This window comes from Coffea eugenioides, chromosome 1 (genome assembly GCF_003713205.1).
Source record: "Coffea eugenioides isolate CCC68of chromosome 1, Ceug_1.0, whole genome shotgun sequence".
NCBI classification, from domain to species: Eukaryota; Viridiplantae; Streptophyta; class Magnoliopsida; order Gentianales; family Rubiaceae; genus Coffea; species Coffea eugenioides.
The window spans coordinates 1,376,136-1,505,650 of NC_040035.1; the positions used below are offsets into that span (position 1 = coordinate 1,376,136).

General features: G+C 35.6%; 12 protein-coding genes, 2 long non-coding RNA genes and 2 other non-coding genes across 28 annotated transcripts; 5 read left to right on the top strand and 11 right to left on the bottom strand.

Moving 5' to 3' along the window:
- Positions 1-13,815: 13,815 nt before the first annotated feature.
- LOC113776828 (probable acyl-activating enzyme 1, peroxisomal) lies at positions 13,816-17,422 on the top strand. Its single transcript, XM_027321886.1, has 2 exons — positions 13,816-14,143; positions 15,665-17,422. Exons 1-2 carry the CDS (start codon positions 13,946-13,948, stop codon positions 17,129-17,131), a joined length of 1,665 nt encoding a protein of 554 aa, XP_027177687.1. The 5' UTR covers positions 13,816-13,945; the 3' UTR covers positions 17,132-17,422.
- Positions 17,423-20,985: 3,563 nt separating this feature from the next.
- Positions 20,986-28,665, bottom strand: LOC113749459. 2 transcript variants are annotated; one of them, XR_003464528.1, is made up of 4 exons: positions 28,586-28,665; positions 27,088-27,366; positions 26,610-26,654; positions 20,986-23,323 (listed from the first exon to the last, which is right to left on the bottom strand). It is a non-coding gene; the product is annotated as an uncharacterized LOC113749459 (long non-coding RNA). The 2 variants fall into 2 exon arrangements; XR_003464540.1 differs by having other exon boundaries at positions 26,871-27,366.
- Positions 28,666-44,872: 16,207 nt separating this feature from the next.
- LOC113763507 (serine/arginine-rich SC35-like splicing factor SCL30A) lies at positions 44,873-49,264 on the top strand. Its single transcript, XM_027307340.1, has 7 exons — positions 44,873-44,961; positions 45,071-45,104; positions 46,117-46,286; positions 46,433-46,510; positions 47,339-47,506; positions 48,204-48,350; positions 48,666-49,264. Exons 3-7 carry the CDS (start codon positions 46,144-46,146, stop codon positions 48,940-48,942), a joined length of 813 nt encoding a protein of 270 aa, XP_027163141.1. The 5' UTR covers positions 44,873-44,961; positions 45,071-45,104; positions 46,117-46,143; the 3' UTR covers positions 48,943-49,264.
- Positions 45,303-45,385, top strand: LOC113752950. Its single transcript, XR_003464934.1, has one exon. It is a non-coding gene; the product is annotated as a small nucleolar RNA Z102/R77 (small nucleolar RNA).
- LOC113752944 lies at positions 45,534-45,611 on the top strand. The gene has a single exon (XR_003464933.1). It is a non-coding gene; the product is annotated as a small nucleolar RNA Z102/R77 (small nucleolar RNA).
- A 3,258-nt stretch (positions 49,265-52,522) lies between the features above and the next one.
- LOC113783118 (glucan endo-1,3-beta-glucosidase 4) lies at positions 52,523-59,188 on the top strand. Of its 5 annotated transcripts, XM_027329192.1 has the most exons (6): positions 52,523-52,543; positions 52,864-52,935; positions 54,981-55,108; positions 56,681-57,928; positions 58,681-58,708; positions 58,855-59,188. In XM_027329192.1, the coding sequence occupies exons 3-6, from the start codon at positions 55,033-55,035 to the stop codon at positions 59,012-59,014; spliced, it is 1,512 nt and encodes a 503-aa protein (XP_027184993.1). In that variant the 5' UTR covers positions 52,523-52,543; positions 52,864-52,935; positions 54,981-55,032; the 3' UTR covers positions 59,015-59,188. The 5 variants fall into 5 exon arrangements, with proteins under 5 accessions (XP_027184993.1, XP_027184984.1, XP_027184974.1 ...); XM_027329183.1 differs by lacking the exon at positions 52,523-52,543 and having other exon boundaries at positions 52,560-52,936; positions 54,980-55,108; XM_027329173.1 differs by lacking the exon at positions 52,523-52,543 and having other exon boundaries at positions 52,560-52,936; positions 54,983-55,108.
- An 881-nt stretch (positions 59,189-60,069) lies between these two features.
- Positions 60,070-67,107, bottom strand: LOC113783641. 3 transcript variants are annotated; one of them, XM_027329839.1, is made up of 14 exons: positions 66,705-67,107; positions 66,489-66,586; positions 65,399-65,481; positions 65,119-65,245; positions 64,529-64,592; positions 63,697-63,794; positions 63,518-63,602; positions 62,537-62,660; positions 61,874-61,975; positions 61,687-61,751; positions 60,830-60,911; positions 60,668-60,747; positions 60,460-60,583; positions 60,070-60,361 (listed from the first exon to the last, which is right to left on the bottom strand). In XM_027329839.1, the coding sequence occupies exons 1-13, from the start codon at positions 66,956-66,958 to the stop codon at positions 60,526-60,528; spliced, it is 1,320 nt and encodes a 439-aa protein (XP_027185640.1). In that variant the 5' UTR covers positions 66,959-67,107; the 3' UTR covers positions 60,070-60,361; positions 60,460-60,525. The 3 variants fall into 3 exon arrangements, with proteins under 3 accessions (XP_027185640.1, XP_027185653.1, XP_027185645.1); XM_027329852.1 differs by lacking the exons at positions 63,518-63,602; positions 63,697-63,794; XM_027329844.1 differs by lacking the exons at positions 60,070-60,361; positions 60,460-60,583 and having other exon boundaries at positions 60,670-60,759.
- Positions 67,108-69,483: 2,376 nt separating this feature from the next.
- LOC113777713 (BUD13 homolog) lies at positions 69,484-73,047 on the bottom strand. 3 transcript variants are annotated; one of them, XR_003469212.1, is made up of 5 exons: positions 72,964-73,047; positions 72,055-72,255; positions 70,519-71,964; positions 70,126-70,366; positions 69,484-69,562 (listed from the first exon to the last, which is right to left on the bottom strand). XR_003469212.1 is itself a non-coding variant. In XM_027322932.1 (4 exons), the coding sequence occupies exons 2-4, from the start codon at positions 72,245-72,247 to the stop codon at positions 70,281-70,283; spliced, it is 1,725 nt and encodes a 574-aa protein (XP_027178733.1). In that variant the 5' UTR covers positions 72,248-72,255; positions 72,964-73,047; the 3' UTR covers positions 69,744-70,280. The 3 variants fall into 3 exon arrangements, 1 of the variants encoding a protein (XP_027178733.1); XR_003469215.1 differs by having other exon boundaries at positions 69,544-69,565; XM_027322932.1 differs by lacking the exon at positions 69,484-69,562 and having other exon boundaries at positions 69,744-70,366.
- A 1,731-nt stretch (positions 73,048-74,778) lies between these two features.
- On the bottom strand, positions 74,779-75,606 carry LOC113759884 (germin-like protein subfamily 1 member 14). The gene is made up of 2 exons (XM_027302463.1): positions 75,486-75,606; positions 74,779-75,350 (listed from the first exon to the last, which is right to left on the bottom strand). The coding sequence occupies exons 1-2, from the start codon at positions 75,604-75,606 to the stop codon at positions 74,779-74,781; spliced, it is 693 nt and encodes a 230-aa protein (XP_027158264.1).
- A 7,349-nt stretch (positions 75,607-82,955) lies between these two features.
- On the bottom strand, positions 82,956-83,757 carry LOC113759891 (germin-like protein subfamily 1 member 18). The gene is made up of 2 exons (XM_027302469.1): positions 83,637-83,757; positions 82,956-83,527 (listed from the first exon to the last, which is right to left on the bottom strand). The coding sequence occupies exons 1-2, from the start codon at positions 83,755-83,757 to the stop codon at positions 82,956-82,958; spliced, it is 693 nt and encodes a 230-aa protein (XP_027158270.1).
- Positions 83,758-87,988: 4,231 nt separating this feature from the next.
- On the bottom strand, positions 87,989-90,763 carry LOC113759898 (germin-like protein subfamily 1 member 14). Its single transcript, XM_027302479.1, has 4 exons — positions 90,643-90,763; positions 90,194-90,510; positions 88,482-88,691; positions 87,989-88,033 (listed from the first exon to the last, which is right to left on the bottom strand). Exons 1-4 carry the CDS (start codon positions 90,761-90,763, stop codon positions 87,989-87,991), a joined length of 693 nt encoding a protein of 230 aa, XP_027158280.1.
- A 9,411-nt stretch (positions 90,764-100,174) lies between these two features.
- LOC113759913 (germin-like protein subfamily 1 member 14) lies at positions 100,175-101,003 on the bottom strand. Its single transcript, XM_027302494.1, has 2 exons — positions 100,883-101,003; positions 100,175-100,746 (listed from the first exon to the last, which is right to left on the bottom strand). The coding sequence occupies exons 1-2, from the start codon at positions 101,001-101,003 to the stop codon at positions 100,175-100,177; spliced, it is 693 nt and encodes a 230-aa protein (XP_027158295.1).
- A 1,331-nt stretch (positions 101,004-102,334) lies between these two features.
- Positions 102,335-114,619, bottom strand: LOC113782578. 3 transcript variants are annotated; one of them, XR_003469812.1, is made up of 4 exons: positions 114,485-114,619; positions 112,711-112,805; positions 110,501-110,611; positions 102,335-102,364 (listed from the first exon to the last, which is right to left on the bottom strand). It is a non-coding gene; the product is annotated as an uncharacterized LOC113782578 (long non-coding RNA). The 3 variants fall into 3 exon arrangements; XR_003469813.1 differs by lacking the exon at positions 114,485-114,619 and adding an exon at positions 112,501-112,523 and having other exon boundaries at positions 112,711-113,150; XR_003469811.1 differs by lacking the exon at positions 114,485-114,619 and having other exon boundaries at positions 112,711-113,150.
- Positions 114,620-117,963: 3,344 nt separating this feature from the next.
- On the bottom strand, positions 117,964-118,755 carry LOC113759968 (germin-like protein subfamily 1 member 14). Its single transcript, XM_027302552.1, has 2 exons — positions 118,635-118,755; positions 117,964-118,532 (listed from the first exon to the last, which is right to left on the bottom strand). The coding sequence occupies exons 1-2, from the start codon at positions 118,753-118,755 to the stop codon at positions 117,964-117,966; spliced, it is 690 nt and encodes a 229-aa protein (XP_027158353.1).
- A 3,242-nt stretch (positions 118,756-121,997) lies between these two features.
- LOC113759979 (germin-like protein subfamily 1 member 14) lies at positions 121,998-122,839 on the bottom strand. Its single transcript, XM_027302561.1, has 2 exons — positions 122,719-122,839; positions 121,998-122,569 (listed from the first exon to the last, which is right to left on the bottom strand). The coding sequence occupies exons 1-2, from the start codon at positions 122,837-122,839 to the stop codon at positions 121,998-122,000; spliced, it is 693 nt and encodes a 230-aa protein (XP_027158362.1).
- Positions 122,840-126,092: 3,253 nt separating this feature from the next.
- On the bottom strand, positions 126,093-127,302 carry LOC113749205 (germin-like protein subfamily 1 member 14). Of its 2 annotated transcripts, XM_027292886.1 has the most exons (3): positions 127,272-127,302; positions 126,898-126,990; positions 126,093-126,795 (listed from the first exon to the last, which is right to left on the bottom strand). In XM_027292886.1, the coding sequence occupies exons 1-3, from the start codon at positions 127,300-127,302 to the stop codon at positions 126,227-126,229; spliced, it is 693 nt and encodes a 230-aa protein (XP_027148687.1). In that variant the 3' UTR covers positions 126,093-126,226. The 2 variants fall into 2 exon arrangements, with proteins under 2 accessions (XP_027148687.1, XP_027148694.1); XM_027292893.1 differs by lacking the exon at positions 127,272-127,302 and having other exon boundaries at positions 126,898-127,018.
- Positions 127,303-129,515: the final 2,213 nt, after the last annotated feature.

Sequence of the window (129,515 nt, forward strand, 5' to 3'; positions counted from 1 at the left end):
TAACACCTGAGGTTGGAATCCATAATTTATTCATTATAAATTTAATGCTTAAATTTATTAAATTTTTCATTTTATATGCTTACAGTGTTTAGTTTCTCCGCCAAGTTTCGCGCCTTTTTCGCTGCCCTCACTTTCGCTTACGACCCTCTCACTTTGACAATTACTTATTTTAAGCACTCTACATTTCATATTTACGCTTTGGAATCCCCTCAACTTTTGCTATCCCCTTTCCGCTTAACTTCAATGCCCAACAGGTCTTCAAGTTTCAGGTCACAAAAGACCTTTACACGTGCCCATCCAACACACTTTTCCAAACATTTGTGGCCACAATCATATCGCAGCAACTTTCCACTCCTCTTCTCTGACTACTAGACATACCGCAGCAACATCCCTAAAGATGTCACGAATGAACTTTTCTTTTACCACTTTACCGTGACTTCCTGGAAGTGGCCGACAATTCGTAGCCACACTTTCTTGCCAACAAGTTGTCACATCTGCAGCATATAGCCAACCTTCAACTTGCAGCTAAAACAGCAGGCGCTCTGATTCCTTCTTGTCATCTTGCAAGTCTAAATTTTTTTTTTCAACAGTAAATAATAAACACATACACCCAGAATTTAAGAAAACTCCACAAATTTACTCAAAAGGCAATTGTTGACTTATGAGTAAACCTGAGGACCTTAAATCCTACACACACGTACTTATCACCATCGATGTGGGAACAAGGATTTTTGGGGGAAAGGAAATTGGGAAGGCAGCTTAAGAGCTGTGACTACGAACTCACTAACCTACACACCACTCTCCTGTTTTTCCTTGTCTTTCAAGAGTAAATAATAAACACACACACCTAGAATCTTTTGGGCTCTGAGAGAGCCAAACTCGGGGAGAGTTTAACCATGAGTTAGAATGGGAACCACAACCATGGGTTTGACACCACATCCAACCCAAAACCTTAAGGCCTTGGGTCTATGGATCATTCCCACTTATATGTTCCTTATTCTACTCATCTCTTTCCGATGTGGGATATTGATTCACACTTGATATCCCAACAATCTCCCCCTCAATTGTGAATCTCTTCCACATCGGACCTCTCTCCCTAGCCCATCCACTCCATCAAGCCCACTTCAATCTGAAGTGTACGATTCTTACTCAAGAGCCCACATGCCCTTGCCTCACTGCAGGCCTGCATGATTTTTTTTCCCCGCTCTTATCCAAGCCACGTCTTACCACTCCCACTGCCTTTTTATCCTGGAGTCAATGCCCAGCCGAACCATCGGCTCTGATACCACTTGTTGGGCTCTGAGAGAGCCAAACTCGGGGAGAGTTTAACCATGAGTTAGAATGGGAACCACAACCATGGGTTTGACACCACATCCAACCCAAAACCTTAAGGCCTTGGGTCTATGGATCATTCCCACTTATATGTTCCTTATTCTACTCATCTCTTTTCGATGTGGGATATTGATTCACACTTGATATCCCAACAGAATCTAAGATAACTCCACAAATTTATGCAAAAGACAATTGCTGACTTATGAGTAAATCTGAGGACCTTAAATCCTACACACACATACTTATCACCATCGATGTGGGAACAAGGATTTTTGGGGGAAAAGGAATTGGGAAGGCAGCTTAAGATCCGTGACTACGAACTCACTAACCTACACACCACTCTTCTGTTTTTCCTTGTCTTTCAAGAGTAAATAATAAACACATACACCCATAATCTAAGGTAATTCCACAAGTTTACTCAAAAGGCAATTGCTGACTTATGAGTAAACCTGAGGACCTTAAATCCTACACACACATACTTATCACCACCGATGTGGGAACAAGGATTTTTGGGGGAAAGGGAATTGGGAAGTAGTTTCTCTTTTATTCGTTTTATTTTTTTTTACTCCTTCCCGATTTATTTTTTTATTTTAAAATGTCTCAAAATATTTATTATTTTATTAAACTCAAATTTACTTTTAATCTCTTTCTTTAAATGTTATTTTCACATTAATCAATATTTGGCACTAAATCCAAGTTTAAAATTTTGAATTTTTGAGAATAATTTTAGAAACAAATCCCCTAACATCACCGTCAAGTTACTTACTATTTTTTAAAAAAATTTAAATCCTAAAATGAGACAAATAATTTGAAGTGGAGGGAGTATTATTTTAATTTCCATCTATTTTGCATGTATACTCAAATATAATGATGATTTCTCAATGGAATTTTGGTACTTTGTATTGCATTTTGTTACCCCCCCCCCCAAAAAAAAACCCCACAAACTCAATAGTGCAAAATCGTCCTATTGAATTTATATATATATATATATAAAGATAATGAACAAAAAGGATTAATCACTAGAGGGAAGATTTTGTACAAAAGAACAATTGCTAACTGCTAATGATATAAATACACACCAATTAAACATAGCAAGTAATATGGACTTGACTCAATTAAAATACTCCCTTCGTCTTCCAGGTGGTCATGCGTTTTTGAATGATAATCACAAGATTGTGACAAAATATGTGGAACCCAAAAGGATGAAATTTCTCCTCCTAACCACTTTTGAGGGCTGTGGCTTGTCGGCATTCTCACTTGAATTGCCTTTGTTGCGGGGGCCTTCATGTTCTCTGATTGAATGTTTGCGTGGGCACCAATATATCTCACACACGTTACAAATAATTTATTGATTATATTATCAACATATATTTTTAATTTTTTTATATTATATATATTATATTTATAAGAATACTATCGTGTTGTTTTTCAAAAAATTATTCCAAATAATCTACTATCTAAACATGCTCATAATATCCACCCAAGAGCGATAAGAAATTGCTTTTGGCTCCTCGCAATTAAATTGAAATAAAGTAAAGGGTCAGTTAGCACTAATCTCCAATGTAATTAGGGATAAGTTGCGCTTTGCCCACTTGAGTTTATTTTATCATCACTAAACAGAAACACACCTCTTCTTTTAAGATTAGCTATTTCGCTTCTTGGTTCAAAATAGAGACGCACAATGATAGTCTCCTTAGCGTCTCAATAATCAAACTCGTGATCTCAAATTAATCGAACTTTTGTTTTTTGAAATAGATAATAGTCATTGAATTATTGAAACTTTTACTCCCTCTTTCCATTGTTAATGTCATGTTTTTACACTTTTGCTCTCCCAAATAAGAGTCATTACAAAAGTCAAACAACTTTTAATACTACTTTTCATTTAGACCCTTCACCAATATTTATAAGATTTCATCAATTAACTATAAGGGATAATTTCAGAAACCTCCTTTGAGGTTTTTGATAATTTCACTCAGCTCCCCTCAGGTTTAAAAAATTACACTTACCTCCCTTGATATAGTAAAATGCCTATAATGCCCTCCACTTGGTTGAAAATTTTAAATTTAAGGCGATAAATTTACAAAACCCAAAAAAAAATTTATTTTTCTATCTCTTGTCTATTTTCACTCGTTTCTTTTTCAGTTAATATAACCTCTTTTTATTATCTTCAATTTTGTGGATACTAGCAAATTGAAATTATAAAATCAACAGAAGGAGTAGATTATGTGTCAAATTAGAAAGAAATAAAGAGAGTCGTAGTGATAGAGAAATAAATAATGAAATTGATGATTGAAATAGGAAAAAGAGCTAAAGATGTTGAATTTATCATATTTTGTTTATTGTTAAAATTTTTTTAATAAAATGTCAATAATTACATAAGGATTTCTTTCATTTGATTAGAAACTTTTTATTATGATTTTATTATGGAGGTGGAATTTATTTTCTATATTTGAGATATTAATATTTTTAAGACCATTGAAGGGTTGTAATAGCAGTTCTAAGTGAGATTAATTTGTATTGAAAAGGTATTTGAGCATTGATATTTAATTTTGGGATATAAAATTGGTTGTCAATGGGGTTTGTGTGTGCTATGCATGTAAATTGGGATCCTTTGGACTGCTATTTAGTTTTAAAACTTATACTTGAATGATTGCTAAAAATTAGGTTTATTGATTTGTGCAAAGTGTTGAAAAAAATAATTGAGTATACTATATTTTTCTTAGTTTAAAGGGCAATTTAGGAATTCTGTGAGAAAATCTATATTGTTGGACCTATATTGTTACTAAAAAGTAAAAATAGGGGAGGTATATGTAATTTTGAAAACCTAGAGGGAGCTCTCTGTAATTTTTAAAAATCTTAGGAGAGGTTTGTGAAATTATCCCTTTTTTTAAATGTCAAGAGTGTATAATATATTTGAAAGTTTATCAAAGTTTTTTGTAAGTTACAAAGATAATTGGGTCTGCCTGGGTTGGTTTTATCTGAATAATTATGTAAAAAAAAAAAAAAAAACTTACCCCACACGTTTTGATCCCAATCAAATTGATTGATTTATTTTGAGAACGTTCAAAAACTCCCTGTTTGGAATGGAATACTACGAGTACAATATAAAACATACAACATGTGGGACCCGTAAAGATCAGCATAATCTTACATTCACACTTCACGCAAATAACGTTGTCTCTACTTCAAATATATATGTGTGTTTTGAGCTAATTTATAAATCATTTACACTTTTTTTATTTTTTTTTATTTTTTTAATTTTGACATCCAAATCGATGGTTTGACAACTAAAAAGATGCAACATGCTAAAATTTATATATATAATTGTTTGTATTATTTTTAAGTTAGTGCAAAAGGTATTCTCGTGGTTATGAATTATTGCAAGTTATTTTTAAGAGTAGTGTAAATGATACATAATTTTAAGTAATTTAACATTTTTTGTCTGAACAAATGACACAAAAATTATTAAAGAGTTTTTTTGATCTTGTTACCAACTCTTAGATTTTCATTAAAGAACTACATCAATCAATTTACAAAAGATAAGCAACAAATTTGGTGTGTTATGACAATTAAAAAATCGCAAGAAAGGACAAATTTGGAATGAAATTGTACTCTCTCTCTCTCTCTCAAAATGAGTTTTTTAATATTATATTTTGAAATGGATTTCAAATGTTACAAAACGCTTAAAACAAGAGAGCCAAATGAGATTTTATAAAGTTTGAGGGCACTGAGTGAAATTGTCAGGTTTCTGAAATTATCCTTTTTAATTTGCTGATTGCCTGGTTATTGAGAAACTTTTTTTTTGGTAAGTATTTCGAAACTAGTTGGAATGTTAAAAATGATTTCTACTTTCATTTGGAACGATGTCGTCTGGGCATTTTTGTCTCAACGGATCATTCCATAAAGTTGTTGAATAGCCATGGATTGACATTTCAATGAGCCCACAAGGGACCAATTCAGTAACTTCTAGTAGTTGGAGGTATAATTATGCAATTTATTGCTGCTACTCAACTCTAAATTCGTATAACTCTTTTATTTTGTGAAAACAAAAGGTCACATAGATATAGTGGGGGAAGGGGGATTTGGCACCTAATGCAACCACATTACTTGAAACCTGTAAAAGACACACTGACCTATCTATCAAGAAGCTTTTGAGTGTTTGGAGCATTATAGCATCTATAATAAGCAAAGAATCCAAGTATCTCCTTGTTACATAGCTAATAGTTGATATGCGTTGCATTAGGTGCATATCTTCCAGTCTGTATTGCTTAGTGGTCACTATGAAATTGCAGGGTTTGGAGTAGCTATGGTTAGCAATAGGTGCGGTTAGTGCGGTTGTTTTACTTTTGTTAATGATTTGTTGTACATTCACACAACTTTGATGTATTTTATAACATCAAGCACTTTTTTATCTTAGTTTTATTGTGCCCATATTATCTCTATCCTTCAATTAGAATTATTGCATTCTAATTGTAGTAGTAATTAAAAATATGAAACATTCCAAATAACTAAATCTCAATAATAATGGTAATTAAAATGAAAAACTCCCTATTAAAACTATTTAGTGACCCTTACACTTCATCTCCAATTCTTATGTGTGTCAAAGTTTCTTAGCCAAAATAATTTCTTATTCGAAATAGTGTGAATGAATGCATTAGCCACAATTTTAAGATTGTAAAAAATATTTGTATCAAAAAAAATATGCTCTTGGAGCAAAAGAGAAATATATAAGAAGAAAAGAGTCTATATTCATTTGGAGAATCTTGATATGAATATCACAAGACAGATGTATAATTATGGGCTTTTTATCAGTATGAAGAAATACTGAAAGAAAAGAACAAATAAAAGAATCCAATTATTTCTATCAATTGAATGTCCATTGGCAATTAAATAGATAGTCTAAGATAATTAAGCAGTATAAATCATTTACATTCTTTACTAACCTCAATAATACTTAGAAAAAAATGTAAACAATCCAAATTGAGTAATGCACCTCACATTATTCAATTCAAATTCACAAAAGAAAAAATTGAAAAGTTCAGCTAAAAGATATAAAGTAGAATAATTAAATGTTCATGCGAAGTTGGGCATAAGCACAGCTCATATATTTTATTCTTAATAATTAATTCATTCTAATTGTACAATTCCATTTTGTTTGTCTTACCAAGGAAAAAATAACATTCAAAATGTTATGGCAAATAGCATTCAAAATGTTGATACAAATTTTTTTCATTTTTTAAATTTGTTGATTTCATTAGAAACTTAACTATGGGTTTTATTTTTAAATGAAAAAAGGCGCATCTAGATTCTGGCTAGTAAATGAACTTTCCAAGAGGTAAAAGAAGGGATGAGTTTGGTGAAAATAATTAGAATGACAAAATCTAACAAGCCAATTTATTTACTCTGATACACTTCCGGAAATTGATTTTACGGTTTTAGTCTTTACTTTGCTAGCAATTATGAATTTTATTTACTGGGCTCACACTTGACATATATACATGCATTTCTTGTTTAACAACATCTATATCTTTTGTACAATATTAAAAAATAGTATTATGATTTAATGGTAAAAATATTATGAGTACACATCATAACCATATTAAGAACTGTTTATCAAAATTGAATCCATAAATTACCAAAAAGCTCAAAATAAATTCAATAAAAGGAAAGCTCAAAATAAATTCAAAAATCAATGGATCGAAGAGTTCGTATTTAGATAGTCTTTGTAACAATAATTGATTAAAGAAATAGAAAATAGAAAATATTCTATTATCATGTTGAGGATGCTCACATCGGCCATCCCGCATGTCCGAGGTGAACTCACCTCGTCCCTCATCAGAGCTCATCCGCGTCTCGGGGTTATCCCCTAAGCTCGGCCTAATCCCTAGTCTACCGGGTAGGTGACCTCGGCACCTCCACCTCAGCTGCACGCTGATGATGTCAGGACACCTGACATCACCCGGGATCAGTGTGCTTTATCTGAAAAGCACTGTTGCACTTAATGGGTACTGCAAAGGACTCCTCGTCACCCTGTCCGGGCGGCTACAGTGTCAGAGTCAGGCCATCTGACAGGGAGCAGAGCCGTAATGGCAGGACATGGGTCCCACCGGCATAAGACCTCCGTCCTGCCTTCCACTCTCACTCTATAAATACCCCACACACTCCCAACAAGTAAGACACACTGTTCATTCTCATATACTATTATCTTTCTCGTTCTCCTACTAACTTAATCGTTGGAGTGATACCAGGGGAGAAGCCCCGCCATCCACTTCGGACACGAGGATACCCCTCACTTCATCTCAGAGAGGTCTGATTTAGGTCGGTCCATCTATCCACCAAAAATCACCTCTTCACATATAAACAATCAAATTTCACAAAAAAAAAGATTATATATAATAGATGTTATATTTAGTTTAATATAATTACATGCAAAGTGCATGAACTATTACTAGCACAATAAAAAGTTACATAAATGTATATCAAAATTATTTAAGTGTACACTAAATCATTAAAAAGGTAAAACAACCGCACCTATTGCTAAATGTAGCTGCCCCATTCCCGAAATTGCTAACCTTATGGAATTGTGCATTTGTGACCAATTTTGGTTTCTCGGTGACCATTTACGCCAGAGTTTGTGGAAACGTACGCTACAAATAGGTCTAATCTTGATATCTGGAATTTCAGGTGCCTTGTCAAGTTTGAAAGTATCTTGGAAGCATCTCGGGTGCTAATATCTGTGTGCTTTAACCATTGGAATATTTTGGCTAAGTCTTTTTAATCCTGCCGTCTAGCTATGTCTTGCTGTTCAGTTATGGTACAATGATGAGGTTCCTTTCTTGACAAGTATACCAGAAATTCCGGATACCTTTATGATAGGAACCCGTTGACCGTGTCTATGGTAGGAAGGCCTCCAGAGGCCGACACATGTTGCAGGTGGATGGATTGCAAACGGAGACGTTAAGCCGTGGAATCGCGCGTGGAGATGCAACGTTAACATGTTGTCCGCGGCTGCAAGGTAAAAGCACATGTTCGAATATTGCCTATTATATGAATACAATAGTCAATTGTTTTGAAAGACTATTGTATTCATATAATTTCAATTGTCTGCCTAGATATTGCCAACTAATTAAAGATAACTTTTATTTAACATAGCAAATACATACTTACATATGAAGATGGTAATAAGAATACATAAAATAATTAATGATACCAAAAGTTATCCTTAGCGTTTGGGTTTTACATTCTTATTCAAATCTAATCAGGGTCAAATTTGGGTTAGATATATACAAATTAAGTAGTATTTTAGGGTCGAATGTTCTATATTTTTTTCTTAAACTATAATGTTACTTTTTTAAAAATTTTTGGTAGAATTGGTGTTGTTATTATCATATTTATCAAAAAAAAATTTCCACGTTAAAAGGCCAGTAGTACTTTTTTTTTTATTTAGTGATTTCATAATTTAGATTTCATGAATGGTACCATTCTTTATTTTTTAAATCCAAGACATTATTTCCTTTTGTTTTCTGTATAATTTTGCTATTTTACTTAGGATTACTAAGTTAAAAGATAAAATATTATTATTTACTTTTTTACTTTTACTAAGTTTGGTAATGTTTTCTCTTTATTTACCTTCCCACTAATAAATTTCAAACCAAATTCCTATATAAGTGGAGCCACTTCTTACTTATTTAAATTAGAAAGGCATGGAAGGCACTTCTTACTTAGAAAAATGTTATTTGCACTCCATTTTTTATTATTTGTAATTCCACCATTTGTTTTATCATATAGTCTAATTAATGAAAACTATATGATCAAAATGATTATTGAAGTGTGAATAACAAAAATATAGTGTAAATAATCTTACTTATTTAAATTAATAAGAAAGCATGAAAGGATGTCATATTTGTTATCTCTTGTTATGGTCTTATAGAAGTTTTAATTGGAGTTGAATCATAAATAACGCAAGCTAATCGAAAACGTGATAGGTTGAAGTACAAATAAGATAACATGCACATTAACCAACAATTTGAAATGAAATGATTTTAAAAAGTAACTAACAATTTCAAATGTGAAGAGTAGATGTGAAAGTTAACAGAAATATATTTTATAAATTAAATTAAATGTGAAATGCTAGAAAAATAGAATTGGTAGTGGGAAGACGTGTGAAGGCTTGTTGCTAAAAATTCTTTCTCAAATTTATATATATATATATATATAGATAGATATAGATGTCTTTTTTTTAGTGGTTCAATCTCATATTCATGAACTATCTGCAGAAAAAAAAATTCTGGACTATACTAATTTTGTTATACCAACTCTGTTATTCTTATTAGTGTATTAATTGTTACGCTATTTCTCTCATTTTGTTGGGTCTACATTAATATAAGTGTAATTGTTATTATGTCTCGTGTCCCAGAAAATACATAATATCCTATTCAGGTGGATACATGCAACAGATAATCAAATTGATGGTAAAAATTTAGAATGAATAAGTTGCTTTTGCATAACGGTTATAAAGGTTTCTTGAGACTTTATGAATTAGGTGTCTTGCGTTTGCAAAAAGAATTTCAGAAGATTTTTTGTATTGGAAATGGAGTTAAAACTTGCTATAGGTTACTTTCCTGTATTTCAATCTTATCGTAAAGGGTAATTTACTGTTGAACCTAATTTTTTTTCTGATTATATCCAGCTAATAAATTAACTTAAGAAAATAGATAATTTATGGAGGAAAGCTATAAGTAGCTGGTGCTTATTTTGAAAAATAGATTTATTTTTATTTTATCCAATAAATAAATTAGTTTATGAAAAATGGGTACTCTGTTCTTATAATGGAGGAAAGCCATAAAGAGCTAGTGTTTTATTCAAAAAGGATCTATTTTTATTTTATCCAATAAATAAAATTTTTGTATGCAAAAATGGGTACTCTATTCTTATAATGGAGGAAAGTCAGGAAGAGCTAGTATTTTATAAAAAAATGTGTTTATTTTTAGTTTAGCCAATAAATAAAATTTTTTATTTATAGAAAAATGGGTACGCTGTTCTTATAATGGAAAAAAGTCATAAAGAGCTAGTGTTTTATTGAAAAACGGGTTTATTTTTATTTGATCCGATAAATAAAATTTTTTATGAGAAAAACGGGCACTGTGTTCTTATAATGGAGGAAAGTCATAAAGAGGTAGTGTTTTATTGGAAAATGGGTTTATGCAGAATTTTATTTTATCCATAAATTTTTTTTATGGAAAAATGTGTACTCTATTCTTATAATGGCGGAAAGCCATAAAGAGCTAGTGTTGTATTCAAAAACAGGTTTATTTTTATTTTATCCGATAAATAAATTTTTGTATGGATGTCTAGATAAAATTGATTGATCGGATTAAAAGAAAATTTATTTTAACACTCATTTTTCCAAAAACAAATTTTCTTTTCGAAAAAAAAAGAAAATAAGCCCGTTTTCTAATAAAACAGTCGCTGTTTATGGCTTTCCTGCATTATAAGGAAAGAGTATCCATTTTCTCAAAAACAAATTTATTTATCGAAATAAAATAAACATAAAGGCGTTTTACAGTTAACCACCCACTATTTACGGCTTGCCTCCATAAATTATCCACTTCACTATTTTTCATAAGTTAATTTACTAGTTGGATAAAATTGGAATAAAATTAGGTTGAACAGCAAATTACCCTTTAGGATAAAATTGAAATATAGGAAAGTAACTTATAGCAAGTTTTAACTCCGTTTCCACTACAAAAAATCTTCTGCAATTGTTTTTGCAAACGCAAGAAGAATAATTCATAAAGTCTCAAGAAACCTTTACAACCTTTATGCAAAAGCAACTTATTCATTCTAAAATTTTAGCATCAATTTGATTACCTATTGGAAGTATCAACGTCAATAAGATAATATGTATTTTCTGATACACGAGACATAATAAGAATTAAACTTGCATTAATGTAGACCTAACAAAATGAGAAAAGTGGCGTAACAAATAATACAATAATAAGAATAACATATTTGGTATAACAAATTTTGTATAGTCTAAAATTTTATTTTTTTTCTGCAGATAGTTCACGAATATAAGGTGCAACCATTAAAAAGAATGACATGCATATGTAATGTAAAAATGAATATAAAATGAATGTAGTTACATTGTGTCATCCGGTATTCGGGTCCATAGTGGAAGCCGAACTTCAATAATGGAAAGCCAAAGTTGAAGCTTACTTCAGACGGGGAAGAAGTGGGGTCACCAAATATTTGGTACAAAGGAAAGACTTGCAATAACATAGTACGGAAGTCAGTCTGCTGTTTGCTTCCATCCGTACACGCTTCTACTTGATTCCCTATGCACGCGCTCTCCAACAATTTAACGTCTCCGTTTGGACCATTTTGTCCCCAACACGTGTCGCTTTCTGCCGGCATTTCTATCATAGGCAGGTTCCTACCATAAAGGTTTCCCAGAAATTCCATCTGCTGTTTAATAACACTTCTGCTGGTTAATGATGAGTCTGGAAGCAAGCGTTTTGATATAGAACATTCAGTGCCTAGAAGATCTTCTAGGAACTTGAGAGCTGTTTATGAACCCCTCATTCAAGCTCATTTTGGGATGCTATTATCAACAATTTGTTCAGCAAATTCGCCGCCAAAATCTCACAATATCATGGAAAGATCAAGGACTCCTCCATCAACAATTTGGTTGTTTCCCTTTCTAAAATATGAAAGAGGAAGAACATGTATACTATCTAATGTTATATTCAAACTAAGGAATGTTTCTTGTCTTATATCGTCTTATATTCACTAATTTTGCAATCTTTGCACACGGGAAATCTAATGCTTAAAGAATCATGTTCTTGAATTCGTACGAGCACTCTACTAAATTTCATTAATAATCTATGGTTCAAATAATATTTACCTATGAATTGTCCTACAAGGCCTGTGGAAGCTGAATTTTCTTCGTGTGGGGGATATCAATTAATTGGATAGTCGTGTTACACAATTTTTTTTTATGTCAATCACTTATATCTAACTCTATTCCTATTTTTATCACTAAGTTATTTTATGTTAAAAGAAGACTCAACTGAATTATAGGAGGTAGAGAAAGAAGTTAACTTCTAAATTAAAGGGACGCACTACTGTTTTGAAAGGGTTTGAATTCTTAACTTGCAGTCAAAATTACATATTTGTTTATTGACTCGTGGCCAAATCACCTAAGAATATTTGGTTTGCACACTGTTTTTTTTTTTCAATTGGCATCTAGTGTTAAAACTATCTGTTAGTATTATGTAAGTGGAGTTGTTCTTGTGTACGGATTAAAATCTTACACAAAATACAATTACATCTCAGCTTTAGCATACTAGATTTATTGGACGCATTGACCATATAGTTTTGCGCAAAGGGAATGTTTCAGGCTTTATCATCCACTTCCTTCTACATATCAAAAGACAACGTAATAGTTTTTAATGACAGAATGTCAATAGGTTTTGCACCCTGAACAAAATTGTGCCACGGTAGTGTAGGAAATACTAAAAGATGATCATCCTAGTCCAATCACTTTACAACCGCCAGACTTTGGGCTGGTGGCTATCCACAGTCATTTAAGGTTTGATAGGTGGTTTCTCAAAAAAATATAGACGGGTGCATGCACTACGCATTCATCTATTTCGATAGTGGTTCAGTTTCCATCAGTCCTTGTAGATTCAGTTGGATCTCTTTTTTAGATTAGGATAATGTAGGATTGACGATTGATTAAATAAAAAAAAAAAAGAAGTCCAATCGCTTTATCTCTTCTTCCTTGGGTCTAAATTATAGTCACAACAAACCAACCCGTTAACATAAATGCACCTACATAACCAAGTTTAATCCAACTATTCACAAGTTTTTTGGTCAAAATTTAAACTCGAATCCATGAAGTTCGAATAGCTTGAGAAGTTAAAACTCTATATATGAGATTCACAAACTCATCAAGAATAATTGAACTAAATACATGTTCAAGGATAACAATTAATGCATCTTAATTTTTATTCTAATATTTATTGTTATGTAAAACACCTATCTTATTTTTTTTATTTATAAGTGTATAAAGTATCACGTCATATTACTTAAATCCGATTGAACTCGATTTGTTAAAATTCGAGCCTCGAGTTCAAATTTTAAAAGTTTGATTGGCGAATTCAAACTTAAATATTTTAAATTAACTCGAATCGAATTTAACTAGTACACTGTTCAAGCACGACTCTTCTGGTGATTTGGTCCTTGTCAGTGCACCATCACTATCGCTACCAGCCCGCGGGAGCAAAATCGAAATGATTGATAGGCAGAGACCCGCACGCAATCTCACCAATAGGCCAAAAACGCGGATAAAACTAGAAATGATTCATGTGATGTTAAATAAAAAGCAAATAAATCTGCTAACAAAGAATAGAGCTGAGTCAACAAAGGCCTCATTCGGTAAATTCACACCCCATGCAAGGAAGGGTCCGTTTATTTATAGTAGCATACTTGAACGATCCTGCACAATCCATCGTCCAAGTTTCAACCGGAAAACAACCTCTCTTATCTTCTTTCCTGTTGGTAGTAGAAGCGCTCTTTTGGATTTTCAGATAAAAGGATAGAATCATCAATGGAGGGTACTGTCAAATGCTCAGCAAATTATGTACCTCTGACGCCCATAAGTTTCTTGGAGCGTTCGGCAATTGTATACAGAGACAGGATTTCAGTAGTGTATGGCGATTTAAAGTTCACTTGGGCAGAAACTCGTGACAGATGCGCCAGACTCGCTTCTGCTCTTCACTCCCTCGGAATCTCCCGTCATGATATTGTAAGTTCCCGTTTAATCCTTGGATTTTCTGGGCTTTCTTTGTTATTCACAATTTACCTGCATTTTCTTCTTGTCCAGTTCGTTTTGTTTTCTTTAATTTCTATGCTTCAATTTGTTCTGCAATTAAAAGTCCTTCAATTTGTTCTGTTGTTCGTTAATTATCACGATTGAATCTTTTTTTTATTGGGATTGTAATTTTCTTCCTTGATTTAGCATCTTTTATGCGTTAAATTTGTAATTTTTAATTTGCTGATTGCTTGGTTGTTGGGAACTAGTTGGAATGTTAAAAATGATTTCTGCCTTTGTTTGGAGCCAACTGCCCCTTATATATATATATATATTTTTTTTTATTTATTTATTTATTTTTTTTGGTGGGTCATTTTCATGCTTCAATTCAGTGACTTTGTAGTAGTTGGAGGTTTAATTATGCAATTTGTTGCTGTTACCCAACTCTAAATACTTTCAACCTTTTTCTTTTTTATTTTGTGAAGAAAAAAAAAGAAAGGTCGCATGGATATGGTGGGGGAAGGGGAATTTGGCACCTAATGGAACCAGATTACTTGAAACCTGTAAAAGACATGCTAACCTATCAAGAAGTTTTTGAGTGTTTGGAGCATTATGGTAAAGATATCACTATGAAATTGCTGACCTTACGGAATTGTGCATTTGGTGGTCAATTTTGGTTTCTCAGTAACCATTTACGGCAGAGTTTGTGGAACATTACTTTCCTAGTAACGTGCGCTACAAAAATGTTAACCTTTTGTATTTGAATAGGTCTAATCTTGATATCTGAATTTCAGGTGCTTTTTCAAGTTTGAATGTATCTTCAAGCATCTCTGGTGCTAATATCTGTGTGCTTTAACCATTGGAATGTTTTGGCAAAGTTCTTTAAATCCTGCAGTCTAGCTATGTCTTGCCGTTCAGTTATGGTACAATGATGAGGTTCCTTTCTTGACAAGTATACCAGAAATTCCATCTACTGGTTAATAATACTTCTGATAGAGGACTTGATGAGCTGGAAGTAATACTTCTGCTGGCTGAAAATATTTCTGCTGGTTTATGATGAGGCTAAAAGTAAACGTTTTGATATAGAACATTGAGTGCCTAGAAGATCTTCTAAATCAAGTCTTGTCACATGCTTAAATTTGAAAATAAGGTTTTCCTAAGATATAGGTACACTGAATTAGCTAGACCTGAGGGCTTGAGCTTTATGAAAAGTTTGAAACTTTGAATCCAACTTTTCCATGGCCTATTGAAAGGACTCCTCCACATTTTCTCCCTAAAATTTAGTCAAGTTATACACAGAGCACACTAGAACTCGTCAAGTATAGCTGAAAATATGAACTACCCCAGAACCTTAAAACTTTTCTTTCGTTTCATAGATTTCCCTGTATTTCATGGATTACAAGTCAAACAGTTTTTCTGCATATGCAACTGAAGACTGTGTTCTCTTGTCTAAACCACCTGATGTGATGTGTCTCTTCTGATACCTTGTGTTTAAGCTTTTGATTACATGTGTAGGTCGCTGTCCTGGCCCCAAATATTCCTGCAATCTACGAGCTGCACTTTGGAGTTCCAATGGCAGGAGCAGTTCTCTGTACTCTCAATATACGTCATGATTCAGCAATGGTGTCGACATTGCTAAAACACTCAGGTGCAAAAGTCATTTTTGTTGATTATCAGTTACTTCATATTGCAAAAGGGGCATTAGGAAATCTACTAAAGACAAGAAGCATGACGCCTAAATTAGTTGTGATTCCTGACCAAGCTAGCTCATCTTCCAGGGTTAGTGACATGTATTTCAATAATGACATTTTAGAGTACGAGTCTTTCTTGGCATCAGGAAGACCAGACTTTGAGGTTATAAGGCCACATGATGAGTGGGATCCTATTGCTTTGAATTACACTTCAGGTACAACATCAAGCCCCAAAGGTGTTGTCTACAGTCACAGAGGAGCCTACCTCAATTCTCTGGCTGCTGCTCTTTTAAACGAAATGCCATCCATGCCTGTTTATTTGTGGACTGTTCCGATGTTCCATTGCAATGGCTGGTGCCTTACTTGGGCCGTTGCAGCACAGGGCGGCACAAATGTTTGTCTAAGAAATGTAACTGCAAAAGGGATTTTTGAGTGCATAGCTAAGCACCAAGTGAGCCACATGGGTGGTGCACCTACAGTATTAAATATGATAATTAATGCACCATCTGTTGATCGGAGACTGCTTCCAGGAAAAGTGATAGTGATGACAGGCGCTGCCCCCCCTCCTCCTCATGTACTTTTTAAGATGGAGGAGCTGGGATTCAATGTTACTCATTCCTATGGCTTGACCGAAACATATGGTCCTGGAACAGTTTGCACTTGGAAACCCGAGTGGAATTCACTACCACCTGATGCACAGGCCAAGATCAAGGCTCGTCAAGGGTTGCACCACCTTGGCATGGAAGAACTCGATATCAAAGATCCGGAAACAATGCAAAGCGTACCACCGGACACAAAAACAAGGGGTGAGGTGATGTTCAGAGGCAACACCGTCATGAATGGATACTTTAAGGATAGTAAAGCAACAGCTGATGCTTTTAAAGGTGGATGGTTTCGAAGTGGGGACGTGGGGGTGAAACACCCTGATGGATACATAGAATTAAAAGATCGATCCAAAGACATTATCATCTCAGGAGGGGAGAATATTAGCTCGATTGAGGTGGAATCAGTGATTTATAGCCATCCAGCAGTTCTGGAAGCTGCAGTTGTTGGAAGACCAGATGATTATTGGGGTGAAACACCTTGTGCATTTGTCAAATTGAAGGATGATTGTAATGCAAATGCAGATGAAATTATCAAGTATTGCCGTGATCATTTGCCACATTATATGGCTCCACGAACTGTTGTTTTTGGGGAATTGCCAAAAACTTCAACAGGAAAAATACAAAAATTTGTTCTCCGCCAGAAGGCCAAAGATATGGGAAGTCTTTCAAGGACCAGCAGATTATAGCATTTCCATCGTCTGCAAACTAACAATGTAAACTTCCACCACCTGGTTCTGTTGTTAAGACTGCTATCACATCACAATTGATCCCTCACCAAGAACTTGATCCTGTTGGCTTTTTGGGGTGAAGGTGGAATATTGAGGATTTGATCCGGTACAAGGAAGTGAAAGGCATTTAATATCTTCTTAATTTGTTCCAAGGCGAGATTATAATGAGTTAAATGTCAAGACTTGAGTTGTATTTGATCAACCATATAATGTGCTTTAGTTTAATATGAGATCAGTATTCCACTTCAATCAGAGGAGAAATTTACGACTGTATTAAGGCAAACTTGTCTAACATAGTCTTGATGCAAGCTTGGGACATATTAAAGGATTAAATTCGTCAATCAGTCTGAATGAACAAATCTTGTTTATTCTTTGACAACATCTACTACGAAGACTTCAACTGAAAAGTGTTAGCGTTAAAATGAAGTTGTCTCAGGTAATTTAAGATTGGAGACTTGCTGCAGCAGCTTTACCAATGATTTGCTAGTCAGTAAATCAAGAATCAAGGAGACAATGGTCCAATCACGTCTCAACGGACTTCAGCTTGTGTGAATTCTTTCAGTTTACAAGTAGTTATTGAACAAACGTGCAGCGCTCTTCACATTTTCCAGCTAGTTTAGTCGCATATCGTGACACAGAAGACAAATATCTGTTTTCTAAATTGATTACCAGTTTTGACAGAAGTTCACAGATATAGGAACCGCTTAACTACAGAAATTGTTCAGCAACTGGAACATATCATATATCCTAGTTGAACAACTCAAAAGAAGAAGGATACAGTAGTATTAAGTTTCATCTATTAAACAACAAAACAAGGCTAACAATTTCATTAGGTTGCGAACTCTTTTAGCTTTTGATTTGAGTGGTTTATATTTCAACTGCTGGAATGCTATTCCTCTGTTGATTGTTGCTCTCTTTTTCTGCTTGCAGTTCCATATTCTAGTGTTGCATACGTTCGATGTGGGTTGGGTTGGTTCTCATTTACCTTCAATGGTTTTTTCAGATATGTACCATTTTATTCTGTAGTTCAAGTTTCTGCCTCTCTATTTCATTCTAAACCTCCCGTTTCTCCAATTCTTTCTTACGCTCAATCAGCTTTTGTTTCCATGCCTCTAGCTGCATGCTCTGAAGATACCTTTTCAACTGATTAGCATGGTATCCTGCATCTTTCGTATCTCTGATTCATGTGAATGGAAGAAAGTGAGGGAAAATCAATGCAGATATTGTCACTAGTGAAGAGAGTGAAAGCAAAAAAACACTGCATCAAATCGTTAACAACTGAAGATATCATTCTCTGGATGTGAGGAATGAGTACACATCTTCATTATGGAATCGATCCATCTCATCCTTTCGAGTCATCAAATCGAATTAGAGTATAATAGTTTCATTGTATTTACGCTCACAAACTCTGAGGGACCTGCTGTTATCTTGTATTTCCTTGGTAAAATTGTCAATAAGCCGTGAAGTTATTTGCTTCACTTCTGCTTCAATATCAGCAATAGTCTTCAAATCTGCCTTCTGTTGAAGATATGCTCCAATTAATTCTAATGAATGATAAGCATCAGCAGGGCAACCCATCCATACCACTTATCACCCACATTCATGGTTCAAAGTCTCGGCCGAGACTGAGATGATTCGGCCGAGTCGTCGCCGAAACGACCCCTCCGATATGATACCGAGACGAGATGACTCTGAGATACTTGACTCGCCGAAAACTCGGTTGAGAAATCTCCGATACGAATAGTCTCGGCCCGAGTCAACTTGCAAATTTACATTTTACATATTTTCTTTTGCTAATTTTTTAATTATTTTTGTTTAGCATATTTTTGAATATTATTCACAATTTTTAGAATATTAAATACTTTAAAATTTGTGTCTCGCCAAGACCGTGATCAATATGTCGAGACCGATGTGGAACGGTCCAGGCCGCGACCGCGACTTTGAATCATGCTTGTCACCCGTTATATGCTTCATAGTAATCCCTCCTACCAAGATGCTCTGCTTCAAAACTCTCTTCAAAAGCCATTGCCTCGGACAATCCTGCCTAGTTCTTGTTGAACTCAACTATTACATACCCTGATAATGTTGCACAGTTTCAGAATGGTTGCACGGTCATTGGATTAAACTCTTTCATAGTCAGATCATTCTTAACCTTAGAGCCGCAGCTTCGAACATCTTGTCCATTTCTATTGTCATCAGGAATATTTGCAGCAATTCCCATCCAAGGATATACAAATTCTGCATTAACATCTGTGCCTGCATGGTGATCACCAGCCATCACCATTCCTAAATGTTTTTCCCCATCTTCGATTTTTCTTTTTTTGTGAACTGTTTGGAACTCTAGAGACATGCTGGTCAGACATTTCAGAGAACCTGAATTTGGGAAAATGGCTACTGACTAGTGACTACAATACTGGCAGTGGCATCTGGACTGATTCTTTTCTGCTTCTTGCCTTCTTGCTTGGTAGGAAGTTGGAATGGAACATCATCTTCTTTTGGCTTTGTTTAACCAACAAAGTATAAAACCAAGCATCAATTCATGATCTTTAATGCATCAAAACATTGGCAAAATTTAATGCATTTGCTCTAGTTTCTGCTATCCAACACGAGAGGATAACAAAAAAAATTAGCAGCTCAGTCTCAAGAAAAAGGTACAGACCAATGAATACAACCAAAATCCAAAAAGAACAATATGTTCTACTTGCTGGGGTTTTAAAAATCCCAATATGAGAAAAAGAAAATCAAGCACATACTTGCACATCACACCAAATAATCAATCGGGAAAAATCTGTACCCAAAATGTGGTTGGGACAGATCTAGGCCGTGGTGGATCATATATAGTAGTATTATTATGGTGGTGGGCTTTATCAATTCTTAGTTAGCCTTGTATTTTTGAAAAAACAAAGTTAATCAATGCGAATAAAATTACAAAATAATCTAATACTTTAATCAAAAAAGAAAAGAGGAGGAAAAAAAAAACCAAGACCATTGAAAGTTGATATGGAACTGCGAGCATGAGCTCACTCAACTTGTTAAACTCACTTTACCAGGCAAGTTGACTGTGATCCAAAAAAGATTGCCAAACTGATTTTTGTACAAAAGTTTACGCAGGCAATGAAGGAGTAAATGATACTTTTCTAACTCGCCCTGAACAAAGTCTATGCCAAGAAGCAATTCCTTTCCAGTTTGAGTTGATTTTTTCTACAGGGGCTTTCAATTGAAAATGATAGAAATCTCGTAAAATGTGGCATCTGGTTTAGGTCAAGAGACACTGGAAATGAAAATGAAGCTGCCTTTTATGTACTTTGATCTTATTCCTTGATCAATTTTAAGTTGGAGCAACTTCCTAGACTCCATGCAAAAAACATAATATGCGGTGAAGTTGTGCATGCCAATCTGAGTTTGGATCCCTAAACTTGGGACCAAAAGCTACTTGTATTTCTTCACTTTGAAAGACTTAGATTGCTTTTATTTTGGAAAACTATACCTGATATTTTCCTTCAAGAAATCCTGCAGCTGAGTTCAATCGAAGATACCGCAGAAATCTATTCCAATTCCTGATATATTGACTGATATACAATATATACCGACAGAAAGTAAGATCGAAACCATAAATCATGTTCAGCATCTTGCTCGGACCATTTTCCTTCTAAATCATATATCTCTTTTCATGAGATAGTGCCTGTTTGCGTCTGAAGTTCCTGTCCCAAACTAGCTGACCATCCTAGTTGTAAAGATGTACCTATTGAGAGATTTAGAGAATTTACTAGAACAAACACTTGAATATATCCCAAAAAACGAGTATGGATAAATCAATGTTTGAAAAGAAAAAGATGCATGTAGAGTTCAACCGATACACATAGCACCTGTATAATCTTATCTTTGGAACCAGGAAAGGTGAATGTCAGGTTTGACATATTACATGAATTGAAAGATCCTTCACTAAATAAACTTCTGATAGCTTTACTTTTGCCGGCATCAATCAAACAGCTGTGAGGGTCATGATATGAGGGTGGCATCTGTACCACTTGAATTGTGTCATGAAACCCTGGTCAGGTTCACAAAGAGACCTTACCCTACCAAAATGTTTTGAATTATGAGAAAGTTGCACCAGTCGCGTGCCCATTGCAGTTGATATTACAAGGCAGAATCTGCGAGGTTCATCCTGAGTAGTCCCTCTTCATCTCCAAGATATATGCCAAAGCAGTGTTTGACCTCCGCATTTCAATCAGATGCAGCTGCCCCTTTGTAGACCCAAAGTACAGAATCAACCTTTTTCACTTTCCCTAGATATTGGAGTTGCCGGCATCATTTGAACGCACTCTTTATCCATATCAAAATGCAAGAAATGCCCAAACTTGCTAATCCAATGCACAGAATTATTAATACACGCAGAAGCTTTCTTTGGCAAAATCAATGTATCAAAAGACACGTACAAATGTTTCTTTTTCCAATTTCTCTATGACTGGTTAGAAAAACTACTCATCGGATGACACATTACATAATGATTTACAGCAACTGCTAAAATGTCATTCTCAAACAGAATATTCTGACATAACAACGTCTAGATTCTCAGGGTAAGAATTTAAAACCATAAAGGAGCTTCAAACAAAATGGAAAGAGTTAAAATACTTAGCTTGCTTCGGCAAAATAAGATTCACATGCTAAGTCATGTAGATTTAAAAACAGAAAAAAAAAGGAATTGGATTCTGATAAAGGTATGGCTGGCAACAACCCTGGAGATAGAAAATTCTATGGAGAGAGATTATGGAGAGAGAAGGAACAAGCTCAGAAACAGAGAATTCTGATGTTAGCTCACATGTCAACCATCTGCCCTTTTTATTTCTGCAAGCATGAAATATACACTGATACTAACTGAATAGAAAATTCTATAGAGATTATAACCTCTTTGTTTCCAATTACATGATTGGACTTGACAGGTTCATTCAAGATAATAGATGGTGAGACAATGTTTAAAAAATTTTTGCAGAAATAACATTACATTGCCCAAGTGCATCCTATTGTGTGGTTATGTTTCTGCATCTCTTCCATATTTCTGCATTTCTCTATGTTTTACCTTAATCTATTAAAAAGAAAAAAACAAAAAGAGTGAGAGCCTAGATAGCATTTCTCTATATGATAGCAACTCTGTGGCTGAACTACCCTTGATCTTTGATTTGTTGGCTGAACTGTTACTGATGCATGACCTATTACCTAATCTATCCACTAACGCATGGTATCACCACTCTGTCAGTTTCTCATCCCATCTTCATTAGGCCCAAACAATAAAAAGGTTAATAATGAGAGAACACAATAGTTCAGTTGAAGAATAGCTTCTATGATCAGGAAACCAAAGAGAGCTGAAATTTGATTTGACTTAACATGTTGAAAATTCACTAGCAGCTAACAAAAGCCCAAACTCAACCATAACCCCTGATGCCTTTTCTGATTTTCAAGCAAAAACTCTAAAACAAATTAAAATACAATTTCAAGAGGCCAAATTCAGTATGCCAAATTTATAAACCTATCTTTCAATCAAGAAAACTATGGATGGCCACCAGCAATCAACATGTTCCTATAGGAGGGAAAAGACAGAGCAAGAACAGGAGAGGCAGAAGGTGGAAAGGAAGGTGGGGAGGAAAGCATCAAAAGGAACAGATATCAGGCAATAAGAAAATGGAGTCCGGGATATGCCTTTTGTTTGGGCTGTATAAATAGAGATAACCCTAGTGGGGGAATCAAAATGTTAGTGCCCAATTTATGAATAAATCCCATAGATTGGGCCAATGAAAGCCTTAGATCTATTTCCAGAAGCCTTGCAAACACCATCAATCACTATCAGTCTATCACTCTTTTTGCCCATGCCTTAGTTCCAGACCCCCTGACAAGCAACTAGTATGCAAAGGAAACACAAAAAGAAATCAAATAAATCAAGGACTCCATCAAAAGACAGCAAATATAATCGAGAGCACCAATAGAAAACCTCGGCCAAACTGGTCTGGTTTCTAGTGAATTTCTTCGCTGGCTTTCACCAAGTTTCAAAGACTTTTAGTCTTCTCTGAGTTTGCATTCAACCAGATCGAACAGCTGAAAATTCCTGGATGAACCAATTGAACCATTCAAAGGTTGAATATTTCCTAGGCAGATTTCCTGCAAAAAATACATAACTCAATTACCCAATTAAAAAATAAAATCCACCATTAAAGGAAAACCATGGCTGTAACATGCCAAATTTGTCTTCTTTTTCTGCTGCATTAGGGAAGCTAAAGAACAAGTTTTACTTTAAAAATATGTCTGGTGACCTTAAAATCTTATTGAGGTTCAATTACTTACTGAAGGGATTATGATGAGGAGCCAGGCTCTAAATATAAATGTTCATAATAAAAAATATAGACACTGAAAGAGAAAGAGAGACTGAGATATTGTCCATGCAGGTCTGTGGTAAATTTATAGCTCTGTCTTTTAGAAAAATGGAAGGCTTTAATGATCATAACAGCTGTAGCCAACTTCCTTTACCGGCATCATTTACTGAGTGGAGCAAATATACCGACAAACACGCAATAGTTATCTGATTCTGCTCAATCAGGTGTTTGGTAACACATTTACATCAACACTAGATTTCCAATTGTACTAAGAGAAGCCCAAGGTAAAAAAGGTGCAGCTCAAAATGTATTTAACCATTTAAACTCAGTAAACAACTTGAGTTAATTTGGTTACAGGTAGTGATACCATTCCATTCACATAAAATGCATATTCCGTTAATCCAAAGAAGTTAATGAACAAATCTAACTGTGCTGTATTAAATTTATACGTTCTATTAACAAGTTTAGTGTTTCTGTGCATAAATTACTTACTTAGAGATGTTAAATTCATCATCATCAGCTTCACTATGAATTTGAATTAGGCAAGCCCAGAGTTAATTTGAAAAGGTTGAAAGTATTCAAGAAACCAGTTAATTTTCCCAGGTAACACAGCAAGACCAGAATGCAAGTGATATGAAAAAAGCTGAAAAGGAAAAAATTAAAAATTAAAAATAGAAAAGCAAAAAGGAGCCAAAGTGGAGTAGAGCTTAGAATTGTCAACTGAACAGCAGCCCCAAGTTCAAAACAATTTAAGGGGCAACTTTGTAAAGTTTTGTGAAACGGTCAAATATATGCCCTCAGGTAACACAATCAAGACCAGATTCAGTCTCACAAAAGAATAATCAAAAGACGTCAAAAAGCTGAAAATATGAAGAAAAAGAAAAAGCACCAAAAGGAAAAGATCTTAGAATTGTCAACTGAACCGCATCACCTACACAAGTACAAAATAGTTGAAGAGGCAATTTTGGCATGTTTTAGGAAACACTCAACAGTTGCTCACAAATAGGCCTACTGAATAGTGCTTCAGAGACAATTTCAAATATATGGCTTTATTGGGTAACTTTTAGATACTTCAAATGATAAATTACATTTCAAAGGATGAAAATGTACTTCTAAAGAAAGGTGGTTAGTCATCCGCATCGATCACCTCTTTGGAGACAACATTGGGAACATCTTATGTTTCACTTCTCATGGCTATATACAAGATTGACCAAGAAAGTAGCATGTTGAATTCTCTCCAGAGGTGGATTGGCATATTTACCTCATATATGAAGCTTCATATTAACATACGAATGATGTTGAAAACTCAAAATCAGTGAATAGTATGTTATGCTCTTTCTTGATAAATAGCTAGAAAAAAAAACTATTTTCCCAATTGTTTTGTCAAATAAAATCAAATTTCTCGGCACAAGGGGACATTGATTCCATATTTGGAAAAATATATGCATTAGGACCCTATCCCATGCTATGTTATCGATGTACCTATGCCTTTTACTCGTTTTCCCAATTTGCAGCTTTCAAGGTCAAAGACCTTTGACTTGTCCACAGTCATAATGCTCTGCTACATGTGAAATATGCATATATACATCCAAATCAGGAACTGCAGACTTAGGCTGAGAAATCTAGTAACAAGCATAAGCCAAACAAGTTCACATTTGAGAAAACTTTAAAAGATTAAGCATATAAATCAATTCAGTATTCCTTATATCTTGTGATAAAATTTGAGGTCAATAGGTCAGGATCCAGTGCTACAAGAGTTCAATCAGAAAATAACAATCTCCTACCAAAGAGGAAACATTTTAATCTTTCATCTCTTGGTTTCTGATTCTAGAGAACCAATACGAAGTTGCAAAAAACAATTATAAACATGGGACTCAGATATAACAAGAAAACCAAAAGGCAGGAGAAAGTAGGAAGAATAGACTATAATCCTGCCACCAGAAGACATGTCTCATCCAATTATGCATGTAAACTTACAAATAGTGAACCATATAACAGTAAATTACATCTTTAACCATGAAGCAAGCACATCAAAAGCACAATATGGCAGGTGAGAAAACTTTAACATATACAGTTCCATATTCTTTTCATTAGAAAGTAATAGGGCTTTTCACACAAATTCATTCAAAGTTATCACAAACCATAACAATATGTATAAGAAGTGCTTTTAATTAAGTTAATTCAGATTTTGAGAAGGAATTTAAAAACAATATATCTTGGAAGTAATTTCAACAACGTGCTGTACTTCAAATTACGGTTTTAAAGTTGGCAGAAGTAATGAAATTTCTTCAATGTAATGGGCAAAGAAATGAAACATCTGTGTACATAAATTTCTCCAGAGTTAATTCAATGTGTTGAAATAGGCTTATTGTCACTTGGCTTCTCAACCTAGATTAATGTTTTGGAGACCAAAAAGACGAATAATTGTAACTCCAATACCTAATTCTTCTTTCATAGTCCATATATTCATGCTATAAGCCAAACTGATTGTCATTCACTATAGCAGCCCAAAATGAACTTTCATTGCATATTTAGCTAAAGTCTTCTTAAATTAATAGCTATCAACCTTAAATGCATAAAAGATGCCCCCACAACATCTTCTTCCCTTCATAAATTAGAACAATTTGGTTAGACCCAATTCACCAGACAAAAGAATAACTTTTTCCTTCAAAAACTACTGTGGAATAATCCTCTCAAGTATTGAGCAACTCAGAACCTTATTCAAGGTTATGCTTAACAGCTGTTAAGCCATAGAATTTCCGGGAATGAGGACATTCAAAAGATTTAGCAGCTTTATTTGAGTTTTCTTCACTTCTATTGGGCACATCGATTTCCAAATTGTCTGTCTTGTTGTCTCATTACAAATTCAGCTCCTTGAATATATCTTAAATAACAGTAGTAGTCACTCAGTGTTGTTTTAACTCACCATAATGAGTACCAAAACCCTCCAATAATGCAAGTCAGAATACATGGAAAGGCAAATGAAGGAAGATGAAAGTGAATGTTAATGGCTTCATGAGAGAGTCTCATATTCAATGCAACATGGTAAAATCACGGGTTCCTTTCAAACTTACAGGGTAAAATCAAGTTTTTCTTCTGATTTCTTCCACTTGAAGTCACTGAAAAAGAATTCCAATACCCAACAATTAGGACCTCTAAGCAAATAAATGCACTGACTAAGAAGTTCATTTATGCATAAAAATACAACGTCTCAGTAATTGTACACAAGATAATGCACTGACTAAGAAGTTCTTTTTCTGGACAGCACTGACTCGTACCTTATAATCATTCATTACATTAAAATGTAAATTGCAATAGCAGAGATTGAATAATACTTAGAGCAAGTGAATCTTGTCTCTGTGTTGTAATCTTAACGTGAAACCAGTATCCTCAGCTCCCACGCCCTCAATTGTATCAAAAAAACCTCCAAAACGTAAGCCATTACGGCCACCATTTTCCTCCAACAAAAGCACATTAAAGGCCTAAGCAATACATCATATAGACCACACATGCAAATTTTCATGTATCTGCATAAGAAAGAAGAAACAAAACCTTGTGGCAACAATACTGAAGGCAAAGCAGATAGTTCATCGGTCTCAGACTCTAAATTACAACATTGTAGAGAAGACATAGTAATTTTCTCCAATAGAAAAATGGCAGACTTTTGTACGGAATTTCCCAGTGTTTTGGCTAGCCAATAGTGCAGCTCCACAATTTGACATGGAAGTGAAATACTTCAAGGTGAGAGCATGTCACAGCATACATGCTATGGCCCTGAGTCAAATAAGGTTCTTTGCTCTGTGGACTTGTAGACGCAACATCTTTCTATTCCTGCACAATATCATCAGATTGATCAAAACTATTCTGCCTTTATGCAAAAATTGTTTCTTTGTCACATACACATAAATATGTGCCTAAGAAAGTGTGCATATGATAGACACCATGTTGTTAACTTTCCTATTACTCCAATACCCTTACCATGCATCCAGCCTTTTAAGTTAGCTTCCTCTGCAACTTTCAGCATGCTTTTGAAATAGTCATTCAACAAAAGCTGCTAAACTACTAATATGACCACCAAATTACAAACCCAAAAGAAAAGGACTATTCTGCTGAAGTGTGACAATATCTCTACACTGATTCAGGGCAATAATCCAATTCATCTTTTCATTCTTTTTCCAACATGTATTTCCATTATACTACCTTTCTTCCTCCTAGCAATACGTTAGGGTTCGACTCCTCTGCTTGAAGCACCTCATTGCCAATTAACCCATCAGGATAATCATGCTGCCACCAGATTGATCAACTAACGATCGACAAAGAGTTACATACTACATGGCGCCACCAGATTGATCAAAGATATTTTGCCTTCAGAAAAAGATCATTTCTTTATCACATACGTGTTAATATATACTTAAGAAAGTGGGCATTGTCAAAAAAGGCGCCTCATTAACTTTCCTATTACTTCAATACCCCTTAACATGCATCCATCTCTCTTTCTTTTGCACTTTCAACATGTTATGGAAATGCCCAACCAAGAAAAGCCACCAAACTTGGAATTCGACCAACAAGCTAAAATCCCAAATGAGAAAAATTATTCTGCTTAAGTGTGGCAACATCTGTAAACTAATTAAAGGCAAAAATCAAATTCATCTTTTCATTCTTTCCCAGTAAGTATTTTCATCATCTTACCCTTCTTCCTCCCGGCTATACTCAGAAAAACGTACCAATAAAAAACGAAAACATTTCCCCTACTCAACATCATAGTTCATCTAAAAATTCATAAGCAGCAACCAATACTTTAGGGACCCTTTTAAGATTATAATTTAATCACTCGACTAAATTACCAATTCAACAAGGCTTGATCATTACATAACTATCAACTTGCTAACCCAAGAACTAATGCGGACAGAAAAACATCATGTTTAACAAGATGTACGAAATGAGAATTGAACCCAAATAAACCCCAAAAAAAATAATAAAGAACAGGATATGAGAATTACAGAAAAAACGGTAGTAGAGATTGTTGCAGAGAATCTAGCAAGTCAACTACCTGGCTTTCATGTTCTGCATTAGGATGTAATTGAAGAATACAGAAAATTGAACGAGGGAAAAGAGCGAAAGAAAAGTTGTTAATGACTCGTCAACGGCCCCAAAAATTAACAAAGGAATTAATTGCCATCTATACCCTCAAACTAACACAAATTTCCAATTTTTACAGCATACCATATGCTATTAACTCTAGAAAATCTATTAACACAATATAGTATTTGTTTTTCAACAAAAAAAGAGACAGTGTATTAGTGTGTAGTAATAAAAGATTTTCAAAAGGGGAAAATTGCTCAAAACACCTTCATTTTTTTGAATAAATGTTTTCATCACTCATTTTTAAAATATTAATTTTAATTCCTTATAAATTTAATTTGGTAAAATTTGGATCCAACCTAAATTTTTGATTACTTTTTAGTCTGAAATCACCACGTGACCCATATATTCATTATATATATATATAAATCAAATTTTAGTTTTTTTTGTTGTACAAAATGAATATAAATTTGGTCAGATTTCACATTTTAAAAGAAAAAATGAACATAATTTAGATCAAATCTTACTTTTTTAAGGGTAAAAGCGAATATAGATCGATCATTTATTTGATTACAAATAGGATCTAACCTTTTTTTTCCTCTAAAAAATGACCGTATATAGGTCATGTGACGGATTCACAGTAAAAAGTGGTCGAAAACATATGTTGAAACCAAAATTTCCCAACTTGATTTTGTGAAGAACGTAAATTTATCAATTGAAAAATGAAAGACAAAAAAATTTATTTAGCAAAATATGAGGGACGTTTTAAATGATTTTCCTTTTCAAAATAGTAAAATTGATAAATTCCAAACATAAAATCAAGTAGAGGTACCATCAAGTTGAGTTGAGTGTATGGTGTGAGAGATAGATTGAGTAGTTCAAAGAAAGGGAATATAAGTAAAAGATTTCGGATTTGAATCTTTCCACTTATACTAATAAAAAATTGAGTCAAATTTGAATAGTGCAGTATTTGAACTCTTCTCGAGTAAAAAATACTTCAAATCAAGTTTTTAAAATTGACCAAGGCTCAAACTCAATCTTATTTGGCCTTAATCAAATTCGCGTTCAAATTCAATCAAATCGACCTCAATCAAACTTACTGATATAAATTATTATTTTATATAACTTTAAACAAGAAATACAATGGGTGCATTTGGATATGCCATTATTCTGATTTTTGCAAATAATGCTACAAAAAACTGTTTGAACAACACCTCAAATAACCCAAATAATTGAAGCAACATGCCCGTAAGGGTAGAATCACACGTGGAATGGTGCCGAAGTGGAAAAAGGGCCCGCATCCACGTGAAGAAACATGTCTACCCAAATCGTACCACGCATGTGGTTTGCTGGCCGTGTAAGACATCATGCTTAGCAGCTTCCCACTGTGCAATTTTTTACCGTTGCAAGATACCCATGAAGAAGAAAAGTAAAGGTAAAGTTGCGATTCCCAGTTCCTCCTTACACAGAATTTATTCGCCTCAACCGTTCTCCTCCTCTTGATTTCTGACTGTCTTCTCCCATCAAATAGTGCAAAAGTTAGGCCTTTATTTTCTCTCAAGGGCAGAAAGCTAGCAAAATTGGTTCTTGGATTCGATTCCTCTGCTCAAAATCCAGCTGAAAGGAGAGCAGAATCCCACTGACCTTGGAAGGGGAAGCTTGGAGCATTGAAAACAATAGCTCTCCCTTGGGTTTTTTTCCACAAAAATACCACTGCAGTTACCTGTAGTAGCCATGGTTGGGCTTCGGAAGTGCTGAAGCACTACATATCGCGTGTGCCTGGCTTGTATTTTCTTCTCGTGTGTGGCATTCACGGATGAATGCAAATCAACGAAGTAAGCAATTACTTTAACATAAGCTGTTATTACAGAATTCGGTTAGTAATTCACTTTCTTTGCCAACTGCAATATATATATATGCTCAATTTGATTTCTCTTGTGGTCTGTATGACGCAAAAAATGTGTAGATGACTCTTTTCTGATGGTAGAAATTGGAGACTGTTAGGGTTTTTGAAATTTCTACATTTATGCATTATTTTCAAATTAATATTTTGGAGGCATTTTTTGGGTTATCAGTAGATGATAATCACCTGTCCTCTCATTTGTCTAGTTCACTATCCAAATAGGAGGAAATACTAAAGTAATTGGAAGGCTTAATTTGATTCAATACTTTCGGTGCCATTTGGAATGCCATTATGAATGAGCGAATTGGTATCTCCAAATTGTGCCTCTATTTTGCATTGGATAAGACTCACTTGTAAGAAGCCAATTTATTAAGATCGAATTAGGTAGACATTCTTCTGGCCAAATTTCTACTTCTACCGTCAACTTAGTACGCCTGTAGCAGCTAAATTTTTTTTGTACTTCTTCTTCATTGTTCCACATTTTTGTATTAGAATGGTGATTTCACAACACCTCTTACTCTTTGATTGACATATCTGCTCAATCATGTGCATCGAATTGTTAAGTTTTGTTGCTCCATTTCACTGACTTAAAGGTTATGAGTTTATGGTACGAGAAGTTCTATTGCCTATTTGCTCGTAGGCTTCCAATAGGTGAAGTTTCATTGCATGCTAAGCAATGTAATTGTGTGTAAACTGACAGCTATCAGATAGTGATTTCAGGCCTTTACACGCTGCTCGGTGTATTTTAATTAAACTTGACAGAATATTCATCTTCAGTCCTTACTAAATCACAACCAAGTGTGTCGTAGTTGAACATCTTCTCCAATGCATTTTTTGATGTCCCTTTCATTCACTTGTTCTACACATGTTTCTGTCATATTATTTTATTTTTGTCACATTTTTTCATAACTGAAACTACAAAGTTATAGGATAAACACATCAAACGGAAGTGTTCATACCCACTACAAAAAGGAAAAAATTAAGTTTATGAACTTGTAAGGCATTGCTCACTCTCTGACCATTCTTCTAGCATATCTTGTCTTACAAATGCATCTCAGTCAATCAACCTGAATGTTGTGCTTGTTCTTTTTATCAGAATCCCCATCCAGTTTGATTGCTTCTGTTAGTGCCCAATCTTTGTATGACTTAAATGACTTTGAAGAAAGCCTAATAAACTACTTTGATGTGAGTTTTAAATTTGCCAACCAGATTCCAATCAATAACTAGATGCTTCCCGGATTTTGCTTTCTGTGACTGAGTATACTTTTCTGTTCATGCATAGATGCCTGAAAAGAAGCATTGGCAAGAATGGGAAGAGGAGTTGTATATCCGCACGTATGTTGATTGGCAGAAAAATCGAAAGTGGGAGGCAACTCGGAGCACCTTGGCAAACCACACTACAATGACAATGTACTTGACTCAAGAATACGGGGTAACTTGTATTGGAACTCAATCCCAATCCAAGTACTATCGAGTGATCGATAAGTGAAGACTGTTCACACACCTCCGAGGTGATTGTGCCAAGCCAGAGACAGGGATAGGATGGGACGAGTAACACAGATGCTTTTTAACCGGAGCAGAGCAATGGGCGTATTTGTGGTAGGTATGGTATTCCTTGATACCTTGAAGTTTACTTTTTTGTCTGACAACTTCTGCTATCTAGTATTTATATGCATTTCACTGCTGATGGTTGAAATTATGCAATTTGCGAAGTTCTTTTGTGCTTGAAAATTTAAAATACGCACAATGGTTCTTTATTGTAGTGTGTGTTTGTGCAGCAATTCCAATATTGATTCTGTTTGTTCAATCAAGTGGAGACTGTTTTTAAACATGTTTGTTAATTCAAGAACAAAATGGTACTGATTGGCTTACTTAGATGCTGCGAAATAAACATTAGTTGGAGGTTTTCCAAGAATTGTTTATTCGACCATGCCTTTACTACTTCAATCTTTTGTCTTGGAATACATTTCCACCAATTTTTAGTGCAATTCTGGAGGGTACAATACCTAAGTCTATACCTACTTCTGAATTGTCTTTGTCCTATTAATCTGACCTATGTTTTTTAGCTAGTATGAATTTGTCTTTCAGAAATTTGTAGTGCTGACACTCCTAATACTTCCGTGGAGTTTGCTAATTAATGCCTTGTGAGAGATTTTCAGTTCAACTGAATTTTCTAAACAGCGTCTGCACTTTTGCATTCTGCTCATTTCGTTGGCCATTATTTGCTGGAATGTAATATGTTATTTGCTTTTACCTAATAAACTATCTCATGGTGTTTGCTTAATAGCTGGATCATCAGTATGTCGACTTTCAATACCCACATAGTGCTGATTTGACAATTCTATAGGATGAGGTGATGGACGGCAAACAAGTCACAGGCAATCGTGCTCAATTTTCGGCTCAACCCCCACCCCAATTTGTGTCTCCTCGTGTCCGTAGATGTAAGGGTGATTCGAACCTTAAAGGCAAAGGCGTGACTTCAAGTTCTGCCATCAACCCAACAAATTCGAAGGAAAATCTGATGATGATGGAAGCCCTATTCTAAGAAATCCCGACAAGCGACCATTGGGTAGTGCTGCCTACAGTTCTGAGAAGGAAGGCTCAAGAGAAACCAAGTCCCGAAAGTCGAGTTCGGATAACTACCAAAAGGCTCTGAACAACTTCAATAAATTTTCCTCCATAGTTTCTTAAAAAGCAGCAAAAGAGAAGTATTCAATTGAAGCCACAAAAGTAGTGGAGGGTCTGAAGTTAGAGAGAATACTGCACATGTATCTCTTGAAAGAATTGTTGGATGAGGAGTTCCGTAGTTTATTTCTTAGCTTCAGTGAGAGTGAGCAGATGACATGGATTGAGTTGTTCATCGTACCGAAAATGGAGGGGAAGTGAGAAACCAGTTCTGAGAACTTGTAGTTTTAAAAATCCTATGTTTCTGTTATTGCTATGGAAGACGTTTGTCCTGCAAATTTATGATTATGTTGCTGTCTTTGGTGGATTTTTATTGCATGTTTGACCACCAGATTTTGGCACTAGTCACATTTACCTATTTTCTGATGTACTTAACTGTTTTGTTATTTAAATAAGTGTCGGATATGCATAAATGATGAAGGCGTTATGTAACTTTTACTTGATGCTTAGCACTAATAGGGACTTTTTTTAATAACTTGGATGCTACCAAGTTGCTGAATTTTTGACTCCCTGCACCAAGAAGATCAGTTGGTTCAGCTAGCTTTTGAATGCTGCTCCAAAGTGTTTGTTTTTGTTTACTTTTTGACTTAAAGAAATGACCAAATATATATATATGTTCTTACGATTAAACACACTTAGCTTGCTTAAGTTCATTTAAGACATGTCTGGTCATAGGGGTTCAATTGATTGGCAAACTCGCGGTTTATTTGAATATTAGAAAATCTTTTTTATAAAGCCAATTGTATATGCCTTCATATTGAATTCAGCTTTTGGCAGATCCACTAATATGCACAAATGCTTTTTTTTTTCTTAAGAGAACCAATTTAAAAATAACAGGGGTCACCACTTCCACATGAATGAATAGATAGCTTTATATCTCTTTCTCTGTTTAACATACTTAACTCCTACAACTTTGAAGTGGACGACAAAAGCTATGCAGGCCTCCATCACATCCATGTCACTGAATCTGGCCACTACACATCAATACACATAAATTTACCACGCTTTTTTATATATCTATACACATAACATTAAATTTGACTTCTTGTTTCTTACTTGCCTCAAAAGAAGTGCATCTGCGGTCTTTTATTATAGTTTTCGATAAGAACATGGAAATTAAGAAAGCTGCAGCCTTGCATATGATGGACTGACCAGTGTTGCATCCTCTATTTACCTGTCCTGTATTAACGCTCCCCCTCCCATCGTTCAATCTCTCTATCGTTCAGTCATAGCAATAAAGTAAAGTCCTGGTATTTTTTTCACTTTTTATTCAATTAACAACTATTTTTGTCATCGATTGCAGATTTTTGTCCAAATTCATACATAACCAACTTTAATCCGTACTTTGTTTTCTCCTCTTCTGAAGCGGAACATTACGATGGGTCTCTTATCAAAATTCCTCACCACAATTCTGACATGCCTGGTTGGAAGTAGGTTCAAGAGCTAATAAGAGATCACGCATTACGTATTTTGGAGAATTATTGAATCACTGTCGACAATTTCATGGGACTTTGTGATATTCTAGTAGGCAATAACTACGTCCCTCAGAATCCACACAAGCATGTGTCGATCGAGGAAGCGCTAGACATGACTTTAGTTATGTTAAGTCATAGCACGCGAACTTATGTAGTAGCCGAAAGATTTCAACATTTAACGAAAATCATTCATAGAAATGCAGCGGAAGTGCTATTGGGATTATGTTGATTTGCACAAAGAATTATTCGACCAAAACAAAGTGACAATGTGCATCCACGAATAAGATATAGCACAAAGTATTATTCTTAGTTCAAGGTAAAACATGTCTTCACTCGCTCCAATAAATGATTTTTAGATTATATATTGAAAAAAATAAATTGCAATTTCATAACAGAGGCCAAAATTTGAGATCACTTGTGGATATTTGGGTTCCCCCCAAAGGAAATCAGATATGCTTTGACTGAGGCCGAATCATTCAATTGTCCTCCAAATTGCAACTGCACATCAGAAGCTCTGAAGAAAAAAGTTTCATCTTAATAGCGCCACCTAAGTCTAATATTTTAATACTATGGTCTTTTAATTAGCAATTTTATAACTTGCTATGTTGCAATTTATAAAATGCAAGACTGTTTAGGTATTTTGGACGGTACTCATATCCCTGCTTCAGTTTTGGCAATAGAGCAGATGGCCTACACAAATAGGTATGGGACTCAATCACAAAACGTATTAGCTGTATGTGACCATGATATGCGTTTCATTTATGTCTATGCCAGATGGGAAGGTAGCGCACACGATGCACGGGTGCTAGAAAGTACAATAAGAATGCACACCGATTTCCCAGTCCCCCCTCCAAGTTATAACTTTTTTGTATTATTTATATGCCATAGATACTCATATATATTGGGGTTTGATGGGTTGGTATAAAATTTTATACCTTAGAAAAATGTATTTATGCAACTAAATTTTTTTTCGCAGATGTAGGCAAGTTCTACCTCGTTGACGCGGCTTATAAGATGATGCCAGATTTTTTAATGTTGTTCAAGGGAGGATGTAACATAAGAGTTGGACAAGGACGTGGTCGAGACCAAGGGCCGAAAGAGCTATTTAATACTCATCACTCTTAATTTCGTAATATAATTGAACGCATCTTCGGTGTCTTGAAACAACGATTTGCCTATTTAAGGGGACCAGTTCCATATTCATATATGCAAAAGCAACTCAATGTCGTTATTGCATGTTATGCATTACACAATTTTCTTAGGAAAAATTAGCTTTTGGATGATCACTTCATGCTGTATGAACAAGAGGGCATGCAATTCGAAAGCGAATGTGGAGCTCCGCCATATCCACAAATATAATCGTTAACAGTGTCCTCGCAAGAAATAGAATATTGGAAGGCAATGAGAAAAGAAATGGCTAATCAAATGCATGCTGCGTCACGAAGGCGAAAACAGTAGGTGAATGAAAATCACTGGCTAACACGCTACAGGCATACTAGACGAAGTGAGGAGGCATAAAAACGGATGAGGGGTACGGTGGAGTTTTCCCAACGAATGCATGCTATTTTTAAATATATCTAATAGGATGAGTGGTTGTTGAGGAAGTTAGTCAAATCTTCATATAGTAGGAGATGTAGTATGGGTGAAATAAATTGTACAATTGCTTATTTTTGTAACTTGGATTTGTCTTTACTTTCTTGGATAGGTGCATTTATCTCTTCTTGTACTACTTGTATTTTGTTGAATTCCATATCAAGGGAAGCAACTTCAAGAATTGTTCCTCCGCTTTTGCTTAGTACTAGTCAAAGGAGAAGTGGACCCACAACTATTTCAGGCTTAGATCCTTGGTTAAGCTAGATCGGACCCAACACTTTAGTTCCACCTAAGAAGCAACTGACAGCTACAATGGCCACGTACAGCAACTTTGCTCCTCCATTCTTCAACTTCTGTCCTCATCAGTATGGAATTTTCATCCCACGTTGAATAACCCACAATTGACTTGCCAAACGTTATTTTCGTTATCCTTCATATTTTGAAGGAAAGGTAATATTATTGCAAATAGTATCTATCCAAACATATTCAATGGCTTTATTTGGAGTGGATATTTGGTTTACTTAATTTAGCTATGCAAATAAAGTTTTGAAAACCTTGTTTGGACACGTCAGTTTGCAAACTCCCTAGTGGATCAAAGCGCTAGAATATTGGGCTACCCACCAATGTTACTGAATAAGGTTTATTAAAAGCATCACATGAAACGATCAAAACTGAAAATAATATTCCATCAAGGGCATCAGGGCTAAACACCCATGCGATGTCATCCATTTCCTTCAGTTAGCATAGCCGAGCAGTGATATTCACTAAAAGTGTTCCCCATTTCACCGTTTGCTATTTTTTTATCCGCATAACCTCCGCCAACCTCTTTCTCCTCCGGCAATTTTTCACCCAAAAATTGCATTCTGCTCTGAACGAGAAGAGGCAGCATCAGTGCGCCGGCCAAATTATCAAATGCTGAAGCAAGTAGTTATATTAGCCCCATTTGCATTTGGGTTTCCATCTTTCCCGATTTCGAACGTGAAGCAGTGCATGCTGAAATTTGGATGCCAGATTTGGAGCTTGCTAAAGGCCAAATTGAAGGCTACTAACTTATATTCACAGCTAAATTGGCGGGTGTTGGCTTTTCCTCTCCGAATTTGGCATACAATTGGTGATTCAGGTTAGTCGGACCTCTTTCTTAACCGCCTGCATCACCTTCTTTCCCCTATAATGTCAGCGGTAGCCTTAATTGGTATTGTCCATTTGGTAAAAATTACATGAATTGGACTTGGACAAAATAGGCTTGCTTCTTCGTCTCCACTTTATGGATAATTTCTTGTCCCGCAGAGTAGTAGCAACTCCACGATTTATGCTTTAGGTCTCCCAAAAATTACCTGCATTCTCAAACGCAAATTTCTGGTTACTACAAATCAAAAAATTTCCCACTCCTACTCGTCTGAGATCAGGCCCGGCATGACCTGCTATTGCTTGTAGAGCACCAGTAAAGGCCCAACAAGCGGAGGAGATCACTATCAGGTTCTGCTACTCCCGCCTGTCTTTCTGAAACTTCATCCGTCCACTTCGTCACTGACTCCAACTACATGCAGTCCCTTGTTAACTACTTTAGAATAAGTTCCCAATATATCCATCATCCATGGCCATTGTTGTTTGATTGTCATAAGATCTTCATTAAATATCAGAATTAAATGAATCAATTAATTTAGCCCATACTTAAATTTGCAATCGTACCAAACTTGAATTCAAAGTATATTGGTTGATAACTAAGAACATGTTTCTTAATCCCTTGTACTCTATATAGTTCAATATTAACATAACTAATTTCAAACTTGGTTGCATACACGTGGCTTGATTTTCGGGCGTGGCCACCCTCATCACTTATGCCCTATAAAAAAACATCAAAATAGGTAGTTTACTCAAATAATCTATCCCACCAATGTTGGCATCAAGTTATGAAAGAAAATAGTTGTTATTAAGTTAAGGAATGGATGGCTAACACTTGTCAAACTAGATTATATTATAGTAGTGTCACCTAATCTTTTAATGCACGCAGACAACCAACTTCCTAAACAATCCACTTTATATAGGCGACGGTTTGTGTTATAATTCCTTAAATTCATGTCTGCAAGGTGCTTGTCCATTGAAAGAAGGAAAGCTGCTGACATTAAAAATATTTCAGTTTAGCTTGCAGTATTTGACGATTGCAAACACTCTGGTGCAAATTTGATAAACTAGATTTTAATGATGCAATTTCTTTTTGTTTCTTATATAGATGCCACGAGACCACACCATTGCAAAGGCGCATTAGGATGAAAACATGGAGATGCACTTCTGTATGATATACATCGGATGAAAAAAGAGTAGGAAGTGTTATCTTAACATCGCATCAGATATCAATTGGATGAAACTTACTTCACAACTGAATTTGACCTGGGAAAGTCGTATAGTTGGACTGTGTATCATTCTAAATTCATGTGCTTGAAGAAGATTTGGCGTGCCTTTGCCAAGTTAAAAGGTCTGTGACTTTCGTTTGAAACTAGTATTGGTTGAGATGAGAATAGGAGGTGCTTCTTGGCTAAAGATTCTCAATGGAATAATTTGCTAATGGTAACATCTCTGATTCCCATCTTTTAGTTCCAGTCATGAACATTTTAATTTTTTATTTTTCATCTTACCATTTATATTGGGAGATTCCTGTTTCACGTACATGTAACGTATAATTACTACTACGTAATTAAATTCTCACTTAATCTTTTTAATGACTGTATATGTAACACAACTATTGTGTTTATATGTCTTTGGCCTTAGCATCTTATAGCGTGAACAAAAGTTATATTTGGACAACTAGTGAAGCTTTTAAAATCGATCAATTTTCGGTATCTCCCTTTTGTTATCATTAGTGACCTATTTACCCTATTCTGTGGTAATATCAAATGTACAAATATAGCAGGACTAGTTCAAAACAGTTTACTTGAATTCTTTCATGGGTTAAATTTAGCATAACTTATACCCTTGGCCATAAGTTATCCCCTGTGGAAATTTGTTTGATAGTTGTCCCCCCAAATAATATTCGATGGTTGTGAAAGATAACATGTTTTCTTCTTAATTGTTGTCGCTTTTCAATAGGAGAACCATGATTATAGGAACTTTAGATATTTTCAATGCGTCGACAAATATGTTATCCCGTCCCAGGTCTTAGAAGGAGAAACTGCCACAGGGAGCCAGGCTTAGGCTTCTGCAGTACCACTTTCAATTTTGTATCAACGCAAGCGAGTTGGGCATATTTGATGGCAGGTTTTCTCTTCGTAATTTGGTGATAAAATGTACGACGCAGTCCCAGATGTGGAGTTTAACGAAGAAGCTCCAAGTGTAGGAGTTAAGCGAGCATCAAGCAGTCAGGGGAGCACGACCTTAGTCCAGGGATCTCGTGGAAGCAAGTCAAGTAGGAGTATAGACAATCCTTTCGTCAAGTGTGCCAACTCACTCTCCATCCTGGCAAATTCAAAACTAAAGATTAATGATCGCTGAGAATCCGAAAAAGAGAAATTCGATGTGACAATGCCAGCTCAGATTGTGAAATCGTTCGAAATCATGCACAAAGGGAGGAATCTCACTGCTATTTTACAACTATAAGAAGACAAGTGGTGGAAGACTTTTCTAAATCTCACTCGCGATTTCAAGAGTATTGGCTGAAGTCTTTGGAGATTGCCCCTCAGATGGGGTCAGATGGAAAGTAGCTGAAACTACTTTATAGTGGCTGTGCATGGCTAATGGAGAAACTATTCGGAACCACCAAATAAAATGGGTTAAAGTGCTATTTGTATTTCGCCATAGCTGAGCTGTAGTTTGGTGCCTGTCATTAAATTTATTTCCTTCAAAAAACTTGCCCGGATAATTATTTTAAGTTGTGTTAGTATTCCACATTGGCTAAATGTGCCCATGCGCAATTTTGGGGTCCCTGTCTTTCAAGTTATATTTGGATAGGCCCTTTTTGTCTTCATGAGACAGCCCCTTTAATGTACTTTTATGGAGGAAAGGATTAGTTATTTATTATGTATGTTCTTGCCCGAAAAAGTGTAGTTATACTTCAATGCTCACTTTTATTTTAATTAAACAGTTCACAGCTTTAGTGATGAAATGTTGTGTCCGAAGTTAAATGTACACATGAACTGAATACTTGACATTACTTAATATGTGATAAAATTAATGATAGGCTGAATGCACATAAATTGAAACTGGACGTAAGTAATAATCAAAAGTAGAAGGTAGTACAGTGGCAAAATATCATGGGTTGCGATTAATAGACCATGTAGTAATACAGCCGTCAGGCATATTACAATTCTACATTGAGTACAGCATCCACCCCCGAAAATCACTTCCCTATGCATTTATTGATTCAGACCGAAAATTTGCCATTGTACTGCCATGCTTCAAGGTAAGCAAAATTAATTTTTAATGCATGTCAGGCTCAGGCAGATAACACTTAATGGACAACAAATCTCAGTGCAAATTTTCTTTGCTAAGATTTGATGTCTCGTGCAGTCTTGTCAGTTTACCTTATCGTAACCATAATTAAAATGGGAATCAGATTGCGAACAAGGCATAAGCTAAAGTTGCATATATTTATTGGTACAGGAATCCAAAGATGACTTACACCTTAGCCTATTCACTATCCTCCTGTCGGGATCACGTGAACCCCTACATTACTAGGTAACAGACAAGTTGTATGTGAATGGTCATGGCCTTTAAGAGAATGCAAAAATTTATCCAAACACACATACATTCAGGGAAAAGGAATAGCATGTGATATAGGAATCTCAAGCGTTTTAATAGTAGTACACCCTTGAGCACCATTGTATCTTTTTTGGCAGAACAACAAATGAGTGCATTTGGTGATGGCCAGGGACTAGTTCGTCATCGGACGAAGATCATTTTCTATTTCCTGCTGGTACTGCGCTATTATTTGGGTCAAATGTAGAACCATATGGGGGCACAATCCAGAAGGTACCATACAGGACATTTGCATTAATTGGATGAAACTGGATTGAAGAATTGATGCCAGACCATCACACCCGAATTATGGATGCTACAAGGTTAACTGTTGATTTTTTCATGAGATTGTGCCACTTTTTGGATGAATGTGGATTTGTTCCCAAAATCATTAGAAATGGGTTACAATAGAGGAGGCACTGGTAATGACGTTGGTCATGATGAGCCACAACATGCGAATGCGAATAATTGCAAACCGATTTAATCATTCGACGGAGACAGTATATCGAAATATTCAAGAAATCATCCGGGGTATATGCACATTCGCTCAATTCATCATTATTCCAAAACGACAAGACAAAATTCATCCGAAAATTATGAATAACAGGAGGTTTTCTCTGTGGTTTGAAGTACAGTTAAAAAAAATTTTCTATGCCATACTGCTTTCAAAAAATTTAACTCCCGACTAGTTTGTTATGTTTGAGTTTTACAGTTTAAAAAGTACAAAATAGGAATACCTCAAGTTGTAACGTTATCACATTTTGGGTTCCAAATTCTTTTTTTTTTTCTAAATTTTAGCTAACAATCAATATGCAGGTTCGGAGGCAGCTAAATATTTTGACATGTCACCGTAGTAATTCCAAACAAGACCAATACAGCTGGGTCTTGTACTTGGAAGTTTGCCCATCGCCTTTTTTTATTTTTTTATGGGACCTCACTTGGAAGTAATTATTATTTTATTTTTTTCTATAATGATGGTATTTAGTCCACAAGTCATTCATATAGCTGTGTGGAATAAATGGGTTAATGCGTGTTTTACTATTTTGATTTTGAAGGATTGCATTGGAACTATTGATGAGACACACATACCGCTTCTGTCCCAAGCGGACAACAGGTGGCATATACTAATAGACAAGGAGTGCAATCACAAAATATTTTAACTGTATGCGATCATGATATGCGATTTGTATATGTGTATGCTGGTTGGGAGAGAAGTGCGCATGATACCCGAGTTTTGGATGGGATTTTGACAGGCCCAAATCACTTCCCTCTGCCTCCTCCAGGTATAATTTGTAATCCCTCAATATATATAATCCAATAATTCAACGCATGTAATTCAATTGTATCTGCGAATTGTCATAGGAAAATACTATTTGATTGACTCCATGTATCAAAACTTGTCTGATTTCTTACCACCTTATAGGGGACTTCAAACGAATGTAAGTGGTCATAGGAGAGGGAGATTTGCCACTCCCAAAGAACTTTTTAATTGTAGCATTCTGCACTACGCAATGTCATAAAGCGAAGTTTCAGTGTCCTTAAGAGAAGATTTGCTATTTTAAGGGCAGCCGTAACGAACTACATGATGACAACTCAGATAAATTTAGTTATTGCTTGATGTGCCATGCATAATTTCATTAGAGGCCAACAGCCGAATGATATGTATTTTGCATACCCTAATATGGGAGATCCAGATATTTATGGTACAATTCCTCCATATCCCGAGATATAGTCGCTGCATTCTTCATCAAAAGTTATTGATCAATGGATTGTCATGAGAGATGCAATGGTGGCGCATATGTTCAATGTCTATAGAAATACGCGGCACCGGGCATGAAGTAGTCAAAGCAGTAACTCATTCACTCCAAGCTACCAGGTTGAGCTGCAGTATCCACATAATTGTGATTCTTGAATAAATATTGTTAGGACATATCTGTTGCACTTTCTTTCTAATCAGAGCATTATAGTCATGTATTTAAAAGTCATGGGTTGAAGAGTAATCATTTTAGTCGCTCTCGTGCCCCGCCAACTTGGGTATTATTTAAACTAACAAGAAAAAAAAATCTTTATCAATAACCCAACGTAGTTGTTATTAAAATGTGGGATTGTGTTATCATGCAAGGCATGATAATCTATTATAAATCCAAATATACGCCGCCCAACACCCATTCAAAATATGAAGACAACAAGTGATCAGTTGTGGGTCAAAGTGTGGGACCTGCGTCTGAATTTGGGTATCAGAAATGTACCAGAGGCTGTTAGAAAGTCATAATTACCGAGGATTCTCTAACATGAATCCGGCACATTTGGTCAAATAATCCAAATCATGGATTTCAAATTTTCCAACCAAATCATCGAAATTCTACGTATCCAAACAGACCCAATATAAGAATTTGAATATATATATATATATACATACATACATATTTAAAATTTGATTAAGTGCAATTAAACTGTACGGCTCATCAAACTGTTCAGAGGCACTTGAACTCGGTTAATGCAAGTTTCAATTCAAAACTTTGACCAAGCAAAATTGTAAGTAGTAGTAATAATAATAATAATAATTTCACTTTTTAAAAGAATAAATGAGCATAGTTTAGATCAAATCTTACTTTTGAAGGATAAAAACAAATATAGATCGGATCATTTATTTGATTACAAATACGATCTAACCTTTTTCTTCTAAAAAATGACCATAAATAGGTCATGTGATGGATTCACAGTAAAAAGTAGTTAAAACACATAAGTTGAGACAAAATTTTTACTAACTTGATTTTGGTAAAACTTGGTTCCAACCTAAATTTTTTAATCATTTTTTAGTCTAAAATCACCACGTGACCCATTTGTAGTCATCATATATATATATGTATATATGTATGTATATATATAAAGTCAAATTCCACTTTTTGTTGTACAAAATGAATATACATTTAGTCATATTTCACTTTTTAAAAAAGAAAAATGAACATAGTTCAGATTAAATCTTACTTTTTTAAAGGTAAAAACGAATATGGATTTGATCATTTATTTGATTATAAACAGGATCTAACCTTTTTCCTCTAAAAAATGACCATATATAGGTCATGTGATGGATTTCTGGTAAAAAGTAGTTGAAAATATAAGTTGAGATGAAAATTCACTAACTTGATTTTGTGAAAAACGTAAATTTATTAAAAAATAAAAGGTAAAAATTCATTTTATCGAAATATGAAGGACGTTTTGAATAATTTTCCTTTTTAAAATAGTAAAATTGATAAATTCCAAGTATAAAATCAAGTAAAGTACCATCAAGTTGAGTTGAATTTATGGCGTGAGGCATATATTGGGTGGTCAGAGGAAAAGAAATATAAGTGAGAGTTTCGAATTTCAATCTTTTAACTTATACTAATAAAAAAAAAATTTGAGTCGAATTTAAATAGTGCACTACTTGAATTCTACTCGAATAAAAATATTTCGATTCAAGTTTTTAAAAATTGACCTCGAAATCTTATTTGGCTTTGTTCGAATTCGAGTTCAAATTCAATCAAATCGTCCTCAATCAAACTTATTGATATAAATTATTATTTTATATAACTTTAAACAAGAAATACAATGTTCATCTTTTGCTAATAAATATAAGAATAAAAAGTATAAATACATATTCAAATCTCGATTAAGTGCGATTAAGCTCTACGGCTCATCAAACCGTTCAGAGGCACTTAAACTCGGTTAATGCAAGTCTCGAGTCAAAACTTTGATCAAGCAAAATTTTGAGTGGCTAAAATAATAATAATAATAATAATTGTCGCATAACTGCGCTTAACCCGTATAATTTCACACGTGGCACATCTCCCCACTACTTATAAGCCGCGTGGTGCAGAGCAGGGTTTCCAATTCCCCAAATCGAGACCCAAATAAATACACGTCGTTTTGTTCTAACCCTAGCGCTTACTCCGCTTGTTCTTTGTCGCCGCCGAATCGGTATCTCCTCCTTCTTTTTCTTGCTTCTAGGGTTAATTTCTTCCCTCCTTCTGTCCCTCAATTTACCCCTTTTTACTGAATTTGCTTCGTTGTTTGTTGTTCTTTGTAGGTTCGGAAATTAACCATCGGCTGCTCCACCTTACGTATGTTGTATTCTCTTTTCTGATTCGGTTTTCTTGTTGCATTATTGGGGAAAAAGATCACTTTCTGTTGTTATTTTATCGTCTAAAGTTTGCTGTTTGTGTTTTTTCTTTTCTTTGAAAGGTTGATTTCAAAGTAAGTTTTACTGTTCTTGGCGCGTTTTAATTACTGGGCTATTATTAATTAAGTGGGTTTGAAGAGAATGGGATGATGATGATTTTTCTAGTTATTTGATGGCCAATTTGATGGCGATTTATCTTGTATTAGCTCTAGCTGATCGTTCTCTGGCCGAAGCCGCTTTAAAATAGTGAACCTTGTTGCGTGACAATCTAAATAAAAAGATTTCTTTTCTGTTCTGAAATTGTTTGTCTTTTTTGCTCGAGTTTCGCAAATGCAGTTATTGGTTTGGCAGTGGATTTTTATTTAGAAGAGAATGAAAGGATGACACTTTTATGTTTTGATGGCCAATGTGATGGCTTTGAACATGTATTAGCTCTAGCTGATCATTCTCTTTATTGGTGACTTTTCAGCTAGTGTTGCCTCCCACAGCCCTATTTTTTATCTTAGTGTAACCCTGCCATTTTTTGGGGTGTCTGTTATGTATTTTCTTTAGTTTTTGGAAGATGATGGTAATCATTGAGTTATTACCGTCTTCATATGGTAGGCAAAACTAAGGTGTGAAGTATAAGGATGAATATGGATTGTGGTCATTTTAGTATGTCAAATTGGTCTTCTGATTGCTTTGGCTATTGAAAGTCATAAAGTGAGCAAGCTATATTATCTTTTATGCAGACCCAGTTTGCAATTTTGGGTTTTTTGTGGGAGATGCATTTTATAACCATGTTAAAGTGACTGACATCTTCTTCTTGTTAATGTGAACTGAAAAGTTCACAATTTAGGTCGTCATTGCAATTTTTAGACACTGTTTACAATTTTAAATTTGTGCGCTTGTAGTTTCTGTTGCATGCCTACATACAAATTGATATCTTCTTCCTGTATAATTGTGCATTTCAGGTTTTGAAGCATTTCAGATTTTGAAGAATGAGGGGAAGGAGTTATAGTCCTTCACCACCAAGGGGTTATGGTAGAAGAGGAAGGAGCCCAAGCCCTAGGGGTCGATATGGTGGTCGTGCCAGAGATGCTCCTACAAGTCTCTTAGTTCGCAACCTTCGTCATGATTGTAGGTAAGGTTTAATCAACAGTTACATCCTATACTTTTCCTGAACTTCTGCAGAGTATATTTGTGCTAATATTTTACCTAAATTTACTTTTCTATCCATCTTCTTCTCTCCCGTTTTTCTTTCTTATGTTTTAAGTGTTTTGCTGGCAGGCCAGAAGACCTCAGGAGGCCATTTGGACAATTTGGACCCATTAAAGATACCTACTTGCCGAGGGATTATTACACTGGGTGAGCTTGTCTGGCTTTCTGAGATGCTTTTATAAACCCTTCACCCTTTATGGGTTACTATAAACCTTTTTCCTCCCCAAATGTAATTAACTGAACTCAATTTTTTTAAAGTTTTTTTCACTGGGTTTGTTTCTGATAGAGTATTGCTTTCCCTGGCCTGTTATTCTTTATTATCTCAATTGGGCTCCTCTATTAAACTTTTGGGATTTAGCAGTGAATTAAGAGTTTTGAAGACTTCAATCAAGTAGTAAGAGTTCTGTTGAGACATTCAAGTAGTAAGAGTTCTGTTGACACCAATCAAGTATTAAGAGTTGAAGGTGATGTTAATGATAATGAAGATTGGAAGGATTTGACTTTGAATACAATGTGAAGATGTCAAGATTTCAAGTCTTGAAGATTTTCAAGTTCCCTTATAACTTACACTTGCAAGGTCAGCTGCCATGTGCTTGCTTATACGCTTATCATGGCCTTCCATGTTATTGGGATTAATTTAGTGACTGCTTATGGCCATCTTGAAATTTTCTACTTAAGGTTTGATTCTCGAGTAGTTTGGTTGTAGTATAAAGCTCTCTTTGTATATGAACGTGTGTTCTAAAATTCACCCACTTTGTTGAAATTAATCGTTGAATACTAAGTTAACCAAAAATTTCTGAATTTTTCTGCTGCATCCTGCCTTGCCAGGAGTGAACTTAGCCGTTCAACAATTCCCAAACCTTTTTGAGTTGAAAACTCCTGTTAAATGGCTTGTATGATGCAAGCACTTCAGGCAGGCTTCTTTTTGGGTATGCATATATGTTTTCTGACTTTTGTCTTCTCTTTCTGTTGAAGTGAACCGCGAGGCTTTGGCTTTGTCCAATATGTGGATCCTGCTGATGCTGGCGAAGCTAAATATCAGATGGATGGGCAGGTGTTTCAAGGCAGGCAATTGACAGTTGTATTTGCTGAGGAGAACAGGAAAAAACCAATGGAAATGAGAGCCAGGGAGCGAGTAGGAAGGTAAGTTTGGATTATATACATGGATTTTTTTACTCTGGATTTTACCTTATATCTGTTTTTATTAGAGCAATATACTTGAAGATAAATTCTTATATCTTATTCTAGATGGAATGCGGTTTATACCTGTAGCTGTCCTGATAAAGAATTCCTTTAAAAAAAATACACATTTCATATGACTTGGTGAAAGCAGTGAAAGCAATATTTTGTAGATTCCAACCTGACTTCGATAACAGTTTGACAGATAACTAAATAATCTTGATTTCCACTTTTGCTTTTCCAGAAATCCGTCTGTTCTTTTGCGAATATGATAGGAAAATTTTTATTCCACATGGGTGGATGATTTCAGTTTAACAGCTTCTAAACAATACCTTAATTTTTGTTGTAGTTAGTATTCTGTTTGCTCATGTGGTTGTCCTTTCCTTATATGTCTATTTTGATCAATTACGGGCTGGTATTTACTCTTGGATAAGTGATTATGCTGCAGGGCTGAATAAGCATCTTTCTTTCAAGTTTGTCAAGTGTTTGTCTGTAACGTGTTATGACAAATCTTTTTTTTATTGGTTGAAGTTATTGATTAAATATTGGACCTCTGGAAGGCTGTTGGGATGTTGTTATATATAGATTTGCAAGAGTAAGTTTGTGATTTAGCTGACATCTTAGAGAAGATTTATTTATTTCTAAATTGTGTATTCTGCAGGGGTCGTCACTCTGATCGAAGGCGTTCTCCTGTGCGTTATTCACGTTCCCCTCAATATTCTCGATCTCCACCCTCTCGCTATGCAAGGTCTCGTTCTCGAAGTCGTGATTATTATTCACCTCCTCCGAAGAGAAGACAGTCCTCAAGGTATAATTGTTCCTTGCTTTCATACACATGCACGGGCACAATGAAATGTTAAATAGTGTGAATGTTAATTTGTTAGATTTTTTTTTGATGCACCAGGATTGCTTGTCTTTTATGTAGCACCAGCTTCTTGTTGTTTAAATCAGGGGGGATACTAGATCTTTGCATTTTGATATCATGTTTCATGCCTTCTGGATCATTGAGCTTTCCCATTTGTCCTTACTCTTTTGCACCCCTACGTCAATAAGTTTTCCTATTTGTTCTTACCCTTTTGCACTCCTTAAATTCTTGCCTTTTCTCCCAATATATAATTGACAGATCTATCTCACCCCAAGAGAGGAGGTACAGTCGTGAGAGGTCATACTCCCGTTCTCCAGCAAGGGAACGTTCTCCTCCACCCTATGATGGCCCAAGGAGTCGCAGCAGGAGCCCTGTCAGGGAGCTTTCTCCACCATACAATGGGTCAAGGAGCCGCAGCAGAAGTCCAGTTAGGGGTCAAAGCCGGGGCAGGAGCCCGAGCCGTAGTAGAAGCAGGAGCGCTGATCCTGTGGATTACCGAAGGGACCTTGATAGGGATGGTTCTCCCTATCACTGATTCCGATGGGGTGCTTCTTTGTCATAGATATGCTGTTTTAATGTTAGTACCAGATCTAAGTTTGCTTTAGCGTCTAACTGGATTTGAAGATGTGTGCTGATTTTTAAACGTATTTAGATACTTGTGGTTTTGCCCTTGGTATTCTCGGATTATGTATTCAAGTGAATTGAACGTAGAGGCATAATGGTCATCTTCCCCTCAGTCTTACCTGGTAAGAATGAGAGGCAAATTCGCTTGAATATTCTTGGACGTATTTAGATACTTGTGGTTTTGCCCTTGGTATTCTTGGATTGTATATTGAAGTGAATTGAACGTTTAGGCATAATGGTCATCTTCCCGTCAGTCTTATCTGGTAAAAATGAGAGGCAAATTGAACAGGGGTTGTAACCCAGGCTTTTGGCCTTGGTGAAGGCAATCAGCTAATGGGTTCTTTGGCTTGGGGATTTGACATTTATGTAGTTTAGGAACTGAAATGGTGATTCTCGTGATCGTGGAAAGCTAGTCATGATGGTGTGCTCCTGCCAACTTTTTTCCATGGTTCCAGATTCGTCGTTCATTTTGTGAACTTGTATTGATACCCGGGTCCAGATCCTCCTGATTCTCCGCCAGTTCGTGTGAGGACTTGTCAATTGAGAGTGGCATGGAATTTTAATCTGTTGCAGCTCAGATTTTCAAGTTTATGTACAAAATTTGCTATCATATTTTACAAACCGGAGGGAATTAAGAAAGCGAAAACATACCGAGGTAAATGGGACAGCGCGTTTTCTATTTCAGCCTTCTTGGCGTAGTCTTCTAGTTTCTTAGTTGTTGTTGGATTGAAACATCTTTTAGGCGCATGTGGGGCTTAACCACGCGATTATTCCGAACGGCTCTTTTAATTGTCAAATTTGCTGTCTAATCCGTCAGTGTTGATTAAATTTTAGTGCTCAATGATTAAGTTGAGCCATTGGATTTTCTCTGTTTCAATGGATATCTTTTTCCAATTTATGACACCATTCCTATGACCTGCATAGTGCATGCTATCCCATTAAGAAATCTTTGTTTGGAGCCTGTAAAAGCATATCTAGCATGCATGTATGAATTCCTCGAAGCAAAACTATAATCACAAGGAGTTGCCAACATTTTAACTTTTTTAACTTTTAACTATAATCTTTGTTAACATTTTTCTGAAACATTTTAACTTTTTTCTCCCTTGAATTAAAGGAAGGAATACACAGGAAAATTTTGGCATTTTGCTGTCGAATCACGATGTCTAGTGGGCAGGCTAAGGGAGGTTGATGGGAGCACGAAGGCTTCCAAGAATTCAGCAACAAGCGTTGAGACAACTATCATGCTATTTGTTGTAGCACATGTGCAATTGCTACAACAAATAGAAGTATGTCTTTCTTGCCTCCACTTTTGTGTTAGGTCTGTCTATGGGGCCTTTATTGGTTACTCGTTCTGATGTATATTTAGGTGCTAAATTTTTCGAAAGGTAAGATTAATTAGACAAAATATTTAAATACAAGAGAAGATAATAATTATTAGTACGTGTATATATATATATATATATATATATGAGGGGTTAAATAAAATTAATGTCTATTAACGAGTGCCTGCCTAATGGGCACTCGTTGCAAAAGTCCTTTTATTTTGATATGAAATTATTTCAAATAATATTTCACTTACATTATAAACACACTTTCCAACACATCTTTTTATATTCTCAATCACCTTTTTATCTTTTATACATCACATCACAAAAAATATTACAATAATTATTCCAAATAATACTTTATCCAAACAAACCCAATTACTAACTTTCTCTGTAATGTGCAGAGTCTATGACATTTGACAACAAAACCATACATTTATATACTTGAGGAATGTAGACACAATCATGGACGACAATTCCTGTTTCAAGAATTTGGAAAGTCTTAAATGGTAGCTTTCAGTAAACACTAAGGTTGTGTTTGGATTGCATTTTCCATGATTTTTCATGGAAAAATTACTGTAGCGATTTGATGTATGTGAGGGAAAAAGGTAATAGGGAAATGTGATTACGGAAAGCGACGAAATTTTTCAATGAAAAACCACAATCCAAAAAATGCTTCAAGAATTCAGAATGCAGGTTTCAGTATCTTTCAATGACCATATTATATGTACACTACATGTTCCATATTGAATGCCACTGAAGCCAAATTTGGGAACTCTTGAAACGGAAACTGTTGGACTTTGATTGCACCTGCTTTCTCCAGAAGAATGTGTTTAGTTTATCTAATGCTATTTGGATCTGTTCAAAGGTTAATTGCTTAGTTTTACTATCTTTTTAAGGACCACAGTCAAATTCTGTGAGGCCTGCATTGTGGGAAGATGCAGGATTAAATAATTATGCTCAAGACACAGGAACATGCATTGGATATCTACCATGGCCCAGGCGTTGTTGCTCATAATATCTCAACTTTAACTCAGCAGTATTTCTTTTTTCTTAATCTTAAACAACTATAGCCTAATTCTGAATTGATCTTATGTCCATCTATTATAGCATTTGATTAAGGATGAAGAAGTGTAAGATTACCAAGCATGTTTCTTGGATTTTTAAATGTGCTCTTCAAGTCCATGAGGGAGTAAAACAACAAATATTAAAAAAAAAAAGTTAGTATTTGAAATTAGGACAACCCCCTTCCAGAGCAAAGGGATCTGGAACCGGATTAGGGGTAAATTGTATAATGCGAACACGAATTGAATTTTCCAAACTATCGTCAATTATTCAGGCTGTCTGTGTATGGTGGTGGTCTCCTAATTTATTGTGAAAAATAAATTAGGAGACCACCACAAAAACTTTTATAGTGAAAAAAATTTTGAAAAATAATAATCCGAACGAAAGCCCTTTTTTTTTCACAAAAACTGACGCTTAAACTAGAATCCGTTACACATCCAATTGTTATAGTATATTTTCTACAAAAATTTAAAAAATTGCAACCCAAATGAAAAACACTTTTTTTTTCACAAAAATTGATACTTAAACTAATATCCGTTACACATCTGTCGTGCAAATTCAAACACTTCTTCAACATCTGTTTCACTTTATCAAGAAAGAAGAAATTTAGTCATAATATAATTGCACCCAACATTTATAACCTGGTAGAAGAAAAGATTGTAACAGCCTAGTTACATCATGTATGGAATGTGAAAAGTTGCCATGCGACCTGTGACTCTTCAAAGTCCCTTATTTTACTCCTCAATTAGAGAAAAAGCACAAATCTTTTTGGAGGGAAATCATAAAAGACAAGGACCTCATTTGCGGCCAACTCATCTACTACTAATATTATGCCTCAAAAGAAAAATGGAAATCCATTGCACCACCTGCTTTGCTGTACTGAACTAGACTAGACGCATGGTGATAATCTCAATGCGTCCAAGAAACCCAAAAAAAAAAGGACAAATAAAAGAAGAATCTTTTTACAATTTTGGTATTTTATTTTTTGATCCAAGCACATATCAAAAAGACAAAGCTAAATAACAAAAGACACTACTGTAGTGTAGTCAATAATGTCTGGAACTGAGAAGTCCGAGATTTAGTAGAGCCTTTACTAGAAGCTCCCTGCACCTTTCATCCCAGGTCCTTTTAGCTTCTCCCTAACGTACTTAAGCTACATTTTCATATTTTAGTACTATACTTGTATTTATTTTAATATAATATGTGTACGTGGGCTAAAATTGTACTAGAATTAGTATACTAATTTTGGTTGGTGGGGCCATGTTTTGGACAGTAATAATTATGTAATAAATTGAAGGTTTATTTGGGGAGTGTAGTTTTAGTTTCCAGTTTAGTTCTGTGGAGCTCTCTAGGATTCTGTCTTTGGTTCTGTTTTGTGGGTCGTCAGTTTTTTCTTTGAAAAGTTTGGTAGTGGTTTCACATTACGTTGTGACTTTCTATAGGGCTTTGCTGAGGTTTTCTAGATTCTTTGTGAAAGCAGATTTCTTGGATGCTGCAATTAAGTTGAAGATAAAGGTACTTTTTCATTTTCTGCTTCTATTCTCTAAAAATTGGTTCTTGATTTTCTGCTTCTGGGTTTTTGCTAAATATTGTGCTTTTGAGGGGTTTTTGGAGTGTGGTTTTTCTCAGTGGAGCTAAAATTGTAGTGGGTTCACTTTTTATTCTCTTCTTGGTTTCATTTGTTGATTTTCAAATTCTTGGAACATAGTGTATGACAAAGCTAGTTTCTTTCGGCATTAGTGCTCTTTTGAGGGTCTGAAACAAATTTTGTTTTTAAAACATCTAGTCGGTGCTCACAACTTTTGTTGAGGTTTTCTGTTCTCGCAAGGATGATGTTTTTGCTTGCTGAATCTTTGCATTTTTTTGGTGTATGTTCTGTTAATGGCTTATGTGGATTTGCTTTCTTATTGTTGCTAAGGAAACTGATGGTGATTTTTATAAAGTTGCTAGCTTTTTCACTTTCTTACTTCTCTGTCTCTGTTGAACAATCTGTTCTAAAATTTCTTCAAGCTGTAAGGTATAGAGTGTTTTAAGACTCAACAGCTATTTGCTGTTTCTACATTTTACTTGTTTGTCAATAGACACACGAGCTATTTCATTTGCTATTTTGTTTATTATGAGACTTGTTGAATCTTTTAAAAAAATTTGGCCATTACTGTACATTAGTTTCTTTCTTAATCAGTTTTTCCGCTTCTTTCTACAGTAAGTCTAAAAATTGATACTTTGTTTAAATGATATTACTCCTAAAAACTATGACATACTTTCTTTGCTTTTCAGTCATAAAAGTTGATAGTAATGCTCTTGTCTAATGGTGGGATTTTCACTTAAAGAACTTTAGTGGTAGCAATAAGACCAGCTCTCTAATAAGGGAACACCATCTTTGGCGACTGGAAACAGCATGTAATGGAAATTAATTTTGATAAAAATGAGAAGTGCATAGATGAACTCTGATAAAGGTAAAGCAAGAAAGGATAATCTAAGAGATGATTATACAAATGAAACGGTACACATGGATTGTTGGAAAATAACAAAAACAGTGGCAGTGGCAGAATTACCTTAGGGAAGATAATATTGCATAGATGGAGTTGTTCATTTTACACCAACAGGAGGTAGTAATCTTTTAAACATAATGTGGTCAAATGTGGCTCGACAGTGAACATAAACCTAGATGGAATAGCATGCAGAAGTACATTTGGTACTGATTAATGGTAATATGGGATAAAGGTTTTCTGGATTATGGAAATTTGACAGCATATTCAGTGCAATGCTTTCCTTAATCTGCTTTTTAACTTTTCCTTGTGCGGTCTTCATCTTGCTGTCATATGCTTGTATGTGTATGTCAAGTGGATATCTTGTATAGTTCTTTAAACATGTTAATGTTCACATGCACAACTCTTGTGGAAAAATAGATTTTTATTTTTTTCTGCTTCTAATATTTCGTGCATTAGCATACTTGATAAGTTATTCTTTGACCATAAACCTTTCAAAGTTGGTAGGCAACAGAGACACTGCTGTCCTCCTATCATTAGAAACCATCCAGTCTTAGACCATGTTATCATTGTAGCTTAAAACAATTCTACTACCGGCTTTCGTCCTGACGTAGAGAACATTTTAGTGCTTCTCATACGGAAAAAGCAGCCACCAGATGTGGTTCAGCTGTGTCGTGTTATCATTTTTGGGTCAAATTTTTAATTAGAGGAGTTGTTTAATGTTAGTCTAGGTGTGCATAGTTTGGCCGTGTGCTCTGCATGGTGCATTGCTGCAGCTTCAATGATCATTCTAAGAATAATTAGAGTCAGCGACTATAGATGTACTACCTGCTTGATCTGTCTTTCTGAATTGCCACTGTTTCTTTGAGATGAATTCCAGTTAGCCTGTCTATGAGAACTTAAACAGCATGGGTTTCTTTTGAACCTTGATCATCTTTCAAGGTTTGAGGCTACACTTACATGATACAAGGTCATTAGTTCTTCAGTTAATTTTCATGCTTTACCTATAACATAGATCCATGTAATAGACAATGTACCGTGTGTAACCACGATTTATCTGCATCTTTAGCAGTCTTGCTAAAAGAAAGAAGACAGATCTGCAGTGAGTCAAAATTGTACTTTATGGTGGAGCCAAGGATGCTCAAACTGTGGCTTGGTATAATTATATTGTTCATCACCTGTCTCTCCATTGCAGCAGGTAATTTGATTCACTTGTACTTTCTGAGTTTTTCTTTTCTTCAAAAATAGATTTAGCTTCTTTATCCTGGCAAGTCATCTGTGCATCCTTTTTATATAAGACTGCATTCCTGAAAACCATGGTGCCAAAAGGCCACTTGTGTCTTTAGCTTGCCTTTGCATCATCTTTTATAGTCCCTTTTTCTTTTGTCGGAGCTGTGATATTGGCTTTGTTATTGGACTACATATAACTACATAGAGTAAATAAAACATGGCAAACATGGAAATCATGTTTTATGTTTCCCTTATATGGAAAAAATGGACCTGATGCCTCTATATGTGTTTTTAATCAAATTGCACCTTCTATAATTATGTCACTGCTATTAGTATGGCAGTCTTCTCAGTTGTGCACGAGTTAATTTTTCGTTCTTATGGGTTTATTACTTAATAATTTTTTGTACGTCATCCCATAATAATTTGTTAAGATGCTAGAGGTTAATATATTTTGGCTACATCTCTGTATCTCAAAATATTAGTCAAATGCGTCAAGAATTGGAGAATTGTTTTGCATTTGGTTTGAGATTCATGCGCATGTTGTTAATTTGGAAAGCCTTAGTCCTTATTGACCAGTTACTGTATTTTCTTACAATTGCAGTTTTAAATCATCTTTAAATTTATTTTTAATTCTTTTGGATATATGCTTGAGGGAATGGAAAACCCTGTCCTCTAAAATTCTTGAAAGAACTGTCAATCCAGTGTAACCCAAGGCAAATTTTCCAAACAGTTGCACTCATCAGATACTGGAGATATTTATAGGTAGTATGCCTTGTTACCTATTTTCTTAGAGGAGGTTTTTAATTTAACACATTAAGTCTATAGTTGCTGCCTAAAAAAGGCTTGCAATAATTCTCTTAATGGTCCAATATTTTGAGTTTGTTAGATCTGCAGATGACCATTAAGGTGATTTTATTGTTGCCAAACTGAGGAATGGATAAGATTATAAAGCTATGAATATAATTTGGATTTAAAACAAATGTTCAAATATATTTTGATTTATGAAGAAAACAAACCTGCGAGTGAGGATTCATATGGCCAATCTCATGTTCTGTTGGCTAGAAATTTGCGATGTTATCAGCCACTATTATATGCATTCCTGCAAGATCATGAATTTCTGTTCATATATGACCAGAAGTGATAGAAGTTTCTCCATATTTTGGTCGGATTTTGTAAAATGGTGCCTTCTTATTGGCTAGCTGGTTAAATGGCATTTTATGTAGCCTCTTCTGAAACCTGCTTGGTCAGTGTTTATATGTTGTTTTTGTTCCTTATTAAGGATGCTAGAATTTTCAACTTATACTTCTCTTATCAAGAAAGTATCCAAATTTGCTTTGTTTTGACTAGTGCATTAACTTGGCTTTATGGTTGCCATATATACCGGAAAACATATTTAGGCTGTTGAGAATACAATGGATTGCTGTACTAACAGACACCTTGACATCTGTTAGGGACAAAGATTTATTAGTCTACCATTTAGTCCAAGACTATTGTTATGCTTTCTTCTTATTGAACATTTATCAAACTCTTGAGCTTGTAGGAGCATTTGTTGGTTTTAACATTGGCACCGACCTTTCAAACCTACCATCAGCAACTGATGTGGTTGCCATCTTAAAAGCCCATCAAATAACTCATGTCCGCCTATTTGATGCTGATGCTCACATGTTGACTGCTCTCGCGGATACTGGTATTGAGGTCATGGTTAGCGTCACAAACGAGGAGATTCTGGGGATTGGTCAAACTCCATCTGTGGCAGCGGCCTGGGTGAATAAGAATGTTGCTGCTTTCGTTCCCTCAACCAATATTACAGCTATTGCTGTGGGCAGTGAGGTTCTAACTACCATTCCTAATGCTGCCCGTATTTTAGTTCCTGCCATGAATTATCTTCAGAAAGCTTTGGTTGCTTCTAACTTAAATGATCAGATTAAAGTTTCAACCCCACAATCAATGGATGTAATCCCTAGGCCCTTTCCTCCATCAACTGCAGCATTCAATTCCACATGGAACTCCACAATTTTTCAGATGCTTCAGTTTTTGAAAAATACTAATTCCTATTACATGTTGAATGCCTATCCTTATTATGGATATGTTAATACCAACGGCATCTTTCCAATTGATTATGCTCTTTTCCGACCACTTTCCTCAGTTAAAGAAATTGTTGATCCAAATACCCTTTTGCATTACGACAGCATGTTTGATGCTATGGTGGATGCTACCTATAACTCCATTGCAGCATTCAATATCTCAGGCATCCCGGTTGTTGTGACAGAAACTGGCTGGCCATGGCTTGGCGGTGCCAACGAACAAGATGCCACAGTAGAAAATGCTGAAACTTTTAATAATAACTTAATCCGGCGTGTATCAAATGACTCTGGTCCTCCTAGTCAGCCAGACATTCCCATAAACACTTATATCTATGAATTGTTCAATGAGGACAAAAGGCCAGGGCCTATTTCAGAGAGGAACTGGGGAATCTTTTTTCCCAATGGAAGCACGGTATATCCAATTAGTTTAGGTAGTTCAGTTAATGTCAGTACAAATTCTTCAGGTGTATTTTGCATAGCTAAACAAGATGCTGATTCCAAGAAGCTGCAAAATGGACTTAATTATGCTTGTGGACAAGGCCAGGCTAACTGCTCAGCCATTCAGACAGGGCAGCCTTGTTATTTCCCTGATACTTTGCAAAATCATGCTTCTTATGCCTATAATGATTATTATCAGAAGATGCACACCTTTGGTGGAACCTGTGACTTTGATGGTACAGCAACAACTACAAGTCAAGATCCAAGTAAGCTTCTCTATCCTTTTATCGCCATCATGCCTGAATAAGTCGTCTTTGCCTTGTCTACATCTCATGCATGCACTTATTCATTTACATGGATTTGTAGATGAAGGTAGTGTAGATGAAGGCAAATGTATCTTGTTTTCTGTTTCTTTAATTTGTGTTTTGATTTTAAAAATAAGGAATTGGTGATATAACATACTTGGAGGAACTGCAAAAATAGGTTGCACTGAATTTTGAAAATAGGACCTCTGCTTTGAGTTGGCTGTGAAACCTTTTCATTTGGAAGATGTCAAGAAGTTCTGTACTTGTTATTGCCTATTGAGGACTGACGTGTAAGACAATTTGGCTTTGATCATACGTTAGAGCATATTAGAGTAATAGGGAAAACAAACACTATTTGTGGTGTGACGCGTGAAAAAGAATGTTGGTTGAGCAAATTTTGTAGTGAAAATTGGGGCATGTGAAGTTGGTTTGGATGGTAATCAGCAAATCATGATTCTGAAGCACTATTTCTGTGGTGAATATCAGTGTAGAGAATTGTTGTGTTGCCAAATACCACAATGGAAACATGCAAATGTTTTACCCTCAGCATTTTGAATAAAGACGGTGGAAGTTGATTATCATCCTCTCCCTGCCCCCTCCTTTCTCTCTCCTGTCACATGAATAATTCCAAGTTTGTGCAAATATTTTCTGGTAACCATTGGTTACTCTCTGCTACATGTCACTAACAAATATGCTGTTGTGTTCTTCGGCAGGCTATGGATCCTGTAAATTTACTGGAAGGTGAGAAACTATGAACAACTTCAACAGAGATAATTTTTATTTCTTTTAATGTCAAAGGAAAAGATTGGGTGGAGTTCTTTGCTTTAATCCAACTCATGCTTCCAAACAATTATAGCTAACACTTTGTCATATTTATGTTGAAACAGTTCAAGTACAAGTGGTCGTGGTCTATTTCCACCTCCAGCATTGGGACCTGTAGGTCCATCCTCACAAGGCTCAAGCGTTCGAGCGTTCAGTTTTGGCTTTCTGTTGGTTGTATTTTTGTCTGTGGTCATGGCTGATGTTAGTATTTCCATGAGTTTGTAGCATCATTAAGCACAGAAATTGTACTTAGATGACAATGCAAGGGAAAATTTATCAATTTTTGAGTGTGTAGATGATTGACATATTCTTTATTTTGCACCATCAAATTGTTTTTCTATGTTTAAGTGATTCAGTTATACTACAAACCAAGAGTGAAGAGTCTTAGTTTTGCATCCATGCTAGTGAGCCAGTGTTGGGTGATCTTTGATGCCTCTGTTGTTGCTTGTCTGCTCGCACAGTGCAATGTACAGTTTGGCGTTATTAACATAACAAGCAGGCATGAGGATAAATTTGGAACCACCAATTTGTTATTCCTGCAGAATCTGCTGTTCATGACAAAGACAGATGTTGTGATTATGGGTGAAAAACAAAAAATTTCTTGTAGTATAATTATCTTACAAAAAAGTCCTTGCGATTTTAAATCATACATATCGGTATCTCATGATTTAAAGTATTGATGTAAACGTGTTGGAACTGCGCGTGGTTCTTTTGAAAAATAGTTTTTTAAGGTAAAATTTAACCTGAATTATCTATTTTGCCCCTCATACCTTAATAAAGCAATCATAATTTCTTTTCAATTTTGTTCCAAACTTGCAAAAATCGACGATTTTTGTTTATATTATTAGTGAATGAAACTAATGAATCAAAAACTGTTTGTTTCAGGCTATTTTTTGCTTATATTATTAGGATATTTCTATCATTTCACTCAAAATCATTTGTTTTAACGATTTATGTCGATGTTTTAAATTATTTTAAACCATGAGGTATCGATACGTATGATTTGAAACCATAAAAGGTTTTTCTGTAAGATAGTTATACCACACGAGACTTTTTTGTTTTTTACCCTATGATTATTGATCAGGTAAAAGGATAACTGCTTTTCTGCTCCTCTTGGAGATGATTTCACAAATGTGCAGAAACAAAATTAAGATGGATCTCACTTGTCCTCAAACAACAAAATAGGGGTCTCATTTGGGTAGAAATCGCAGCATACGCTACAGGATTTAAGCACAACAAAAGGATTAGCTCCAAAGCATCAAAACATGCATTGTGTGAAATGCTCGAAGATACATTTAACAATTTTCAACTTGAAAGCCTGATTTGAGTACATCAAAATGTTCCATATGCCATGTATTTCATGTATCTCCTACATTTTGCCCTTGATTCTCATTCTTCTAAATGTCATTTTGTCTACCCTTTGTCGGGGAGAAACCATCGTCGAACATTTTACATTTTAATATGCAGCAATACAAAAGAGATTATGTAAAACCTCATGAATCAAGACACTGATATGGCACTACATGTGAATTACGAGTCGTATTAACACGAGCTTGCTTCAGCTTTAAGAACCTGGATCACAATAAAAAAAGTCAACTAAATTATCTGTAGAACTTAATGTGCTTGACTGCTTCTCAATGAGAATCCTAAAAGCAAAGATAGGAGATTACCTGTAATGTGAAGTTAGATATGAGCTACACAATTGAGCCATTGAATCACATTCCTAGATGAGAATGTCATACATATATTCCCAATCCAATCTCCTTAGGATCTGTTTCTATCATCCATGGTGCCCTGTTGAGGAGAAAATCTTTTTCTGGTCAAATATGGCAATTAAAATTAAGGACAAAAAACAGTCGTTTCATGGCAGATGTTTACTTGTTCATTATAAAATTCAATGTTCCTTGTGAAGCCCGCTTGAGAAGAATTTCCCTAGCCTCAACAGCAATACCCTGAGGCTACACACCAGGCTAAAATTTTATATGGTATAACTACATCTACTGTATTTTTGAATTTGAACATAATGATGTATATATATACCTCTTCTGGAAACCAAACACCAGGCTGTGTGCTTCCTTCAAGAACTGCAAGTACAAATGCTGCTGTTGCATTTCCAACTGATCTGCAAGATGTCTCATTAAGTTAGATAACATCAAAGGCTTACTCCAGTCAAATGTCTAAAAGAAACTTCCTGTTTCAAGGTCAATTTTTAAAACTCGTTAGAACACCTATTCAAGTGAATTCATTGGAATCTATTTGTTCAACTCAAGAAGGGTACAAAATGTACCACGAAAATGGGAAAGAGACATTGAAGCAACAAATAAACAACCTGAAGAAAACATTTAAAGGTTCATCTATGCACTTCATTATATTCCATAAGGTCAAAATACCCAACCCACAATGGTCCCGGAACGAATTCAGCATTTTCATAGGAAGCTTTCCTGGGACAGCAAGCAATGCTTTGTGCTGAAAATAGCTGTTTCTCATTTGAAGTCCTAACATTATAACAGTTGTCATCAGCTTGATTTCATATTCTGTTTGTGCATGCTAGATTGTCTTGAAATTTCTATTACACGCCCCAAGACCCGTGGTGGCCATTGTCCCTTATTGCCTCTACTGTAACTCCAACAGAGGTGTGAATTCTAGCAAAAAAAGCTTTAGAGCTAGATGTATCATGCTATGTGGTGACCATAAAAAAGATACATAGTTCTTAGTATGTGTCATCTATACAAATATGAAATTCTCTTCCATTTACCAAAATTAAAGTCTAACATTCAGGTTTCATCGACTAAAGATGCATGCAGGTACTCTTCACTCAATCCAGCCAAAATTTCCTCTTATAGGGTGAACGGGTTACCCAAATAAGCAGCATGAAAAGAGAATGATGAAAAACTTACTTAGAAAGCTGTCTATGACTGAATATCGCTATTCTATTGTATCCATCAGAACCTTCCAGATCAACCTGTTAAAATTAGAATAATGACCACATAGCATAAATGGATCAAGCAGCGAAGTTCCATGTACAGGCCTGCGTAACATATGGATTTCAGATTATCATAGGTAATCGGAAAAGATTTACATCACCCGCATTGAAACTCTCTCTCCAGCAAATTTATCTACTGCTCGTACTAGTGGATCAAACGCTTGCACCAGTTGTTGAACTTTGCTTCTGTCTCTTAAGAATTCCTGCATATTTTGGCAGGATCATGCAAGGACACTAGAAAGAGCTAAAGTTACTAGCATCATTGACTCATTATGTTCTCGGACAACAGAAGCTTGTCTAGCTTCATTGCTGCCTGCCATACTGTATAAACACCAGCGACATGCAGTGCATACTCATATTACCCTATCAATTTACTTCTCACTATTTCTATCCCTTTCATGTGAGGAAGACAAACAATGGACCAGGGTATGCGGCAGTCTTCTCCAGTCAATCAGAAAAGTATGAATGAGCAAAGCCCACTGATAAACTGCATGTAATTATTTCAATTTGAGGAATTTTATGGTATAAATCAAATTGAATGGAAAAGACAATAGCTTGTGCCTAAGTTTACAAAACATTAAGCTGATAAATGATAAGAGAAGAGATGGTGTTAAACAGGAGAAAGACCTACTCTGAAGCAATGAAGCAGTTAGCATACAAGCCCTCACTCTAAACTAAAAGCAATTGTCAACTGTGCTTTGTGGCTAATTCTATGCAAAAGTTTAACTTTCTAATCAAGATGAATAACTTAGTAAGTTGCATACAGCAGGTAGCAGATTTGTCATGGCCAACATTCCCCAGTTCCAGAAGAATGGTGCAGTTCCAAACCGAGCACTGACAGTTGGTACTCCAAGGATCTCATAAGCACTACACACCTCTGGCAAATTTCTGAAGAATAAGAAAGCATAGAAGAAAATGAAAAATATAATCCAGTAGAACAACATCCAAAGAAGACAATTTTTTTCTATACTGTGTCAAGCAGCAAACGAGAATGCCTCTTCCACATTCGCAATCCAAAAGCCATCAACACCAAGTTAATATCATTTTTATTAATGTTTTTTTCATAAAAATTACTTCAAAGTTGGCCTAGAAAAATAGTTCAGTCAAATATGATCACAAGCACATGATACAGGGGATGTCTTTGCAAATCACTGAAATTACAGTCCCAAGAAGTTTCTTTCAAAGTAAAAACTTCTGCCAAAAGTACTCATCAACACATGACAACATTTCCAGAAATCAGGAACTGTGTGTAGTAAGAAAGAGATCTGACAAACAAGCTGTTAGTCAAACTAATTTAGAAATTCAATTCCAATACAAGGAATGTTGGTTGCAATTTCAGATGCAAATTCTAAAGAAATTTGGACAAGTTATCTAAAAGTACACAGCTCTTCATGTAACACAAGATCCAATTTGAAAAAAACATTCCAAAGAAGCTCTTAGAGGATGAGAACCAAATCAAAGTTCTAGAATCTGCCACCAGGCTCGTCCTACTAACTATCTCTTCAACAGGGAGGAATAGCTAACACCCCTGTGGTAAATGGACAGAGGATATAAATTGAAGCTATTATAAGTAGATCAAATGGTAGGCAATGTACATCCATTGAAGAACTTTCATATGTAGTAGTTACACAAGTTTTGAATAAACATAAGACGAAGAGCAACATTCAGTTGCAAACCTACAAAAGTAGCTTACAGTCATTAAATGTTTAAGTGTCAGTGAAGAAGTTCCTAAGTTAAGAACTTACAAAAGAAAAACATCCCTCTTCCCGATCCCCATTCCAAAGTCAATGTTGAGCATTCCACTGTAGGGCTTTAAGTTGATTTTTTTCCCTGAATGTATAATCAAATAATTTAGTCAAATGCACAGTAACATTTGGTTAACCAAAGAAATAGGAGAAAGCCATAATGCACTTTAAACTCGGACCTTTGTTATATGCAACTACCTCTTCTCCAAGAAGTAAAAAGCTAGTAGACAATATTGTTGGGCCAGCACCACCAGAACCAGCTGTATAGTAGTAAAATCTACAAAACGTATGGTAATCTATATTTATTAGTTCTTTACAAAAGTTAATCTATATTTATTAGTTCTTTACAGTTGTGACAATCATAGGGTTATTAGTTGAACACATTAATAAAATAAGACTGATCAAATTCGAGCACATTGGAGGACAACTATTGAACCTGGATTTCTTACTTAATGCATGAATGATATGTAACTGGATCAGATTCGAGACCATTTTATACCATCAACTCTTGGCACTTGGAGCAGATGCAAGCTTACTTTAGGCTCAAATGTGGAATTAGAATAGAAAATCCATGCATTAGATGGAAGATAAGAGGCCTAAGGACACCATGAGATATCAGATATCACATGTTTGACAAAACTTTCAAATGGCAACATTTTCCAGGTTTAAAAACAGCTTAGAAACTCTAAGATCTAAAGTGAATAACAAATAGTAGAGACCAAAAATAAAATTGGTAATCCATGATTAGAGCATACTTAGAAGCTGTCGAAGGATGAAACCAATAAATAAATAAATAAAGTTGCAAATGGCAGCATAGGCAAAAATGGGATTGTAAAAGATATACTGTGATGAAGAAAGTGGAATACTAGAAAAGGTTTAACTGTAAGAGAAGCACCTATTCGTTACATCTTAAGTTCTTGAAATTTAGATAAGCCTGTTTGAAATCACATCCTTCAGACCAAAGAAACACCAAAGAGACAACTTTTACATCTAACAAGGACACCAAATTACCTTAACCTCTCTGGTTTTACTTCACTTTCACTTTTGGCCACACGAACAAGTTCTGCTGCCATAACTGCCCAGCAATGGTACAGAAAATCGAGTTTTAATATATGGAGAAACATTAACAGTCAAGACAAAATATTTTGCTTTTCTAGAATGATAATCAGGATTTGTTCGTTAAGAAAACATAAGGTTCTGCGCGTTTAAAACATGTGGGAGTACAACTTTACACGGAGGATCTTTGACCTAAAATGAACAAACAGAAAGAGTTTTTTCCAAATATAGGGCTGGAAGCATGGAAGAATCAATGGGCATTTTGTAAGGAGTACTAAGATATACAACACAGCAAGTTATCTGTGAATAAGAGCACCTATTGGTGATCTCAGATTAGAAAAGTTTGAGTTTTGAAATGAAGAAATAGAGCTCCAGTTATCAAGAAAATTTTCATATAGAAAACAAAGACATAAAGCATTGCTCATGTAGTGTCTGCTTAGCAAGATATTGCTTTCTGCAATCCAATTTCTATTTTTGGCTCTCTCAGCATTTGAAGCAGGCCTTAGAATGCATAGGAAGTTCAACCAGAAGAAACTTAATAGCACCATTACTAACTCCTGGATAGATTCCACCAGTTGTTATGGCAGGAATGCCTGCAGTCACAGCTTCATCCATATAAGCTTTGGCACGGTATGCATAGCTTGTATCGTCACATACATCAATATATGCTGTCTGCAGGATGAATAATCTAGTAAGCAGTGATTACATGCATTCATCAGAATAACTCAGCGTTATCATATGTTTACACTTGTGGGACCTAGAGTATTAGAAGAAACAGCATTCCGGAACTTAAACTTATAAACATGTTGATTACCTTTCTCTCACCTTGGTCCGAATGGCAGCTTCCAGGACAGTGCACTTCTGAGCCTGTTGAAATGGGCCTGCAGTATGAAGAACAAGGTCCACATCTGCATTTGTACCCAGTACAAGTCAGGATTAGTACACTGAATTGATATAGTTAGCAGCTCTCAAGAATATTATGCAGTTCCCTACATTACACTTTCTCCTGTTGCTTTGTAGTGATAAAGGATATAGAAAACTTCCATGGACTTGTTTACTGAAAACAAAGGGGAAGGTGAAAGAGAAATATCTTAATTAATTAGTGTTAGAAGGACATAGAGTTGCATGTGTCTCCAAAATTGGCTGAAAATAAGTACCCATATTCAGGTTCATAATCAACATGAATTTTTTTTCAAAATTGGCTATATTAACTAACACCACTTGCTCTCATACAAAGTACAAGTTGCATGATCTTGGCTTAGAATATGGCTACCTGGAACCCAGCTGCAGTCGTTAAAATCATTGTAAACACTATTAAATGATATGGATGTGATTCAACTCAGAGCGTTTGTATGAGAAAATTGATTAGTGAATCAGAAGCTAGCATATTTCATTCCTTCTGGCCCTCTTGGAATAAAGCGAAGCCTCTTGTGACACAGAAGAAGTGGAGATTTTAACCTTTTAATTTCCAAGAAACAAAAGGATGGCTGATGTCCTACCCTCTCAAGTTTCTAGTAATCTTTCTTGGAAGTCGTTGGCGTCTATATACTTCTGACTTGAGTACGTTTTAGGCACTGAATAAAACCCACAACTAGAAAAACTGGAGCTGCAGACTTCTTTAATCACATTAGCACAAAATTTTAACATATAAACCAAAATTGGCCTGCTAGTGAGAAGAAATTCCAAGAAAAACAGGAACCCGATATATATCAACTGGGCAAAATAACACAGGCCCAACAAGTTGTAAACAAATCCCAGTCAAATGCGCTGAAACAACAGGAACCAAATTTGTAAATGCTATTGTAGACAGACAATGAACTACTGTAACAATAAAGGACAATACGCGTGAATATCCCAAAAAGAAATCATCTTGCACATATATATGCAAATCAGAGAAAGGAGTCAAAGGCAATACCAACTAAAGCTGCTTCCAATGATTTAGAGTCATCAATATTGACTGCAGTGAATTCTGAGTCGTCTCCTAATTTATCCACCATGGCTGCACCTCTTTCCCTGTAAATATTGCACGAAGTATCCAAGAACACATGATTTCGGAGAAGTGAAAAGGACATGTTCGAATAAAAAACAATGGAAGAATACTTTTTGAGCAGTAGTTATTCAATGACATTACCTATTTCTACCAGCAATGATTATCTGCAAGTCAGGGGAGAGTTTAGAGAGAGCAATGGCGGTGGAGCCACCAACTCTTCCGGTGCCTCCCAATATCAAGACTCTGGAATTCTTCTTCTTCTTCTCAACCTTTTCCTCTGGAAGTTGAACTGTCGTACTACTGTTGCTGCTGCTGCTGCTGTTCTGCTGGGCAACTGCCATTGCTAAACAACCACCTCTGCTGTTGATGTTCAATTGCACGCAAAGGGCACTCATTTCTCTCTCACACAGTCACACACTAACACATACAGCACACACAGATGATGCAGTTTAGCTCCTTTCAGGAGAGCCTTTCCTTTTTCTTTCTTGGAAGGTTTAAATGGAACTCTCCATCTTCTTCTATCCCCAGTTCTGGTTCTGTCTGGTTTAACGTTGGTTATGACGTGGGACAACATTGGACTTAGAAATTGTGGACAATGGAGGTTCAATATTTGGGATCCGCCCCCTCTCCTCTTGATTTCTGTCAAGTTTTGTCCAATTGGATATAATTCTTGCAACATCCATCCATCAAGTTTTGTTCAATTAATATAATTCTTACAAAATTTTAGTATGACTCGTACAATCTTGGTGTCATTGTGAAATTTATCATTTGATAAACTATAAGTTAAAGTTCACGATTATACCATAATTGTGCGATTTTGCATCAAATATTGTAAAAATTATGTTAGAATTGGACAGATCTCAATTGGAGAAACCTTGTTTGAAATTACTACTCCCTTCGACCCATTTTGATAGTTCCGTTTTCCTTTTTCGTCTGTCCCAAATTGTAGTCCACTTTCCAATTGAAAAATATAGTTATCTTATAATTTTTCTAAAATATCCTTTTTCAATGTAGGTTGTTATTAGTATAAACTATCCTATTTAATATACATTGTTTCTTGACCATCAATACAAATTCCCATAAACTATCAATTCAAGTTTTCATAAATAATTAATATAAAGTTGTACTTTATTTAATGTAAGGGTATTTTAGAAAAATAGTAACCTAAATTTATTTTTCTAACAAAGTTAACTACTTTTTTTTTAAAAATTATGTAAAAAAAAAAAACTAGTACTATCAAAACGGGATAAAGGGAGTATTTAACTTGTAGGCTTGTCTATTACAGTCTAGAGTTTCCTATCATAGAGTAAAGATTGGATTTTTTTTTTTAGTTCAAAAGCCATTTTTGTACGTATAAGTGAAGTGATAATTACAATAGTAATAATTACATAATGTGGCAACTGCTAATTCATTGTAAGTGAGGAAAGTGATGTTTATACCTAATATCATTAGCCAGTAAATTGGAAAACTTTGCTAATTCATTGTAAGATTCTTTTTTTTTTTTTTCTGACGGAGTGGGTGTCCGGGTCAAGTCCGTAAAGGCGGCCCGACTAATCCCACTTCGGCCCGGTCCAGCGCCCCAACTAGACCTAGCACGTTATATGCACGGAGAGCTGATGTTGCTGCGGAGGTTCGACCCCAGGACCTAACGGTCCCGAGGAAGAGGCGCCAACCACCAGCCCATTTACGTGGGGGCTACAAAAATATTCTATTCAAAAGTTTGATATCATCTATTACTATATTTAGGTGAGAGAATGCATTGCATCCAAGATTAATTATGTCAATTAGCACCTTATAATCCGAATGAATTAGCATTAATATTGGATCTTGTGGCAGCATATGTGGTTGGGTTTTATGCAGTTTCCATGCAGTTGGGGTATCGTTAGAATATATATAGGACACAATCATGTTATATTGTTGCTTCAAATAAGAAGGTCGTGTGAATTGCTCACCCAATATTATTATAAGAAATACAATACCCACATGGAACTGAACCAAACAAAATCATACTAACCCCAAAGTCCCTTGAAATCAAGTAAAGGAGTTTGAAACCCACTGATTTTCTTTGTGCTAAAACTAAGCTAAAAGAACTTAAAACTTCTTTTTGAGTTCCACATCTTTGAGAATTCATCCCAAACAAAACGAACCCGATACAAGGCCAGTAGCCTGATGTTAGCTTCGATGGCATAAGCTTTCTATGTTTACTCTCATATATATATATATATATATTTATATACACTGACAGTGTATACGCTATGATGCAATATATATATATAAATTTGAATTTTAAATTTGAATTTAAATTATATGTTATGTATCTAATGATAAAAATGTATACACTATCAGTGTATAGAAAATTAATTATATATATATATATATACTTATTCATTTATTTATTTATTTTAAAGGGGTGAAAGTTGAACTAAAGATTTCAAGATTACCTAACTAATGTCTTTACTTACTAAACTAAATTCTTGATAATGATGTGCACTTGTTTCACAGGGTATCGAGTTGTTAGTTACTACACACCGTGCGTTGGCCACCAATGATAACACGGAGTGAACTTCACCTAAACGTCATTAAGATGCAGTTTTCAGTTAATCAAATGCTGCAACTTGATGAGAATTGATCATTGCACTGAGAAAACTCGTTTATTATCATGCTATACCCTGAGAGTTGCTTAAACCAAAAAAAAAGAAAAAGAAAAAGAAAACGTGGAGTATTGGCCAAAAAAAAAAAAGGTAAAATACACAATATTTCATGCAAGATCCTTCAGGCTTGCACTAGCTTTTCCATTCTATGGTGAGCTTGAACCCTGTGAAACAGCTCAAAGCACTAGGTTTCAACATCCAAGTAAACTCTCATCCAATTCATAAGTTTCGATCATCTTTTTGCTTCCACTGTCTTGAAATTCACTAAACTCTGACTGTGTGTCCTAACACCTAATCAATACCACTGGCATTAGCTCCTTATCTAAGTAGCTGCATGTTTTGAATTCCCTGCTTCATGTCACAAAGACATAAATTCGGGCACAAAGACATTCCCTTGGCTGCAGCAGATGAAAGACTTCCGAAATAAACACGAACTGATCAAAATGCAACAAAGTATTCCATTTTTCTCAAAAGGGTGAAGACAGAATTTGAGAAGTATTCCATTTTTCTCAAAAGGGTGAAGACAGAATTCACAAGTAAAGATCTCATGGACTGTGCAGTCAACTACAAATCAGGTTCAAAATGCAATACTGGACAATACAAATGTCCTCGAATTAAATCCACATGAAGCAAAATGGTCTCATAGATTTACACTTTCAAAAATCCATCTATCTGGGGACCAGCAAACCAACTAACTTCATCTAGGTAAGACGTACTATTTGCCAAGAACCATTGAACGTAGAGAGATACTTTTCAGCTTGTAGGCAAATTATAATTTTTTTTTTTTTTGGCCAGATGCTCCACATCAATAAGCTAGTAAAAATTCAAAATCTGAAAAAAAGAAACAGCAAAAATTCCAAACGGGCAACTGCTTCCAAGCATTCCTTTCAATTTCTTCGAATGAAATATACCTCTATCTCACATCTAGGATAAACTTGTTGGAGAAAAGAAGAAACCAACTTTTTCCTGTGTTGATTTACCATCCAATGCTCCTGGTAAATCCCTTATCCGCATCTGTTCTACAGTTTCAACCATCAGTATCACATGATGCTGATATTATTAGTCCTCACATATCAGACACAGACCACAAGTAGGCCTCCCTCTCTGTAGCTTGTTTCTCATTCATTCTCTTAAACATTTGCTTCTCAAAACCTAATAGATGCATAAGATCAAACAGATAATTAGTAGCAACAGTGATAACGTAAATGAGTTTGGACAAAAGCATCTTCATGGGGCCAATGTGCGAAACAACAGAAACCACATTACTGGTTATATCACTCTATAAAAGGTGGAAGTAAACTTACCACTGCTGCGATCAACGCCATCCCAGTGTCTCCCTGGTTTAATACCATAACGGTTTGGTGCAGCATCTAATCCTCTTCTTAGCCAGCTGTGACTGGGGATTTCCTGAGGAATGATGAAACCTGATTCTTTCATCTTCTCATCATCACCTAAATCTTCCATAACTGGCCCAAACTGCTTTTTCTTGACCAAGTGTGCCATAGGATCACCCCATCTGACTCTTTCCTTGAGCATTCTGTCAAGTTCAGGGTCATCTCTTCTTCTTGCAAATGGTTTGTCTTTCTCGCTCTCTAATTCCTGCAGTCTTGCTTCAGCTTCTCGTTTCTGTGCCAATCCTTTACCCCATTCCAATTTGACTTCCTTGGGCTTCTCTTCCTTCTTTTGCGATTTTAAGAACTCATCTTTTGACATTCTCTTACCTGTTACTTTATCACGATAGACAGGTTCAGCACCACGACCACTTATAGAAGGATCCATTTCTTTAAACCTCAACATATCTTCTTTCTTCTTTCTAGCGATTTCTTCTTTGAGGTCTTGCCCAGTAACTAGACCAGTTTTCACCTGCTGCTTTGAAGTTGGAGATTTCTCCTTCCTTTTTCTTGGAGGAGAAAGGTCTAAAGCAGAGGATGCTTGTACAGCATCATTCTCATTCAAGTGCTGAGTGGCCTGTCGAGCAGAGAGATCACTTGATACATATCTATCCTTCCTACCTTTCCTTGGAGGTGAAAGATCTGCCACTGGAGAGGTATGCAAATGATCTTGATGAAAGCGACGGGGAGGAGAGAGGTCAGAATCTGGATCTCCAGGGCTTGATGTTTCTTCCCTAGTCAATGGCGATGGAGACAGATGGCGTACCCTTTGCCGTCGTGGGGGTGAAAGATTCACAACTTCTCTACGAGACTCCGAAGGTCCAAACCCAGATTTTGATGATGAAGTATCATATGAAGCCTTTCTCCTACGAGGAGGAGAAATATCCCTTTCATCCTTTTCTTTTAGGTAATGTTTCTGTCTTTGCCGAGGAGGTGAGAAATCTGCACCTGTTGCTCTTGATCTCCAATCAGGTTCTGGTGAAGGTGAATCGTTTCGAGTTGTACGTGTCCGTTCTAGCAACGACTCAGCATCACCTGTGCCAGGAGGCCTTAGCATGGGTTCTGGAGAAGGTGTATCATTCCGAACTCTTCTTTTACGAGGTGGTGACAGATCAGCATCTCGTCCGCTAGATGACCTCAGATCATGTTCTGGAGATGGTGTGTCAGCCCTCCGCCTACGTGGTGGTGAGATATCCAAGACTTTGTCACTAAAGTTTGATGTTTTAGGAGCATCAGAGATTGAAACCCAACCACTTCCATCCTCAGATATGGAGCCAAAAGGACGTCTAGCTCTAAGTAGCTCCAATCTCTTCATTCGTTTGACTTCAATGTCCTCATCAACCAGGGGCTTCTCTTCATCTGCACAGAACACCTTACATTAATCACAACTTAAAAAATTGAAAAGTCTTAGAAGGTACACTGTCAAAGGGGAGAATTTTGCTAACTTACCGGCTGAATCATTCTCCTCTTCCTCTTCAATTCTCACTGGTTTTTGCCATATGGGATCTTCATCAACAACAACTACACCAGTATCAACCTGTTTAGCCTTCTTCTTCTTCTTCTTTTTCTTTTTGTCCTCTTCCTCATTCCCATCTTGATATCTTTTCAAATATTCCTTCAGCGACGAGGATGCACCAGCCATTTATTATCCTGCTTCAGAAGATTCAAAACAATAATTCATCAATCACCAATTAAAAACTAAATGTGCTAATTTCTTAATAAACTAGGTTCTCATCCATCGGCAGTTGTAACGTTGATTAGCTTTCATCCTACTGCCAAATGTAAAATCTCCAACCAATATCCCAGCTCCCAAGTGAAAGCACTACCATAAAACACTAAAAAAAAAAAAAAAAATTACCTACGCAATCTACAAAATGCTCATTTTGGATTAAGACAAGGGTAAAATACTAAATTCTTTGCAACTAGAAGTAGACAAGGATTCAACTTTTACATCAAAGACCTAGTTTCTTTCCTACCTCAAATTCACAATTGAAAACAACCCTACTGATTGATTGTATCATTGAGGTAAACCACATACAAAAGAAAGACAACATGCACTAAGCAATGTCATTTAATCAACCAAAATATCATAAAAGCATTTAAAACCATTAGCCCTAATCCACTCCTGATTAGAACGAAACCCATAGATACGAGAACTTGCCCTAATTAAAGTTCATCTCCCAACCCCTCTTCTTTCTCTCTTGTCAGGAAGAAACTAAATTAAAGTTCATCTTCCAACCCCTTTTCTTTCTCTCTTGTAAGGAAGAAACTAACGATTTCAGAAATTTACCCAATATTTTATACATTCCAGTACCCAATCACTTGATTTTTTGAATTATAGGAGGGTATAAAAAAAACCTGGAAGATACGGCAGTTGCGGCCGCGACGGCGGCGATCGAGAGTGCAGCAGCGGGACCGGCGAGTGCAGCTGGGAAAACCAAACTGTAGCAGAGATGTTTAGAAAATATTCTTCCCTCTTTTTTTTGGTGGATATATATAATATATTGGTTCCAAGAAAAACTAGTGGGCCCTCCGTTAAGACAATCGAGTTGATATTGGGCTGTTGACCCACGTCCGTATCAGATATTAATAATTCTGAATCCAAGACTGGTACTAAAGGGCTAGTGGGAAAAACAGATACTTTTAATGAACAATTGATAAAAAGTAATAAATGAAATATGGAAGTTATTAGTAATAGTTATGATTTCAAAAAATATGAGTGTGGATTTTTCTTTTTCTTGGGTTTTTGATAAATATAAGAGTTGACAGTCATCTAATTTGTCGTGAAACGGGGGTAAAAATAGACAAATTATAACGATATACTACTATCTTTTTTAACACTCTACTGCTCTATCTGTAGAGAAATATTGGAAATGCTAAAAGAGACTCATACTTAGTATATTAGAAAGGGACTCATACTAATACTAAACAGTATTGCTTTGTTTTTTTTTTTAAAAAAAATAATTGCCTAGCGAAGACTCATAATTTCCACAATAAAAAAAGAAAAGAAAAGAGGAGAGTCATAATTTCTTGTCCTCTATTATTGTGGACGAGGGATGAACTTGTTTTGTATACTAGGATTCGTATATTTCTAACTACGCTTTTTAATTAAAAAGCTATGTAAGATGTTGGAAGAAAGATATTTCAGTGAAGAAATTGAAATCCAACAACTGGCATGACAGTATCTGGAAAATTGCAAAATTTTACAACGTAGTACTTTGGTGTGATGTTAACAACCTAACATCAAGATGTTGGATTTTGCAAAGCTATGCACACAAATAGAGAGGCCATTCGAGTTGAGGTAGAGTGGTGCACTACTCGAGTCTAGATTTCGACTTGAGATAAAATAACTTAACTCGACCTCATCGATCTTTTAGAAGTTGAGTTCGAAGTTGAACTCGACTTCAATTTATCTTGCTTGAATTCGAACTCGAGTTTGAATTTAATTAAATCTAATCGAATTAAATCAAACTCAATCGAGCCTATTCGAGTGTAATCGAGTTTAATTGAGCCTATTCGAGTCTAATCAAGTTCACGCAATAAAAATTAATATTTTACTTATAATTTTAAATAAAGGATATTATTGACATTTCATGATAATAAATATAAAAAACTAAAAAATATATATTATAAAAAGCTCATTAGGCTCGCCAAGCCTTTGAGTATAAAATATTAGAGCTCGAGTTCGACTTGTGAGCTCGAAAGTGTAGCTCGACCTCGATCAAAACAAGCTCGAGTTGAGTTGTTGACTGGGTAGCTTGCGAGATTAAATCAATCTACTTGGTTCAGCATCACCCTTACACACAATTTACTAAATACTTATTACAGGATGCTATGGGGAGTCGATATTTCTTGTATCTAAGAAGGAAGGGAACAAAAAAAAATAAAAAAGGAAAAAGAGAAAAACGTGAATCATACATTGATGGACAAGTACCCCCAAAAAAAAAAGAAAAAGAAAAAGTAGTGATTCCATGAATTGCATTTTCCGGTAGCACAAAATGTGCCAATGCATTGTTCATCTTAGAATTGAAGTACTGGTACAAAAGGGTCCAAATGATGTTTGGTTTCAAGTACATTAGTAAGGAGATCAAGGTGTAAAGGACCCAATTTATTTATCCTTTAACATATTACTATCGCACCATGAATCTCCCATAATTTCAAGAATTACCCATATTATGGGTTGTAGTTGTTATCGCACCAAAATTGTGACTGAAGTTTTTTGATGACATCGTTTCCAACCTGGAATGCTTTGGTAAGAACATCAGGAGAAATTGGAGGATCTGATCCGAATACAGCATTAGCAATGGTGATGACTCCTGGATTCTGGCTGCCAAAACCAGCAAAAGCAACAGCGTCGGTCTTTCCTTGGTTGAATTGGAAATGAATGAGGCCTTGCGGGAACACAAACACGTCTCCTGGATTCAAAACCTTGGTGAAGAGCTTATTCTTCATGTTCATGCCTGGATTCGAAGTAACGAAGCCAACAAGAAGAGTGCCCTCCAAAACAAAGAGGACCTCGGTAGCACGAGGGTGGGTGTGGGGAGGGTTCAAACCATAAGGCGCAAAATCGAGGCGTGCTAAGGAAACACCTAAAGTGTTGAGTCCTGGAATTTGGTTCACATTTACTTGTGTTACATTAGACCCGAGTGGATTTGCTGTGCTTCCTGGCTTGTTAAGCCCAGGAAAGAAGAAATCTTTGGGTTTCACAAGCTTTGGATCCTTGCATATCTTTCCATTGACAAATACTGCATTAGCCAAGTTCAATGAAGTTAGTCTGCATGTGACAAAATTAACTAGTGCATTCATTTTAAGCACAACATGCAACAGTATAATACTATCAAAGAAAGTCACGATGAAAGTTTTGGAAATAACAGAGTTACCGGTGGCATTGGCATCAGGAACTGCCACACAAAAATCCTGCAATGGACTCGGATCAGATGCACAGACAATTGCGAAAACAAGTGTCAAGATGACTGCGGCTATATGGAAGCGAAAAGCCATGGTTATCAAAAAGGAATTATCCTACTATGATGAAACAATGTTTCTAATCAGATGGTGGAAGAATATGTGGGAAATATGCCTAATTTATAGCCATGTAAGGTTGAACTAGTCATTCTGTTTTCTTCTCTTGAAGGATAAAAAATGCTCCTTGAGTTCTTTGTAAATTATTTCTGCACAATTCAACTAATGAATGATTCTACAACAACTACTAGCGACTTCTCAATTATCTTTTCCTCATGCAAGTATGGAGAGACTCATTTGGCCATCTAGTTATTGTGAGGATCCAAACGCGGAATAAACAACTATTGAAATATTAAGTGCACAATAATTTAATGAGGAACAAGTCACAAGCATGAAAGATAGACGACATACAATATTTAACGTAGTTCGACTCCACCATTGAGCCTACATCCACGGAGAGAAACCTGTTCTTTATTATGAGAGGAAAACCCTATACAAGAATACAATTTGAATCCAAACCCAACCCTTGTATCATCTCTCATCTCCCAAGAACCCTCTCTCACACCCCATGCATAAGGCTACATGATGCCCCTTGTGTCTCCTTGTGTTTCTCTTTGTGTGTTATGCCAACCCACCTATTTATAGATAACATTATTGTCAAAAAACCAAATAATAATTGGAAACCAATATTATTTCTTAAACCCATATAGAGTAGGAAATAACATCTAGCTAAATAAGGCTTTACTTGACTACTATTTCAAGTAACTAAAACCAATTAGGAAACTAGTTACTTCCACACAAAATAAGAATTCTACCTAAAAGAAATTAAGCCAATTTCCTAACAAATCTCCACATTGACAAAAATTTCTTTTAGCAACCATTTGCCTTCAACTACCAAATAATATGGTACCAAACTACACACCCGAATCAATACAGTCCTGACACCAAATTGATTCAATTGGCAAATGAACATGTGTAGTTATCCCGAGTCCAACCTCCAATTGACTCGTGAGAAGGTGCCTCAATTCACCATCTTCCTTTGTAGGATTTTTTCTCACCACCACTTGCAATCTGGGATCCCCTTCTGTGAGCCCTAACCCTAACTATTGAGGCAATCAAGTGATAAAGTCACCATACTTCTTTCCATCATCAAGATTGTCTTGCCATGTGTGGTTTTCAAAACTGCACCTAAAACGAAAAACTCGTATCTGTCAGAGTTTTCTGGCGCATGGAAATTAGATTTTTTTTTATTTTTTTTAGGACACGTGCCACACCATCCAAAGAGCATAACTAAAATCTAAAATCCACCGAGATGAAGTATCAACCATTGGAGGTATGAGAAAGTCTCCACCGATTCACGTCCAAAATCAAAATTGGACTTCACCTTTTTCTTGACTCTTGAATCACCTGCCTAGATTCACCGTCAAGTATTTTTGTGCTTTTAGACTTCCCATCCTTCACCATCAATGCATTTTGCCAAACCATTGAAACAAGGATACCACTCATTAAATTGTTTAATTGGTAATAGCCACCAACCCACTTAATCTCAATAGTTAACTAGGATCCAACTACGAACCTTGAGTAGCCCAGTCTCGCAACCAAACTCTGATACCACTTGTTAGGATCCAAGTGCAGAATAAACAACTATTGAAATATCAAGTGCACAACAATTTAATGAGGAACAAGCCACAAGCATGAAAGATAGACGACACACAATATTTAACGTGGTTCGGCTCCACCATTGAGCCTACATCCACGGAGAGAAACCTGTTCTTTATTATGAGAGGAAAATCTTTTACAAGAATACAACTTGAATCCAAACCTAACCCTTGTATACCATCTCTCATCTCCCAAGAACCCTCTCTCACACCCCATGTATAAGGCTACATGATGCCCCTTGTATCTCCTAGTGTTTCTCTTTGTGTGTTATGCCAACCCACCTATTTATAGATAACATTATTGCCAAAAAACCAAATAACAATTGGAAATCAATACTATTTCTTAAACTCATATAGAGTAGGAAATAACATCTAGCTAAATAGGGTTTTACTTGACTACTACTTCAAGTAACTAAAATCAATTAGGAAACTAGTTACTTCCACACAAAATAAGAATTCTACCTAAAAGAAATTAAGCCAATTTCCTAATAGTTATAATGTTATATTATATCAAGGCCATAAGATCATGTGAGACCATCCAAGTTTACCATATGTTGGGTGACGCCAGGAGTTTTGGTGCAGCTTGAAGAGATGGTGCCATTTGATATTTCTTTCTTCCAATGCTATTTGATATTTTAACTCCTAACCTTAGTGCAATGATGCATTAGTTACAACTAATCCGTTTAAAATTCACAGACTCGATCTAGGTTTCAGAGAGTAGCAGGAAAAAGTCAAATATATGAGAATCATCTGGGGATGTTGTATAGGATCTAATTCCATCTCTTTGTTATACAGTGCATTTGGCTTAAAAAATTCAAGTTTGAACATTTTGGCAAAAACCATGATAGGTAGTCATTTGTGTATATTTTAACTAGCTGGACTACTTCCTGCTTCATGGTGATAATTGGTGATATTGACCTTTTCCTTTCCTGTTTCTTGCCTGCGTAGCGCATAGCACGTTTGTGGACTTTTTCTTTCTTTCTTTCTAGTTTTTAGGTTTTTCGAAATCAAACTAGGACTTGCATGTATAGATTGGCAGTTATAACTTCTAAATCATATTGGAGTTGTTGAAATTTAAATTTTTTCTAGAAAGAGATTAGTTTAATTTTGCCATGTTTTATTTAAGCTATTTAATGTTGACGAAAATATGGACGTAATCCTTGATGAATTATCCTTTATTTTGCATGGAACCAATTTGAATTTACTAATTCATTTCAAAACCAAAATTTAACCAACGCAATGATGCATGGAGTGCATATTTACCCAATCAAAATTCATAGTAGTGTTTGATATATTTGTTTACATTATTGAATCAAATAATTAAAGTTAAAATTATAAGTTATCTTGCTAATTTGTTATGATTTATTCATCTTGAACAGACATTGTTTTAAAAAACATTTCTTGTAAAAATGTGCTAAAGAATTTATTTTAATGACTATTAGAGAATTCTCATACGTATCAAATATCCATCATAATATTTTCTAAACTTAGTTAATTTACATGATTAGGTAAATAATTCAAATGAAGAGCCAAAAGTTGTTAGAAGAGAAATAAAAATAAGGGATAATTTCAGAAACCTCCCTTGAGGTTTCTAATAATTTCACATAGCTCCCCCAAATTTTAGAAAATTACAAAAATCTCCCTCGGTTCAATAAAATGACTACAATACCCTCTACTTAATAGATAATTTACCACATATGTGGGATACAAAAACCAAGCCAAAAGTAAAAGAAAATATAAAAACCTGTAACAACTCGGCATCATCCTCAACCTTACTTTAATTAACAACAGTTTCTTTTCTCTTTCCCTCCCTTTTGTTTTATCTCTTATGATTCTCTCTTTCCTACCTATAACCCCATAGTCTCTTCTACCCATCAACTATACCACCATGCAAACCTATCCGAAGTGTTTATTTTTTGTCTATTTTTTTTTGTGGTACTTAACTATCAGTCCCCTTGTTTATTTCTTTTCGTATATAATTTGCATATATTAAAGAATCAAAATTTCCAAAATTACAAATTGAGGGAGCAAATGAAAATTTCATGGTCAAAGTAGATGGAAATGATGAAGATGGTTGTGATAGAGAGGAAAAAAAATGAAATTAATGGGCTATGGTTAGAAGAGAAAAAGGGATGACTCTAGGTTATGTTATTATATCTATTACGTACTCAAATCTAATATCTTCATTAGTTTCATTTTTGTTTGATTTACAAGTATTGGTGGTGATTTGTCATAAAGATTCGTTTCTCTGTTCATAACGCCATTGGAATATGGGGTTGCTCTTGGCATAGACATCAATAATAGTTGGCCAAGTCTTCTGTTCAAGGAAGGTGATATGCGATAGGTGTTGGGTTCACAATTTGAGATGTGAGATTAGCCAATTGACAAAATATAGTGTTAATTTCGTGCGGGAAGCTTTTGAGGGCGTTTTAGTTGGTGGTGGTGGTTATGGTCTATTTGTAAAGTGATTCGGGTAGAGTTTGGAATTTTAATGATGCCAAAATTAATAGAATTTGGAGATTAAGTTGGAGTGCAATTTTGGTAAAATTGGGATTTTAGTGATACCAAAATTGATAGAATTTGGGAATTAAATTGGAGTTTGCTTGAACGGTTGATGAAGTTTTGGGTTTACAATTATCGTGGAAGCATAGCAAATTTGGATAAAAAGGTTTGTTACTTTTTTTGTTGGTTAAATTGATCAATAAATCTTTTTTTCACATTCTTTTGATGTTATGATATTGCATAAGGGTATTTTAGGATGCTTAAGTATAATTCTAGCCTAATGGGTCTATAATGTTACTTAATTGGTAAATGCAAGGGAGGTCAGCGTAATTTTCTAAAATTGGAAGGAGCTGAGTGAAATTGTCAGAAACCTCCCAATTATCCCTAAAAATAAAAAGAACTTTATGTAATAGACTTGTTGAGAGAGATAGAATTTTCAAGATTACTTAATCCTTTATTTATCATCTATGACACTTGTTTTTCAATTAGTTATGTCATTTGTTTGTTTGTAAATTGGCTATACCACATAGGAGAGAAAAGTCAGTGATTGCAAATATTGCTATCAGAGATATTTATACTTTACTGGCTCTTCTTCAATTTTATTTTGAGAAAAAATTTTAATTTTGCTCATTCAAGCTTAAAATGAATTACTAGAGCCATTTGAATCCACATAGGAGAAAAATAAATTTAACTAGTTTACAGCACCAAGAAACAAATTCTCATTTGCATGACCAATAAACAAACAGAGCTTAAAGGCATTTCCATTGCACTGTTTACTGTTTAGGATGTTGGTCAAACACGAACAGTCTAAAGACTCTAAACAATCGTTACATTTGCAACTTTTTCAAATGACACAACAATTGTACAAGCTATTGAACCATGCAATACATATACAAATAGGATCCGTCTAAATTTAATCATGATTCAATTCGGGTTAAAGAAACTAAAGACAACTCGTCATCTTAAAGACATTTTTATGTTTGCCAAGGAAGATGGTACTTTTTAAGGATGGCAATGGGGCGGGTGGCCGCGGGTACCTGCCCCACGGGGGACTAATGGGGCGGGGGCGGGGAACAGTCCTCCGGCCTGCCACCCGCTTAAAAAAAATAAATATATGTATATAAGTATATATTATTATTTAATTTAATTAGTTATAAATTTATGATAATGATACTATTAGTTATATGTCTTATATAATGTATATTCGTATATGTAATATAATTGATATTATCAATTATACTAATAGTTATATATATCAATTAATAGAAATTATTAATTAATTATATTAAATTTACTAATACATTTATACTAAATCTCTAATTATACTTAATACAATAACATTTTTTTCTCAAAAAAAAAAAAGCACAAGCACAATAATAAATTAGTGATTGTATTTGTGCCAAAAGTGAAAACTTAACTACTTTAGTTATATTTATTTTATCATATTGGATTATATTCAAATAACTTTTGTTAGATTGTTTTTATAAGTTTCAATAGTGAAATTACAATGAATAATAATTTGGTGATGTGTTGATATTTTAGTACTTGATTTTTGGTAAAATTTAACTATAATAAAATTATATAACAAATTTTTATTAGCTCCGCGGGGGCACCCATAGGGGAAACGGGGTGGGGCGAGGGGAGCGGGAGGCGAGGGACGGGGGGAAGGGGGCAATTTGTAGGCAGCCGGGCCGGGGGTGGGGGAGAGGTCCCCGTCCCAACCCCACCCTGTTGCCATCCTTAGTACTTTGCTCTTGCAATGAACCAACAAAGACTTGATAGGCATCTTTTAACACATCCAAGTTTGAGGCTATGTTTTCATATTCGGACTGGATATCGACTCGATTGAGCTCAGGGTCAGGGATCGATGGGTTTAATCGGAATTGAATCGGATGATGTCATAAATAAAAATTATTTAAAAATTAAAATATTGTATGTCAAATACCTAAGAGCATGTTAATATTAATAAAGGTATATTCATATATATATATATATATATATGTATATATATATATTTGATGTTTCAAATATATTTAATAAGAAAATACAAAAAAATAGAACAATTAAGTAGCAATTTATATTATTCAATGAACATTAATAAGTTTAGAATTAAAATTATGGACTTGATTGAAAAATGACACCCAACTTTAGGACAACATTTATAAAGACGAAATATTTGAGGTATATTAATAATTTTAACAACCTAGGGGTCAAAACATAGTTTTGAAAATGCTTTGACCTTTTCAAAAAAAAAAAGGAAAGCTTTGACACAATTTGTTCTTCAGGTTTCTATCCATCCGGTTTTTTAGGATAACTCGGATCGGACGCCTGGCCGATTTCTGGTTTGACCGATCCAGTCCGAGTTTAAAAACATGAGCATAATTACGAGAAAATTCTTAAGCTCTTTCTGCCTCAAACAATTCACCTTCATGAAGGTTGTTAAGATCTTTCTGCCTTTGATGCTGGTTGTCTGCCATTCCCTTGGTCTTTTCAACACAAACTAGCATAGTTCCACAGCAGTAGTTGTATTTGTAGACTGAGCAGCAAGGTCGAGTACCTTCTACTGCTTTAGGATAGAGAAAAATAATTAAATAAAACAACGCCAAAAGTTTCTCTAGCTTATAATTCCTGTCACCTAAATGAACAAATGAGCGAACAACAATGTCATGCAAATATCTGAAATTTCTTGTTGGCTTCATTATATGCAAGATATGATAGGCTTTCATGGTGTTAACAATCTGACAAATAGATATTTTGGATTCTGCAAGGTTTTTTTTTTTTTTTTTTGTGGTTGTTGTTTTGGGTATGAGATTTTGCTGCACTTTGAATACTGTTTACAAGTGCTCCAAAGGCTTCACACTGGACAATTAAAGTATGGGATGGAGAGTCATCCAGTCCTTGGAGATGCAGGATGCATGCATTGTTTTAATCTAGAAGAGTTCACTTTTCCTGTAATAAAATTCTAAAAGTAAAAGAAAAAACAAATTTGCTTCATTTATTGATTGTATCTGAGAGTACAAAATTAGGGAAAAAAGTAGCGATTCCACAAATTACATTTTTCCTAAACCAAGGAAAATGCCAGTGCATTATTGTTCACAGAATTAGTGTACTAACAATGGGATCCGAATAATGTATGATATAAAGTAATTAAGGAGACCAAAGTATAAATTAAGGACCCAACCCAATGATTTATGCACCCTGAAGCTCCTTTGGAGGGTATTACCCATATTATGGGTAGTAGTGGTTATCCCACCAAAATTGTGACTGAAGATATTTGATGACTTTCTTGTCAACCTGGAATGCTTTGGTGAGAACATCAGGATAAATGGGAGGATTTGATCCAAAAACAGCATTACCAATGGTGATGACTCCTGGATTCTGGCTGCTTAGAGCAGCAAAAGCAACAGCATTGGAATGTCCCTGGTTGAACTGAAAATGAATGAGGCCTTCGGGGAACACAAACACATCGCCAGGATTCAAAACCTTGGTGAAGAGCTTGTTCTTCATGTTCATGCCTGGATTCGAAGTAACGAAGCCAACAAGAAGAGTGCCTTCTAAAACAACGAGGATCTCGGCAGCACGAGGGTGGGTGTGGGGAGGGTTCAAACCGTAAGGTGCAAAGTCGAGGCGTGCTAAGGAAACACCTAAAGTGTTGAGTCCTGGAATCTGGTTCACATTAACTGCTGTTACATTGGACCCGAGTGGATTTGATGTGCTTCCAGGCTTGTTAAGCCCTGGAAAGAAGAAATCTTCGGGTTTCACGAGCTTTGGATCTTTGCATATCTTTCCATTCACGAATACTGCAGTAACAAAGATCAGCTTAGTTAGTTTGCCACACGTTATTTTGTTATAATTCAAGTATAACATGCAACAGTCGAGAAATTTTCGAAAGCAATATATATAGTTTACCGCCGGCATTGGCATCAGGAACTGCCACACAAAAGTCCTGCAATGGACTTGGATCAGATGCATGGACACTTGTAAAAACAAGTGCCAAGATGGCTGCAGCTATATGGAAGCGAAAAGCCATGGTCATCAGAAAGTAAGTATCGAACTGTATGAGCTAATCAGAAAGATGGAAGCTTGTTTCTTCTCTGGTGGTGGAAGGATATGTGGGAAAGATGTCTATTTATAGCTATTTTTGGTTGAACTGTTCAGTCTGTTTCATTGTCTTAAAGGATAAAAAATGCTCCTTAAGGTCTTTGTAGACTTTTTCTGCACAATTCAACTCATGAATGATTCTACAACAACTACCTTGCACAGTTATCTTTTCCTCGTGCAGGTACGGTCAGACTGATTTGGTCATTTATTATATCAAGTCCATAAGGTCATGTAAACAGAGGATCAGGAGGCTCTCCGGTTGATATTCAGTTCAATCCAATCGTTGTAATTCTTACAATTTCTAGCATAAATTCATACGATTTTGATTTAGTTGCAAATATATTGTAGGACAGATTAGATTTCATCTCCTGTGATTTAGTATTTTTGTACATAATACCCCTATAATTTCAAAAACTATACGTAACCCTACCATTGTTTCGATTAAAGTATCAAAATGACGAAATGATCATTTGTAACGGAACCTATGAAATGTCGAAATTACCCTTCTTTAAAAATTAAAATAACTGAAGTGACCAAAATATATGAACATAATATGCATGATACACTAATTTCGTATGGTTTAATGTTTTACCATATAACCCCCTTGTGGTTTAATGCTTGTCAAAATATACAGAAAACTCACCTATGGTTAATAAATAATTTTCAACTTAATATAGGGGTATTTTTGATATTTTAGGTGACTCTGTTATGAATTACAAATTCCGTCACTTTGACACTTTAATTCAAATCATGAGAGAGTTATGTATAGTTTTTGAAACCATATGAGGGTTATGTATAAAAACACTAACTCACAGGGAAGTAAAGTATAATTTGGCCTATATTGTATGATATGACAAAATCCACGTTTACATTAAAATTGCAATATTTACACCAAATATTGTATGAATTACATAACATACGGCATTGAACAAAATTTCAACCTGATCTGTAAAAATATTTCCATGTTTACCGTATTAACTATTGGCCACATAAAGTTATGTTTCCTGATGCATGGACTTTTGGCGCAGACGCGGTAGAAGCGAGACTCTTCCTTGAAGAAATTGCCTTTGAAAATGATTTAATTACTTTGCTTAATTAATTCATTAGTCACAACTAATAAAATGATGCATTAGTCACAACTAATCCATTTAAAATTCACAGACTCTATCCAACTTTACATAGTAGCAGATGGGATCGGCAAGAAAGAGTCAAATATATGAAAATGATTTAATTACTTTGCTTAATTAATTCATTCTCATTTGGCTTCAGAACTCGAATTTCCACCTTCTTTTGCAAAACCAACGATATGTAATTATTTGTGTGTATTATATTGACTAAATGGACTACATTCTGCTTCAAGGTAATTGCATGTAAGTGGACCTTTTCATTTTATGTTTTCTTGTCTTATGTATCTTAGCACGTGGATACATTCAAATTTTGGACGAAACCAATTTTCAATGACTCGTTCAAATTCAAAACCAGACTTTAAACCTAAGCATGTATATTACCCAATCAAATTTCACAGCAGTGATTTGATATTTTCCTTTACATCATTAATTAAAGTTAGAATTGTAAATCATCTTGCTCATTCATATGATTCATTCATCTTGAACAGACCTTGTCTTGAAAATTTGGGGAAATTTTCATGCAAAAACTGGGCTAAAGAATTATTTTTAATGGCTATTCATTAACCAACCTTGTTTATGTATCAATATTGCGATTGCAATAGTTATTAAGCTTAGTTACTTTATATAATTATAATAATAGTCCAAATGAAAGGGAAAAAAATGATACTTTGGGTCCCCAATGTTTCGAAATTGGACAATTTCTGTTCCTCAAATTTCATTGTGAATACATTTAGTCCCTGCAATATCAATTCAATTTATGACAGCAAATCAACCAATTTGGATGGAATTTTTTTTTTTGACAAATAGCTCATTTAGTCCTTTCACTTTTTATGTAAAGTGTCTTTAGTCCATGATCTTTTTTTGTCCCATTTAGTCATTTTACTTTTTTTCTCACACAAAAAATAGTTCTTTTTTTCGCTTCCTTCCATCACAAGTACACCGGCATTAAAAGGGTATGAGCAAAATTTTCAACTTTCTCTTTAAGAAAAATATCTTTTAAATTTATTTTTTTAAGCAAGAAAATGTGGGATGGAAGAAGGGAGAACTTGAACTCAGTATTTCTATTTTCTAATGTTTCAATCTTAATCACTAGATTAAAACCTCTTCGGCAAACTTTCATCTTAGTTGTTTTATTTTCTTTTTCATATAATTTCTTCCTTTTCTTTTTTACTTTCTTCAACTATTTTCACTATTTTCCTTTTCATATAATATATTCTTTTTCTCTAATCCTCTCTCTCTCTCTCCCCGTTTAATACTTTTACTTTTTTTTTCAAACACCAAAACTTCCTTAACTAGAAAAGTTTTTGCACCATCAAATTAGGCTGCTTTAATGGGCATGACTGGGGGTCCAACTATTCATTCTTTGTTAAAATGTCTTTTTACTTAAAACATAAAGAAAATGGACAAGTAGAAATAGGTAAAAGGGAGAAAAAGAAATAAAATAATAATTAATATAAAGGGAAACTTTTGTCCTAAAACATAAATTAGGGGAGCAAATTGCCTATTTATTGAATTGAGGGGGTAAAGCATAATTAAGGGTAAAGTTTAGGGGAGTTTAATGCTTCTAACCCTTCATTTTACCTTATCGTAAGCTTATAATAGGCATTGTATCGCGGAGCTAAATAATGTTTTGGTATGTATCAATGAAATCAAAAACAGTTTTATACGTGATTATATTTGGCTATTTATTTTTGTTGTTACATGAATTTCCAATTAGACCTCTTTTCAGTATGCATATACTGCATTTAGCCCGACACGAATTCCGTAGAGAAGTTCACATCAATGTGGGATATGATACCTTTCCGTGGTGTAAACAACCTAACATATTTTGGATTTGGGATAATTTCAGATACCTCCCTCGATGTTTCTAATAATTACACTTAAATGCCCTCTAAAATTAAAAATTATGCTCACCTCCCTTTCATGGACACATTTGATAAATATTGCAGCCTTTATCATTAAAAGAAAGTTAAAAAAAAGTAGGAAAATGTATTGACACATAAATTTTTGTCAACTTTAGCCTCTTTATATTTTGAACGAAACATTTACCATGTTGCTTATAAAAATTAATTAAAAAAGAGAAAAAAGATATAGAAAGCAGTAGGGATCCTCTCAATATAACAAAGAGTACATATACAATTCTGCACTTTTGACCGTTAAATGTAAGAAGAGCTGGATATGTTGCAATGGCTCTATCTTGGTAGCTCATAAGCTAGATAAAGTGTAAAAATGCATGCTATTTTCAACTCTTGACATTCTTCCTCTCTATGGTAGTTAAGGAATAATAAAATCAATTTTGCTTCTCATGATAACATTTGAGAAATGACATAATCAAATTTTCTTTTGCAGATGCTCGCGCCAAAAAACAAATAAAAAAATACTGTTGTTGCAGGCAATTTTTTTCTCACATTTTTGCAATAATATCAGTCACAACATTTTGAGGGTAAGTTGGTCATTAGGAGGCTTTTGGTGCTGACATGTTGTCAAATCCATCACAGAGGGGAGGTAAGTGTAATTTTGAATTTTAGAGGGTATTTAAGTGCAATTGTTAGAAACTTCAAGAGATGTATCCGAAATTATCCCTTTGGATTTAGCAACGCTTTTTCTTGTTCTTCAAAGGGGGCGAGATTTTGCAACACTTCGAATACCTGTTACAAGCGCTCCAAAGGTTTTTCTACTGAACAATTAAAATTTAAAGTATGGTATAGAGAGTTCATCCAGTCCGTGGAGATGCATGATGCATTCTTTTAATCTAACAGAGTTCATCTTTCCTGTATCCAAATGTAAAAGAAAAAACAAATGTACTTCATATATTGATTATAACTTTAGGGTACCAAAATTAAGAAAAAAATGTAGTGACCATAAATTGCATTTGCCTGTACCACAAAAAATGCCAATTTATTACACTTCATCGAACTATTGTGCTAACAAAGGGGTCCAAATAATGTATGATTTAAGTAAGGAGATCGAAGTGTAAATGAAGGACCCAATTATTCGTGCATCCTGAAGCTCCTGTGGAGAGTATTACCCATATTACGGGTAGTAGTGGTTATCCCACCAAAATTGTGACTGAAGATATTTGATGACTGTAGTGGGGCCCAGACGCACATCGGCCCGGGCCACGAACAGCCCAGTCCGACCCACGAGCTCGGACTGGAGGTGCTGGGCTACGGTTTCAGGTCGGCCCATGCGGGCGCCGCCTCTCAGGCGTATGGGCCTGATGGGCTGCGAGGTCCGCATCCTTAGGCTTGTGTCATGGAGCCCTAGGAGTCATTCACTCCAGTAAGGACTCCTTGTCCTACCAGGAAGCTACTACCTGAGCATCTATAAATACTACACAAAAGAGAGGCACAAGGTACGCTATTCATAGCACAATCTCTACTCTTTCACTTACAAATCTTCCTCTGACTTGATCGTCGGAGTTGCTACAGGGGACTCAGCCCCGCAGCTCGCCCGCGTGCAGGTCGGACGATTCAGCTCGCTCCCTAGGCACCCGGTCAGGTCGGACCTTCACTTCGGCAGTCGCATCAATGACATTCTTGTCAACCTGGAATGCTTTGGTGAGAACATCAGGAGAAATGGGAGGGTTTGATCCAAAAACAGCATTAGCAATGGTGATCACTCCTGGATTCTGGCTGCTTAGAGCAGCAAAAGCAACAGCATTGGTGTGTCCTTGGTTGAACTGAAAATGAATGAGGCCTTCTGGGAACACAAACACATCTCCTGGATTCAAAACAGGGGCGGATTTAAGGTGGGGCACTAGGGGCACGGCCCCCCACTGCCCCCCTTAAATCCTTATAATATATATACATATTTAACTTAGTTTTGACTATGCCTCCACTTGGCCACTTCCCAAATTTTATTTACTATGTTCCAATTTTTCACCCCAGGCTACAACCACCTGACAGTTCTCTTTCTTAATACACAATTTATTGGTCCCACTTTTTTTGTCCCCACTTGGCCACTTCCCATCTTTCTTAATTCTTATTCCACACCTGACGTCTCTTTCTTGGTTCCTATTTTCCTTCCTCCCTCATTTCGTCCTCTGGTTTCTTATTCCCAATTTTCTTCCTCCGTCATTTAGTCCATTTTCCTTTCTCCGTCATTTAGTCATCTGGTTTCTTATTCCCAATTTAGTCCTCTAATTTCTGGTTTCCTATTTTCCCCTCAAGACCCCAACAGAGCCACAATCAGGAGACCATCTACAACTCTGCCACTGATTTGCAATTCTTTCCACCAATTTTAAAAGATCATCTGACCATCAAAATCAGGTTCTAACTTCTAAACAATTACTTCTTATTATTATTATTTTAAATTTGTTTGCAAATATATTTCTAGAGCATGAGACTATTACTGTTTTAAATAAATTTGAAAACTGATTAGTTAATGTAACAACTAATAAATGGGTTATTTGATAAATATTTTAACTTGTGAAATGGTGCTTTTATGGATTATGGATATATAATTTATTTTTATTTTCCTTGATTAGTTTCTTATATTGGAGTTAATGTAATGATGAATAGAGGGCCATTTGACATATATTTTGACTTTTAAATTATTCTTGTATGGATTCTTTTGAGTTTTTATCTAATTGACTTGATTAGGTTCATATGTTGTGATTATTGATTTGATATATTAAATTAGTAATGAATAAATAACTTTAAATTGTGAAATAGTTTTTGGATAGATTTTATTGTACATTTAATATTTTAATTGGATCAGTATCTTATATATTGATTTTAATTTCTTTAGCTATGGAGAGATATTTCAAGAGGAAATCAATGGAAAAAGAGTCATCTAATAAAGAAGAAGCCAAGGATAATGAAAGTGCAAAAAATGACAATAAAAGAAATTGCTTGGGGATTAACTTCGATGAATTACCTGCTGAATGATTGTTTGGGGAGACACTTGGATGAATGATTGTTTAGTTACTTATATTGAGAAAAATATACTTCGTGAAGTTCAAAATGAAAAAATTGTATACCGTTATCAAAATATGAAAACTCGTCATGAGCAATTGTAAATAGTTTAGTTTGCTTTTGAAATAAAATTATTATTACATTTATAATTTTGAGTTTATTTTTTTACTTTTTTCATGGATTATACGTATCATTTGTATTTGTTGGTGAATTTATTTATTTTTTTTCCGAAAAAACTAGAAAAAGAGTAAATAAAAAAATTTAGTATTATTTTTGCCCCCACTAAGTTTTCTTTCTGGCTCCGCCCCTGATTCAAAACCTTGGTGAAGAGCTTATTCTTCATGTTCATGCCTGGATTCGAAGTAACGAAACCAACAAGAAGAGTGCCCTCTAAAACAACGAGGATCTCGGTAGCACGAGGGTGAGTGTGGGGAGGGTTCAAACCATAAGGTGCAAAGTCGAGGCGTGCTAAGGAAACACCTAAAGTGTTGAGTCCTGGAATCTGGTTCACATTAACTGCTGTTACATTGGACCCGAGTGGATTTGCTGTGCTTCCAGGCTTGTTAAGCCCTGGAAAGAAGAAATCTTCGGGTTTAACGAGCTTTGGATCCTTGCATATCTTTCCATTGACAAATACTGCATTAGCCAAGATCAAAAAAAGTTAGCATGCCTCGTATTAACTAGTACCTTAGTGAAGCATAACATGCAACATTGTAATACTGTTAAATAAGACAGTCATGAGATTTTTCATGGTAATAGAGAGTTTACCGCCGGCATTGGCATCAGGAACTGCAACACAGAAATCCTGCAATGGACTTGGATCAGATGCATGGACAACTGCAAAAACAAGTGTCAAGATGGCTGCAGCTATATGGACGCGAACTGCCATGGTTATCAGATTAAGGAAGTATCTAACTATATGAGCTAATTAGAAGGATGGTAACTTGTTTCTTCGCTGGTGGTGGAAGGATATGTGGGAAAGATGCCTATTTATAGCCACTTTTGGTACGTTGAACTGGTCATTATATTTCCTCTTCTTGAAGATTAAAAAATGCCACATTGTCTATGTGTACTATTTTTGCACAATTCAACGGGCGAAAGATTCTGCAACCACTACTTTCGACTTCGTCATTTTCAGTAAGACTGATTAATAGCATGTAAATGGACTTTTTCATTTCCTGTTTCTTGTCTGTGTACGTAACTTAGAAAGAGAATGGACTTTTTCTTTCTTTTTATGTTTTCAAAATCTACTCTGGACTTGCGTATATGCAGATTGGTAAGTTCTGACTTCTAGTGACTGCTTTTAAAATCACCTTGGTTTATTATTGCCATATTTTTTTTAACCTATTAAATGTTGAAGAAAATATAGATGTAACGCTTGATTAGTTTTCCAAATTTTGGATGAAACCAATTTTCATTTACTCATTCAATTTAATACCAGATTTTACACCCATCATTGTATGTTTACCCAATCAGATTTCATAAAGAATTAATTATGGATATTCGTCCACTAGACTTGTAGAGAATTATCATATGTAGCAATATATCAATTATAGTATTTACTAAACTAAGTACTTTATATGATAAAAAAAAAGTTCAAATTGACACTTTTTGTCCCCAATATTATGGGGTTGGACAATTTCCGTTCATAAAGTTTCATTGAAAACACATTTAGTCCCTATGAGTTCAATTTACGACCAACTTGGATGGGCATTTTTTTTTTTTTTTGGCAAATTGCTCATTGAATCCTTTGACTTTTTACATAAAGTATCTTTTGTCCTTGATCTTTAATTTTATCTCAAGTGGTCTTGTTTTTTGTCTAACACTAAAAGTAATTCTTATTTCACTTCCTTCCACCACCCAGGGGCATTAAAAGGGTATGACCAAAATTTCGGATTTCTCTTCAAGAAAAAGTTCTTTACTTTCTTGGTAAAGGGGGAGTGGGATTTAAACAGTGGGAAAGAAGAATGGGGGGTTCGAACCTAGGATTAATTTCTAAAGTCTAAACCTTAATCAGTAGACTAAAATCTCCTCAACAAACTTTCTTTCCGTTTGTTTTGTTTTGTTTTTTATTTAATTTCTTCCTTTTGTTTTTTTGTTTTCTTCAACTATTTTCAACTATTTTCCTTTTTTATATATAATTTATTGTTTTCCTCTAATCCCTCATCTTTGTTCTTTCTTTTTTTTTTTTTTTTTTTTTTTCATAAAATTTTATTATTTTATAAAAATTTCGGCAGAATTTCCCCTTATAAAAGGACGAAACTCCCTGCCATCAAACCACAATTTGACAATAAATATACAATATAGCGAAGGATTAAGCACTGAAAATCTGATACTAAGATTAAATCTTCCGTTGTCCATATTAGGATGTCTTCCAGTGAATCTGAATGTTGATCCTTGAAGCTCAGCGGTTAATCTTGTCACTTTCACCTGCATTGGTCTTTTTTGCTTCTTATTCCCATTCATGCCAGACACCGTGTACGAAACGTAGGAAGTCCCAATCGATCTAATCTAATAGCCCCCCTGACCAATAGTGGTAAATCTGAAAATGTATTAAACACATGACCTGCGCAAGCATCAGCACCAAAATTTGCCAGATGATCTGCCGGTGTGTTTGCTTCTCTGTAGCAGTGTGTGATGGATTGGAAAGACTGCTTGAATATCATCAACTCATCCAGATCTCTCTGTAGACGCCAAGGACACGCACTAGTCCCTTGAACAATCTGAACCAGGGTGAGAGAATCTGCCTCTAAGTGTAACTCCAAGTACCCTCGAATCACACAATGTCTAACTCCCCATAACAACGCTCGAAGTTCTGCTTGCATGCTAGTTATCACTCCGAAGGGCTCCGCGTATCCAAATACAAAATTTCCTCGACTGTCTCGCACAAGTCCACCCCCCCCACTCCTTCCTGGGTTTCCCCGAGAGCATCCATCTGAGTTCAACTTATAACCTCCACACGGAGTTACCCAATAAACTGGCTTAATAATCATCCGCCTTTGATGACTACCCAACTCGAGAAGTAACCCTTCCCATGTAGGAGCAGAACACTGCACCCCCGGGAACCGTGATTGAAGAAAATCATGAAGAAGCTGAACAATCCGAGTCACCGTATCCCTTATCCTCATCTTCCGATCTTCAAACACCCCTTCATTCCTTATTTTCCACAAAACCCAGCATACTACCAAAGGAAGTATATTTTGTAAAAATTTTACACGGTCATTAGTTCCCCTCCTTACCCAACAAGACCACACCATGTGACGTGTTGTATGCACCCCACTAAATTCACCAGCAGTACTCTCGAAGTGACGCCAGACCGATCGTGCCCCTTCTCCTGAGCAAAATACATGATTCAAGGCCTCTTCCTGAGGGTTCTGACAACAGAAGCATTTAGATGGGCCATAGACCCCAAACCTCTTTAGTCGATCCATAAGAGGGAGCCTCCCCTGTAGTAGTCGTAACATAAAAAAAGAGATCTTGACTGGAAGGCCTTGCTGCCATATACGGGCAAAAAGCCAAGAGGTGTCATTGGAATGACTGATCAATGAGTAAGCCGATGCAGTGGAAAAAACACCCGAGTTCGTTAATGTCCACACCATTCTGTCATTGCCCCTACCTGAAGGAGGATCAAGCTCCAGAACCTGCCTAACCAGTTCTCCATCTAAGAATTGATGGAGCATGCCCACATTCCAGACCCGTCGATCTACAAAATCAACCACGGAATGATCATGGAAGACATCCACCTTGTTGCAAAGCGCTCCTGACCCCATCCAATTGTCATGCCAAAAATCCAAAGCACCCTCACGAACTATCCAAGTAATATTCTCCTCCCCAAAACGCTGCATTGTGACCATCCTCCTCCAAGCCTGGGATCCCCGATGACCAATATCAGCAAGACAAGGGTGCTGCCCTGCACAATACTTTTGGAGCATAAACTTTGCCCATAATGATTGCTGTTGCCGGAATTTCCACCAGAGTTTAATGGAAAATGAGTCGTAGACCTGCATCAACCCCCGCAGGCCTACACCCCCTTCATCCTTCGGCCGACACAGATCTGCCCAACTGATCCAATGGTACTTGTTCCCCAAATTCAAGGATCCCCACAAGAACTTGGCAAACAATTTCTCTAGGGCCATCAACATCCCTTTTGGAGGGGACGCGGCTGCCAGCAAATGAATTGGCATAGAGGCTAACACGCTCTGAATCAATACCACCTTGCCCCCTGACGATAAAATCTGGTTCTTCCAAGACAAAATGCGATTCGCCACCGCATTATATGTATCCGTATAGTAAATCGTCTTACTCCTTCCGTCATATAAGGGACAACCAAGGTACCGTATCGGAAATACTCTTCTATTATATCCCAATACCTGGTTAACAACCGCTGTCCTCTGAGCTGGTGAGCGTGGATGAGTAAGGAAACAACTCTTCTGAGGGTTGAGCCGCTGACCTGATACCTCACTATAATCTTCCAGAACTCGTTTAATCAAATGTAGGGATGACCTGCTGCCACTAGAAAAGATAATCACGTCATCGGCGAATGCCAAATGCGTAATTATAGGACAATGAGGAGGCACTTTAAACGGAGTAAATCCTCTCTGTGTGGGTAGCTTGTTGAGGGCTCGAGACAACAACTCAGCTCCAATAACGAATAAGGCTGGTGAAATGGGATCTCCTTGCCGTAAACCCCGTGAAGATTTGAAAAAGCCGTGTGAACCGCCATTTACAAGCACCGAAAACCAAATATTCGATATTAAGCGCCATATCATGTCTATCCAAGTTTCACTGAACCCGAAATACCGTAACACCTGTAGTAGAAAGGGCCATGAGACTCTATCATAAGCCTTCATCATATCTAACTTGATGACCACGTTGCCACCCCGATTTGATTTTTTAATATCCGCTACTAACTCTTGGGCTAACAAGAAATTATCTGTAATTTGCCTCCCTTGGACAAACCCACTTTGCTGTGGAGATATAATCCGGGGTAATATTATCGCCAATCTTGTCGATAATAGTTTGGAAATGATTTTGTTAGTGAAGTTACATAGACTGATTGGCCGAAATTGCTTGAAATCTTGGGGGTTCTCCACTTTGGGTAACAACACAATTGAAGTAGCCGTGATACTCCTAGGTAGTTCAGCGCCGCAGAAAAAGCTGATAACCGCACGGTATATATCCAAAGCCACTACCTCCCAAGCAAAGGTAAAGAATTTCCCTGTAAACCCGTCCGGCCTGGTGTGCTCTCTCCGTCCATAGCAAAGACTATGTCTTTAACTTCTGTAAGAGATGGAATGTCCGTTAACCGTGAGTTTTCTTGGTCCGTTATCAATTTCGGTATGATCTGCAGACCAGTAAGGCAAGGAAGGCCCCCCTCTGCTGTGAAAAGCTCCTTAAAGAAACCCACTGCTGCTTCCCCAATCTGGCATTCCTCATCGATCCACTCTCCAGCGGTATCTTTGATCCGATGAATTACTGCCCTATGCCTCCTTTCCGTGACCAAGGAATGAAAATATTTGGTGTTCCTATCTCCGTCCGAGAGCCACCTTACCCGCGCCTTTTGTTTCCAAAAACCCTCCTCAACTATAAGCGCTCTGCGTAACCGAGCCCGAGCATGATGTAACTCGCTCCGCCGTTGCTCAGTAGGATCCAGGTCGTATGCTGTTTCAGCCTCTGTTACCATACGTTCGGCATCACGTGCTCCCTGAAAAATATCCCCAAATGTCGTTCTAGACCATTGCTTGAGGGCATTTTTAACATTCCTCAACTTCAAGGCCAATACTTGCAAAGGAGAACCATTGACTGGTTGAGCCCAACAATCCTTGATAACCCCCAGTAAACCAGGATGAGTAGTCCAGATGTTTAAGAAACGGAACGGCTTGGGTTTGTTATCTAGTTTCGTATCCACCGACAACAATAATGGAGCATGATCCGACGGGTCACGTCCTAAATGTTGCACCATGATTTGGTATGGAAGCTCTAAAGCACGCCCGCATAGAAGTAAGCGGTCCAGACGTTTCCATATCCGCGCCGTTCCCGAACGGTTATTACACCAGGTATATCTTGAACCAGAGAATCCCGCATCACAGACACCGGCCATCGTCATGAAATTCAAAAATTCTGATCCCTCCGACGGTCTAAATGGCAATCCACCCCTCTTCTCCTCGGTATTTATGACCACATTGAAATCTCCTATCAAAAACCAAGGGTTGAAGTCGGGTTTATCCCCCAAAAGTGCATTCCACAAGTTTTCTCTTTCCTGCTCCGTACACTTCGCATGTATACAAGATAAAGTAATGAAGTCTTGAAAAAAATGAGATTTAACTCTAATAGTTAGATGTTGGGGAGACTCCCCTGTAATCTGACACGTAAACAACGACCGGTAGAAAATCCAAACAGAACCCCAAAGATTGAACAAGCAACAATCCATCCCCAATTTAATTCTAATATTAGTGATTGACTCCACCCTCAATTTAGGTTCAACAACAACCACCAATTGAAGATCATACATTTTAATAAGTTTCCTTAATCGTCTTAAATTAGGAGCACGAGCTACCCCTCTTATATTCCAAAAAAGAAACTTAATCATCAGAAAGGACAGAAAAAGAATTTGATGAAGAACTAACCATGGAGCGTAGTGTTCTATCTGACGGGAGACCAGCTCGGAGACCACGTGACACCGTCTCCAAATGCCCGGTCTGTAGTGATGACTTCTCCTGTCGGACAAGGTCCTTGCCCCTAGGGGAGAGGGTACCTACCCTCCTTTGAGAATCCTATATGTCATCAATATGTCCCTCAGCAGAACACACGACCACCCTCGCGGGCAGCGCACTCCCTGCAATCTCAGAACCTTCCTCTCCTTTCTCATGTCCCAGTACCACCTCGATACCTTCGACAGCCACCGCCCCACATTCCTCCTCCGTTTTCCTCTCATGCTGTGCTGCTATAGTATCAGAGGACTGCTACACCTGGTCCTCTTGCTCAGGCTCGTGAGATGTACCACCTGGTGACTGATCATGAGCAACTAACTCTTTGCTAGCCACAACTCTATTAACTTCTCCCTTTGCCCCATCAATCACTGCATCATCTTGTATCCACCTTGCTGGGTTTTTTGTATTATCCTCCGAAGGCCCATCAGGCCCAGTAGTCTTGGCATGTTGACCAGAGGTTCCTCTCAATTCGGGCTTTAAAACATGACAAATCTCCACATCGTGACCTTGGCGGAAACAATGTGAGCAGTACCTTGGAAGGTTCTCAACCACCAGCTCTTGCCAAAAACCAGTATGATTTCCATTGCCAATCCAAACCCGCGACGGAGTCGACCGCAACAAATCCATCTCAACACACACCCGTGCCACACTTGGTCGTGACACCGCAAGGGTAGCCGCATCAACCAACAAAGGGTTACCCACCATAGAAGCAATCTGAAAAATCACCTCCTTATTGAAAAAATGCAGCGGGAGCTTTGGTAATTGAAGCCACAGCGGAACCACCGACGACTCCCTATCAACATGGAAGTCTGTGGTCCATTTGAATACTCTCATGGGGAATGAAGCCACATACCAGATCCTTCTGAACCATACACGATGGAAATCAGCTTCATTGTTCAACTGAATTAACACATGTCTTGCGTCCAATAGGCCAATCGTCGGGTTCTCACGTAAATCCAGCGATGCAATGAATTTCCTCACCTCCTCCAACTTCGGTCTACCTCTAGAGAATTTCCCAATCAATGCAAAACGAAATGGACTGGCCAAAGCTTCAACCGCTGCCTGTGGGAAAATCAATGCAGGTTCTCCTTTGTGTGTAGCCTCCTGTGCCGCAAAGGATAGTGTCGGCTGCTGTGAGTTTTTCGTGAACAAATCAGAAAATGATTTGCGTTGAAATGTAGGGGGGGCAGGCTGCCCTCCATCAGGTGGCCGTACGGCAGCCATGGACTGCCGCACCACTGCCCAAACTACTTCTTGTAAACCTTAGCACAAAAATGGTAAGAATGTAGAAGTTTATAGAACCGGAGTGGACTTCACCTTTGGCTAGAAAACCAAATCCAGGTTACCAAATCCAAAGCTAGTTTTCTGTATAGGCATTATGACAAACATGTGGTCTACATGACTTAAGTTCCTCTGGTTCTTTGAAGCTAAGCTGATTGTAAAATCCAATTTTTCCAACAATCTTTGTGAGAGTAATAACTCCAGAAAATTATGGGATGAAATTGCCCATAATCAATCCAAGCGATCCTTTAATGTCCGTAGCCCCAAGATGTCCAGTCCAGAAGCTTGGACCGAACTATAACTCTGCTCTCAAATCTACCTTCAAAAGTTACCTTGGCAAGAGGCACAACAGATAGATTGAGAAGCTGAAGAGTAATGGTTGATGAAGCTTGTCTCCTCTACTCACCGATTTGAACATCCAAGAAATCTCTGCCTGGACCCTGTACACTATGACCCTGTAAGCCGTACGTATATCAGTTGATCTTTGTTCTTTCATTTAGTGCCTATACTTTTTTTTTTAAACACCAAAACTTGCTTAGTCAAAAAAAAAATTTCCACCAGCAAATTAGGTAGCTTCAAAAGGCATGACAAAGGGTTTAAGTATTCTTAAAAAGGAAAGAAAAAACCTCCTTGTGTTTTTTTTAGAATTAATCTTTCCTACATAGTACATTGTTAGTGTATGAACTTTATTACACTAGTTAGTGTAGATGTATGCCAAACAATCTTTATTCAAATTTCAGATTCTTTCATTTGCGCACATGGCAGGTATCCAATATGCTCATGCAAAAAATATTGCTATACTAATAATGTAGAGAAGATTCATTACTATTTTTTAAAAATAATTGCTTCCTTTTCTCGTCTAGAAAAGAGGAGAAGCAACTCGAAAGAAAGATGCAGAGTAGACAAAGAAAGACAAGGAGCACAGGAAAGAGAGGGAAGCTGCTAGAGCTAGGGGTGTTCAAGAAAAGCTAAAAATGTCGGGTAATCCAGATACCCGAATTAGTCCAAATTGAAAAATAGGGTAACTTACTTGAAATTTTGAAAATGGTTAGATTATTCGAACCAAGTTGATATAAATATGTTAGAATATAATTTTTTTTACTTTTAAAAACCACGATTATCCGAATCTTCGCGCATGTGTATGGTTGGTTAGGGTAACCAATACTCAAACCTCAATCTTTAACCATTTAGTCATTTACTTGTAAATTAAGTTAGGAGATCTATTACACATTTATATTTTCTTTTTGGATTAATCTAACCTACACTGACAGTGTATACACTATTAGCGTTGGATAAATGACAACTATGCAAAATTTGAAATTGAAATTCAACTTTTGCACATATGTCATGAATCTAACGATGATAGTGTATACTCCGTCAGTGTAGGAAAGATTTACTCTTTCTTTTTAACTTATCAATTAACTAGTTAATCTTAACTCTCTGTTATATTATTCAATTGTTACATTCATTGTCATTAATTCCATTCACTCCACTACTTTTGTTACTTTTCCTCTATCCAAAATTTTTTGAGCTGTCATTTTTGGTTGTCGAGCAACCTATTATCGTTGAAAAATGGTTTGATAGTTTTAAGAAATGGAGACAAGGACAAAAATGTTTAGAATATTCAGCATTTGAGTTATGTGATGTTTAATGATTATGTAACGTTTTAGTCATGTGTTTTGTTGATGAGTTTATAGAGTTATGGACTGTAGGATCTTATTTAATTTGGATAAGTATTGTATTATTTTCTTAGTTAACTTAAATTTGTCTTTTCCATCTAAGTACAAGAGGGTTAGGTTACCCTCTATACCCAACATTTCATATATTTTGGATTTTGCAAGGCTTTTTGTTTCCTTTTTCGTTCAAAGGCGAGATTTTCCAGCACTTTTTTTTAAAGATTTTCCAGCACTTTGAATACTTATTACAAGAGCTCCAAAGGTTTTATATCGAACAATTAAAATTTAAAGAGTGGTACAGAGAGTTCATCCTTTTCTTGGAGATGCATGCACATTCCTTTATTCTAACAAAGTCCATCTTTCCTGTATCCAGGAGTTAAAGAAAAATAAATGTTCTTCATATATTGATTATAAATCTGGGTACAAAACAAAGAGGAAAAACTGTAGTGACCATAATTGAATTTTCCTATACCACGGAAAATGCCAATATATTATTCTTCATACAACTATTGTACTAACAAAGGGGTCCCAAATAATGTATGATTTAAAGTAATTAAGTAAGGAGATCAAAGTGTAAATTAAGGACCCAATTATTTATGCACCCTGAAGCTCCTTTGGAGGGTATTACCCATATTATGGGTAGTAGTGGTTATCCCACCAAAATTGTGACTGAAGATATTTGATGACTTTCTTGTCAACCTGGAATGCTTTGGTGAGAACATCAGGAGAAATGGGAGGGTTTGATCCAAAAACAGCATTAGCAATGGTGATCACTCCTGGATTCTGGCTGCTTAGAGCAGCAAAAGCAACAGCATTGGTCTGTCCTTGGTTGAACTGAAAATGAATGAGGCCTTCAGGGAACACAAACACATCTCCTGGATTCAAAACCTTGGTGAAGAGCTTATTCTTCATGTTCATGCCTGGATTCGAAGTAACGAAGCCAACAAGAAGAGTGCCCTCTAAAACAACAAGGATCTCGGTAGCACGAGGGTGAGTGTGGGGAGGGTTCAAACCATAAGGTGCAAAGTCGACGCGTGCTAAGGAAACACCTAAAGTGTTGAGTCCTGGAATTTGGTTGACATTTAAGGCAGTTACATTTGACCCGAGTGGATTTGATGTGCTTCCTGGCTTGTTAAGCCCTTGAAAGAAGAAATCTTCGGGTTTCACAAGCTTTGGATCCTTGCATATCTTTCCATTGACAAATACTGCATTAGACAAGATCAAAAAAAAGTTAGTATGTCACACATTAACTGGTATATTAGTGTTTTTTTTTTTTTTGATAAGTAATATAATGGTACCAATTAAGACAGTCATGAAAATTTTAAAAACAATATAGTTTACCGCCAGCATTGGCATCAGGAACTGCAACACAAAAATCCTGCAATGGACTTAGATCAGATGCATGGACAATTGTAAAAACAAGTGCCAAGATGGCTGCGGCTATGTGGAAGCGAAAAGCCATGGTTATCAGAAAGGAAGTATCAAACTATATCAGCTAGTTAGAAAGATGAAAAGTTGTTTCTTCTCAGATTGTGGATGAATATGTGGTAAAGATTCCTATTTATAGCTATCTTTGGTTGAACCAGTCATTATGTTTTCTTATCTCAACGATTAGAAAAATGCCACATTGTCTTCCTAATCTATTTTTGTACAAGTCAACCAACGAATGATTCTGCAACAACTACCTGTGACTTCTCATTTTCTTTCCTCTTGCAAGTATAGAAAGACTGATTCGGTCATTTAGGACATTCCCACGAAGTGGTATACTGATACAAGGTGTTGACGGACCAAATAACTGGTAAGACCTTTTCTTGAAGAGACGGCCTTTGATATTTCTTGCTTCCAGATGTTTACTTTCTGACCTCAGTAAAATGATGCATTAGTTGCAACTAATCAGTTTGAAATTCGCAGGCTCAATCCAACTTTACGAAGTAGCATCTGGGATTAGCACGAAAGAATCAAATATATGGTAATCGTCTGGGAGTAGAGGACCTAATTACTTCAGATAATTATACAAAGATAGCTCAGAACTTGAATTTAAAACTTCTTTGGCAAAACCTATGATATGTAATTATATGTGCATATTTTAGCTAGCTGGAATACGAAGCATTCATTTCCTGTTTCCTGTCTGTGCAAATAATTCCTGCTTGCGGGTGATAAATATTCCAATCAATAGCACCTAAACATATAGACCTCTTTTCATTACCTGTTTCTTGTCCGTGTAACTCAGCGCATTTCTGGACTTTTTCTTTCCAAAATCATCTCAGAACTTGCCAAATTGCAGCTTGGAAGTTCAAAGTTAATTCTACCTTCTGAGTGACTGCTTAATCATCTTAGTTTGATATTGCCGTGTTCTATTTAAGCTAGTAAATATTGAACTAGGAGGGGATCACCGCGCACTACGCGCGTGTGAGTTTGCAAGGTTAGTGTACCCAGAACTGAGGTTGCAAGGTTAATATACCCAGAGCCCTCAATGGCTGCATTTTCCAATTAAAAATCATTTTTATATAATTTTCTGTGTGTGATTGATAATTGAAGCATTTTGTCGACATTTCAGTTGTGATTAATTTAGGTGTAAACCAAAACAGATAAGAGTTAAAAAATAATAATACTAATAAAGTTGAAGAGTATAATAACACATATAATTGAGGTAGGCTCTCCCAATGCACTATGCATGTCATTAATTGTGAAAAAGAAATAAGTCACAATTTAAGATACATTCATCGAAAAGTGCTCTCTTGCAGCTATATCTAGAGAAATGCCTCTAGTCTTTACTTGATTAGCATCTCGAGCAGCCAATTCTGTTGGAACTATGCAATAGTGCTGAAAAATTAAAAAGAACTATCACAAAATTTGATATCTATACTATAGTAAGTGATTCTGGAAGTAAATAATGACTATTTGCTAAAGATAGTAGAGAGAAGGGAAAGTATCCAGCATTCATGACAAAACTTCATTAGCTTCCAAGTTTCCACCATCTAAACATCATTCAAATCCTATCAAAAAAGAATCATATTTGAATTTAACAACCACGACTAGAATGACAATCTAGTTAAACCATTGATAATGCGCCAGCAGTTTTTGCCATGCTTCGTTGCCAAATTTCAAGAAACTACTAAAGTACCAACGAAAAAAATAAAGCCATTGATAGGTTGCAATTTGATAGTTAATTTTATTATTAATTTTCCCTATTACTTAACCCAATGTGAATTAATTATTAGATTCTACTCACTTTTCGTAATTTACATTTATTTCAGGGAGTAGAACAAAAATGTCACAATAAAGGCCAATTTGACAGTTATCGAGAAAGAGTTCACATAGCAGGCAATCGAGGGCATTTCTGGAATAAGGAGATACAAGTCCTTTTTGGTAATTCGCAGATGGCAGCATTAAAAGGGAGAACGCAGGGCTGAAGTGGGGAGTCTTCTTCTTCCCCTGGGGGAGCCGCCGCACAAGGCAGAGCTTCTCAAAAGAGGACATTAGATAGGAATAGAGCAAAACAATGGCAGACAACTCTTTAGCTTAGTCTTTTGACTTTTCCTTGTGGGCTCCATGTAGCTTTTCCTTTTCCTTCTCGTATGATTGGACAAGTAGAAACCATAGAATCAATTGCTGTAGCTTTGCTATCTTTTCAAACATTGGAACCGAATTGAATTTCCCCAATTTCAAGGGACAATGGTTGCGGCTCTCTTTACAATTTTGCGTGGGATTTGTTCACCGAAAATGAACTAATTCCCTTTGTCTAGTCAAGGGACAACGGATGCTTTGGGTCGCCTAAAATTGTGAGATCGTTTTAATTTAATTTTTTTTTCTTTTATTTATTGGTATCCGCATATTTCTTGGTTGCTATGTTTATGGTTATTTAATTAATTGATTGTCTTGGATCCAGATAATTAGTTAATTGGATAGTCTATTGTCAATTAGGGCATTAAATCCGTAATTGTTTAATTGCTCTAAAATAGTGGCAACTGGCATAATTAGACTTGTGTCAGGGGAATACGCGGGCTAATCTAAAATAACCCTGGTAGTGCGTTATTTGATTAGAATAGGGCTCCTCTAATACGTAAGGCAATTGGGGAATTAAATTCTATGGGCGTACCTAGGATTATTTCTCAATTAGAGCAGTGATTAACGGGCGTACCTTAATCATCGACACAGTAAGGAGGGGTTGACTGTCATCGCTTGTTTGGCAGTTATAACCTATTTATTGATAAATAGTTGGAATTGCCTTTGCTTCAATGATCAATTAGGTGCACCATTGCTGAAGTTATTCCTTGGCTAGATCCTTTGATTTTAGTAAATTGTTATTTAATTTCTAGTTGGTTATTTTATTTTTATTATTTTACTTTTAGTTGGATTGCTTAAATTGTTACCCCTGAGATAAAAACACCCCCTTTGTCACTGTGAAGTTGAAGAGAAACAATTACTCCCAGTCCCTGTGGATTCGACCCTACTCACCACTATCTACAGAAATTACTTTTAGTTTGAGCAGGTTTTATTATTGCACAGGCTTCGACAACCTGTCAATTTTTGGCGCCGTTGCCGGGGACTGGTGCCAGATTAATTTGTTTCTTTTTGAGTTCATCTTGTTTTTATTTTTTTTTTATTTTTTTTTATTTATTTTTCTCTTATTCTTTTATGGCTTCTAACACTTCGTATTTTGGTGAGATACTGGATTTTGTTTCCGGGAAATGCGATGTGACTAGTTTTTTCGCTAAGTCTGCATATGCAGAGGCAGTAAACTCTATTAGAAAAAGAATGGCTGCTGCAACCTGTAAAATTTGTTATGCCAGGGATCATTCAACAGGTATGTGCCCCGAATATCAAGATAATCTGAGTGTCCCATTCGATAATTATGGAGAATTTTCACCCTGGTCTCAAACGTGGTATGACCCTAATCCAAACGGGTATGATCAAGGATGGTGGGATAACTCCAATTTTGATTATGCGACGGGGCCAATGGATTTTCAACAGCATGAGACTCATGTTTTTTCTAATGATCAATGGGCTGTTGCAAATTGTGGAACTCATTTTGACTCAGGCTATTCAACTGACACATGCCCCGCATTTCAAGACAATCTAAGTGCTCCAATTGATACTTTTGGAGATTTTCCACCCCAATATCAAATGCAGTATGACCCTTATTCAAACGGGTATGATCAAGGATGGTGGGATAATTCCAATTTTGATTATGCGACCGGGCCAATGGATTTTCAACAGCAAGAGTCTCAACAACCATCGTCCTTGTCAGGTATGTCTTTTCAGGAATTGGGTGAACCATTTATTAATACATACCGATTCCAACAGGAGACACAAATGAGGAATGAGATGATGAAGGATCCAATGAGTTATCTGGCAGATCAACTATGTCTATTGACATCCAGAATGAATCGATTGGCTTCTCAAATGGAAGAATTGCCCTCGGAAATCATTGTTGATCTAGAAGAAAATGAGAGTGCAATTTGCTTGACTAGTGATGAGGAGATGCAAGAGTGTCAAATTGAGAAATCTACAGATGCAGTTGAAAAAGAAACCGAAAAGGAAGAAATGGAACCCCAACCGCAACCCATTCAAGTGAAAGAATCCAGTGAACAATCTCCAAAAGCGGGGACATCCCCTCCACTCTTTGATCACTATTCTCCTGACTCTTATTCTTCAATTCCTGTTAATGAAATTGATTTTATTATACCAGAAAATTTGAAATTTCATGACAGGAATAAGTTAAGAGTGGCAATGGAAAAATATCTTGAACCGATGAATGCGTGTGGTGGAGGAGTGAGTGGAGAATGCAGATCATTGTTGACTCGTTTAGCGCCATTTACTAGTCCATGGAAGCCCGTAACTCGTGTGCTCAAAGATTACTCCATCTATGAGGGTTACCAGGATCATATTGAAGATGAAGCATTGAAACGAGCCACAAGATTTTATCCCCCGTGAACAAGCATAGCATGTCTAGCCAAAGACATTAAAGAAAGGCGCTCATTGGGAGGCAACCCAATTGTTTCTTTTAATTGCTTGATTGGTTTCGTGTCATAGTTTAAATCTGCTTTCCTTGAATTTGACTGATTTTGGGTGTTAATTTTCGTTTTTGCTGATTTATAGGTGCCCTTCAGTCATGACGCGCCCGCGTGGTGACGTGCAGGAAGCTCACGATCAGGAATTTCTGAAACTTCTGGGAGCTCTCTTGGCCTCATGACGCGCCCGCGTGATAACGTGCAGGAAGCTCACGATCAGGAATTTCTGAAACTTCTGGGAGCTCTCTTGCCCTCATGACGTGCCCGCGTCACGTTCGCGGGAAAGGTAAGGATTCAAAAAAAAAAAAAAAAAAAAAAAAAAAAAACCATGGCTAAAATGGAGCCTAATATAAAAAACAAAAACAAAAAAACAAAAAAATTTTTTTTTCCTTTCTTTTTCCTTCTTTTCTTTTCTTTCTTTTCCTTCTTTTTCTTTCTTTCTTTCTTTCTCTTTTCTTTCTTTCTTCTCCTCTGTTTTGCTCTGTCTGCCGCCTTCCACTCCCGCGATGGGTGACACGCGGCCGCCTTTGCTCCACCGCCGCTGCTGACAACCGCAGCTTGGCAGCCACCCTCTCATCCGCGATCTCACAGCCGCACCAGACCACCAGCTGGCCCACCGCAGATCCACCGCGCGTCGCCCCCTCACTTGCGCCGCCAACCAGCCATCTACCTCCTCGTGCGAGCTCCACCTGCTCGCAACTCCCCTCCACCAACGACGACGGCTCACCCTTCACCGCATCTCTCTCCCTTTCATCGAACCACCAGCCACGGCCAGCCACGCGGATGTCATTCGCGCCGCCCCTTTCCAGACCCAGCAGCTCGCGCCCATCTACCCAGCCTTCAGCTGTGCGTCCCTCATTGTCTGCGATCCACTTTGGGCCGCCGCTGTCCTCCACCAGCCCAGCGCACGCCTCTGTTCGCCACCACCGGTCCACCTTCTTCAAGCTACACTACTGTGGAGGTATTTGTAACTCATTTCCCAACTCTTTGACAGTGTGTGGTGCCGTTTGGTTTATCATTAGTCTCCTTGCTATGGTTTGACTACTGGAGTCAATTGTTGAACTTGGGGGTGCATTTGTTGAGGTTGTGGGCGTGCAGAGTCTTGCGTTTGACTGTTGAATCAAGGGAGCACCAGTGCACCCTTCTTTGCTTGTTGAAAGCAATGGTTTTACCTATCTTGCTGGGGTAGTTTGCATTTGGACTACGCGCCACTTTGCTTTGAATGCCTGTTGTGCCTTTGGATGGATATATTTTGCATTTGTCGATTGAATCACTTGGCACCTGCAACACTTGATTTGTTTGGTGCACTTGGTTGAGTTTAATTGAATTGTTGGGGACATATTCGGGCTGCCGACTTACATTGCTGATTTGGAGGGCGTAGTATATGATTTTGGTCTAATTATTTGTGCGAGTCATTGCCTCATGTCCGGATTTATTTGTTCCCTCTGTTGACTTTCTTTAGCGCTTTAGAATCTCTCTGTGGATTGGGTTGACTGTTTGAGTTGCTTCATTATCTGTGGAGTGCACCAGTGGTACTGGTTGGGGTATTTTGACTAACATTTGTTCTTTCTAATGGGTTGGCTGCCTGATTAAAAAAGGAAAACTTGTGATTGTGTGTTTATTGTCTAATTTCTATACTGCTATTGCTGGAATTGCCGCTTCTGAGTTGAAAATTAATTATCCACTTGGAGACTTTGTTGAGATTTTGGGTGGACAGAGTTGTGCATTTGCTGGTTGAATTGAGTTATGATGTCTCAGAACTTGGGCATGTACTTCACCACGTTGGTTTCCCTCCGCAGCTGCCAAATACCCTTAGCCACTCGAGAGGGAAGTTTCGTTGTCCTTTTCACTTTAATTGCTTTATTTTCTCCATTGAGGACAATGTAGGATCTAGGTGTGGGGGGGTAGCTGCGCTAGTTTTTCTGCTTTTTTTTTTAGTTTTTTTAGATGTTTTTGCTTTCTTTTTAATTTGCTATTCGTCCACCTCTCGTTCAATTTTTTTTTTTTTCTTTCTTTTCCTTTTTAGTGATTAGCTCATAAATGATGCCAGAGTTTGATGTTGGATTGTTGCCTCTATTTCTACTTTTGCCAAGTTTTAATAATAAAAGGGTATCAAGTTAATGTGGTTGAATCCAAAAAACATCTCTTTGGTGAATATCGATGATTGTTTTACTCTTATAATTTTTGGTTAACTTTCCTAGGCATAGGGAATGATTATTGGCATTTTCATGTGAATTGGTCCGGTTATTAACCTTAGTTCTCCATATGTAAAATTGAGGCTAGCGGCTGCAAATTTTCTTTTGATTTTTGTGTTATTTTGAATTTTTGGTTTTATTTGGCTGTGAGTAAGAGTTGACTGTACTCCGCTAGTATTTACTACCGAGTAACCGAGGATTTTCACCAAAAGTGTCGATTCTCGCGTCAAAAGGTAGTAATTCCTATGAGTACGTGGTCACGTGGCGATAGTAGCTGAGTAACCGGGCTCCTTCATCTGGCCAATGTTGGAGATTGCGTCAAAAGGCTCTAATGGCTAGCGACTAAGTCTTTTGTTACTATTGAAAAGAAAAAAAAAAGGAAAAAAAAAAAGGAGAAAAGTAGGAAAATGTGAAGAAAGTGAAGGTTGTGTTAGTGTGTAATAAAAGTCAGCTTGCCGAATTATGGATTTAATGTTGAGATTTTGGTTAATAGTTGGACCATTTGCTGATAAATGTTATGCGTTATTCCTTTTTCTTAGATTAGTTAACATGAAATTAGAGAAGTTTGTGGTTTAGAAGCTAACCGGAGTGATGTTTCTTGGACTTGACCATTGATGCTTGATATATATGTTTTTCTTGGTATCTTGGCAATTTGTTGGATAGAGCAATAGCCACTATCGAATATTGGTGCTTGTTTACTTTTCTTATGCTTGAGGACAAGCATGGTTTAAGTGTGGGGGAAATTGATAGGTTGCAATTTGATAGTTAATTTTATTATTAATTTTCCCTATTACTTAACCCAATGTGAATTAATTATTAGATTCTACTCACTTTTCGTAATTTACATTTATTTCAGGGAGTAGAACAAAAATGTCACAATAAAGGCCAATTTGACAGTTATCGAGAAAGAGTTCACATAGCAGGCAATCGAGGGCATTTCTGGAATAAGGAGATACAAGTCCTTTTTGGTAATTCGCAGATGGCAGCATTAAAAGGGAGAACGCAGGGCTGAAGTGGGGAGTCTTCTTCTTCCCCTGGGGGAGCCGCCGCACAAGGCAGAGCTTCTCAAAAGAGGACATTAGATAGGAATAGAGCAAAACAATGGCAGACAACTCTTTAGCTTAGTCTTTTGACTTTTCCTTGTGGGCTCCATGTAGCTTTTCCTTTTCCTTCTCGTATGATTGGACAAGTAGAAACCATAGAATCAATTGCTGTAGCTTTGCTATCTTTTCAAACATTGGAACCGAATTGAATTTCCCCAATTTCAAGGGACAATGGTTGCGGCTCTCTTTACAATTTTGCGTGGGATTTGTTCACCGAAAATGAACTAATTCCCTTTGTCTAGTCAAGGGACAACGGATGCTTTGGGTCGCCTAAAATTGTGAGATCGTTTTAATTTAATTTTTTTTTCTTTTATTTATTGGTATCCGCATATTTCTTGGTTGCTATGTTTATGGTTATTTAATTAATTGATTGTCTTGGATCCAGATAATTAGTTAATTGGATAGTCTATTGTCAATTAGGGCATTAAATCCGTAATTGTTTAATTGCTCTAAAATAGTGGCAACTGGCATAATTAGACTTGTGTCAGGGGAATACGCGGGCTAATCTAAAATAACCCTGGTAGTGCGTTATTTGATTAGAATAGGGCTCCTCTAATACGTAAGGCAATTGGGGAATTAAATTCTATGGGCGTACCTAGGATTATTTCTCAATTAGAGCAGTGATTAACGGGCGTACCTTAATCATCGACACAGTAAGGAGGGGTTGACTGTCATCGCTTGTTTGGCAGTTATAACCTATTTATTGATAAATAGTTGGAATTGCCTTTGCTTCAATGATCAATTAGGTGCACCATTGCTGAAGTTATTCCTTGGCTAGATCCTTTGATTTTAGTAAATTGTTATTTAATTTCTAGTTGGTTATTTTATTTTTATTATTTTACTTTTAGTTGGATTGCTTAAATTGTTACCCCTGAGATAAAAACACCCCCTTTGTCACTGTGAAGTTGAAGAGAAACAATTACTCCCAGTCCCTGTGGATTCGACCCTACTCACCACTATCTACAGAAATTACTTTTAGTTTGAGCAGGTTTTATTATTGCACAGGCTTCGACAACCTGTCAATTTTCCATCAAGAGCACATTCCATACTCCTAAGTTTGAGCTATCATTATATTTGAACAAGGACCTCTTGCCACTCAAACTTTTTCTCAAACATTAATCCTCGACGAATAAATAAAGAATCGAAAGCAAATAAACAGCATATCCATTTTGAGCAACCATCATATATTTGAATAATACGTCTTGCCAGCCAATTTTTCCTCAAAACATGAATGGTAGATAAATAAATAAAGAATAGAAAGGCAAAAAATAGCTTATACATTTTGGCCTATAAATCATGGAGATACCTATCATTCATGCCACCTTTTTACCAACACAACATGAATGAAAAATAGAACATCAAGCTAAACCAAAAGGAAAAGTGCAGAAAATTTCAAATAGTGGAAGCTAAAAGTGGAAAATACGTGCATATTATCATTTCATCATTCAAATAAGAGAAACAGAGAAAGGTGAACTGCATAACAAAAATTCTTTCACTTTTATCTATTTAGCAAAAAATGTGCAACACAAAGAAAAGCGTGCTTTCACTGTGAATTTTGACAATATTATCTATCCCAGATGTAAATAGTCAAGTCCATAAATTGTTAACAAAACAAACTGTTGATAATTTTTAATTCGAGCATGTTACCTCATGTAGTTCACTTTGAACCCATCTCGAGTAAAGTTCATTAATTTCAGTGCTTCTAGAAAATTGCCATCACTAATTGTTTAAGCTTCATAGTCGTGCAGCTCAATCAAGCTACAAAAGAATTAAACCAAACAAATTAGTCGAGTAAAAATAGGTTTAAATGAATGAAACAAAAACTATTTCCTGTATGGATGCAGAAATATAAGAGATTTTGAACTACTAACTAAAAAGAAAAAAAGAGAACTATAACTGTGTAGCAATGCGATTCATTTCCTAGTCAGCGGTTCACAATTTAAAGCCATTCATAAACCTTTGGAGGGTGATTAGAGAGGGTGTGCTTTTGATCCAATCAGTCTAAACCAGCTCATTCTAATATTTCATCTACATCCGCGGTTGTACGTATTCCTTGTATTTTATGTGCTTGTAGGTCAATTTTGCTTCTTCCATTACTGGTAGATGCTCAAATCTCGTTAATAGCAGTGCCGGATATTATTGCTCAAGATTTACAAGGCTCTATCCTCACAATAGACCATCGAATGCAGTCCTTTGAAAATAGCATAACTCCAGCAATGCCCATCCCTATTTCTCCAATAAATAAAGTTTACAAAAAATAAAAAGCAAAAAGCTTCATTTATCTAATTCTTCGGAACCCAACCGACCAAAAAAGGAAGAAACCAAATGCAGATACCTAAAAAGGTCTCAGTTAATCCCTTGTCATGACTAAACAACTATAAAACATGCAATTTAACATTACCAAAAGCCATCATTATGAATAGGGGTGGCAATTTTCGACACGACCTGAAAACACGACACGAACCTAACACGAAATTAATTGGTTTGGGTTGAGGTTTCGGGAATTTGGGTCAGAATCGGGTTGGACCCGATGAACCCGAAAAGAAAACAGGTCGATTTCGGGTCAACCCGTGGTGACCTGATATGACCCGATATGACCCGTTTACGAATTAAAAATAATTTAATAAACATAAAAATAATTTAATCTAACTAAACTAAGTTATTCTTTTTTTCAAAGGCATTAATTACTTAATCTTAAATGAATTTATTTAATTTGTGTGAAGTTGAAATTATTATATTTGGACAAATAATATATTATAATATTTTTTACTTTTATACTGTTTTAATTTATTTTATATTTTGTTTGGGATAAAACACTTTTACGGTGTTTAATTTATTTTAGATTTGGTTTGGAATTATTTATTTAAATTTTTATTACTTGATTATTTAATTAGTTTTGTGAGAAATTGATTTTATTAGAAATTACAATGATAAATTAATAAATTAAAATTAAGTTTCGGGTTATTTCGGGTCGACCCGTCAACCTGAAATTTTCGGGTTCGGGTCAGCATACCTGACCCGTCACGGGTTGGCGGGTCGGGTTCGGGTCAACAGATTTTCTGACGGGTTGACCCGAACCCGACCCGCCAACCTGATTTGGACCCGAATTACCACCCCTAATTATGAACATGTTATCTTCCTATTGCTGTAAAGAGAAAAAAAATGAGGAGAAAGAATTTCTACCCAAATAACACTATGTGAGCAACACAGGGTGTTTTTCTTTCATGTTTTTGGGTTGTGAAGTAGGAAAAAAGAAAGGCCCCGAATAGATTTTCCAAACTAACCAGTCTTTGTATACTTAAGTAAAAAAGTATTCACTATTTTTTATAAAAAGCAACCATCAAATATCATATTTACTTCTCTATTAAGACGTACAGGCTTGCAAGACCTCTCAAATACTTAAGATATTTAGTTAGATATTTCATTCTAACTTCATATAGTTTCTGCACTTGAGCATAAAATTTCTAAAAAATTTAAAGCACATTGACAAAAGCCCATTTGGGTCACTATATAAATTGTACCAAAGCATCAAACAATTTCTCTAGCATGATGAAAATAGTATAAAGCAAAAGGAAAAAGCTAAAATTTTGTCATAAGTAAAACATCATATAATGAACGAGCTATAATTGCAAACCAAGGTAGCACACCTGAGAATTTCTGGCATAGCTCTCTAGAGATTTTTTCAAAGGTGAAAACAACCAATAAAAACATTAGAAATTGACATGATCCGAAGATTATTATACAAATGGAAAAAAAAGGAATCAGTGATCAAATCTTTAATTAAATTAAGCAGTTATTATGATAATTTAAAGTAAGGCTCAGGTCTATTGGCAAAAGTCAGGCAGAGATGAGAGTACCGCCATGGCTGCAGACCCAATTGCATTTCAAGGGGAGAATGAAAGCCAAATGACATCAGGGTTGCCTCACCAAGATATGGCAATCAATTTAAAACCTGAAATACATCTAAAGAAACCAAAATTATATCATCATAGCCCAATTGGAAATAACATAAATTAGTCTATTTATAGCTTTCATTTGCTGTAATACTCCAGCCAGAAAGTTACACCCTTTTCCAAAAAAATTACCATCCATCCCTGTAATAACCTAGCAAGAAACAAAAGGAAGATCAAAAGGAAAATTAAGAGCAAATTGCTCATGAATAGACACATTTATACAAAAAAAAAAAATGAAAGGATAAACCAATATACACCATTCAAGAAATGTCAAACTGAGAAATTCTTGACAACATTAGTTCAGATTACAAAAAAACTTAAAATTTGAATGGCCCTGCAAATTGTCAAAATCTTAAAACAAAAAAGTGACTATTCAACTCCCTTTGCACCTCTAAATAAGTCTTTAGAATTACTGACATGAAATTGACTTTCTCAAATCTTAGTTATGTTTGTCCTATAGAACCCATCTAAACTTTGGACTTCTAGGTTAAAGAAATGCATCAGAGAATTATTACTGGCCATAAAAATATTAGTATTAACTGCTATACATTCGTACTTATATGAAAATTAATCATGAAAAGTGTAAGAGAAAATGGTAGCATAGACATAAAATGATAGGAAATTTCACTGATGAAGAGCTATGCTTTACCTATCTTATTTTGGTTGCCTAGAGTTCAGAGGTTCAAGATCTTCCAAAAAATTCTGAGAAGACTGTCTCAAATTGGTACTTTCCATTCATAAGGAAAACATTCACAGAGCAACAAGCTTTAAAAAAGTTATGGAAAAAATGATATTCTGTAAAATGAAAAGAAAAAAGAAAGCCATGACCTCTAGTGGTAATGTCTTTCACAACCCAATAAGTCTATGATTTGGTAAAACTCATTCAGTTCTTTGTATAATACAATAGCACCAAAAATTTGAAGTGTTTTTCGCAACATGATCATAGTCTGTACAAAGAAAAAAGGGGAAAAAATCTCAAAGCTGTTTCAAAAATAAATACCGTACATATATGAGACAATTCAAAAGGTATCCACCATTCAAAAATAATGTATTAGCAGCATGCAAATAATGAAGGACCTAAGGCTAAAATTAAAGAACAACCCTATCCAATAGTGACCACCCTTCAATCCAAAAGCCGAAAAAAAGGAAAAATATAGCATTGTTAACTTGAAAATTTTACTATTCCATGAACTGGCTTTAGAATGATTGAATCTTGATTTGTTCACGCCTTTAATGTAGTGATGTATGTTAATAACATAACAAAAAGTACAGAAAAAAAGATAATTTAAGAAAATGGGATCTGAATGCAAACGAATCCTAACATCTTCTTGTTATTTCAGCTGCAAAAAATTAACTATACCTTTTCAACAAATGAAGAAACTTGAAAGACCAACAGATCATATCAAATTTTTTATTGGCTACAAAGATAGAAACCATTTTAGGGACCAGTAAATCTACTATAATTTAGACTATTCGCAAAATGTTATCCCCATTAGACGATTAGAAGCCAATCTTAGCTTCTCAGAACCAAATCAACAGGAATTTTTTTTAAAAAAAATTGGATTTTTTGTAATCTAAAATAAATAAATGATGTTCTCGTAAAAGAAAAGGGAAAGGCAAGATCTGAAGAGGTATTGAAAACAAGTATCTAAATTAGTAGGGCTCTATCATCACTTACAGTGCTATTGGCTGTTTGTCAAAGAAACCCCATAAACTAAGAAGGCACCAAATATTTTCTTGTTAAGGATTCAAATACCGAAAACCTGGAAAATTACAACCAAAACTTAATTTACCAAAATAAAAACATGAAATCTACAAACTTTTCCCACCTGCAATCACAAAAAAAAAAGGTCAAGTTCAGATCAGATAAGTAAAAGGGGAAAACAACATGAACAGAAAATTTAATGAAAGAAAAATCTCAAAATGTTCAGATTCAATAGCTAAAAGGATTTCAGATCTTTCTCTATCACTTGCTTATCACATGCATAGATAGAAAAATGGTGAAAGGAAGAAGAGGTTTTTGACCAAAAAAAAATAATAAGAGAGAAGAAGAGGAGAGGAAGACGATCAAGCAGATGCAGAAACATCTGAAGGCCTTTTATCTTGCAATGTAAACAAAAATAAACAACATTAGTTTGCTCAAAAAGCTACAACTAATCTCCTCATCTCGCTCAAAAAAAGGGAAAAAATTAAATGGCTAGATTATTTTTGGCAGAGGAAGAAAGAAGCTCGGAGCAAATTATTTTTTTCTTCTCACCAAGACAGATAGAAGATAAGAAGATGAAGATGATGTTGAAAAAAAAAGATGGAAGAATGAAGAGTGAGATGATGATCATGAAGATTGAAGAAGGAAAAGATCAGGGGCGTCTCGGTGATGCTGAAGAGTGAGGGACCATGGACTGAGAGGAGAGGAAAGGACGGTTCAGAATTCTGAAGCATGGAGTAGTCAATTCTTACCAAACCCACATGGGTTTCTTTAGGAAGCAAAGAAAGGAAAAAGAAAATAAAGGTGCGAAAGTGGGTTGAAGGACAAGGACAATTACTATTATCATTACTCTCTTTAGTGGGTTGCATGGAAGCAAACACAGTCGGTGGCTCACAAACGCAATTCACAGCCCAATTGCAAGCAGCAGGTCACGTGAACGGCGCATGGAGGACGACAACTTTTCAGCAAATCACCAATTGACATGTCAGCAAAAACACACACCTTCGGACAAGTTCCTAAGCACTTAGTCTACCTTAGGTTGAAATTAGGTTGAAAAGAAAGGAAGATGTAACCCTTGATTAATTATCCAAAATTTTGGATGAAACCAATTTCAATTCACTCAATTCAATTTAAAATCCAGATTTCAAACCCATTAATTATTGGAGTAATTTATATTTTCATTTACATCAAAATGAATGAATTATTTGAAGTTAAAATCAGGTTTATGGTTCGACAACTAGGTTTGATAACTGGGAGTAGAAATGGTGTAAAAAGGGATGGGAGGGTTAAAAGGAATATTTGAAGCTAAAATCATAAATTATCCTGCTCATTTATATGATTTGTTCATCTTGAACAGACATTGTCATGAATACTTAGGAAAGTTTTCTTGTAAAACTAAAAGAACTAATTTTAACGAATATTCATATTATGCACACTTGTAGAGAATTATCATATGTATTAATCTATCAATTATAATATTTATTAAACTTAATTTATAAGATCAGGAAAAATAGTTTGAAAGGGAAAGCGATACTTTTCCTCTCGAATATTTAGTGGTTGGAAAAATTTCATCCACAAAGTTTCATTGCGAATACATTTAGTTCCTACAAATTTAATTTATAATCAATAGTACAAGTGATAGCAAATCAACCAATTTGGGTGGAAACAAAATTGACAAATAGCTCGTTTAGTCCCTCAACTCTTTTTTTTTTTTTTGTAAATTATCTTTTTTTCTTAATAAATAAAAAATGATATTTTATTTTATCCTGTTTAATGCTTCTATTTTTTTTCCAACCCCAGAAGTACTTTTTTTATTTCACTTCCTTCAACCTTCAAATGCGACAATGTTGATGAGTATGACCAAAATTTCAACCTTTCTTTAAAAAAAGAAAAACATCACTTTTCTTGTTGTTTTTTTTAGTTTCTTTTGTACATAAATTCTTTGTTTTCCTTTTTACTTTCTTTTGCTATTTTTGACACTTTCCTTTCTTCTTTTCTCTAGTCCCTGATTTTTTTTTTATTTACTCCTTTTATTTTTTTCCCTTAAATACCATTTGCCAGAAAACTTTTTCCATCACCAGACTCGGTGGCTTAAAAGGGCATGACAAACTGTTCATATTCTTTTTCAAAAAAGAGAAATCTATAATCCTTCATTTTGTTTTTTGCATTTTTAGTTTAAGAATCTTATTAAATTAGAACTATAGATGCGTGTTAAATAATATTTACTCAAATTTCAAAATTTTCATTTGCACATGCAGCATGCATTCCAATCCCACTCGTATTTTAAAAAAAAAACTACTACACTGAAAATGTAAACATTATTTCTTTTCTTTTTACATAATTTTTTTCCTTTTCTTTTCAAAAGAGGAAGAAGAGGCAGCATGAGTGATAGATGCGGAGTAGATAAATGAAGAGTCTGAATTATTGAAAAGGGAGAGAGAAGCTGCCAAGATTACTTTACAGATGATGGACATAGATGATTTTGTTCCCTCTCTAATTTGAGATTGAGCTTGAGGACAATCTAATGGCTACATCTTAGTTGTTAGGTGAATTTCCAATTATACCTCTTTTCAGTATATTGAATATATTTCAATGGTGTTAACAAACTCACATATTGATATTTTTGTTTTCGCAATGGTTTTTATTATTTATTAATTTTTTTGGAGTGAGATTTTGCAGCGCTTTGAATTAAGGGTGCAAACGAATCAAATCGAGTCGAATTTTGGTCTAATCGAATCGAGTCTCAACTTAGTTTTATGAAACTTGAACTCGAGCTCAAGTCTGACGAGTTCAAAATATAAAGTTCGAGTTCGAACTCGACTAAAATTCGAGTCAAGCTCAAACTTAAAAAAATAATTATTTTATTTTAAAAAATGAAAAAAATAATAATTTTTCAAAAAAAATATATATATATATATAATCTAGTTGGCTCGCGAGTTAACGAGTTGAATATCTTTGACCTCGAGTTTGACTTGATCAATTCAAGCTCGAGTCAAACTCGAATTCGAGCTGCTCGTGAGCTGTTTGATTCATTTGCAGTCGTACTTCAAATACGTCTTACAAGTGCTCCAAAGGTTTTTCATTGCACAATGAAACTAGGGTAAGAAGAATTCATCCAATCTGTGGAGATACGTTCTTTTAATCAGACAAAATTCATCTTTCTAGAATCCAAAAATAAAAGAAGACAAATGTGGTTCATATATTGATTATATCACAGGGTACAAAAAAATTAAGAGAAGAGGTAGTGATTTATAAATTGCATTTTCCTGTAAGGTGGGAAAATGCCAATGTATTAATCTATGTAGAACCATTGTAGTAACAAAGGGGCCGAAATAATGCTGGATTTTGGAGTAATTCCACATGGAGATCAAAGTGGAAATGACCCAATTATTTATGCTTCAACACATTACTGTTGCACCCCGAATCTCCTTTGGTTTCAAGAGTTACCCATATTACGGGTAGTTGTTATCCCACCAAAATTGGGACTGAAGTTTTTTGATGACATCGTTTCCAACCTGGAATGCTTTGGTAAGAACATCAGGAGAAATTGGAGGATCTGATCCGAATACAGCATTAGCAATGGTGATGACTCCTGGATTCTGGCTGCCTAAACCAGCAAAAGCAACAGCATTTGAATGTCCTTGGTTGAATTGGAAATGAATGAGGCCTTGGGGGAACACAAACACATCTCCTGGATTCAAAACCTTGGTGAAGAGCTTATTCTTCATGTTCATGCCCGGATTCGAAGTAACGAAACCAACAACTAGAGTACCCTCCAAAACAAAGAGGACCTCAGTAGCACGAGGGTGAATGTGGGGAGGGTTCAAACCATAAGGCGCAAAATCGATGCGTGCTAAGGAAACACCTAAAGTGTTGAGCCCTGGAATTTGGTTGACATTTACTGCTGTTACATTGGACCCGAGTGGATTTGCTGTGCTTCCAGGTTTGTTAAGCCCTGGAAAGAAGAAATCTTCGGGTTTCACAAGCTTTGGATCCTTGCATATCTTTCCATTGACAAATACTGCATTAGCCAAGATTCGACTAAGTTAGTTTGTCAAACATAGTTAGGATTCAAGTATATAACATGCAAGAGTCAAGAAATTTTTGAAGTAATCTAGTTTACCTCCGGCATTGGCATCAGGAACTGCCACACAAAAATCCTGCAGTGGACTTGGATCAGATGCATGGACAACTGCAAAAACAAGTGCCAAGATGGCTGCAGCAATATGGATCCGAACTGCCATGGTTATAACAAAAGAGGTATCAAACTATGTGAACTAATTAGAAAGATGGTAACTTGTTTCTTCTCTGGTGGTGGAAGGACATGTGGGAAAGATGCCCATTTATAGCCACTTTCGGTACGTTGAACTGGTCATTACATTTTCTCATCTTAAAGATTAAAAAATGCCGCATTGTCTATGTGTACTATTTTTGCACAATTCAACCGACGAAAGATTCTGCAACCACTACTTTCGACTTTGTCATTTTCAGTAGGACTGATTAATAGCATGTAAATGGACCTTTTCATTTCCTGTTTCTTGTCTGTGTACGTAACTTAGAAGGTGGATGGACTTTTTCTTTCTTTTTATGTTTTCAAAATCTACTCTGGACTTGCGTATATGCAGATCGGTAAGTTCTAAGTTCTAAGTTCTAGTGATTGCTTTTTAAATCACCTTGGTTTATTATTGCCATATTTTATTTAAGCTGTTAAATGTTGAAGAAAATATAGATGTAACCCTTGATTAGTTTTCCAAATTTTGGATGAAACGGATTTTCATTTACTCATTCAATTCAATACCGGCCAACAGCCACTTGGGGATAAAGGAATCAAACTTTGTCTCCCACCCGTTACTACCAGCCACTATATGTGGCTTCCTTCATGGTGGTTCTCGTGCGATAAAAAAAAAATTTCAACTCAATACCAGATTTTACACCATGCTTGTATATTTACCCAATCAAAGTTCATAGCAGTGTTTTGATATTTTCGTTTACTTCGTAGATTTGAATAGTTAAAGTTAAAATTATGAACTTTCTTAATCATTTGGATGATGTATTCCTTGAACAGACCTTGGCTTGAAAATTTGGGGAAATTTTCTTGTAAAAATTGAGATAATGAATTAAGTTTTTATGAATATTCATTAACCAACGTTGTAGAGAATTAGCACATGTATCAATATATCAATTATAGTATTTATTAAACTTAGTTACTCATATATGATTAAAATAATAGTTCAAATGAAAAAAAAATGACACTTCTTGTCCCCCAATGTTAAGGAGTTGTAAAATTTCCGTCCCCAATGTTTCATTGAAAGCACATTTAGTCCCTATAATTTCAATTTGCTACCAATTTATTAGAGCAAATCAACCAATTTGGATGGGAAGTTTTTTGCAAATAACTCATTTAGTCCTTTTACATTTTATGTAAAGTATCTTTAGTCCATGGTCTTTTATTTTGTCTCACTTAGTCTTTTTACATTTTTTCTAACACTAAACTTAGTTCTTATTTCACTTCCACCACCCAGCAGCGTCAAAAAGTTTTGATCAGAATTTCAACTTTCTCCTCAACCAAAAATTCTTTAATTTTTTGGCAAAGGAAGGGTAAGATTTAAGAAACGAAGGGGGGGGGGGGGAGATGTTTTGAACCTAGGGCTAATTAATACGGTTTAAATCTTAACACTACATTAAAGCCTCCTTGGCAAACTTTCTTCCCTTTTCTTTTGTTTTCTTTTTTTTTATTATTTTTATTTTTAGTTTTTACTTTGTTCAACTATTTTCACTATTTTCCTTTCTTGACATAATTTCTTGTTTTGCTCTAGTCCCCATTCTTTTTTTCTTTTTTCATTTAGCACTTTTACTATTTTTTTTAAGCACCAAAACTTCCTTTGCAGAAAAACTATTTTCACCTTCAAATTAGGTAGCTTTAAAAGCATGACAAAAGGAAAATCCTTTCTTTTTTGTCATTTCTTTTTAAATATTCCTTTTCCTTTTTTTAAAAAAAAAAACTATTTTCAACTATTTTTGCTATTTTTTGAATTAATCTTTCTTGTATTGTTACTGTAGAAATTTTATTACACTAGCTAGTGTAGATGTATGCCAAATAATCTTTATTCAAATTTCAAATTCTTTCATTTGAACATATGGCATGTGTTCCATTTGAACATATGGCATAGTGTAGATGTATGCTTGAGAGACACATAGAAGACAAAGAAAGAGAGGGAGAGTGAGAAAGAGAGGGAAGCTGCTGGGATGAGGTGTGTTCAAGAAAAGCTGAAAACGTGAGTAATTAAGATACCCCAAATTGGTCCAAATCAAAATATAGGGTAACTTACCTGAAATTTTGAAAATGGTTATGTTATCCGAATATACTTGACATAAATAGGTTGGAATATTGTTTTTTATTTTTATTTTTTAAAAAATGGTCATTTGAACCTACCTATATATGTGTATATGATTGGTTTGGGTAAAAATTCAATCTCTAACTATTTAATCATTTACTTGTAAATTAAGTTAGGAGATCCATTGCACATTTATATTTTCTTTTTGACTTATGAATTAAACCAGTAAATCTTAACTCTCTGTTACATTTTTCAAATGTTACATTCATTGTCACTAATTCCATTCACTCCACTACTCTTGGTACTTTTCCTCTATTCAAAATTACTTTTCCTTGCTCATAATATCTATATCTGTTTATTTGCTCTACTTACTTTTGTTTTTAAAAAAAGTTTTGACCTATCCTGTATGGTTGTGGAGCAACCTACTGTCGTTGAAAAATGGCTTGGTAGTTTTAAGAAATGGAGAAAAGGGAACAAAATGTTTAGAATATTCAGTATTTTAGTTATGTAATGTGCATAAATTATGTAATATTTTAATCATGTATTTTGTTGATGAGTTTCTAGAGTGGTCGACTGTAGGCTCTTGTTTAATTTGGACAAGTATTGTGTTATTTTTTTAGATATTTCTATTTTTTCCATCTAATTATATGAGGGTTAGATTACCCTGTACACCCAACATTTTAGATGTTTTGGGCTTGGCAAACTTTTTTTTTTCCCATTTTTTCTTCAAAGGGTGAGATTTTGAAACACTTTGAGCACTTGTTACAAGAGCTCCAAAGGTTTTATATTGAACAATTAAAATTTAAAGTATTGGTAGAGAAAGTTCATCCAGTCCGTGGAGATGCATGATGCATTCCTTTAGTCTAACAGGGTTCATCTTTCCTGTATGCAAGGGTAAAAGAAAAAACAAATGTTCTTCACAAATTGATTATAATTCAGGTACAAATATTAAGAAAAAAATTGAAGTGACCACAAATTGTATTTTCCCGAAACACGAAAAATGCAATGTATTATTGTTCATAGAATTAGTGCACTAAAAAAGGGTCCAAAATAATGTATGATTTGAAGTAATTTAGTAAGGAGATCAATGTGTAAACTAGGGATCCAATTATTTATGCACCCTGAAGCTCCTTTGGAGGGTATTACCCATACTATGGGTAGTAATGGTTATCCCACCAAAATTGTGACTGAAGATATTTGACGACATTCTTGTCAACCTGGAATGCTTTAGTGAGAACATCACGAGAAATGGGAGGCTTTGATCCGAAAACAGCATTAGCAATGGTGATGACTCCAGGATTCTGGCTGCTTAGACCAGCAAAAGCAACAGCATTGGAATGTCCCTTATTGAACTGAAAATGAATGAGGCCTTCAGGGAACACAAACACATCTCCTGGATTCAAAACCTTGGTGAAGAGCTTATTCTTCATGTTCATGCCTGGATTCGAAGTAACGAAACCAACAAGAAGAGTGCCCTCTAAAACAACGAGGATCTCGGTTGCACGGGGGTGAGTGTGGGGAGGGTTCAAACCATATGGCGCAAAATCGATGCGTGCTAAGGAAACACCTAAAGTGTTGAGTCCTGGAATTTGGTTCACATTAACTGCTGTTACATTCGACCCGAGTGGATTTGCTGTGCTTCCAGGCTTGTTAAGCCCTGGAAAGAAGAAATCTTGGGGTTTCACAAGCTTTGGATCCTTGCATATCTTTCCATTGACAAATACTGCATTAGCCAAGATAAAAAAAAAAAAAAATGAAGAAGTTAGTATGTCACACATTAACTGGTAATTAGTGTTTTTTTTTTTTGCTAAGTAATATAATGGTATCAATTAAGACAGCCATGAACATTTTCATCAAAAAAAAATACTTTACCGCCAGCATTGGCATCAGGAACTGCGACACAAAAATCCTGCAATGGACTTGGATCAGAAGCATAGGCAATTGTAAAAACAAGTGCCAAGATGGCTGCAGCTATGTGGAAGCGAAAAGCCATGGTTATCAGAAATGGTTATCAGAAAGGAAGTATCAAACTATATCAGCTAGTTAGAAAGATGAAAAGTTGTTTCTTCTCAGATTGTGGATGAATATGTGGTAAAGATTCCTATTTATAGCTATCTTTGGTTGAACCAGTCATTATGTTTTCTTATCTCAACGATTAGAAAAATGCCACTTTGCCTTCCTAATCTATTTTTGTACAAGTCAACCAACGAATGATTCTGCAACAACTACCTGCTACTTCACATTTTCTTTCCTCTTGCAAGTACCGCAAGACTGATTTGGTCATTTAGGACATCAGGGTTCACGTAAATATTTCCTTGTTTACCCTATATACTATACATTTCCCACAAAGTGGTATAGTGATACAAGGTGTTGACGGACCAAGTAACTGGTAAGACCTTTTCTTGAAGAGACGGCCTTTGATATTTCTTGCTTCCAGATGTTTACTTTCTGACCTCAGTAAAATGATGCATTAGTTGCAACTAATCAGTTTGAAATTCGCAGGCTCAATTCAACTTTACAAAGTAGCATCTGGGATTAGCACGAAAGAATCAAATATATGGTAATCGTCTGGGAGTAGAGGACCTAATTACTTCAGATAATTATACAAAGATAGCTCAGAACTTGAATTTCAAACTTCTTTGGCAAAACCTATGATATGTAATTATATTTGCATATTTTAGCTAGCTGGAATACCAAGCATTCATTTCCTGTTTCCTGTCTGTGCAAATAATTCCTGCTTGCGGGTGATAAATATTCCAATCAATAGCACCTAAATATATAGACCTCTTTTCATTGCCTGTTTCTTGTCCGTGTAACTCAGCGCATTTCTGGACTTTTTCTTTCCAAAATCATCTCAGAACTTGCGAATAGGCAGCTTAAAAGTTCAAAGTTAATTCTACCTTCTAAGTGACAGCTTGATCATCTTAGTTTGATATTGCCGTGTTCTATTTAAGCTATTAAATATTGAAAAAGAAAGGAAGATGTAACCCTTGATTAATTATCCAAAATTTTGGATGAAACCAATTTCAATTCACTCAATTCAATTTAAAATCCAGATTTCAAACCCATTAATTACCCTATTAATTATTGGAGTAATTTATATTTTCATTTACATCAAAATGAATGAATTATTTGAGGTTAAAATCAGGTTTATGGTTCGACAAGTAGGTTTGATAACTGGGAGTAGAAATGGTGTAAAAAGGGATGGGAGGGTTAAAAAGAATATTTGAAGCTAAAATCATAAATTATCCTGTTCATTTATATGATTTGTTCATCTTGAACAGACATTGTCTTGAATACTTAGGAAAATTTTCTTGTAAAACTAAAAGAACTAATTTTAAAGAATATTCACATTAAGCACACTTGTAGAGAATTATCACAGGTATTAATCTGTCAATTATAATATTTATTAAACTTAATTTATACGATCAGGAAAAATAGTTTGAAAGGGAAAATGATACTTTTCCTCTCCAATATTTAGTGGTTGGAAAAATTTCATCCACAAAGTTTCATTGCGAATACATTTAGTTCCTACAAATTTAATTTATAATCAATAGTACAAGTGAGAGCAAATCAACCAATTTGGGTGGAAAAAGTTTTGACAAATAGCTCGTTTAGTCCCTCAACTCTTTTTTTTTTTTTGTAAATTATCTTTTTTTCTTAATAAATAAAAAATGATATTTTATTTTATCCTGTTTAATGCTTCTATTTTTTTTCCAACCCCAGAAGTACTTTTTGATTTCACTTCCTTCAACCTTCAAATGCGACAATGTTGGTGAGTATGACCAAAATTTCAACCTTTCCTTAAAAAAAGAAAAACTTTACTTTTCTTGTTGTTTTTTTTTTTATTTTCTTTTGTACATAAATTCTTTGTTTTCCTTTTTACTTTCTTTTGCTATTTTTGACCCTTTCATTTCTTCTTTTTCTCTAGTCCCTGATTTTTTTTCTATTTACTCCTTTTATTTTTTTCCCTTAAATACCATTTGCCAGAAAACTTTTTCCATCACCAGACTCGGTGGCTTAAAAGGGCATGACAAACTGTTCATATTCTTTTTCAAAAAAGAGAAATCTATAATCCTTCATTTTGTTTTTTGCATTTTTAGTTTAAGAATCTTATTAAATTAGAACTATAGATGCGTGTTAAATAATATTTACTCAAATTTCAAAATTTTCATTTGCACATGCAGCATGCATTCCAATCCCACTCGTATTTTAAAAAAAAAACTACTACACTGAAAATGTAAACATTATTTCTTTTCTTTTTACATAATTTTTTTCCTTTTCTTTTCAAAAGAGGAAGAAGAGGCAGCATGAGTGATAGATGCGGAGTAGATAAATGAAGAGTCTGAATTATTGAAAAGGGAGAGAGAAGCTGCCAAGATTACTTTACAGATGATGGACATAGATGATTTTGTTCCCTCTCTAATTTGAGATTGAGCTTGAGGACAATCTAATGGCTACATCTTAGTTGTTAGGTGAATTTCCAATTATACCTCTTTTCAGTATATTGAATATATTTCAATGGTGTTAACAAACTCACATATTGATATTTTTGTTTTCGCAATGGTTTTTATTATTTATTAATTTTTTTGGAGTGAGATTTTGCAGCGCTTTGAATTAAGGGTGCAAACGAATCAAATCGAGTCGAATTTTGGTCTAATCGAATCGAGTCTCAACTTAGTTTTATGAAACTTGAACTCGAGCTCAAGTCTGACGAGTTCAAAATATAAAGTTCGAGTTCGAACTCGACTAAAATTCGAGTCAAGCTCAAACTTAAAAAAATAATTATTTTATTTTAAAAAATGAAAAAAATAATAATTTTTCAAAAAAAAAAATATATATATATAATCTAGTTGGCTCGCGAGTTAACGAGTTGAATATCTTTGACCTCGAGTTTGACTTGATCAATTCAAGCTCGAATTAAACTCGAATTCGAGCTGCTCGTGAGCTGTTTGATTCATTTGCAGTCGTACTTCAAATACGTCTTACAAGTGCTCCAAAGGTTTTTCATTGCACAATGAAACTAGGGTAAGAAGAATTCATCCAATCTGTGGAGATACGTTCTTTTAATCAGACAAAATTCATCTTTCTAGAATCCAAAAATAAAAGAAGACAAATGTGGTTCATATATTGATTATATCACAGGGTACAAAAAAATTAAGAGAAGAGGTAGTGATTTATAAATTGCATTTTCCTGTAAGGTGGGAAAATGCCAATGTATTAATCTATGTAGAACCATTGTAGTAACAAAGGGGCCGAAATAATGCTGGATTTTGGAGTAATTCCACATGGAGATCAAAGTGGAAATGACCCAATTATTTATGCTTCAACACATTACTGTTGCACCCCGAATCTCCTTTGGTTTCAAGAGTTACCCATACTACGGGTAGTTGTTATCCCACCAAAATTGGGACTGAAGTTTTTTGATGACATCGTTTCCAACCTGGAATGCTTTGGTAAGAACATCAGGAGAAATTGGAGGATCTGATCCGAATACAGCATTAGCAATGGTGATGACTCCTGGATTCTGGCTGCCTAAACCAGCAAAAGCAACAGCATTTGAATGTCCTTGGTTGAATTGGAAATGAATGAGGCCTTGGGGGAACACAAACACATCTCCTGGATTCAAAACCTTGGTGAAGAGCTTATTCTTCATGTTCATGCCCGGATTCGAAGTAACGAAACCAACAACTAGAGTACCCTCCAAAACAAAGAGGACCTCAGTAGCACGAGGGTGAATGTGGGGAGGGTTCAAACCATAAGGCGCAAAATCGATGCGTGCTAAGGAAACACCTAAAGTGTTGAGCCCTGGAATTTGGTTGACATTTACTGCTGTTACATTGGACCCGAGTGGATTTGCTGTGCTTCCAGGTTTGTTAAGCCCTGGAAAGAAGAAATCTTCGGGTTTCACAAGCTTTGGATCCTTGCATATCTTTCCATTGACAAATACTGCATTAGCCAAGATTCGACTAAGTTAGTTTGTCAAACATAGTTAGGATTCAAGTATATAACATGCAAGAGTCAAGAAATTTTTGAAGTAATCTAGTTTACCTCCGGCATTGGCATCAGGAACTGCCACACAAAAATCCTGCAGTGGACTTGGATCAGATGCATGGACAACTGCAAAAACAAGTGCCAAGATGGCTGCAGCAATATGGATCCGAACTGCCATGGTTATAACAAAAGAGGTATCAAACTATGTGAACTAATTAGAAAGATGGTAACTTGTTTCTTCTCTGGTGGTGGAAGGACATGTGGGAAAGATGCCCATTTATAGCCACTTTCGGTACGTTGAACTGGTCATTACATTTTCTCATCTTAAAGATTAAAAAATGCCGCATTGTCTATGTGTACTATTTTTGCACAATTCAACCGACGAAAGATTCTGCAACCACTACTGTCGACTTTGTCATTTTCAGTAGGACTGATTAATAGCATGTAAATGGACCTTTTCATTTCCTGTTTCTTGTCTGTGTACGTAACTTAGAAGGTGGATGGACTTTTTCTTTCTTTTTATGTTTTCAAAATCTACTCTGGACTTGCGTATATGCAGATCGGTAAGTTCTAAGTTCTAAGTTCTAGTGATTGCTTTTTAAATCACCTTGGTTTATTATTGCCATATTTTATTTAAGCTGTTAAATGTTGAAGAAAATATAGATGTAACCCTTGATTAGTTTTCCAAATTTTGGATGAAACGGATTTTCATTTACTCATTCAATTCAATACCGGCCAACAGCCACTTGGGGATAAAGGAATCAAACTTTGTCTCCCACCCGTTACTACCAGCCACTATATGTGGCTTCCTTCATGGTGGTTCTCGTGCGATAAAAAAAAAATTTCAACTCAATACCAGATTTTACACCATGCTTGTATATTTACCCAATCAAAGTTCATAGCAGTGTTTTGATATTTTCGTTTACTTCGTAGATTTGAATAGTTAAAGTTAAAATTATGAACTTTCTTAATCATTTGGATGATGTATTCCTTGAACAGACCTTGGCTTGAAAATTTGGGGAAATTTTCTTGTAAAAATTGAGATAATGAATTAAGTTTTTATGAATATTCATTAACCAACGTTGTAGAGAATTAGCACATGTATCAATATATCAATTATAGTATTTATTAAACTTAGTTACTCATATATGATTAAAATAATAGTTCAAATGAAAAAAAAATGACACTTCTTGTCCCCCAATGTTAAGGAGTTGTAAAATTTCCGTCCCCAATGTTTCATTGAAAGCACATTTAGTCCCTATAATTTCAATTTGCTACCAATTTATTAGAGCAAATCAACCAATTTGGATGGGAAGTTTTTTGCAAATAACTCATTTAGTCCTTTTACATTTTATGTAAAGTATCTTTAGTCCATGGTCTTTTATTTTGTCTCACTTAGTCTTTTTACATTTTTTCTAACACTAAACTTAGTTCTTATTTCACTTCCACCACCCAGCAGCGTCAAAAAGTTTTGATCAGAATTTCAACTTTCTCCTCAACCAAAAATTCTTTAATTTTTTGGCAAAGGAAGGGTAAGATTTAAGAAACGAAGGGGGGGGGGGGGAGATGTTTTGAACCTAGGGCTAATTAATACGGTTTAAATCTTAACACTACATTAAAGCCTCCTTGGCAAACTTTCTTCCCTTTTCTTTTGTTTTCTTTTTTTTTATTATTTTTATTTTTAGTTTTTACTTTGTTCAACTATTTTCACTATTTTCCTTTCTTGACATAATTTCTTGTTTTGCTCTAGTCCCCATTCTTTTTTTCTTTTTTCATTTAGCACTTTTACTATTTTTTTTAAGCACCAAAACTTCCTTTGCAGAAAAACTATTTTCACCTTCAAATTAGGTAGCTTTAAAAGCATGACAAAAGGAAAATCCTTTCTTTTTTGTCATTTCTTTTTAAATATTCCTTTTCCTTTTTTTAAAAAAAAAAACTATTTTCAACTATTTTTGCTATTTTTTGAATTAATCTTTCTTGTATTGTTACTGTAGAAATTTTATTACACTAGCTAGTGTAGATGTATGCCAAATAATCTTTATTCAAATTTCAAATTCTTTCATTTGAACATATGGCATGTGTTCCATTTGAACATATGGCATAGTGTAGATGTATGCTTGAGAGACACATAGAAGACAAAGAAAGAGAGGGAGAGTGAGAAAGAGAGGGAAGCTGCTGGGATGAGGTGTGTTCAAGAAAAGCTGAAAACGTGAGTAATTAAGATACCCCAAATTGGTCCAAATCAAAATATAGGGTAACTTACCTGAAATTTTGAAAATGGTTATGTTATCCGAATATACTTGACATAAATAGGTTGGAATATTGTTTTTTATTTTTATTTTTTAAAAAATGGTCATTTGAACCTACCTATATATGTGTATATGATTGGTTTGGGTAAAAATTCAATCTCTAACTATTTAATCATTTACTTGTAAATTAAGTTAGGAGATCCATTGCACATTTATATTTTCTTTTTGACTTATGAATTAAACCAGTAAATCTTAACTCTCTGTTACATTTTTCAAATGTTACATTCATTGTCACTAATTCCATTCACTCCACTACTCTTGGTACTTTTCCTCTATTCAAAATTACTTTTCCTTGCTCATAATATCTATATCTGTTTATTTGCTCTACTTACTTTTGTTTTTAAAAAAAGTTTTGACCTATCCTGT

Excerpts from the sequence above, each read along its gene's own strand:
- LOC113759898 (XM_027302479.1), bottom strand. The coding sequence starts at position 90,763 with ATGGCAGTTCGCGTCCATATAGCTGCAGCCATCTTGACACTTGTTTTT. Across the intron at positions 88,692-90,193 it reads AGAATAAGCTCTTCACCAAG|GTTTTGAATCCAGGAGATGT; the intron begins GTTTTGAATCAG and ends AAATCCGCCCCT. Across the intron at positions 88,034-88,481 it reads TTGACAAGAATGTCATTGAT|TATCTTCAGTCACAATTTTG; the intron begins GCGACTGCCGAA and ends ACAGTCATCAAA.
- LOC113783118 (XM_027329159.1), top strand. Across the intron at positions 57,929-58,680 it reads AACTACAAGTCAAGATCCAA|GCTATGGATCCTGTAAATTT; the intron begins GTAAGCTTCTCT and ends GTTCTTCGGCAG. Across the intron at positions 58,709-58,854 it reads TCCTGTAAATTTACTGGAAG|TTCAAGTACAAGTGGTCGTG; the intron begins GTGAGAAACTAT and ends ATGTTGAAACAG.
- LOC113759979 (XM_027302561.1), bottom strand. The coding sequence starts at position 122,839 with ATGGCTTTTCGCTTCCACATAGCTGCAGCCATCTTGGCACTTGTTTTT. Across the intron at positions 122,570-122,718 it reads TCCTGATGCCAATGCTGGCG|TATTTGTCAATGGAAAGATA; the intron begins GTAAAGTATTTT and ends TGGCTAATGCAG.
- LOC113777713 (XM_027322932.1), bottom strand. The coding sequence starts at position 72,247 with ATGGCTGGTGCATCCTCGTCGCTGAAGGAATATTTGAAAAGATATCAA. Across the intron at positions 71,965-72,054 it reads AGAGGAGAATGATTCAGCCG|ATGAAGAGAAGCCCCTGGTT; the intron begins GTAAGTTAGCAA and ends TGTTCTGTGCAG. Across the intron at positions 70,367-70,518 it reads TGGCGTTGATCGCAGCAGTG|GTTTTGAGAAGCAAATGTTT; the intron begins GTAAGTTTACTT and ends TGCATCTATTAG.
- LOC113759968 (XM_027302552.1), bottom strand. The coding sequence starts at position 118,755 with ATGGCAGTTCGGATCCATATTGCTGCAGCCATCTTGGCACTTGTTTTT. Across the intron at positions 118,533-118,634 it reads TCCTGATGCCAATGCCGGAG|TATTTGTCAATGGAAAGATA; the intron begins GTAAACTAGATT and ends TGGCTAATGCAG.
- LOC113776828 (XM_027321886.1), top strand. The coding sequence starts at position 13,946 with ATGGAGGGTACTGTCAAATGCTCAGCAAATTATGTACCTCTGACGCCC. Across the intron at positions 14,144-15,664 it reads GAATCTCCCGTCATGATATT|GTCGCTGTCCTGGCCCCAAA; the intron begins GTAAGTTCCCGT and ends TTACATGTGTAG.
- LOC113763507 (XM_027307340.1), top strand. The coding sequence starts at position 46,144 with ATGAGGGGAAGGAGTTATAGTCCTTCACCACCAAGGGGTTATGGTAGA. Across the intron at positions 46,287-46,432 it reads AACCTTCGTCATGATTGTAG|GCCAGAAGACCTCAGGAGGC; the intron begins GTAAGGTTTAAT and ends TTTTGCTGGCAG. Across the intron at positions 47,507-48,203 it reads GCCAGGGAGCGAGTAGGAAG|GGGTCGTCACTCTGATCGAA; the intron begins GTAAGTTTGGAT and ends TGTATTCTGCAG.
- LOC113759891 (XM_027302469.1), bottom strand. The coding sequence starts at position 83,757 with ATGGCTTTTCGCTTCCATATAGCTGCAGCCATCTTGGCACTTGTTTTT. Across the intron at positions 83,528-83,636 it reads TCCTGATGCCAATGCCGGCG|TATTCGTGAATGGAAAGATA; the intron begins GTAAACTATATA and ends TTGTTACTGCAG.
- LOC113783641 (XM_027329839.1), bottom strand. The coding sequence starts at position 66,958 with ATGAGTGCCCTTTGCGTGCAATTGAACATCAACAGCAGAGGTGGTTGT. Across the intron at positions 65,482-66,488 it reads ATTGGAAGCAGCTTTAGTTG|ATGTGGACCTTGTTCTTCAT; the intron begins GTATTGCCTTTG and ends GTACAAATGCAG. Across the intron at positions 63,603-63,696 it reads GGTAGTTGCATATAACAAAG|GGAAAAAAATCAACTTAAAG; the intron begins GTCCGAGTTTAA and ends TTATACATTCAG.
- LOC113759913 (XM_027302494.1), bottom strand. The coding sequence starts at position 101,003 with ATGGCTTTTCGCTTCCACATAGCCGCAGCCATCTTGGCACTTGTTTTT. Across the intron at positions 100,747-100,882 it reads TCCTGATGCCAATGCTGGCG|TATTTGTCAATGGAAAGATA; the intron begins GTAAACTATATT and ends TGTCTAATGCAG.
- LOC113749205 (XM_027292886.1), bottom strand. The coding sequence starts at position 127,302 with ATGAAAAGGTCCATTTACATGCTATTAATCA. Across the intron at positions 126,991-127,271 it reads CATTTACATGCTATTAATCA|CCATCTTGGCACTTGTTTTT; the intron begins GTCCTACTGAAA and ends ATATTGCTGCAG. Across the intron at positions 126,796-126,897 it reads TCCTGATGCCAATGCCGGAG|TATTTGTCAATGGAAAGATA; the intron begins GTAAACTAGATT and ends TGGCTAATGCAG.
- LOC113759884 (XM_027302463.1), bottom strand. The coding sequence starts at position 75,606 with ATGGCTTTTCGCTTCCATATAGCCGCAGTCATCTTGACACTTGTTTTC. Across the intron at positions 75,351-75,485 it reads TCCTGATGCCAATGCCACCG|TATTTGTCAATGGAAAGATA; the intron begins GTAACTCTGTTA and ends TGGCTAATGCAG.